Source organism: Myodes glareolus, chromosome 17 (genome assembly GCF_982192425.1).
Source record: "Myodes glareolus chromosome 17, mMyoGla1.1, whole genome shotgun sequence".
NCBI classification, from domain to species: Eukaryota; Metazoa; Chordata; class Mammalia; order Rodentia; family Cricetidae; genus Myodes; species Myodes glareolus.
In genome coordinates this window covers 60,178,172-60,322,350 of record NC_142042.1, presented here as the reverse complement: position 1 = coordinate 60,322,350, position 144,179 = coordinate 60,178,172, and the positions used below count along the sequence as shown (strand labels likewise).

General features: G+C 46.0%; 1 protein-coding gene, 2 long non-coding RNA genes and 2 pseudogenes across 6 annotated transcripts; 3 read left to right on the top strand and 2 right to left on the bottom strand.

Annotated features, from left to right (window-relative positions):
• Positions 1-69,960: 69,960 nt before the first annotated feature.
• Positions 69,961-76,959, bottom strand: LOC125408701 (uncharacterized). Of its 4 annotated transcripts, XR_014997684.2 has the most exons (5): positions 73,356-74,458; positions 72,046-72,130; positions 71,102-71,243; positions 70,566-71,008; positions 69,961-70,116 (listed from the first exon to the last, which is right to left on the bottom strand). It is a non-coding gene; the product is annotated as an uncharacterized LOC125408701 (long non-coding RNA). The 4 variants fall into 4 exon arrangements; XR_015735368.1 differs by lacking the exon at positions 73,356-74,458 and adding an exon at positions 76,375-76,959 and having other exon boundaries at positions 69,961-71,008; XR_014997685.2 differs by having other exon boundaries at positions 69,961-71,008; positions 73,347-74,455.
• A 603-nt stretch (positions 76,960-77,562) lies between these two features.
• Positions 77,563-80,952, bottom strand: LOC125408690 (rac GTPase-activating protein 1 pseudogene; annotated as a pseudogene).
• On the top strand, positions 78,095-79,162 carry LOC125408975 (rac GTPase-activating protein 1 pseudogene; annotated as a pseudogene).
• Positions 80,953-93,754: 12,802 nt separating the features above from the next.
• Gja5 (gap junction protein alpha 5) lies at positions 93,755-111,353 on the top strand. The gene is made up of 2 exons (XM_048447175.3): positions 93,755-93,879; positions 108,386-111,353. Exon 2 carries the CDS (start codon positions 108,419-108,421, stop codon positions 109,442-109,444), a length of 1,026 nt encoding a protein of 341 aa, XP_048303132.1. The 5' UTR covers positions 93,755-93,879; positions 108,386-108,418; the 3' UTR covers positions 109,445-111,353.
• Positions 111,354-116,120: 4,767 nt separating this feature from the next.
• On the top strand, positions 116,121-124,544 carry LOC125408715 (uncharacterized). Its single transcript, XR_007234545.3, has 3 exons — positions 116,121-116,243; positions 117,150-117,259; positions 119,982-124,544. It is a non-coding gene; the product is annotated as an uncharacterized LOC125408715 (long non-coding RNA).
• The last annotated feature ends 19,635 nt before the right edge of the window (positions 124,545-144,179 follow it).

Below are 144,179 nucleotides of genomic sequence, written 5' to 3'. Positions count from 1 at the left end.
GTAGGACCTTTGACTTCCAGGCTTACACTCCAGACACAAATTCCCAGCTGTGAAATGGGTTTTAAACACAACCAAAAAGTGATTGGTTACACCCATAATCGTCATGCCACTTTTGTACCAGTGGGTCCATCTTGCCTGGCAGCTTGGTAATGTAGCATTGTTGCTGACTCTCTTCCCCAGGAGCCTGCCTAGCACCTCCCTAGGTGTCATGAAAGCTTTTCAGCAGGGAACTTGAATCAAGCTTGTGGCGCAACACTTGTCTAAGAGTATCTGGCAACATGGAGTCAGGAAGAAAATATTCTCCTGGTTTCCTAAATGGGATGTAGATTCATTAGCAAGGAAAACTAGAGATGTTTATGGTCCTTTGCTGATCATTTGTGAAGTGGTTGTCTGGATTATTCAAAACAATATTTACTCTGGGCTTTGGGAAGTATCATGATGTTTGCTTTGGCAGCAGACTAATTTTCCAGCTAAACCTTTTATATCTATTAAAATATCTTATTAGTGATGAGTATACAAATGCCATACCTTCTTTTCATCCAACAGATGTTTAGTTAGTGCTTCCTTTCTATAGAAGCACTGGCCTGAAATATGGCGATCAAAGAGTTAAACATGGTCCCTGTTGCAGAGGCCCACAGAGTCGCTCCATCTTGACACAAGGTCAGAGCGTTCAAGCTTATTATTGCCTCTCCAAGGTCAAACAACAAAATGTTTGGCTGAAGGTGAAATTGTTGTACGTCTTGCCTAGATAACAGGATGTTTTGACCTGTTGTCAAAACAGGGTGTGGTTGCTTGATGTTTTGGGTACTAAGAAGGTTAATTTGTCCATTGTATCTGGGTAAAAGAGCCTTTTGCCTTCCCCTCCTCTCAGGATTGAAGTACATAAAGGCTACGAGAAATAAACATGAGGCAGATTTGGTATTCACTGGAATGCCCTCCCGACTCTATCTTCAGTCTCTCGTCTATTTTTTCCTCAATCCACGCCCCTCCTTTCAAGCATGGACCAGGTAAATCAGCAGAACTGAGACAAATGGTGCCCTGGACATTGGGGCTTGAACACAGGTAATAAAGCGATGGACACACCTCAGTGTGAAGAGAGCGCCCGGAAAAGGAAGTGAAGTGTGGTGAGTGAAAAACTCAGGAGTAAAAGAATGTATCTAACTGTAGATACGGGACAAGGAGATAGTGAACAAATTGTACACTTGCTTAGAGATATTTTGAAGGCCAGGACAGCTGAAGTAGAACGCCAGCAAATACAGAAAATTTTGGGGTTTGTAAAGCAGATATGTCCCTGGTTTCCAGAGCATGGGACTTTGGAACCAGATACAAGGGCAAGAATTGGGGTGAAAAATCCGACAACATTGTGATGAATATGGGCATGGAAGCATCCCAATGGATGTCCTCGGCTAGCGGGGCACCTAAACAGGAAAGTCTAGAATCGGGTCTTGAACGGCAGAAGGCATTTCCCCTGAACCGGTTAAAAGTTGAAGCAAAACCCTCTACACTGTGGGAAGAGATGCTAGGCAAGGAAGCATTTATGGGACTGTTTGATTAGAGTCAATCCAAGCCTGGTGAGCTACAGGGAAAAACCCCTAATGCCATAATGAGGGGTGGTCACCTTCTTCAGTTCTGACCAAGAATGCAAGGAGGCAGAAATGTAGCGGTGAGATTCAGCAGAAGCTAAGAGGTTTGAGAGATTTGTAGTATCACTTTCACAGGAAACTCTGCAAGTCTCCTCAGATCGGAAGAGTATTCCTCTTCCTACAACAGTCACTGGTTTAGATCCACCCATGGTGCACGGACTTCCTGGGGCACAGCAAATCCTCCCTGTTTATCATAAGTCTCCCCTGCAAGCTGGTGTTATGGAGGCCACCGACAGAGAGGAGGATGAGCAGGGATTCCAAATGCTTCTTGTGATTGAACAGAGACGCTCAGGGAAATCTAGTCAGAGCGCATCTCCCAAATCCATTTCAACAACTCAAGGAGTTAAAGGCAGCATACACACAGTATGGACCTAATGCAGCCTTTACTCAAACACTGTTGGGGAACGTAGCTCCAGAAGCCTTGCCTCCCGGGGTTTGGAAGCAGATAGAAGCAGATAGCCGGAGCTTGCCTGTCAGGAGGTGATTATCTTGTGGAAGACTAAATTTGCAGAACAATATCAGACCTCAGTTGAGAGAAAGTGAGCCCAGCAGGTTCCTATTTCTTATGATACGCTTGCTGGAGAACGGCACTGTAGAGACATAGATCAACAGTTAAGTTTTGAGGTGGCAGTGGATGCCCGGGTTAGTACAGCTGCCAAGAGGGCCTGGAACAAGATCCCGTCTTCTGGAGGGCAGACTGAGGACTTACCAAAGCTAAGGCATGGACCTGATGAATTATTTCAGTACTTTGTCTCTCGGCTGACGCAGACAACAAGCAGGTTAGTTGGGGATGCAGAAGCTGGACTTCTGACTGTTAAACAGCCTATGGGAATGCTGATGCAGTTTGTCAACCTGCTTTGAGACCTTTTAGAGAGAGAGGGGCGACATCTCGGATATTATTTGGATTTGTTCAGATATTGGGCCCTCATACACCCAGGGGTTAGCTATGACTGCTGCATTATGGGAGTTTCAGTTAAAGATATTTTATTTCAGCAAAATAATCAAGGCCCAGGGAGAAGGAGGACTACAGAATCTCCTAGGAATTGCTTTGGATGTGGTCAGAAAGGACAAGTCAAGCAGTGGCCTGATAGGGGAGGGAGAAAGGGTCCTGGTTGTGTCTGAGATGCAGGAGTGGGAAGCACTGGGCTAATGAATGTAGATCAAGGGATGCCCAGTGGAATCTCCTGCAAGGAAACGACCAGAGGAGCCACCTCAGGCCCCAAGAGAAATTTATGGGGCACTCAGACAGCCTGTTCCTCAACAAGGAAATCCATTCAGGAGCTCTGCCGGCTACACAGTTTTAACCCCTGAAATGGAGATGCGAGCTCTCCCGTCCGGTGTTCACAGGCCTTTGCCTGTTACTGCTAGGAAGAAGAAGCACCACTGTGCAGGGGGCTTTGCTGATCCTGGAGTGATTGATGCTGATTTTGAAGGAGAAATCAAAGTTATGACTCACTCAACTAATGGAACCTTTGTAGTAAAGTCAGGCCAGAGCCTGGCACAATTGATTTTACTTACCCAAGTGCAAGCAAATAACCCAGTTAAGAAAGATGAGAGAGGAAAATCTGGGTTTGGTGCGTCTGATGCCTATTGGTTACAAGCCATAGGTCCATAGCGCCCGGAACTTGCTTTGTTTACCCCTGGACACTGGTGCAGATGTGTCTGTTTCCACACCAATCAATGGCTTTCAACATGGCCAAAATGCAGACTATTACACAGCTGTAAGGGATTGACCAGACTCAGAGTCCTGAGCAAAGCAGCAATGAGCTTTCCTGGAGAGGTGAGGAAGGTCATGAGGGAGCTTTTCAACCATACATTGTTCCTTATTTAGCTGTAAATTTATGGGATTGGGATATTATGACCTTAATGCGGGTGTCTTTATATAACCCCAATGCAAGATTGTTGCCCAGTCAAGGGCTAGGTGAGGAAAATGAGGGAAGGGTTGATCCTAGGGTGCCCAGCAAGAGTTCTTCCAGAGCAGGATTAGAGCATTTTTTTTTTTTTAGGAGAGGTTACTGTAAGGCCTGCGCCCCAAACAGACTCAATTATGTGGAAGAGTGATGAGCCTGTATGGGTGGATCAGTGGCCTCTACCAGAAGAAAGATCACAAGCTGCTCATACGTTAGTGCAGGAACAGCTGAACAGTGGTCAAGCTATGCCTTCTAATCCCCCTTGGAATTCTCCTATTTTCATCATTAAAAAGAAATCTGGAAAGTGTCAATTAACACAAGATTTGAGAAAAGTTAAAAGATGCTATGCTGGTTTTTTGTAAATAGTTCATTTAATTTGAATACTGATAGCCATTATATTTTCAAAGCTCATCAAGTAATAGAAGCAGTTCCATGTATAGGGACTGGTAATGGTCAGATTAAAATGCTGTTTCAGCAAATTCAAAATGCCATTCATCAAAGAAAATTACTGTGCTTTGTGGATCATATAAGGGCTCATTTTGATCTTCCTTGTTCATTGGCTGACAGTAACGAGTAGCTGACAAATTAACAAAGATAATAGCCCTGCCCCCTGGCTCAACACTCACATGCTTTTCATCATCAGAATAGCAGAAGTTTGAGAAAACAATTTGGCCTTACCAGAGAAACTGCTTGTCAGATTGTTAAGCAATGTTCACCCACAATATTTTCCTGTACCTTCTTTGGGATTAAAACATTGAGGCCTATTTCCTAATCATTTATGGCAAATGGATATTACTCATATTGTAGAATTTGGTAAATTAAAATAGGTACACATGACAGTTGATACATATTCAGGTTTCTTGATGGCCACTGCACAAACTGGAGTGGCTACTAAGCATGGAATAATGCATTGCTTAAAACATTTTCATATATGGGATTTCTAAAATTATAAACATGGATAATAGATCCGTATATATTAGCAAGGTATTTCAGCAGTTTTGTTCCCAATGGAGCATTGAGCACAAAGCAGGCATTCCTCATGATTCTCAAGGGCAAGGAATTGTCGACTGTGCCTGTGGCACTTTGAAAACACAACTTCTAAAAATAAAGAAAGGGGAGTTTTAACCCCAGTCTCCACATAATGCATTGAATCATGCCTTCTTCATTTAAAATTTTCTGAATATGGATGCCCATGAACAATCTGCCATGGAAAGATTTTGGCATGATGGCACTCGAGCAACTTTTGCTCAAGTCAAATCGAAAGACTCTTGCACTGGATGTTGGAAAGGACCTGATCCTATTTTAATATGGGGTTAAGGGCATGTTTGTGATTTTTTTTCACAGGAGGAAAATGAGACTTGATGGCTGCCTTAATGTTTAGTGTGGCGTGTGCAGGAGAGGAATGTCTACTCTGGTGACATCATAGCTGCAGAGGCCCTTCCAGAGAAGTTTGAGAAAAATTTGTTGAGCCTACGTTCCTGACTCTCTGACTTTCATCATTCTGCAGTCTGGGAAGGGAGAGAGGTTTTGATGATGGCCAATCTTCTTGACAAGCCTATTACACCAACTTTCCAGATGTCTGTGAGTTTCAATTATTCTGAATCTGGCCCAAAACTGAACGTTTGACAGTTTATCCACATGATATCTTGAGACACAGAATGCATTTTTGTCAGTATAGTATTCATCCGCTCTTGAAATGGAAAGCCTGGAAGACAGGTGCCTGAGAGGCTTCCCCTCCATGGGAAAGAGATGCACTGAAACAATTGAACACTATTATAAAGGTGGTGTGTGGCTAAAAGACCCTCCTCAGTATAACAAACCACATTGGAGGCACTGAAAAGATCCACCAAATTGATGGGGAGAAGTAGGGTAAAAACTTTGCTGTTGGGACTGGAACAGCATTGGTGCCATGGACTGATGGCACCAATCCATTGGACTTTAGGAGAGGAAAAAGACTCACACCTCACTCACTACAAAACATTTTATTATCCTTTGGCTGAATCAAAATTATGAAAATTGTAATATAGACAATTGTAGATAATCATACTAGAGTTGTAGTATTGACCTGTTAAGGTTTGCAACCTTTGCTATACTCTATGTTAATGGATGGAAAAAAGTCAGAGCTCACTTTGAGAGGAGTTTGACATGATGCTAATGGGTCTTTAGATGCAGTGTGGTTAGAAAGACAGAGTTGGCTTTTGATGCAGCTAAAACTGTTAGAGACATCCTGGACCAGTTTAAAAAGGCCATTCCGTTGTGGTCATCCTTTATTCCCTTTATTAGGAAATATTATAGACATAGGAGCATATGTATTTCTTAGCATTACCAAGTTACTTGTGAACTCTCATTGGAAAGTTGGCTCAGAGGTGCATGGCATTTAGCTACACACTCTTCCTTAACTCTTTATAACAGAGGATGGAAGTCAAAGATGGGTAAGGTCTTTTATGCCTACAGTCAACCTAAGGCAGGATATGCATAATGGAATATGTGTACCAATGATGGGTAAGGCTAGAAGGTTAAAAAGGACAACCTAAGACAGACACAGTCATCTGTTCTGTGGCAGGAAATCAGGTATTAATAATTAAATTAAAATAAGTGGGAGCCCATAGAAGAGGTTCTGCTCCATTTTGACTTAAGGTCAGAGAGTTTGAGGTTATTATTGCTCTTATGAGGTCAAACAGCAAGATGTTTGGCCTAAGGTGAAGTTTCTGACCTAGGGTTACTTGATGTTTTGGGTATTAAGAAGGTAGCCACTTTGTTCTTTGTATCTGGGCAAAAAAGCCTTTTGCCTTCTCCCTCCTTTGTGGATTGGAGCACATAAAGGCTATGAGAAATAAATATAAGACAGATTCAGTTTTCACTGGAATACCTTCCTGACTCTATCTTCAGTCTCTTGCCTATTTTTCCCTCAATCCACTTTTAAGCATGGACTGGATACATTGGCAGGACTGAGACATCCTGTCTTCCTGTAGACAGCCACTTAAAAAATAATTTATATAAATCATCATCTCCTTAGGGAATGTGCAGAGTGCTAGATGTGCAAAGACTAAAAAAGTTGAGCTTGTCTGGTGTGTGTGTGTGTGTAATACGAAGACCCTTCTATAGATGTGAAGTGCTCCCCAAAAGACTGCATAATCCCTTGTCTGGATTTGGGTTAGTCTCTGAATGAGCATAAAGTTACATCTATGTAAAACCTGTGGCACTGTTTCTGCCTGTATTTTCCCTCACTTTAAAATTAATTATTTTAAATATTGATTAATATTAATTCTTGATTGACAAACCATAGTTGTACACATTTATAGAGTATGGTATTATGTTTTGATGTATCTAGGCATTCTGGCATTATTAATCAAGCCAATTAACATATTTTTTACTTCTCTATTATTTTCCCTGGTGATCCTTTGAAATCCATTCTCTTAGTTATTGGAGACGGCCCAGACCACGCAACGTTATTGACTGCATTCAGGCTACTGTGCAACAGGTCTTGAAACTTCCATCTCTGTCAAATTTTTTACCTTTTGATCATAGACGGGAAGAGCACAAAAGGACCAAGACCCACAGGGTCACAGGGAAAGGAGATGCAGAGGTCATCATCTATCAGTGGATGAGTGGATGAAGAAAATGTGGAGTAAGCTGAGCGGAAGTACATATCTGGAGTCCTGGCCACTCAGGAGGCAAAAGTGCAAGGGTAACTTTCATCTGTTGGGTTCAGCACAACTTGGACAACACAACAAGACACAGTCTCAAAAATAAAACAGCAAAAAAGAAAGAAAGAAATAATATAGATGTAACAGGACACTATTTAGCCTTGTGTGGGGTAATATCACATCACTTGTTACAACACAGGTCCATCTGGAGGACATTGTGCTAACTGAAATAAGGCAGGCACAGAAAGACAAACCCTGCGTGAACTCGCTTATAATGTAGAATCTACCAAAATGGAACCCAGAAACAGAGAGGGAACGACAGTCACCACAGGCTGGCAGGAAAAGAAAGATGGGAATGAGGAAATGTGACAGTTTCTCTTTTGAAGGCGGCCAATTTCCTTCTCTAGACTCTTCCTGAAGAGTGAGAAGGGATCCTGGGTGGTGGAAGTAGTTTGAGAAATGGCTGGACCAGAGAGATCAACACAGCTCCGAGAGTGCATCAGTTGTTGGTTATTGGTAATCTGACCAAAACTTTTTTTTGTTTTTTTTTTTTTTTTTAAGAAAAGGAGCACAATTTATCGATTAAAAAGATAGAGCAGGGAGATGAACTATCTGCGTCACACTGTCAGGGACTGACAGTCTTATTCCTCACTGTTCAGTTACAGCTTAAGGGACCTAGGTGGCAGTTGTGAGCACTAGGATGATTTCTCACGTGCTAGCTCTGTGTTACTGATTTATATTGCCAGTTCTGGAGTAAATCTACCAACTCATGTGTCCAAAGTCACTGTGCTAAGAAGCGTGAGAATCAGGATTTCTGCCTAGACCCCCTTGCACTATGAAGCCTGTATGTTTTCTACCTGCCTTCAGGGGTGGAGACAGAAACAGCAGACAGAGGTCAAGACCCTAGAAACTTACTTGTCTCAATGGATTCGATGATGTCCACCCACACTGGGAAAGGCAGGGCATCTTCACCCAGTCTATTGATTCAAATGCTAATCTCTTCTCAGAAAAACCTTCCCAGACACTCCCAGTTACGTTTTCTGAGTAAACTGGGCATCCATCAGCCCAATCAAGATGACACAGAATTAACCACCAAGTGATCGTGATCAACCCGATCAGCTCCTCGGAGTCCTCCCCAGCTGTCTTTTGCCACATTCCCTTTCTAACAACGCAATTCTCCATATTGTTAGGCCATTTCTTCTATTCTCGGAAACAGAACAGCTTTAGTACCAAAGGGAACGTTTTTCTCATTTGTGTTAGTTTTACGTTTAATGGTTTTCATAATGTCCCTAAACTAACTGGTCTTTTTTCCCACTGGCATAGTTAAGTAGCGTTCATGTTTATACCTACTTATGAGATAATTAACTTAGTTTAAGAATAGACTTTATTTGGCCCTAACTTTAACTCAAGAGCAGTGGAAAGAATAAGAACTATACTTTTATATAATGCTGAATACAATCAGTGGAAAAAAAAGCTAGTGCCACAGTAGGGGAAGGTAACTGATACATTTGTTTAAATGTAGTCATTCGCTGGTCTAGCAAAGATCTAGACAACATTATCCTTGACAAACTTGTTTGGTTATTTGTAGTTAATGTGATTATTCTAGTTTTCTGGAAAACTAAAGAAGAAAAAGAACAATGACCCCGTGTTATTTTGGGGTGGTCCGTTCTCTCCATACCTGTCTTTTGGCTACTGACTGGCACCTTCATTAAAATGTAAGTTCCTTGAAGGCATATTAGTTACAATGAATATTAATAAAATTCTGCTGACCCTTAATTAAGTAGGGTGAGAAAATTTGATCGTAGAACATGAAGGGCCAAATTAATTAGATCAATGAGACAACCAGCCAGCACAATTAGCCAGAGGGAAGTCCCATGCAAACCCTTTGCGGCCTGACTGGTTTGGGCGATGTCTGGTGGCACCCACTTTCTTGTACTCATGTCCCGGTAGAATTTCCAGGGTAGAACAGTAATTCCAAACTCCTTGGTTGGGAGCATTCATTTATTGCCGCAATCCAAGCAGACATTTAAAAAACATTCTGGGGGTGTTACAAATGGTCCTTGAGCTCCCTTCTGCCATATCTAATGTTTCCCCCTTTCCTTCCTTTGGGAACATTTTCTCTTTCCTTGACTAATAAGTGCACTGTGCTCCTCTTGAGAGTGGAAGTTAGGTGAAGGGTATGAGCCAGTCTCCAAGTGTCTTCCGTCCTGGTGCCATGCTGCTTCAGATTGACTGTATTAGGTACTCAGAAACTGCTTGTTATTATGAAAGAATAAATATAATTTGTCTCACTCAGCACCACTAAGCAATGACTCGAACATCGTAGAGGATTAGACAGCAAAATATATAAATAAACCCATGAAAGGATCAACATTTTGCGTCCCTCAGCCTTGAGCATCTAGAACAGGGTTTCTGAAACTTTCCTCTGGGGCGAAGCCTTTGACTCAAGAAATATTTTCATGACTCCCGGTATGTGGACTTATAGGTTTATGAATATTTACTGTTAATAAATCCTACAGAGATTTATTTAAAACAATTTTTGGTATGCACACAATTTTAGCATTTATTAAAGATGTAAGGAAATCTGCAATCAAATGAGATAGACATGCTTGTTTATTTTTAAATAAGGAGTTAAATCTTGAGCCAGGTGTGGTTTCAAGCCCAGTACTTGGGAGGTAGAGGTAAAAGGATCCGGAGTTCAAGCCACCCTCAAATACAGCAAGAGTGTGAAGCCAGCCTGGGCTCCAAGAGACACTGTTTCAACTCCTCCCCCACAACCCAAAATGGTACTAAATCTTAGCTGACTATTTGGTATCACGCAATGCAGAGCCTGTCTGATGTATTTCCGAGTTGATCGATGTTTAAATTGTCTATCTGTCAATGCTGAGAATGCTGTTTTATAGATAGAACAAAATGACAGAAGCATGTTTATGGCCTATTCAGACACTGTTGGAAATTCTCTCTTAACCCCAAGTCAAAACATTCATTTAATGATTTTTTTTAAAATGAAACTCAAGCTATCAACTCAAACAGCAATTTTAAAAATCAAACATCCTAACAACATAATCCAAGATATGAATTTGATGCTTGTATGCTGAGGGATGACATCAGGAAAACACTAAAAATCTTTTTTTTCCCTACAGTTAAACTGCTAGTTTTTTAAAAAAGCATTTTTTTGAGTCAATTCTCACTAGGTAGACCAGGCTGGCCCAGAAGTCACAGACATCCACCTGCCTCTGCCTCCTAAGTGCACACCACCAAATGTGGCCAAATAGAATAGCGTAACTAATAAGACATCTTAGTTTCCAATGGGAACCAGCGTGTTTTGGGCATTCTTCCTGGCCTTGTGTGGTGTGATGGTGTGCACACCGCTTGGTGGCATGTTGTGTTTGGAGCCATGGCTGCAATAAGCCATGTGATGTAACATGGGCAAATACTGCCAGAATCACCTCGGATTCATGACATATTTTATTCTGAATCAATTTTTGACTGTTGTGTATTCAGAACCCTTTTCCTATTAGCAGTTGTTTTGTGAGCCCCTGTATCCATAGGGGCTGTGACTCATTTGGATAAGCCATGGGTTCACAAATGCAAGCTAACTAAACCCACCCTGATGACACACTAGAAAAATCTAGCTCACAAAGTACCCATTGAAAGGGCCGTGTGACATGTCTGCACACCAGCTGGCCTCAATTTCAAAGTCAAAACTGCACCCAGGTCTTGCCTAAACACACAGTTGCATTTGGGTGAAATTCAAGATGGGTGAGGCTTTGATTCAGAATTGGATAACTGGTGCTGTCAAATTATCTCCATTCAATCTATGATGGAGTTCATCAGAAGCTGAGATTTATTTTAAGTGGCATCTATTTGTTATTTATTTAGCACATGGCTATGGGTCTCCCAACAATGCATATGTAAAGTGACGGACAACTTGAAGAAGGAAGTTCTTGCTTGCTATCAATGGGTCCTAGGGAATGAACCCATTGTCGTCTTGGCCGAGAGTGCCTTACCTTCTGAGCCTTCTCATTGGCCATTCTTCTCTTTCCTTTTGATGGTTGACCTGTATAGTTCTAGGTCACAGTTCCTTCAAAGGGTAGCCTTCTGTGGTGGCTAATCTTGGTTATAAGTCTGATTGCATCTGGAATCAACTAAAACTCGAGTAGCCTGGGCACACCTATGAGAATTTTTCTTGATTTGATCATTTGAGGTGTGAAGACACACCCTAAATCTGGGCCACGCCTTCTGGGGGGCAGCCCACATCAAAGGATAAGGAAGAAGGAAGCTTGTGTGGGATTCTGATGCAAACTGAAGACTGGCTGAGACATCCATCCTCGTGGACTGAATGACTTGATAGCCATTGTTGGACTAGCCGGACCACAGCTTGTAAGCCACCCTAATAATCAATGATTGCATATGTATTATATATGTGTATGTACGTCCATTCTAGCAGTTCTGGTCTTTTAAGAAAGTCATGACTAATACACCTTCTGTAGGTTTCAACTCAACCCGGGGGTGTTAACAGAGTTCCTTCTCTTTGGTGAACTCTAACCCCACCTCTTGCTTTTCTACTGCCTGGGCTGTAAAGGGCTGTGTTCAGTTTCATAACCTTAGGTCCAGGCAGCTAGTATTTCTACAAGAGGAGTGAAGATGAGGTTTTTATTTCTCTCTTCACAACAGTCTTTTTTCTTTAAGTCCTTGGTACCTCAGTGGCTCTCAGAATCCTCCGGCTGATATTTTTCTTTTAAATATTTTATCTAGTTTTTCTTTTCCACTGTTTTAGGCAGGCGAACTGATGGTGCTTGTTGTTCTGCCGCAGCTGGAAGTCTCAGTGCTGTTGAGTTCAAGCACGGGTTTTTCCAGATGATTCTCGGGTAATCGGTTGTTACTGGGCTCAGCAGTAAAGGGCAGCAGTAGAGCTGGCTTGTAAAGTTTCTGTTGCCTTGAGAGTAGCAGAATTGAGAGCAGGAGTAGGAATGCACTTTAGGTGCCCAGAGTAGAGGAGGATGTTTTGTCGCAGTGGTCAGTCTGACGCTACTTGGCCAAAGCCTGTATGAGACACAGAGAACCTGCTTCTTGGAGGAAATCTACAATCTGCTTTACGGTCAAATCCTTGTTTCCTTTATCCTTGCCAGCACTTAGCTGCAGTATTTGCATACAGACTGTGTTTGTATCAAGTGCCTACATCTCAGACATTGCCCCCGCTTTCTGGTAGGCAGGTGTCATTCTGCAGAGCAACAGTGGCCACATGTGGTTTTGCAGTCCTGCGCTCTTGCCCCCCCCCCCCCCCCCGGGCACGCATGGAAAAACCGTTCTCTGGGTCCCAGTTTCCTTATCTACAAAAGGAGAAGCTTATCCTAGATTTTCAAAAGATGCTCTTCCAGCTTACATTGTTAATATTTATAACTGCAGCCACCCTTGTCAAGGGCCATATTGATACCTCAGACCCAGGAGAATGGCAAGGCCTTCTCCGTGTCAGGCTCAAGGAAACAGCAAAACCTTCACTTGGTCCAAGGACAGAGTATTGATCAATGACTGACTTCTAGCTAAAACCAGTGTTTGCAAAAGCTATCAACCACAGCTTCCTCCTCCCTGGTAACTGGGAGACTGCCTGCTGTATAGAGACCACCTGCTGAGATTAGCTAACTCTGCCTCCCTGTCTAGCTGTATACAAGGAATCCTTCTTCACCCAGATGCTATGACTTTCTGGGTGTGTCTCCATCAGAGTGCACACCCAGCCCGAGCCCAGCTTTTTTCTATGTGTGTCTGGACTTTCTTCGTTCCCTGGTCGCTTCAGTCAGGTCAATCCCTAAAGCCATTGGGTCTCAGCAGAAAACATAACCATGTCTTCTGGGTGACTTTGAGCTAGGAAGCATGTTGTAAGGATATCAGAAAATGCACCACGACTACCACAGACAGAAAAGGTGGGTAGATTAGCTTTCTTGAAGGTCTAAACTTCTTTGTACCCAGAGTCACCCCCATTAAAATGAAAGCCATTGAGGGAAAATATTGCAAAACATGTATCTCACAAAGAATCTTCTCATATATTCAGATATATTCTGGAAGCCACCACAAAGACTATCCACCAAATGGAGGGGCTGAAAAAAAAAACTACAGCAGATACTTCATAAAAAAATTAATACAGGAGTGGTTAATAGGCACATGAGAATGTGATCAATGTCATCACTAGGAAAATTCAACTTAAAATAGCAGGTAAGCATCTTTATACTCCACTAGAACAGCTAAAGCAACCATGGCCAACAGTGCTAGCGCTGGCCAAGACCCGGGACAACTGGAACTCACCAGTGGTGGGCTTCAGCCAGAAAAAGGTCTGGGCAGTTGAGTTTGAAGTTAACAAATGCTAAACCCGCATAAAACAAAAACACAAAACAAAACCAACCCTGTACCTGTTTTATAACCACGACTTAATTCTTAAATGTTTACATTTTCTCACAAGAAATGAAAACACGTGTTCAAAAAGATCTGTGCAAGAATGTTCATAGCAGCGCCGTGTTTATGTATATACGCGTGTATGTGTGCTATTTGTGCGTGTGTATGTGGAGGTCAGAGGACGACTTTGGGTGTCCTTTCTCAAGCACCCTCTCCTTTTTGTTTGAAACGGGGGCTCTCATTGGTGTGGAATTTTGCCAACTCTGCTAGGCTAGCTGGCTGGCAAGCTCCCGAGATCTGCCCGCCTCTGCCCTTCCCTTGCTGGCATTATAAGCATCCACCACTGTGCCCATATTTTTCACGTGGGTTCTGGGAATCTGAACTCAGCTCCTCAAACTTACAAGACAATGCTTTGCCTCCTGAGCCATCTCCCATGTGCAGAAACTCTGAATAAATTATGGGTGTGTCTAGGCTCTGAATTGGTCTATTTGCTAAGCTTCTGTTGCTGCCTTTGCTGATATCAGTTTCAGTGCTATGAAACATTGTCATTTTCTATCCACGAGGAAGATAATCAAGCATTGGTTGGCTAGGAAGTGTTCCCGGAATTCAGAGAGATGTGTCTGAGCCGCTCTGGGACAAGACCCCATAAGAAAGCTCTTGTTAATCAGGAAGGGAAGGAAGAGTGTGGAAGGGAAAGAGGGATTGAGGTGACACTGGGTTTGGCACATGTTTGGGGACAAGGAGAAACTGAATAGCGAGGCTATGGCTGGGCTTGTGGGAATCTTTCAGGAGGGAAACGGACACTTTCCTGGTTGAGGGCCTGACTGGGAGAAGGCATTGGAATGTGTTCTGTAGTCCATTTTCTCACAGGAATTAGAGAGTGTATGTAGGGGGTGGGGATAGGGAAGGAAAAGTTCATGCATTAAGAATAATATTCTGTTCCTGGACTCCATGGCAGAGGGCCGCGCTGAATGCTGGGAAGGGCCAGCTCCTCAACCTAGAGTCTCAGCACAGTCTGGCTTTCCTTTTCACACAGTATTTGTTCCCAGTCCCTGGCTGTCTCCCCTGGGGAGGACATCCGTGGGGACAGTTCCTGTTTCCCGGCCGTTGCTGCCCCAGCCTTCCTGAATGTGATATGATTGTTTCTTGGGGCACGGCACAAAGATGCCAAGGGAGAACGGAAGTATCTCATGCCTCAGCAATCTTTCTAAGGCAAAAAAGAAAAGACTATTGAACTTGGGAACCCTGGACCTTAAGTCCTCTTTCTGGTGTGTAAGTGGGGACATTGTGTTAGACACTGCTAGCCAGCCCTGAGGGCCAGATAAATTCAACATGGGAACTTAGGCTCCCACCCACCAGCTAAGCAGCCATGGCTCAATCTCTTCTCTCTAACGGCTATATTTATGTACTGTTTCCCTTGGGAATCTTGGAATTCAGACATGGAGAGCCTTGTTCTCACCATCCTTCTCCTCTTCTCCTTCCACATTCTCATCCCTTCAACAGTCCTTTATTCACCTACTTAAGACACCAAACATTTCTCATGTACCTATCTGAAGATGTGTGTTCCCAGTCTAAGCTACACCGTAAGTTCAAGGCCTGGGCGGAGACCCTGTCTCAAAATTACCTAAAGAAAGAAGTACATTTTTTTTTGACACTGTTCTTCACACAGAGCTCTTAGACATTTGGAACTTACCTAAGTGACAGGGATGTGTTCTGTTATCCAGCTCTGAGTTAGAACCAGTGTGTGTGTGTGTGTGTGTGTGTGTTTCTTAAGCCAGCTTTAAGACAGAAACAACAGCAGAATTACAACTGAGAGAGACTGGTTGTTGTGTGGTCCTTGAGGCTGGGTGCCTCAGCAGTCAGAGTAGTCCCACAGTGGCTGTTGCTCAGTCCGCAGTTTGGGAGCCTCAGCAGTCCCATTCTGGTGACTGAAGTCGGAAAGGCTCCCGGGGAGCCCCCAGTCCATGAGGGACACTTGGAAACGGTGTTCTGATAGCAGCAGAGGAGTCAGCAGCAGCAAAAACAGGGCAGATGAACTCAATAGCCAGAGGGAGGCCCAGTGAGCAAAAGGTGAGGCGATCTTCCTCCTGTCACAACCCCATTCTCTGGGCTGCCCCCAGCAAGCGCTGTCCACAGTCAGGGTGGGTCTTTCCATGTCAACCAAAGCAATCAGAACCCTTTGGACTATGCTCCTACCCAGGTGATCTGACTGTCTGGCAAACTGGCATTGAAACGACTATCATAAGGCCCTTTCATCACACCTGAGTTGATGCCGTCACCTCTACAAAGCCTCAGGATGGGGCCGCTTACTTGGAAGAGCACGTTGAAGGGCAGACAGTCACCTTCATTCTGTTTGCTGATTTCTGGGGAACTGGAGGGAGGTCAGAGATTAAAATCTATGAAAATTCTTGAATAAAAGAGCTGGTGAGTTTCGAGGTTTCAGGAGACACTTGGGGGGGGGGGGTTGGCCAGAGAGGGCGTGGACGCTCTGTGTGTCAGACCACACTCTACCTCAGGGAGTTCTTCTCTCTGGAGTCTCGGAGTGTATCCTTTAGCATGAACTTATACTCGTAACTGAAGGATTTTCCTCAGGTCAATGTGCCTTTCTAGCAAATTGCCAAGCTCAAGAGTGTGGTGGTGGATGCTCCCACATTTATGGTTAATTAGACAGAAGTGTTCGGGCTTTAGCCTTGCTGTTGGCTTCTGAAATAGGGGCTAGTTTGTAGGTATGGTTCCTTCGCTTATGGACCACATCAGAACTAAAGTGAACTGTAGGCTGACCAACTACTGTTTGGAGAGTTGAGGAAGGACGCAGGTATCTCTTTGAGGTGGGGAGTCCTGCACACCTGGCATCTGAGATAGCTCATGAGTGGCAGAGAAACATTCTGAACATGTTTATCCAGCCAAGGATGAGCCATGCATTGAGCTAAATACTAAGAACGTGGCCATGTTGGAGAGATACCTCTCATGCCTGATCTCATGCACCTATTACCCGGTGGGAAAGGTCCTTTATTATGCTCACACAGAGTTATGAGGAAGGAGAGAAAGACAGGAAAAATTATGGGGAGATGGGAAGGAAAAGAGGCCCTTCACTTTGGAGTCTGCTGGAAGCTTCCTGTCAGCGGAAAAACCAAGGATTCCAATACAGTTAACGGCATATGCTTAAGGCCTTTCTCCTTTCCCAGATAGAAACCCACAATTTCCCTAGAATTCTCACCATAAAACGCCTTTAGGGTAAAAGAATATTTTCTAACACCTTGTACAACCTGCTTTTATTTTGTCGGATTGTGATCCCACTGATAGTCTGAACGTATTGTCCCCATAAGCTCCTAGGGATTGGCATTATTACAAGGTGTGGCCCTGTTGGAGGAAGTGTGTCGCTGTGGGAGTGGGCTTTGAGGTTTCATATACGCTCAAGATACATCACAGAGATACAGTTCACTTCCTGTTGCCTTCTGATCCAGGTGTAGCCAGCACTATGCCACCATGCTCCCTGCTACGATGATAGTGGACTGAACCTCTGAACTGTAAGTGAGCCACCCCAATTAAGTGTTTTCCTCTGTAAGAGTTGCCATGGTATCTCTTCATAGTAATAGAAACCCTAACTAAGACAGAAGTTCAAAGTACCACTGATAATCTCAATTAACCAAAAAGGAAAATAGAGGCAGAAGAGGAGAGGGCGCCTCTGAAACCAGCTAAACAATGGGATTCTACAACCTTCCAAAATCCTATTTATAATCACCTTTAGGACACTTGAAGCGTGTCTCTTAGAGAAGCCAACGCTCGCGCTCTTAGAAGTGTCTTTCTTTCTCTTAACTTCTGTGTTTAAAACCTGTTAAATTTGGGCTGGAGAGATGGCTCAGAGGTTAAGAGCACTGCCTGCTCTTCCAAAGGTCCTGAGTTCAATTCCCAGCAACCACATGGTGGCTCACAACCATCTGTAATGAGATCTGCTGCCCTCTTCTGGCCTGTAGGCATACACACAGAGAGAATATTGTATACATAATAAATAAATAAATATTAAAAAAAAACCTGTTAAATTTTTTGAAATAAACTTCAGCTTTGCTTTATTCAGTTTCATTCTGAAATTCTTTATGATGTCAAGGTGGCAGACCCAAAAGTCAAGGTCCTTAAGGAGTTGAGGGAATTCCTCAGGCTGCTGGGAACAACAGATTGGAATCTTGCTTCTGTCATTGCTCCTGCTGGAAGTTAAGTTGGGCAGGCTGAGGATTCTTTATCTGAAATGCTTGGGACTGCACTTATTTTGGGGTTTCATATTTTCAGAGTAGGTATGGCCAACCTGTACCAAACAAGGAGGCACAGGAAACATAGAGAAAGAATGCCACAGTAACACTCCCCATAAAAGCCATAGACCATCTAACAAAATCCCCAGCACCAGGCAGGGAAATCTGCCCTTTGAGTTGTTGGTTGTTGGGGGGGCAGAAGTTCAAGAGACTCCAGAACAGTATAGGCATTTTCATTGCCCTTCCTGGAACTTGAAGTAAGACCCTTAGGCTGAAGACATCACACACTTTGGACACAAGACTTAGAGGAATTGGGCTGGACCTGACCTCAATGTTTCCTCCCCAAGAACAAGCTCTCAATGTATCTGAAGATGCTCTGCAAGCTTTCAAGAGAGAAGAGTGACCAGTAGCAAGGGAGGAGGTATTGGTGGGACTTCCAGGCAGGGAGAGTAAGTAGGAGAAGGAATTTAGGCTTGGGGGAGAAAGAAAAAGAGATGCCAGGGCCCAGCCAGCCAGATACAGAGGAAGCAGGGAAGTGGGACCGACAGAATGAAAGAAAGGTAAGAAGCCCCGAGGCAAAGCGTAGATGAATACGAAGAGATTAAATTAAGTTAAAAGAGCGGGTGTGAGAAACCTAAGTTAAGACTGAGTATTCATAATTAATACTAAGTCTCTGTGTCTTTATTTGGGAGCTGATTGGCAGCCCAAAGAAAATGCCAACTACAGTTCCTAATCCATCTTTCATTCTCTTCCAGCTAAAGTGCAGGGCACACAGTAATATGACTGCCAAAAAATTGCGATAAAGGGACCCAGAAGTCGCACGATATAAAAAGAACAGAGGTGCAGCTGGAGTCCACAGACCTCAGTTTCAGTCCAACGCTACTACTTTTGTAGCTTGGATAAGCTGTATGGTCTTCGCGGGCCTCAGTTTCCTCATTTGACAAATGTAGATAATAATACCCATTACATGGAAACTGAGGAGGAACGGATTACCACAGATGCTTCAGGGAGTCACGCTCAGGAGTTTGGTCTTGACACACGGAGACTTGCAGTTGGGGCTGTCATGCGCTGAGTGGTATTTCAGAGCAATCCAGCTGGGGCAGTGAGTAGTGTGCTCGAGGGGAAGGTGCAGTTGGGTCACACTGCAGGGCACAGAGTCCTAGATTCGGGGCAGAGCGGTAGAATGAGAAGAAAGGCATGGGTGTGATGGGTTTTGAGGTGAAAGAGGAGGCAGGACAAGATTTTTCAGGAACCCAGCCAGGAAGAATCAGACTCTTCATTCCATGGAAATGGAGCCCCCAGGTTCTTCTGGGTACCTTTGACAAACCCTTCCTCATCAGGGTCTGGTTATGATGCTTTTTCTTATGTTCGTATTGTAGGTTTTGCATTTTACTATGCCTTACAGTTTTTGTTGTTGTTGAAAGCTAACACAATGCACACAGGTTAGAGAAGCCAAGGTATCAGGAAGCCGAGATGTACAAGGAGCTGAGGTGGAGAAGGAGCTGGGGTTTCTAGGAAGGTGAAGTGTTCAAGGAGCTGAGGGTCGCTAGCCTTCAATACGAGGCTTTGTGTTTTTCTGACTAGATGTGATGCTTAGATCTGAAATGTCCCCACAGACCCTTGGTTTTCATCTTCTACCCTCCATGCTGTGGTGCTATTTTGAAGGTAGCAGAGCCTTTAGGAACTGGAGTCTGACTGCAGACAGAGTCAGTAGGTTTTCGGGAGTTTTATTGTACATTGTGCTGTTCTAAGTTTATGGGTATAATACAGAACAATAAGACCTGGCTCTTGGACTGGTGCCACAGTCTTCTAAACTCATTCTCCCCCACTGTCCTTGTCTCCCACGCCATTAACTTCTTCCCCCTCCCCCCCACATTGCAGCCTGTGGCAGGATCACGGAGGCAGTACATTATTGGAACCAGAGATTGCGGTCCAAATGGTCATTGTCTCTGCTGCTTGTCAGTTATATATCTCATGCATATTTCTTAGCATCTCTGACGTGGACAGTAGCCTATCTCATTGAATATCTGTGTGCGTGTGATGATTAACTTAAAAACATAGCATGTAGGAAGTAGTTAGTAAACTATCGCTACCTTAGTGGATTTTTTTTTTGATGACATAGAAGCCTGTTGATGAGGTGCTAGGAATTCTTAGTTAAATAATTTCTTATTTTAAAATATTGGGGAAATATAAGTAGCATTATATTGATCATCTCAATGCCCTTTACAGGGGTAGTCTGGTATAAATATTTTCACTTTGTTGCGCTATTGATTCCTAGAACGTTCCATCCTGCAAAGTGGAAAATTTTCCCTCTTCCTTGGCAACTGTTATTATATACTTTGTGCTTCTACAAGATAGTGTTTTTCAATATAAATATGGGTTTCATATTGGGTGAGTCGGGATGAAGCCCATAGGCTTCACTCTTCAGTGGGCAAGTCAATATGGGTTTTCTCTACAAGTCCCCCTTCTTCCTGACATCCATGACAGTAGCCAGCAACTTTCTCTAAGTTGGGCCCTCCCGATTTCAAGGTTAAATTGTGAAACTCTGACCCTGAACTCCACCCTCACCTTCTCAGGCGAAGTGTTAAGATAATAGTTGGGTCGTGTGGTCTCTGGCTTGGAACCCTGGCTGTTAGGCAAGGATTCTGATCTGAAAGTGGCATCCAGACTTCTGGGTTCCACGTCAGCTCAGTATCAAATTCACCCATGCTTTACCGGCGCTTCAAACTCAATCGCTCTCTCCCTGTGTGAAGAACTCTCCCCGAGACCCACTTTCCTTTCTGTCTTTGCTGTAAATGGTGTTTCCGCGGCTCCGACTTTGATTTCATTAATTATTCCTTTGAAAAGGATTTGTTTATGTGTATCAGTGTTTTTCCTGCATGTATGTCTGTGCACCATTGCATGTCTGATACTAGCAGAGGCCAGAAAGGACATCAGGTTCCATAAAAGTAGAGTTACAGGCAACTCTGTGCCAAGTGGGTACAAAGGATCAAACCTAAGTTTTTCTTTGAGAGAAGTAAGTGCCATTTCTCCAGCCCCTCATTATTCTTTGGAATCATGTTTGTTTTGTCCCTCCTGTCCACATCACCTACCTACAGCCAAGACCTCTTGAATATAATTCATGACTTTCTTGTCTTCCTTCCCCTTTCTACTGTCACTGTTTCTCAGGTTTTCATCGCTTCTCATCAAGGCGACCCAGGGAACTAGGGAACATGAAGTGCCATCCTCTCTTCTGTGTTGTTGCCAACTCAGGGTTTCAAAAACCAATCTGTGATCACGTCATTGCTCCAACCTTCAAAATCTTGCAGTTCTGTATTAGATACGGGGAGATCACATCCCAGATACCTCAGTCTGGTACCGAATGTGCACTGAATTGGTTTCCCATCCCTGCCAGGTACATTAATTACCTACTTCTTCATGACAAATCATCTTAAAAATCCTGTGGCTTGAAACTCTGTATTTACTACCTGTTTTTCTGAATTGGGAATTTATATTATATAGAGTACCACTGGGTTCTCCAGGGTCTCTTTTAAGACTATAATCAATGTGTCCAGCAGGAGCAGAGTCAACACAAGGTGTGACAGGTGGGTTCTGCCTCCAAGCTTGCCTAGTGGTTGTTGGAAGGATTCAGAAGCTGCTGCCACATCAGATTTCTCGCCCATTACTCAATGATTAAATTGAATCATGTATATCTGTGTGCTTGGCACCTTGATCTAAATGCCTCTCATTCTTTCTTCCTCTGCGCCTTCTTTCCTTAGGTGATCCTGTCCAAATGTCTGTCTACCTCCCCAGTTGCCTATTAAATTTGCTAAGCATGACTCAACGCCTCTCCTTATTCCTGCTGAGCAGATTTTTCTCAACAGAGGTAGAGTTGATCACCCACTTTGGAGTCTTGGGAAGCCCCCTGAGCCTTTTCTCTTTATCAGCTGCTGTCATACTTCGCTCTGTAGGAAACTAGATTGTGGAAGCGTACCCTAAACTCTCAGCTGATGGAGTTCCTAGAGGCTAGAATTACACCTGGGGAGATGTTTTAGTCTCCTTTGGCCTTAACACAGTGCCCTGGACACAGGAAGCAGCCAAGCAATCCTTTAACTGCAACAGCTATAGGCCTGATGGCCCAGGTTCTGTGCAGACGCCATGTTCTTCAGGGCAGTGGCAGAGAAAAGAACCCCCTACACACCCCCTGCCCCGTGCTTCTCAGACAGCCCTGCAGAGCCAATTTAAACCAGGACAGCTGCCTTGCTGTGGCTCCAGGGATTAGTAGGGGACGAGGCTGCAGGGACTGTGGGCTGCTGGGGGCCAGAAGCCACTGATATCTGAGCTCTCTACAGGAACTTAGGAAGACTGGAGGGAGCGTATCTTATTCTGACTCTCCCATTTAAAGAAACGTTCCTCTTGAGCTGGGTTAAGCCAATGCTGGTATTTCAAGCTCAGGAAATTCTTTATAAAGAGGGTATTCTTATGAACCAGAATATTTACAAGGAACTTCACTAAATGATCATATAGTGGACGCTTGATATGTGTAAATTCCATGAGAGTTTTGAAGATTTTTTTTTAAAGTAGAAGGCATGACTGTTATCTTTCAAAGGTTCTGACGCAGAGTTGAACTTTGATGAGTGAGTTGGTTGGTGTAGAGTAGCTGAATTTAATTCAAAGCAGTGGGTCCTCTACAGGCCCATCTTCCACACACACCCATAAGCTCCCTCCTGGCATCTGGAGGTGGGGCTATAGCGAAAATAAAACAGTTAGTGGCAGCTCCTTGGAGGTGGTAGCCACTAAAGAGAAGGCGGGACTCTGCTTTAGAAGGAAATATCACGACGCTCCTAATGTCCAGCTGTGCCTCACTGTCTCATTGTGAACAAGGGCTATATCCTCAACACCACAGGTGAAAAAGAGTAGATACATCCATAGACCTGAATCTACACTAAAGCGAAATTCCAGATTTGCAAACAAAAGAATCAGCCAGCGTACTTACCATCTAATAAACTGGAATCACAAAAGCCCACTTCCTAAGTTACTAGGTGAAATGGAGGCTTGCTCTGGAAACAGCAACAAATTAAAATTAAACATTTGGAAGAAGCTAGTTGGTAAGGCCTGGGAATCCTTCCCCATCGAGGCTATACCTGAGGAACAGAGCATCTGGGTGAGAACAGCCCACACTGTATAAACTCGGGAGAGGTGAGGGTCTTGGCCTATCAAGGGTCACGAGCCTGGTGGGCCAGCACTTTAGTGTCCATCCTTGGCCCAGCTCACTAGTCCACTCCCATTCTCAGGAGTGTCTTTTTCTTTCTTAATAAACTGCCTCTGTTCCTATCAACTTGCTATACATCCCTGGTCTAGTTCTTTGACACAAGAACCTGGAAACTTTAGCAAATGCACTTGGAACTGATACAGGCACCTATGTATGTATACATATGTATGTATACATAGGCATTTATACAAGTGTGAATAAATGATTTAATATGCACTAATATTCAGATGTGCCTGCTAATGAAAATCATCCCTCTCGTTTGATCAGGGCTGGGTTCCTTTCCACTAATCACTGGCTAAACACAGCATTGTGGGTATGTATGGCATCCTCTTGACACGGAACTCGAGATGCTCTATGTACACTGTTTATCCTCACACACACACCTCGACAACAGGCATGAGTTGGTAGTGAAATCACTTTATCACCCTGGAGACTAGAGAGATTCCTCATCTTGCTCAAAGCTGCACAGGCATTTTCAGGAGCAGCTGTTAATAGATTCTGTGTTCTTTTTTCTTCTCAGTCCATTGCTGAGGATGCTAAATCCTACTAAAGCTCGCAGGCACCAGAGCCTTATGCTGCTTTTCAAGGGTCTTCAATGCTCCCAAATTAATTCATGGAAATGACTGCAGGATTGTGGGAAAACAGCTGGGTACTTCCCAGCAGAATTAGCTGCAACCAGTTTAGTCACCGGCTGAAAGAAGGCAGGAAATCTCTTACAAAAGACAGCCACGCTCCCCATGCTATAACAGCCAGTAATTTTATTGCCGCGGAGACCCAGGTGCCGGGCTGCTTTTGGAAGATCAGGGCAGACCGAAACACATACTCAAGAATGTGAGAGGTTTTGCTGTTAGATTCCACTCTCTGATTTGGCCGCTCCGTTACAGATGGCTCAGAGACAACAGTGGAGCCGTTTGCCAGGAGTATGAACAGTCACCAGACCTCAGGCCACACTCAGGCAGCTGTGGGTACCGTTCCCTTCCTTGCTGAGATCAGCAACCACTGACAACCACATTCAGACAGGCCAGGAAATGCCTTGTACCACAGGGTTGGAGGACAGCCTGCCCAAGGGGAGTCAGGCCCAAGTCTATTTATTTCATAGCATACGGTCCCATTTAACAGTTCTGGAAGAATTACAAGGTTGAAAAAAGGGCACAAACATGAAGGAAGGGATTTTTTAAAAGCCTGATTCCTTATTTCTTCAAAACATTTGGTATGTAGGGATAAATGCGTTTTCCCATGTGTCAATCAACCAACAGGCAATCAGAAATTTAATTCAGATGCATTACTGTCCTTGGACCCCACTCAGAGTGTTGTGATGGCCGCTTTTATGGCTAAAGACCTGGGTTCGAAACTCATGCTTCATGAGCAATTCTCTTTAGATAGGATCATCTGTCACGGTGCCCCATCTTTCCTCATCTGTCATGTTTCTCTAACTATTGTGAACATGGTTGCAATGCCATCTGTGTTGGTACCCTATTTTTCCTTGTCTACCACACTTCTCTAGCCATTGTGGAGACAGTTGGCTAATTATTTTGTAGAACAAGTTCTCTCCCTTTAGCCTGGCCTTCTCCTCCCTCAGCGGGTGCTGTGGTAGGGCAAGCATCCGGCTTTTCCTAGCACTGATGATGCTTTGGTTGCGTTGCTCAGGTGATGTGTGCTAGGCTTCTCCAACCTCAGGTTACTTTCTCTTCCTAGTGAACTAATATTGTGCATGAAAAATGATGAGCTATGTAGCTCTACTATTCCTTGGCATACTGGTGGTTTCTTAACTGTTTTATATCTGTGTGGGCTCAATTTTTTTTTGCTTTATTTAATAATTATACTCCACGACTGTCACTTATTTTGGTAAATTGTTCCAGTTTGGCGTCTGGAAGCTTCTTTTGTGCTGGCGTTTATGTGCTTTGATATAGTCATATCATTCCTTCACTAGTTTCATGTCTTTGGGGAGGGGCAGAGAGTTTAGGTTGATTTTAAACTTCTTGTGCTCTAGCCTTGAATATAGGCATTTCAACAAGGATTCCTGGTTCTCTGAAGTAGACAATGATATTTAGAAGACACTGTCTGGGGCATAGGTGTGTTTATTGCCATGGGGCGTTTTGTTTCTAAGAGCCCCCATAGACAGCACTAAGGAATATATGTGTGTGAATATATATATGTGCTTACACCCATATTTATTTCAATAGCTATTTATATTGTAAACTGGCGTCTCCGATTGCAGTCCAACGCCAGTAAGTTCATTCCCATTTTCCAAATTCGTAGCTCTGCTTTTCTGCTGGTGTGAAACCCGGCTCTTGGGATCTGTAGTGTGTCTGAGCATGTGATCAGTGTCCCGTAGGAAGCCAGTCTCTCTCCACGGCTATCTCCTCCTCTGCAAATGTGCCCTCTTTGCTCTAGCCATGCCAGGTACGAAGAACCCAAGCTGCTGGCAGGAATCAGGCCGACCAAACAGCTCAGGTGCAAGCGTGCACTGCCTTTGGTGAAGATGGCAGGCTGACTCTGGGCAGAATGTGAGTTCAGACAACAGAGAACTAGAGAAACTTTATTTTCAGTCCTTGAAACTCAGGGAAGGATATCTAATGTCAGTCAAACTTTTCTGGAACCATCCTCGTGGATAGGTCTGGAAGTGTGTTTCCATGAGTATACGTCCAGTTAAACTGACAGCGGAAGTAGTCAGGGCGCTTGGTGAATCTCAGAACTGCGATGGACCAGTAGACTCTTCCTTTTTGTTTTTTATCTTTACCTCCCATCTCTCTGATCTGGGGCCACCGTTGTGTATTGGAGGAATTATACACCAGAAGTTATATTTATCACGTCACATCCGGGATCTTCACGTGGACCCAAGTAAAAAGATTTAGACAATATGATTTTGCACTTTCGCTGGGGAGATGAGATTTAAAGGATCTACTAAGCAGAGTTCTCTAGAAAGACAGAACCTACAAAACGCATGTCTTATAAAGTGGGACTTAATAAATTGGCTTATGTAATAGGTTTGGGCAGTCCAGCAATGACTATTTGTAGGCCGGAGAGGCTGAGAACATAGCAGCTGCTCAGTCCGCCAACTGGATGCCTAAGCAGTCTCAGACTAGTGATGAAGGCCCGGGTGGTTCTTTCAGGGGCTTCAGTCCATGCTGGAAGACCAAAGAAGCTGGAATCTGATGTTAGCAGAAGATGATTGTGGCAACAGCAGCAACAGACACCGTTGCCAGCAGAGACAGGCAGGCGGGCAACGCCGCTTTTAATTTGAACCTCTTTATACATATCTGGGCCACCTGTTAGAGGGAGAGTCCTGTCTCCTTAGTTAATCCTTTCTGGAATTGTCCTCATAGACTCATTCAGAACTGTGTTCCTTGATTGAGACCAGATTTATACAAGTTGATGACCAACCAAAATGGTGACGTTTTGGGAATGAGGCTTCTAAAGCCACTAATCCAAAGTACCATAGGCAAGGTGACTTGAGCAAAAATTAATTTTGTCAAAATTCTTGAGGCTAGAAGTCCAAAGTCAGGCTGTTCACAGGCTTGGCCTCTCCTTGGAATCTCTCCCTTGGCTTGTGGGCAGCTGTTTCTCTGAGGGCTCACAGGCTCTTCCTTCTCATCTCTACTTCCTATGAGGACGCAGGTCAGCTTACATCAGAGCTCATCCTAATGAATTAGTTTTAACTTAATTACCTCTTTCAAGTCCCTATTTCTGGGCCAACAAATACATGAAAAAAATGTTCAGCATCCTTAACTCTCAGGAAAATGCAAATCAAGACTGCACTGAGATTCCATCTCACGCTCGTCAGAAGAGCTGTCACCAAGAAAGCAAACACATGCTGGGCAAGAAGCAGGCATTTAGGGGTAGAGGACAGGGAAGGAACATTGTTGGTGACCATGTTAATTAGTTGCAGCCACTGCGGAAAAACAGTTGGAGGCACCTCAAAAATTAAAGCTAGAATTACCAGATCAGCTTGGTATCCCATGCTTGAGTATCCCCAAAGGAAAGGAGGTCGGAATACAACAGAGATGCTTGCAAACTTTGGCTTGTATAAGACTGTTCCCAATGGCTGAGTTATGGAATCAGCAGCATAGGTGCCCATCAGCAGAAGATGGATAAACAAAACATAACACGGCCACTTTTACTCGTGTATGAAAACAATGGACTTCGTCACCTGAAGGAAAAAAATGGATAGAATTAAACAGTATCTTTTAAGTGGAGCCAGCAGACTGAGAAAAACAAGTATCAGGTATTTTCTTTCATATTCAGATTCCAGTTTTTTTTTTAAAGACATGAGGGACCCGAGAGATGGCTCAGTGGTTAAGAGCACTTGTTACTCTTGCAGAGAACCCAAGTTGGGTTTCCAGCTCTCAAATGGTAGCTCACCACTAGATTCAGGGATTCAATATTCTTTTCTGGCCTCTGTGAGTACCAGGCATGAACTCAGTGCTATTGCATATATGCAAACAGAACCCTATACACAATGTCTTAGTTGTAAAAGGAAACTGCTCATCTGTTTCCCAGTCATCCAGATCCAAATAATCACACAGAAAAACTATATTAATTACAACACTGTTTGTCCCATAGCTTAGGCATATTCTTAGCTAGCTCTTACATTTTAAATTAACCCATTTCTATTAATCTATGTTTCTCCACAAGGCTGTAGCCTATGGGTAAATTTCCAGCATCCTTCTCTTTGGGCAGCTACATGGTGTCTCTCTGACTCTGCCTACTCTCTCTCTATATCTCTATTCAGATTTCCCACCTGACTTTACTCTGCTAAGTCATTGGCCAAAATAGCTTTATTCATTAACCAATAAAGGCAACACATATGCAGAAGGACTTCCCACATCAGTCTTAGTAAGGATTACTGATGCGATAATGAAACATCAAGACCAGAAGGAAAATGGGTAAAAAAGGTTTTTTGGGTTACACTTCTCTATTGTAGTCCATCACTGAAGGAAGTCAAGACAGGAACTCAAACAGGACAGGAACCTGAAAGCAGGGACTGATGTAGAGGCAATGGAAGGGTTCTGCTTACTGGCTTGCTCCTCATGGGTTGCTCAGTTTTTGGTAGAACCCAGGACCACCAACCCAGGGATGGAAACACCCACAATGGGCAGAGTCCTTCCCTATCAATGACTAATTAAGAAAATGCCCTACAGGCTTGCCCAGAGCTGGATCTTATGGAGACATGTCCTCAACTGAGACCCCCCCCATAACACTAGCTTGTGTCAAATTGACATAAAACTAGCTAACATACACATAAATTAAAATATATTAATCTTTTAAAAAATAAATCAGAGTAGAAGGGGGAATAGGCGATCATTGGGTGGGGGCATCAGGGACAAAGAAGTGATGGGAGGCAAATTTATTTAAAGTCATTGTATATCTTCTGGAAGTGTCATATGAAATGCAGACAGAAGTTTCTGTCTCACACCCGTCCCGCAGCTGTTCAGTCCCAAAGAAGCACACAGAGGCTTCTATTAATTACAAACTGTTAGGCCTCTTAGCTCAGGCATACTCACTAACTAGTTCTTACAACTTAAATTAACCCATAATTCTTATCTATGTTTAGCTACATGACTTGGTACCTGTTCTCAGTAAGCTATTCTCATCTTGCTTCCTCTGAATCTGGCTGGTGACTGCATCTCTGTCTTTCTTCTTCCAAGAATTCTCTTAATCTGATTGCCCTGCCTATTCTTTCTGCCTGGCTACTGGCCAATCAGCATTTTATTAAGCCAATATGAGAGACAAATCTTTACAGTGAACAACAGCATTACCCCACAGCAGTTTTCCCTTTTTTCCTTTCAAAACAAGACCCTGAATCTCATCTTCTTTGTTTAGCTTTTTGCCCGACCATTGTCCATAACAACCTGTAACCAACACACTAAAAAAAGACAAACACCCATAATCCATTTATTTGGAATGTAGGCATAGTTTTCTAGGATACTTCCTGCTGATTGGGGTTGCTGGTATTCTTATGGGACCCAAAGAAAATTTAGGGTTACGATTAAATCCTGACTGGAGTAATCTGTAACTCTGGATCTTCTCAGCCAGCAGTCTTGAAGCTGTTCTGGATGCATAACTCAGAAGAAACTGCAACAGAGGTATTCTGAAAACATTGGATCATCTGGGCCATTCATTCTCATTGGGGAATTTTCAGGGGTCTTCCTTGATCAAATTTTATTTTTCTTTTAATCCAGAATGAATCCACAGTCTCTCCTTTCCTGTGGAAACAAAAGCAAAACCTCTTCTCCAAAGTAACATATCTTTTGACTTAAAATTTGAAGTCAAGGCATTTTCAAAAGATATAGGTTGGATTAATCCGGCTGCATTTATAATCAACTGTCTTTTAGCAGCTGTTGCTCCTTTCTCAACAGTCAAACAATTCAAAGATAACACAGTAACATACAGTATCCAGACTTTCTATGTATTTTCTATCTTAATGTGGCATTTTTTCTTACTCTATTTCTTTTACTTTTATTTTTAATTTTTGGGTTTTTTTTTTGAGACAGGGTTTCTCTGTGTATCTTTGGTTGTCCTGTAACTCACTCTGTAGACCAGGCTGGCCTCAAGTCCAAAGAGATCCACCTGCCTCTGCCTTCCAAGTGCTGGGAATTAAAGGTGTGCACCACCACACCTGGCCACTCTATTTCTTTTTCTTTTTTCTTTCTTTTTTTTTTTGAGGACTTTCTCTAGCCTTTTTCTTTTCTCTCCCAAGCCTACCTATATTTTTAAACACACTGTAAACTGTTTAACTTTCATTTTCATCTGAGTTGTCTTTACTGTATATCTCTATCTCTTTTTCTGATCACATGAGTCTTTAATCTGCTAAACAGCATGGCTGGGATAAAAGTTGTGGCTTTGGTGACTGGCTCCATCCCATTCCTTAGCTTTTTGAGTCTAGCTTCATGGCCGAGGTACTGTTGGGAGCTACACTTATTGCCACAACTCTGTGAAGTTTCTATGTCCATGCCACCACCAAGAAACCTGATGCTGGCTGCTCAGAAACACCATTTAAGTGTTTGGTGGCAGAGCTTCTTAAAAGAGCTGCGAGGATTTTGCTGCTATTGCTGAGTCAGGACGCCTCTCTTAAAGGAGCTGTGTTTTCACCAGCAAACAGAGCCTACCAGAGAAAAGACAGTTACCAAGCAGTTGTGTTTGACTCTGTTCTTGTCCATCTGGAATCCTTCTTCTTCTTCTTTTTTTTTTTTTTTAAAGCTTTCTCGGGCTTTATGTGGAAATTCTTGCCAAACAAATGGGCACCATTTGTAGACAGAAATGAAACCTATTAATCTGTACAATTAATGCATGACAATTAAAAAAAAAGAGACCTGGTTCCCAAATGCAACCACACAAACGCAGGAACGAGGTTAGAACTTTCACTCATGAGTTTTCCAAGGGCATAATTCAGCTCGTAACAGATGGGGTGAAAATCTAAGGGGGAAGGGTGTGAATCTTGAGACACAGGACAGGTAGAATTCCAAGATGGTTCACCAAATTCCTGCTCCCTGGTTTGTACAACCCCAGTGAATACAGTGAAAGAGTCGTTTTGATTCTATTGCATTGTGTAAGCATCTCAGACTGGAGGGAGAGAGAGTGGGAGGAGAGAGAGAGAGAGAGAGAAAGAGAGAGAGAGAACTTCTCTTTGCGGGATTCAAAGTAGAACGAAGCCACATTGAGAAAGGACCCATGCACAAGTGGGGGGGGGGCTCTAGAAGCAGCCCCTTCTGACAGTCAGGGAGAGAGGGGACCTCATTGGGGACACAAGGAGATGAACTCTGCTGACAACCACATGAGCTCAGAAGGGGACCCAGAGTTCTAGAAAGACATGGAGCCTGCTTGACCCTGGGATGGCAGACAGGTGAGAACCTGTGTGGAAAACCCTTTAGAGTTGGCCTAAATGATTGGCTCACAGGGACAGGAAGGCAATAAATACATGTTTTAAAAATTCATCTGTTCATTGTGTGTGTGTGTGTGTGTGTGTGTGTGTGTGTGTGTGTGTGTGTGCGCGCGCCTGTGCTGTGCTGACCATGTGGGGGTCAGAAGACAACTTGTAGAAAGGAGCGAGTTGTTCCCACTGCCCTTGAGATTGAACTCAGGTTGTCAAACTTCAGGACAAACATCTTAACTGGTCCGTATTTGTGTTAAGCTGCGAAACGTGGTGCTGCTATGAAGCATTTGAAAGCCAGTGTGCTATCCAAGGCTTCTATCCCTATGTTGCTCTAGGCTGTCATTTTTCAGCCTGTGATACATCTCCTGACTTCCAGCTAACCACTAACACACACACACACAATATGCACACACGCATGCATACACACACGTATACACACACACACACACAAATAAAAAAAATGGCTGGGGGTGGCAGAGGTAGGCATGTCTTTGTGAGTTAGAAGCAAGACTGGTCTACATAGTAAGTACCAGGCTAGGTGAAGGTAGTGAGACCCTCCCTGTCTCAAAATAAACAAACCAATAGATACATAAAATACATCCTAAAACAAAAGGACAACACCAACTATGCCTTGAGACATACACTTTCTACTTAGGCCGTTCAAACTCTGCAGAACTTGCTCTGATTCTTAGGAGTCTACATAGCTCTCTCTCTCTCTCTCTCTCTCTCTCTCTCACACACACACACACACACACACACACACACACACACACACACACACCCTTCTGCCGCTTTGTTCCCATGAAGGTCTAGCACAACCAAGAACGGTCAAGTTGGTGGAGACTTATCTCTGGCCTCCCACCTTGCATTCCCCAAACCCTTATCTGTCCTTCTTCTACAGGAGACAAAGCAGGGCTTCTCTCTCCCACACACACTCTGAAAGTTGTCAAATAATTTAAGCCAAGGTGTTTGTGGATAGCAAAGGTGCCATGGCTGATAAGAAAAGTGTTAGCTGATGTGCTTAACACCCGTGGAAAGATTTGCATTTTAGTGGGGGCTCTCTGAGGGGAGGGGGCTTAAGGAGGGAGTCACGCTGCAGAGGCTGAAGTTTATGGCTGAGCGCCAGGCTGGGCTGAGACCTTACAGAAGTGTGCTCTGTCCACCATGCCAACTTTTGTCACTTTGGTACTGATGCTGAGCTACTACCAGGGGGTCAGTGGGTCCTCACAAGCCCAGCTGGCCCTGCCTCTGACCTCCCTTCCCTCTTTCTTGCTACTCGCCCCTCAAGAATGGTGAGGAAGGCAGGGTGTGAGTGAGTGCTGATTTCACCCCAAACTGAAGACCTAGTATTAGAACTTTATTTATTTATTTTTTGCCATGCCTGCACATAAGAAATAATTCTCTCCAAACCTTTACTTGAGGCTGAGGCTGTGTCTCCGTTGGTATAGAGATTGCCTGGCAAGTGCAAAGGCTCTGGGTTCTAGACCTAACACTTTATGTACTAGAGGTGGTGCAGGGCTGTAATCTCAGCACTCGGGAGGGGGAGCAGGAGGATGAGGAGTTCAAGGTCATTCAGCCAAGGTTACAGGGGCCTCTGTCTAAGAAAACCAAACCACACATAAAAACCAACCATGGATTTGAAGTTAGCTGCAAAAATGAGCGGGGCCATTAATGCCACTCTCTGCCCTGTTGAATATTAATGTCCAAACAGACAAATATACCATGGGGTGCCATAAAATCAAGACTGACCTGGATGTTTGTGTCTTTCTGACAAAAGGTCTGTTGCTCTACCTCCCACCCTCAGGGAGACCCAGCAGCATCTACCCGTCCTCCTAAGATCCAGCGATAACCTGAAGCACCATTCCACCCAAGTATACTCTGGGGACCCAGTGAGTTCACTGGGCTTCCTTACAGAGCACATGTGAGGGGTTACTTGCAGGAGTGAGGGGGCTCCCCAACCTCAAAAACTGCACCCGAAAGTCTTTGCTCTGCGGGGATTATGGCTTTTCCATAGCAAGCAACGCTATGGAGCCTCCCTTCCCTGGGCTGCTACTCCTTCCGTTCTCCAGCTGCTTCAGAAACTGTGTGCAGGTAGGGACAGAGCTGTGGACAGCAGGTGCTAGGGAGCCACTGGACACCCAGATGAGGGTCTTGTGAGGGAATTTGGTCAACAAGCTAGCTAGCTAGAATGTTCTATTGCAGCCAGGCAGTCAATTCCCAAGATGGCTGAGTGAGTCAAACTGTGTATGTTCTAAATGTCATTTCATGAGAGGGATTTCCTTCTACGTTGACATTCGTATCTTCTGAGACATTTTTTTGCTCGCTGATTTTGTGTTTGACACTCCTTCTAAGTTCCATGCACTATTCCTAGCCTTTCTTCTTTTATTTTTTAGATTTATTTTGTGTGTATGGGTATTTTGCCTGCACGTATGTCTGTGTACCCTGTACATTTCTGATTCTCACCGAGGCCGGAAGAAGATATTACATCCTCTGGAACTGGAGTTACAGATGGTTGTGAGCTGCCATGTGGGTGCTGGGAATCAAACCCAGACTCTCTGCCAGAGCAACAAATGCACTTAACCATTGAGTTATGTGTCCAACCCCTTCCCTATGTTTTTTTTTGCATTTCTGTGTTTATAATTTCTATCCATTTATTGTTGCTATTTCCCATAATTTTATTATAAAGTATCATTCATATTCCTTTTTGAATTTAACATGATCAACGTTCAGAACAAGAAAGAGAATTAATTTGTCCAGCGCCATTTTCCCAGTACTGAGACAGTATCTAGAACATAGTAGATCCTAGTGAGTGTGTGCTGAGTAAAGGTTAAATTTTTATTTGAGTGATAGAAAGATACTTCTAGAAACTTAGAAGTCATATCTAATATGTCATAACAATTGGTAACTTTATATACATTCCTAACTTTAAGGAATGCAGACTCATGAAATCCATGCAAGTAGTACATGGGATTAGGAGCCAAACCAAACTAAGATCAAGTTTACTTTGACCTTGGGATGGGGACTCGGTCACCATTGGCTGGGTTTTCTACTGGACTGGGTTTTCTACTCTGGAAAGGGACTAATCTGAGTGGCCCCTTCACAGGCCGTGTGGGGATTGCAGGAGATTGCACGGGGGTGCCAGTCTGGTAGTAGCTTCAGCGAGTGACTGTTAGATGCTAGCCTTGGAGTCTGGAATGAGCACTCCTTACTCCAGGCGTGAGATGCGACTCGGCACCTGAGGACACCTGGCTTGGGCTTAGAGGACAGTTAGCCACCCTCTCTCCTCGTAGCTTTCTCTTAATGTCTGGAGATCACAGTACTGTGGCTGACCAGCTGGGGAACTGGCCGACTTGAATAGCCTTTCTGAATGTGCTTTTCTCTGTAAGGCAGAAAGAGTAACTTCCGTCTCTGTAGGTTGCTATGTGTGAAAGGTACGCACAAAGCCCTCTGCCGCTCAGGTACTACGGCTGTTGAGAAGCCTTCCCAGAGTCTTTACAGCCTTCTCACTCACCACACATGGGTAGGGGTGTTTGGTTGAGGATTCTTTTGCAAAACCAGCCCCTCGGTGTTCTTATTTTACGTATTTCACATTTATTTTAGTTTGTACACATACACACAAATACACACGCAGTGCAGAGGTCAAAGGACAACTTTTGGGAGTCTGTTGTGTAGTGACATTTCATTTGTATTTTAATAAATAAAGCTTGCCTGAAGATCAGAGAGTAAAACATCCCCATTCATTGATCGGCCTTCCAGCCAGGCAGTGGTAACACATAGCCTTAAACCCAGTAGCCATGCTAGTTTGCCATAGACACCAGGTGGGGCATGCCTTTAATTCCAGTGGTGTGCACTGTTAATCCCAGCCCTAGAGTGGAATTTAAAATGGGAGGAGACAGCTCACAGACGCAGTCTCATTCTGAGAATACTGAAGGCAGGATCACCATTTCAGACTGAGATAAAGGTAGGAGTCAGTGGCCGGCTGTTTGGCTCTCTTGTCTTCAGGGAGGCTTTATTTATTCAAACACAAGTGAGATGTCACTACTCTGTCCACTCTTCCCACCTGTGTGGTCTGGGGCTCCGACTCAGGACATCAAGCGTGGCCGCCATTGCGCTGGACTCCCTTACCTTATATACTTCCAATCACCCAGTTTCCGCTCCATCTATGGGCACCTTGGGCCATCTTTGCTGATTTCTTCAGGCACCTAGTGTTTTGATCCATTTTGTCTTCTGCTGTTTGGCCACCTCTCTTCCTGGATTTAAGTCAGGAAAGGGTGCTTGCGGTATCGCCAGGCTTCTAAAGTTCTGCATTTAAAAATTCTGCCTTCTTTTATTTTCCTGCTTAAAAGCTCCCATTTGGTTATCAGCTTGTTTCCTGGAAAGACTGCCAACGGCACTACACGCCTGGGGAATGTGGCCTGTCACCTTGGTAGGCGTCAATACTGTCAGAAATACGCACACGAGAGGCCTTCGTCCTGTTTCTAAGTGAGTACAGAGTTCAAAATGTCCATTAGGAGTTGAAAGCCATGGCAACACACCTACACACCATCAGGAAAGGCCATCTTATACCTCGCACTCCCTGGGGGTGGCTATGTGCTGGGCTCCAGGGCCCCTGAGAACAACAGACTCACACACCGTAGAGATGGAGTAAAAGCAAAGGCAGGCGGGCAGCTAAACCCTACAGGACCCAAATTCTAACAGCAATGAGAGTTGAAAGTGAGGTCTTTGTGAGGTCACTGGGATCCGATGATGTCATAAGGGTGGGGTGCTGTCAGGGCATCTGTGGTTTCTAAGGGGAAGAGAGCCAGGGGTCACTCTTGCTAACTTGCCCGTGATACCCTCCACCACGTCCTCCTGCGGCGAGGAGGCCCTCATTAGAAGCCGAGGATGCCAGCATCATGCTTGTGGACTTCAACACCTCACAACTGTAAGCCAAGTAAGCTTCTCCATAAGTTACCTGGTATCAGTCAGTCAGTTTCTCAATGGAAAATGGTCCCAGACCCGGCCTCAGGGTTTCTTTTTGAGAGTAAGAAGAGATAGCACATGAGTTATAATGCATAGTTCCAATTGATGTCTAAATTCTAGAGACGTTAGCAATGAAAACATCAAAACAGATGTTCACATATCATTCCTTGTCATTTTTATCGCCGGGAGCCCAGTTCAGACTGTTAACAACCCCTAGACTCTGCTGGGTTTCTAACTGGACTTTTTGTGCCTGGTCCTTTGCCAGAATGATTACTCATACACATTGCTATCAAAAAATTATTTTTTTAAAGACAAATACTTACTATGTAACCCTGGCTGGCAGGGAATTTTCTACATAGACCAGGCCGACTTTCAACTCACAGAGATCCCCCTGTCTCTGACACCCAAGGGCTGCTATTAAAGGTGTGTGTCATCACACCTGGCCAGATAATTCTTCAAATGCGAGCTGATCCTGACTTCGCTCACAGGGCCCACACTCTGGCATCCCAGTGTCTTTATAATTTTACTTCTCTTCCCTTTAGGCCAATTTCGCAGTCTCCTAAGCCTGTCCTTAACAACTTTAGTGACCGGCGTCTTTTCATCTGCAGGTCTTGATTCTAATTGGAATATGCCAATCTACTCATTACCTTCCCAGGCTGTACTTACACACATGTCTTCTTGGTAAGCGCCCAGACCCCTTTGCTGGCTCTCAATCTCACTTAGCACCTGCTCTTCTGCAGCGCTTCCCACAATCTGAGGTTCCCTCGTGAGACATTTTGGCATCTTCTTCTCCTCTGCTGCAATTCCTCATGCAGGTATACACCCACGAGAGTGGAGTCTAACAACCTGATTTTAGAGTGCTTAGTTACACATGTTAAATCCTTTTCCAAAAAGCCCTCCTTAGGCTGAGCGTGACTCGGCAACATGAACGAGTGCAGCCGAGGAGCGGGAAGTGACATGTTTGCTCCCAGACTGCCGGAGCCCCCTCTGTCTGCCCTTGCATCAGGGTCCTTCTGTGGCCTCCCACCTGCCACTCACACAGTGGCGAATGTGGGGTTTTGAGCTGTTTCTCCACCTTTCCCTCCCATGGGTCTTTTTCCTCCTTAACCCTGGCAGTTTTTCAACTTTCCTTTTTGCTCAGCTTCTCTCTGCTTCTTTTCTATCTGCCTTTCTCTTTGCTTGACCCTCCCCATTGCCATCCGGTGCTATAAAAGATTGGGAGTTTGGGGTTGGGCTGAGGAGAAGCCGCAGAGAATCGGAACACATCTGGCTGGAGGAAGACTCACTGAGCCAAGCCACAGTCCCCATGGCGTCCTCTTCCCACAGTGGTTCCAAGTCTCTGACTTCTGAGGATGCAGTCATCCCTCTGCCCTCCTCCTTGGTTGTGAAGGGCTTACAGGTATGCTGAAACCCCACTCTGTCCCGTGTGCACACTGCTCTTTGCACACTGAACCATATAGGCTGCAAAGAACTCGCTTTTTCAACAAATGGAACCAATTGCTGGGGGCCAGGGATTCTGCCTCCCCACATACTCCTGTTGGCCACCTCCTCTCCCTCTGGCTTCTCACCCCCTGAGGCCACTGTTCCACCGGAGAGCACATTGTAATATGCTGGTGAGTCCTCCACGGTGGTGCAATATTAATCCCCAACCTGTTTCTCTAAGAAGAGAGCTTCTCTGGAGTCCAGTTTCTGGACAGCGTAATTGTTTTAGGTCTGATCATCATCCTTACCCCGCCCATGGCCTGTCCATCCCTGATGTCTCTCTATAGAGCTGGCCTATATAGAGAGACATATATATCCTTTCGGCTCACCATAAACTTCTCCTTTGTTATTCCTTTTGTCTAGTTTAGCCCAAATCACTCTTGTGTTTAGAAGTCACTGCCTTCGGCACAGAGATGACGTCCATGGGCAGGCTCAGGTGCACAGCCAGGGCGTGTCCATGATAATCCCAGGGTCTCTGGGATCTCAACACGCTCAGACAGCCAAGTTCTCTGCTTGGGAAGGAGAGCTCTGCTTCTGGCTCTAAGAGGACACTGCTTAGGGCTGGGGAGAGGCTTCAGTGGGCAGTGGGCTTTCTGTGCAACCCGGACACCCGCGCTTCGATCCCCAGAACCCACACTGAAGCCTGATGCAGTTACACAAGTGTGTGTAATCTCGGTGTGCCAACACGGAATAGGAAGCAGAGACGGGAGACTCTCCAGGAGCTTGAGGGACCAGGTAGCCTGACGGATGAGGTGGCAAAACGACCCTTTCTCCAATAAGATGGAAGGCAGATCAGCACCCAAAGGTGCCCTCTGACCTCCACATGTGTGCCGTGGGACTCAGATTCATGAGAACTAATCTGGGTTGAATTTAGTTTTCTTGCGAATATAAAATGTCTAGAGGTCTTGCTTTCTGGGTTGACCTCAGTGTACAATTTCAGTAATGCTCGAGGCCCTGGGGACAGCCAGCTAGAGCGATGGCAACCTTCCAGACCTGGTTGGCCAACACTAGCCTCTCCCCATATGGATGAATCTCACAAACAAAATGCTGTATGGAGATTCCTGCCCTGTTCTAAGTATGATAGGGTTACCCCTTTACTTACTTATTTAAGCATTTTAAATGCCAAGAAAAGACATCTATCACACCAGGTGTAAGGGTAGTGGTTGTCTTGGAGATAAATTAACTGACATAGGAGGCCACCAAAGGACATGCACTACTGGCAATCTGCCTTGAACATTACATGTTTACTCTGTGGAATTTTACAAGGCTCTTATGTACTTTTCTGTATGTGCGTGTTAGATTTAAGAACAAGTGTTTTAAGGCGATTTATTGAGAGTCGGGCTGCGGTGCTTGGGGAAGAATTGAGGAAGAGCACCATGTAAGAGAGCAGTAGTGGCCAGAGACGGGGCTTAGTGGCAGAGGACTTGCCTGGCATGTACGGGGACCTGGGGTTGACTTACCCACTGGAAAGAGCAGAAACAAAAGCATTCTCCACAACCAACTCAAAACAGCAGCTACTACTATAATAAAAGCCCCTGCGTTACTAGTGGCAATTACTCCAGTAACGGAAGGCACAAGTACCCCCAACCCTAAACAAATGACTGCCGAGGATGTAGACTTAGAATCTGGAGTTCAAGGAAAGTCCATGAAGAACTTAAGATGCTCTAGGTATTACACTGGAATTTCTCAAGCCCTTGAACAATGTATTCTGACTCTTTAAGAAGCAGATGAGCAGGACACCTCCACTGGGAAGACTAAAGAGAGGAGAGGTTTTCTTTTACTATTCCGGCACAGGGAGCGGCTCCACAGCCTGGTCTGATGAGTGGATGCTTCAAACCTGGCCTTTCAGTCTTTGGGGTAGGTGAGGATGCTCAAGGCAGCCGAGGATTCAGCTCTTGGTACAGGGATGTGTCTAGTGGAAGAAGATTGCTTAGCAGAGGGTCCTGCCATAGCTTTCTAGGTAGATGTTTCTGCTGCTTGGTCTAGATGCATCCTCAGCATCTGCTTGATATTCAGTCCTCATCTACATATACCTGATTGCACTTGACACCTCCCCAAATCCTTTCCCCAGGAAAGCTTTGCTAGTTATGTGCAGTGACCTTGCTCAGGACAAAAGTCCCTCAGCAAAAGAGATTTCAAATTATTCTTGCAATTCTGCACCCAAATTTTTCCACACTGTTTCCAGGTTCACTAACTAGAGATTGCTTGGAGTAAACTATACTCCTGTCTTAAAGTTACAGTGTTCATGCAGGGTGACTAATCATCCACACTTCTTTATCACCTTTAAAAAATGTCTTTCTGAGATCAGTCAACGAAATAGGGAGGAGGAGAAAACAGTTCATGGGGAGTTCATCTCCTAGCTTGGAGCATTTGGGAAGGGCAGAAATGAGATGAGGTAACAATGCAGAGTGTCTTGGGAAGGTAGGAACCCTTATGGAATCATAGGATTCATGTCAGGCAGGGAAAAGAGGGCGTCAAGAAATAGGGCAGGGCTGAGAGCATTGTGTCAGATAGCCATAGGTGAATTTTGCTATTTTCCGTTAGGCTGCTCTTTTGTGTGTGCATATTTTGATTTTTCGAGGTGGATAATTGGGAGCTCCTGGCCTCTGACGGTTCGGGGAGTAATTACATGTGATTTATCGTGTTATTGCAGCGCCCAGCGTATGCCACCGACACCATCAGGAGAAGCAGTGTGGGTTCAGGATTCACCCTACCAGGCTAATCTTCATAAAGCAATGGGAGTTCACTCAGGACCAATCAAGGCAGAATGAACTCATTTCCTTTGTCTGGGGTACCAGGTTGGTGGGCTGTGGCAGGGCAGACACTGTGAGCCCAGGACAGTTGGGCGGACTTGTAATGGGTGGAGTGATCCCTTGCAAACGCCACTGATGAATGAATCCGTGTCAACGCAAGGGAGGCCCCTAGGCAGTAGCTGCAGGTCGCAGTCAACATTTTTATTAATGGCCTGAATGGATTCACAGAACATGCTGATCGAATTTGCTGAAAGGGTTAGTGGCTACGGTGGATGACAAGACCGGGATTTAGAAAGATCTCAGCAGACTGAAGTGATGCCCCAGATATTACAAGATGGGATTTAGGAGGGATAAATGTGAGATCTTGCTCTTAGCCCTTCAGCACCAGCTGCATGTGTATGTGTAGAGGCTGGAGTCATGTGAATGCAGCTGAGGGGAGTGCTTTTCTGCAACAGAAGTGTGACACACTACTGTGAGCCAGGGGCCTCTCGGCTCATCCCGGCATGGCACCCAGAGAGCTGTGCAATCAAGAGGCACATGCTCCCAACAGCAGGCCAGACCATGAAGGGTCTGAAGCCGTTCTGTAGGAGGAGTAACTCCTGGAGGATACTTACCTGGAGTGGCCACAGCGCCCGTTTTTCATTGTTTACAGGCTGGTGAAGGAGAAGGCGAATTGGATGTGTCTAATGGTCTCAAACTCATATCTGTGCATGGGAGGGAGCTGCAGCTCCCACCTACATTATAACATTCAGGCAACTTTCCCAACAGCCAGGGAATCAGGAATGCATGATGGTGAGAGTAGAGACATAGGAACTAGGCATTGTTTAGGATCTCAAAAATGCCACTTAATAATGGCACTTTAGGTAAGTTTTTCCTGTTGTGTGCAATAAGATGGAAATACCAAGACACCTAGCATCTGGGTCTCGACAGCTGATGGCTATTTTTATAATAGTTTTTTTTTTGCTATAGTTGCTTAAGAGTTGAATGAATGAGCAAATAGGAGCTTGACCTATGGACCAGATAGGAAATAATCTATAATCTTAAAAGTTTTTTTTAATTAACACTGAGTTGTAAGCAAGGTCCAAGTTAATAATCTTCCATATATCCTTATGAGCAAAATTTAATATGACATAGGGATATTGTATGATGGTTCTATAATAAATATCAGAGAACATTTCAAGATATCGACATGAGAGAATTATATAATTAATACCACAGGAACATTGAGCAGGAAGCAATTAATTCTAACTGGGAGATTAGGAAAGGCTTCTTGGAGAAAGTGGCATTTGAGCTGGGCTTTAAAGGAAAAGTGAGACTTTGATTGATGGGAGCTGGGTGGGGGCAAGGCCTTCCAGGCTGGGGAATGGCTTAAACAAAGGCACAGAAGTAATTAGCAGAGATAATGGGCCGTCTTCCCAGGGCTAGCGATGCCCTTTTCCTACAGATGCCTTCATCATTGTCATCCCTGATGACCGTACGTTAATAAGAACTAGCAGAAGACACTTTGCTTCTGGTGACCTGTTGCCATTGGACACGTGTCGAGGTTATTTGGGGGTTTATTATTCAAGCGGATAGAATGTCTATAGCATGGATTTGCAGAGTTCTGAATGTTAAGGCAGGTGACTCTATGACACAGAGGGAACATCAGAATGGGAATTCTGGAGGTCTCGGTCACATGGAGGCCGGCTTTCCCAACCTCCCGGGAGTGGCTATGTAGGGTCTGTGAAGGCTGTTTATGGATGGATTAAGTCTAATGTCTACAAAGCGGCCTGAGAATGGGAGTCCACTGACATTAGACATGGAGGATCCCTAGTGGTTTCTTCATTCAGTCCTTGCGCATGAGATAAACCCAGGGAGGGTGAGAGACTGGAGGCCAACGGTCATCCACCTGGGAGCCAACGGTCATCCACCTGGGGGCCAACGGTCATTCACCTGGGGGCCAACGGTCATTCACCTGGGGGCCAACGGTCATCCATCTGGGAGCCAACGGTCATCCACCTGGGAAGCGAGACCCAAGAATAAATGAGAAGGGACACCTCTCCACTGGGCTGTCCAGCTTCATCTCCATCTCAGCTCAGACAGGACAGGGCGTGGCACTGACCACAATTGGCCTATTGGTGACTGTACTGGCTAGTTTTATGCAATTCGATACAAGTCAGAGTCATCTGAGAAGAGGAACCTCAGTTGAGAAAATGTCCCACCCGACTGGCCTATGGACAGACCTGTGGGGCATTTTCTTGACTAATAATTAATGTGGGAGGGGCCAGATTGTTGTGGCCTGTGCTCTCCATGGCTGGTGGTCCTGGGTGTTATAAAAATGCAGGCTGAACAAGTCAGTAAGCAGCAAACCTTAGGGCCTCTGCTTCTGTTCCTGTCTCCAGATTCCTGCCCTGAGTCCCTACCATGGCTTCCCCCAGTGATGAACTTACGAGCTGTAAGGTGAAATGAACCCTTTTCCCCCCGAGTTTCCTTTCATTCATAGTGTTCTACCCAAGCAATGGAACCAAGCTAGGACAGTAGTCAGAAGGAAAGGTTGGAGATGGTTCCAGAATTTATATACTGACAGCATTTAGAAAGAAAAACTGGGTAAGGGTGCTATGATCTGAATGTTTGTGTTCCCCCGTTCATCTGCTGAAACCTAGTAACCAACATGATGATTATGATTATTATTATTAGAACACTGTAAGAGGGAGTGCTCATGAGTGGGATTAATACTCATCGGCTTCTAGAGAGATCCCACCCTGTGAAGACATAGGCTCCATCTATCAACCCTGAAGCATCCTTCAGCAGGATGGCTGTACTCTGGCTTGATCTTAGATTTTCAAAACTCTGAAACTAGGAGAAATATGTTTTCTGTTTCGAAGCTGTCCTGACTAAGGCATTTTCTTATACGACTGAAAATGGTTGAAGACAGAGAAGATTCTGGGGAGCTTGTCTCAAAGCTGTTTTTGTCTATCAGGCATCCTTTTGATTAGTTGTATAGTGTGGGTTAATAAACATAACAATCCTTATACAAAAATCCACATTTTGTAGGCTTTAGAGAATGTCAGTTGTCAGTGTGGGTGGGGAAGGTGCTGATGGAGATGAAAAGGAACCATCTGTGAGTCATTCATAATTGGCAGCACCGTATATAACTTGGGCAGGTGCACTAATGGTAAGGATTCTTCCTGAACCTTACGGTCTCAGCCTGATATGCCATTGAGGCCTGGAAGTCAGTGTTCTTGCTGAAGACAATGTTAAGTCCTCTTGAGACCTGGGGGACTGCAAAGGAGCACAATCGGAAGCCCAGTTCTAGAGGAACTGGAACTGAAGGAGGTTTGGAGACCAGGGGACAGCCCCACAGTATCTCCTTAAGTCAGCATTGGTTCCACCAGCTCATCCAGCATTTATCAAGCACTTGGTATTATTTATTATTTATTGTTGGCTAGGCGCACAACACATACATGGTTTAAGACCCTGAGCTTAAGAAGCTGCAGTTCATTGGAGAAAATGAGCCAAACTCAGTGCCAAATTGGGGTGCATCAGGGCAAGAGGATAAGATTGCTTTAATTAAGAGTTTGTCTGGTGTTTGCCCAGTGCTTGCCTTAACACATGCAAGGCCATAGGTTCAATCCCCAGTACCCTCCCAAAGAGTAACAATAATAGGCACCATATTTCTTGAACCCTGTCCGCGTTTCCAGACCACTACTAAATCCTTTGTATATCTTATCTTACTCTTTATAATAATCCTGAATAACTAGTTTTGTTGAACACTTGTGTGAATTGTCTACGGTTGAGAGGCTAGGCTGCGAAGCGTTTACAACTACATTTCCAAGTTTCCCAGAGTGAGCCTGAGAAATGGGGCAGAGCCATCATGGAGAGGAAATGGATAAAGAGGGGCCTGGAGTTCAGGATGCTGAGTTGAGAGCTGACCTGTCCCTTCAGGATAATTGACATCAGCTCCCATATGTTACTCATAGAACTTAACTCTCAGTAAGTTAATTATAGTAAAGATGTTAAGACCTTGGGCATTGTTGTCTTTTGAGAGTGCAAGAGGAAGGTGGCTCATGTCGGTGAGAAGATACAAGAGAAACAAGAATTTTAAACCCATGCTTTTTGTCGAGGGTTGAATTTGACTATAGATCAGATTCCAGCAGCAGCTGGGGAGCATTTGGTAGTGAGGCAGTTAGGATGGGTGTCACTGTGCTTCTTAGCCTAGTCAAGTCAGCACCATTCTACCCAAGGAGAAGGCACTGCTGAGAATTCTCTTGCCTTGGCTCTGACACTATGGGGAGTGACGTTAGCCAAAGGGTTGCAATCGTATGGGTCACCCTGACTGAATTTCAATGTCAAATAAGTAATTAATCATGACTCGCTCATGAGTGTCTTCTAGTTGAGATATTTATTAGAAGACACGGTCCTCACCTCCAGAAGCTGGCGTCTGAGCTGGTGAGAAGGTGGGGAGAAGGGAGTGGGAATTAACCAGTCTTTGTGCCTTGGCTGCAGGACCTAAGAACCGAGACCAAAGGAGCCCCAGCATTAAGCTAAAAAGAGCAAAGTAGTAACCGAGCAGCTTGACTTGTTTCTCAGCTTTACCATCTGTCTGTTTCTATTTTGGGAGGATTTTTGCCTCTTCATTCCCATCACTCGATGGCTCCGACCGTTTTCCAGGCCTCTCAGCTCAGTGACACTCAAGTGTGTCACAAGATCTGTGGTTCCGAGGCAACAGCAGCACACACGACCAAGGTCCAAAATGTTCCAGTCGTCTTTGCAAAGAAATGTCAGCCCATGACTGATGGGGACAGAGCATTGCTGGCAGATGGCTTGTCAGCCCTTCGTGGTCACTGACAGAGAGGTGTGTCTACAGTGACCATGCTGTTTCCAGAAATCCTGATGTCTAATGATCAAGGACATTGTATGAGGAGTATTAGGAGTTTGTTTTCTTTTGATATTACTTCATTCTTCAAAAAGTTCTCTGTGTGTGTAACTAAATATAGCTTAATTATCTTGCCTCTGAAAAGAGTGTCACATACGCTAATGTATCTTAAAAAAAGAAAAAAAACCAATCCATGTATCCATGGCAAGAACCAGAGAAGTCATGGATTCCAGTGTTTGGTTCTGAAACGTATGGTCTTAGGGCAGCCAGGAAATCAATCTGGTGCATCTGTCAGAGGCAAGGGTTTGTTGGTAATTCACTTCACCAGGCTAGAATTCAGAAATGTGATCTGGGAGTTTGTTTGTCTTAGATTGGTTTATGTCGCTATGATAAAAGAGTCTGATCAAAAGGAACTTGGGGAGGGAAGGGTTTATATGGCTTACAGGCAATGTAGCCCATCACCAGTGAAAGCCAAGGCAGGAACCTGGAAGCAGGAACTGGAGCAGAAACCGTGGAGGAGGGCTGCTTACTGGCTTACCTACCATGGCTTGCTCAGCTTGCCTCTATGTGTGTGTATGTGTTTAATGGATACTTTTATTTTATTTTTTCTGTGAAAATGTTTTTGTTTTTTTCTCATTTTCTTTCTTTTTTAAAGACAAAACATAACACAATGAAATACTGTATGATTAAAAAAAACCCATCACATTGAAGTTGGACAAAGCAAACCAACAGAATGAAAAGAACTTCAAGAGAAGGCACAAGAGCCAGAGACCCACTTGTTCACACACGCAGGAGTCCCACAAAAGTACTAAGCTAAAAGCTATAACATATACACAGAGAACCTGGAGCAGAACAACGGGGGCCCTGTGCTTGCTGCTTCAGTCTCTCTGAGGTCAAAAGAGTTTTGCTCAGTTGATTTAGAGGGCCTTATTCTCCTGGATCCTTCATCCCCTCTGGCTCCCACACTCCTACTGCCTCCTCTTCTTCGGGGTTCCCTGAGCTCTGAGGGGAGGGATTAGATGGAGACATCTCACTTAGAGATGTGTGTTCCAAGATCTCTCTCTCTCTCTCTCTCTCTCTCTCTCTCTCTCTCTCTCTCTCTCTGCCTCTCTCTCTTGCTGCATAATGTCTGGCTGTGGTTTCTGCACTGTTCCCATCTGCTGCCAGAAGAAACCTCTCTGATGGTGACTGGGTAAGACATTGATCTATGAGTATAGCAGAATATTGTTAGGGGTCATTTATTGTTCCTTAAAAAAAAAAGTAGTACTTGGTTTTGCCCCAGGTCTCTGGGTTGTCTAGTCTCTGGTTCTTGGTCACCCATTCAGTATTGGGTATGGGTTCCTTCTCATGGAGTGGGCCTTAAGTCAAATTAGACATTGCTTGGCTACTCCTGCAAGCTTTATGTTACCATTGTCTCGGCATATTTTGCAGGCAGGACAGATTGTGGTCAAAGGTGTTATGCCGGTGTCGGTATTTACGTTTCTCTTTTGGTAGCCTGCAGAGCACCTTCCTAAACCTCCGAAACCAAAGACACTAGAACGTACAGGTGAAGATTCTACGCAGGCACCAGCTTTACCGCTCCACGTTCAGTGAGCTGTATGGGTGTTGTCTTCAGTAATGGGGCCTTGCTGTCAGATTGTGGAGGGCAACTATTGTCTTGCCAACAGGCTGGGTTGTTTGGGGATTTCCACGGGACCCCTTTGGCCAACAACTCAATTGGATGTAACCCAGTCCAGCACTGGAGACTTCATTTGGTGACAAGAGATGGCTGGTTGGAGTTCTGTCTCATTAGCATTGCTTCATATGTTTTAGGAAGTTTCCACTGTTCTGGGCTTCCCTACTGCCTTTCAGGTTCCTCTTAGCTGTCTCTCCCCACGTCTCCTCCCTCAATCGCATCTCCACATCTCCCTGTCACTGTCATATCTTTCCATTCCCATCCTTATTCTACCCCAGCCCAGCCCACCCATAAAATCTCTTCTATTTCCCCTCCTAGGAATATCTATGTGTTTCCCCCTGGTTCCTTCTCCTGTGCCTAACCTCTCTGTGTCTACAGATTGTAACTTGACTTTCATTTATTTAATGGCTAATATTCACATAGAAGCAAATACATACTATGTTTGTCTTTCTGGGTCTGAGTCACCTTACTTAAGATAGTTTTTTTTTCTAGTTTTATCCATTTGCCTGAAAATTTCATGATGTCATTTTTTCAGTAACAGCTGAGTAATACTCCAGTGTGTAAATGTACTACAGTTTGTTTATCCATTTTTCCGTTGCGCGGGGGTTGTTTCCAATTTCTGACTATTATGAATAGAGCAGCAATGAACATGGCTGAGTAAGTGTCCTTGTGGTAGGATAAAGCATTCTTTGGGTATATATGTCTAAGAGTGATATCTGAGGGTTTCTACTACTGTGAAGAGACACCGTGACCATGGCAACTCTCATACAGGAAAAACATTTAATTGGGGGTGGCTTATGTTTCAGAGGGTTAGTCCATCATGTTGGGAGATGGGGCAAGCTCTGAGCCCTACATCTTGACTTGCAGGTAACAGAAAGTGATCTGAAAAACTGGGTGTGGCTTGAGTATATATGAGACCTCAAAGCCTGCTTATACAGTGACACACTCCTTCAAAAAGACCACACCTACTCCAACAAGGCCACACCTCCTAATAGTGCCACTTCCTTTGAGGGCCCTTTTTTTCAAACCACTACAGGTAATATAGTTGGATCTTGAGGCAGATCAATTCCCATCTTTATGAGGAGCCACCACACTGATTTCCACACTGGCCCTACAAGGCTGCACTCCCACCAGCAATGGAGCAGTGTTTCCCTCTCCATGGTCATGTTCCTCGACAACGTGAACTGTCACTTGAGTTATTGATCTTAGCCACTCTGACAGGGATAAGACAGAATCTCAAAGTAGTTTTGATTTGCGTTTTTATGATGGCTAAGGGTGCTGAACATTTCTTTAAGGATTTCTCAGCCATTTGAGTTTCATCTATTGAGAAATTATTTTACACCTGTTCTCCATTTTTAAATTGGGTTATTAGGTTTTTTGGTACCTAGTTTCTTGAGTTCATTATATATTTTGGATATTAACTCTCTATCAGATGCGGGGTTGGAGAAGATCTTTTCCCACCCTGTAGGCTGCTACTTTGTCCTGTTGATGGTGTCCTTTCCTACAGAAATTTTTCAGTTTCGTGGGTTCCCGTGTACTCAGTGTTGATCTCTGTGCCTGTGCTGTTGATGTTCTGTTCAGGAAGTCTTCTTGACTTCTCCAGCGCCAGTGGGTTCGAGGCTAGTCCCCACTTTCTCTTCTATCAGGCTCGGTGTGTCTGGCTTTATGTTGATGTCTTTGATCCATTGGAATTGAGTGTTGCGCAGGAGATAGGTATGGATCTGTTTGTGTTCCTCCACACACAGACATCTTGCTTGATCAGTATCATTTGTTGAGGAAGCTTTCTTTTTTCTAGTGTGTATTTCTGGCTTATCTATCAAAAATTGGGTGTTCGTAGGTGTTAGGATTTATATCTGGGTCTTCAATCCTATTCTTTTGATCAGCATGTCTATTTTTATTATTTTAGTTCTCTAGGACAACTTGAAATCAGGAATGGAACCCTGAGACCTCCAGCAGTTCCTTTATTGTTGAGGATTGTTTTAGCTATCCTGTTTATGTGTGTGTGTGTGTGTGTGTGTGTGTGTGTGTGTATGTTTCCATTGGAGCTTAGAATTGTCCTTTCAAGAGCTATGAAGAACTGTGCTGGAATTTTAATGTGGCTTGTGTTCAATCTGTAGATTTCTTTTGGTAGAATGGTCATTTTTACTGTTAATCCTACCAATCTATGAGGATAGGAGATTTGTTCATTTTCTGATATTTTCTTCAATTTCTTTCTTAAAAGCCTTGGGGTTTTTAATCACAAAAATCTTTTACTTGCTTGGTTAATGTTTCCCCAAGATAGTTTGTGTTGTTTGAGACTGTTGTGAAAGGTCTTATTTTTTATTTCTTTCTCCTTTCATTTGCCATTTGTATATAAGAGGGCTACTAGTTTTCATGAGTTAATCTTGTATTCAACTACGACTTTACTGAAAGTGTTTGTAAGCTGTAGGAGATCCCTGGAAGAATTTTTAGGGTCACTTATGTATACTATCATATCATCTACAAATAAAGATAACTTGACATCTTCCTTTCCAATTTGTATTCTGTTGATCTCTTTCAATTGTCTTATTGCTCTAGCTAACACTTCAAGTACTGTATTGAATAGATATGGAGAGAGTAGACAATCTTGTTTTGTTCCTGATTTTAGCGGAATTGTAACTTAAATGGAGAGAAACTTACTGTTTGCTATTTCTCTCTCTCTCTTCCTTCCTTTCTTCCTTCCTTCCTTCCTTCCTTCCTTCCTTCCTTCCTTCCTTCCTTTTCTTCTCTTCTTCCTTCCTTCCTTTTTTCTTTCTTTTTTTTTTAATACAACACACAAGATCAAGTACCAGGGGTTCTGCCTGTAGTAGGTTGAGTCCTCCCACAGCAAACAAAAACAACAGCAGCAACAACAACAAAACCACCCCACAGACTTGCCTACATGCCAATCTGATGAAGGCATTGAGGTTTCCACTTGAAGCCAAGGGCTTCTATCAGGTTGACAAAAACATTAAACAGCACAGTCATGGTAACACCCCAGATGAGTTAGGACTGTGGAGTTCGGGCTGCTGAGAGAAGTTCAAAGGGAGCTGAATTCCATGGAGCTTCTCCCTGTGTCTGCCTCTGACCGAGGGCCCTGCCTGTCTCCTTTTGATCCTCACACCAACTCTGGGGTGGGCATTAACCAATTACAGATTCAGACACTGAGACCCACTGCTGGAGATCCTGGGAAAGGCCAACTAATGAGTTCTTTAGATATTTACACAAGGCACACCTCTTAAGGAAATTACTGAGGTGTTAGTTGGCTTAGAAAGGACACCCCCTTCTCTACTGAGTCACAGCTTGCCCCTTCCCCCATAGGTGATGTGTCATTGGCTTGATGATTGCTTTAGAGATTTTGTTTGCAGCTTCTTCACGGGGCACAAGTGAACTTTGGATTTTGCCATTATCTTGCACATGAGTTATTTGAGATAACTCCCTGGACTCAGAGTGATCTATCTTTCCCAGAAGCCCCTGCTTTGACTTAAAAGAAACCAAATAAAAGCTTCCTGAGTACCATTGTATATTACCCACACCGCTTCAAAGGAATCCCAAGTGGAGGATGCAATATATTGTTTTAATTACAAAAGGATAATAGCCTCAAGTAAAGGAGTTTCACCAAGAAGAAATGAGTCTCACATAATGAGCAATAAAAACGCCTGCAATTACTATCATTGCTTTTATTCAGCCAGACCTCAGTGAGATCCGGAGAGCGGCCAACTTCTTTCTGAACTCCATTCTTGTCCGCCCCACACGTTCACTTCTTCTTTGTTCGTTGTCCCCCCACCCCTTCTTCTTTCTGTAATTTCACCCCTTAGAGAAGACTAGCCCCATTCCACAAAGAGGAAAGCACAGGCTAACCAATAGAGCTGTAATATGCTGTTTCTTCCAGAATTTTATATCTTAAATCTTTGGTCCAGAGAGACCGGTACTTAATTCAAAGAAACAAGTCTCCAGTAGTGGAAGTGCCAGCTTATGTTAGAAAGAATTTCAAACAAGTCTTCCTTTGTTTTCATTATGTGTATGGGTCTTCTGCCCTCATGCATGTCTGTGCACTGTGTGTGTTCCTGGTGTCCAGGCCAGAAGAAGGTTTTGGATTCCCTGGAATGAAGCTCAGCATTGTGCCTACAGCTAGATCTTTTTTAAAAACTTGTTTGTGGTTGTTTAACATCGTGGGAAGTAAACAGTTGGAAGTTTTGTGTTTTTCTCTCTGGGTGATGTGAGAGATTGCTTTACTTCCTGGGTACCACATGGAAAAACTGCCCAGTGTAAAGTTCTCAAGACCTTTGGGGTTCACCTAATCACTCAAACCCATTGATCTAAATAATCTAAAAAATATAGTGGCTACTCTTGCTTTTCTTGCAAAGCGAGGGTTTGGAGTCCCTGGGTTCTGTCTGACCTGTTCTGCTGGGCCAGCGCTGTGGAGTAAATGGAGAACTGAATTTAGCGTTCCAGGGTAAAAGAGAACCTAAAGTGGAGAGACAGCCTAATGGCGTGTCTAACCCTGAACTATGAAACTGAAGGAACTCCGCACTGGAAATCGGCTGAGGCGATTCATCTCACACAAACATGGCTTTTCTGATACAGCCGTGATGCTTGTCAGTACTGTAGACCTGAGTTTCTCAAAATCCAGCTCCCAGCCCCTGCATTGGAATCATCAGGGAACTAGACAAAATGCAGATTCCTAGGTTGGGCCAAGTGTGCCTGCTTTCAACTTCAAATAACAGAAACTCAATGTGCAAACAGAAACTACAGTTCAGAGACTCCATAAACCTCTACTAGGACCCATCACCCTCCCCTAGTTTTAAACACTTACCTTTATTAATAAAGTAGGCTTCTCTTCAAGTACTTCCTCTCAGATGTAAGCGTAAAGTTGGGGGTATTTTGGAGGCGGGCAGGGATGGAAAACTGTTGCTAAAAAACAAAGTAAACGTGAGACCCACTCTTTGTTTTTCTCTTATGTCACTTGGCCCTCAGGCTGGTTCCCACATGGGTAATAGAGGGCTGCCATGTCTTCTGAAATGCAATCACAACGGTACCCAGCAGAAAGACTCTTTGTATGAGTGGCATGCCATTTTTAAGAGACTCCCTGCCAGGCCTGGCTTCACAGGCATCCAGAAACCTGTGTTGCACACTGGGCCCTGTGTTCAGAAGAATCTGGCTGCCACTTAATGCTCCTTGCTATCGTACTGACATTCTCTGTAATGGTATCTTTGAACTTGTGTTATATATACATGTGAAGTCTGACTGGATGATGGTTCAGGCATGTGATCTGGGGTGATGTATATGCCCTTCCCTGCCAGTTTGTCCACATACAGCTTGACAGTGCCTCATTAGTGCCCACAGAATGTGTAAGGGCTTGGCAAGACTCAAGGAGAATGTAAAGTATAGGGGAAGCAAAGGATCTCTCTCTACCCTTTGGAGTCCTTTAATGAGAGGCACTTCCGTGACAAAGGACAAATAAACAAGAGAGAAAGAAGAGAAATTTAAACCTGTTTGCCTCGTGTATATATGGACGATATCCAGAGAAATGAGCAAATCTCAAAGATATAGCTGCAACTCAGGCTTAAATATCACTTATTTCCCATCTGTGGTGTTCAGTGTGTCAGTTTAACACACCTAGAATCATCTGAGAAGAGAATCTCAATGAGGAATTATCTGTAGGCAAGCCTTCAAGTGATTTTTCTCAGTGGTTAATTAATGTGAGAAGACCAGCCCACTAAGGGCATCATCATTTCCTAGACAGGGATGTGTGATGAACCGGTCCACTAGAGGCATCACCATTCCCTAGGCAGGGATGTAAGAGGATCCAGCCCACTGAGGCCATCACCATCCCCTAAGCAGGAGCTATTAGATTATATGAGTGCAGAGAAAGAGTCAAGCACTAACAAACATGTGTGTGTTCATTTCTCTCCGCTCTTGACTGTGACTATGATACAAACAGCTGTCTCCAGCTCTGGCCACTGTGACTTACCCACAGTGATGCACTGTCACCCGCAGCATGAACTAAAATAAAGCCTTTCTTCCCAAAGAGTGTGGAAAAGGCTGGTTAATGGGAAATCCCAAGGCAAAGCAAGAACCAGTGTTATTAGTTTGGGTGTAAGCTGGTGTCTTTTCTGGTAAGTCTTGTGACTCCATCATCCTGCTCTTCCTATTCTTGACGAGATTTCATTATTGATGCCAATTTCCCTTAGGAAAGAACAACTTCTCTTCTGTGCCTGTAGCTTCTCAGAAAGATCAACTCACAATGACCCTCGTGCTGACGAGGCCTTTCCCAGGGCAGCATGTTCTGATCTCACTTGAGAGTTTTTCTTTGTATTTGGTTCATTTTTAGAATAACTTTTGAGCTAAGTGCATATTTTATGAGAAACACTCATGCTTTAGAGGTTAGAATCATCGAGATTAATTAGCTCAGTGGTGGGTTGGTTCTTCTTTTCTGGGCACAGTCTCTGAAGTCAAGGTAAAAGACACTAGAATAACAGAGAGACCTGTTTATGGGGCGTGGACTGCCCATCTGGTTTCCTCCAGACACAGCCAAAACTCACAGAATTTAGTGTCTTCTCATTAAGGATCATATTTTTCTATTAAAACATTGTTATTAGAATCACTATATACTTTGCTTAATGTGCCAGTCAACTCAAACTCATTTAACCCTTTCAGGTCTTTTCTTCTTCTTCTTCTTCTTCTTCTTCTTCTTCTTCTTCTTCTTCTTCTTCTTCTTCTTCTTCTTCTTCTTCTTCTTCTTCTTCTTCTTCTTCTTCTTCTTTTCTCCTCCTTCTCCTTCTTCCTTCCTCCTTCCTTCCTTCCTTCCTCCTCTTCCTCTTCCTCTTCCTCTTCTTCCTCTTCCTCCTCTCTCTCCCATAACCTAGCATCCTATGAAGTAAAAAGTTTGGTAGATGAGGAACCCTGTGTGTGGGGAAAAAAGGTGAGCCAGAGAGACCACACAATGCAACTGCCCTGAGAAGGGGCAGGCAGCTTGGGGAGGGCGCTGAACTTCCTACAGGATGTGGGAGGGAGATTCAGGCCAATCTTATCTGGATCTTGAGTGGCAGGGGCTCAGCAGCTGACCTTGGGGTCACGTTAGATTTTATCTATTTATAGCATCAACCCCCTTTCCTTGACCTGCCATACTTTTGCCTCACCCTGTGAAGCCGGAGTCCCTTAGCTCAGAATCCCTCTGCTCTCGTTAAACTAATACCAGAGCAGTCTCAAGAACACTGCTGACTGAATTCTCCCAGCCTCAACTTGTTTCTCTAGGTCTTTTGTGGATAGTGGGAGTCAGGAGACGTGGTCTTGCTTCGTAGACTATGCTTGCCTTCAACTCATGATTGTTCCACAGTGGCCTCCTAAGTGCTGAGACTACAAGCTTTCGCCGCCACAACTGGATGACCCTGGACCTTGAATGTTCACCCTTCAGCCTAGGAAGGCTGAGGTGTGAGGATGGTGGGCTTGAATCTAGCCTGGACTATTATTTAGTGAGACCCTGTCTATAAAACAAAACAAAGCAAAACAACCAAAACCAAAAATGGCATGAGGAGAAAAATGGTGTTATGTTGACCCTGGGTGCCTAGCTCAGGTGGACAGTCCTATGGTGACTTCTGGGGAGGGGCTTGAGTCTGTTTAAAGATGCCGGGACACCACACGCCCATAACACAGCAAGCACTGCCAATGCTCAGGGCAGCATCATGAGGTATCTGCTGTGTGTACTTTGAGTGGTGATCCCTGCATTTGTAATTTCTGTTGGTTACTGCTCCCCAGAGAAAGTCCCAGCAAAGGGAGGCTGTGGATGAGGTGTACAGTAGCAGGGAGAAGCTTGTGTTGACGGTGACTGTGAAGGTGCAGGTGCCAGCCTTGGACAGTCAGGCCTACTGGGGTATATCCTGGAACTCCCTTGGTCCACAAGCAAGCCATGTCAGTAAGGGTCAAGGACACAGCCTGCAGGCAGCACTCTTGCTGTTGGGGAGAAAAGGTTGCACAGGGCCGAGGACTGGGGGAAGCCTGGAACAGAGTGCGTTGGCAGAGCCATCTTCTCAGGGACCGGAAGAGGTGAGGAGGAAGTGTTAAAGTCAACAAGGGCTCACGTACCTGCATTGGCTTGCTCTCTCTCCACCCAAGGGAGCAGACCAGCTCTCCTTTCCACCCCATTCCCACCCCAGCCTCCTTCCCTCCCAGAGTAAGGTAGAGGATCTTTGTTCCCGGCATCCTCAAGAGCTGAGTAGCCTGTGCACGAGGGTTTTTGGCCCCTCTGGCCACAGGGCATCTTCTCCATTCCATTTCTCTGATCCAGAGACAATGACTCAGGAAATGAGCCCTGTCTCAGGCAGTAGCTTGCTTTTTGTATAGGTTGGCCAGGGAAGGCCTCCCTGACAAGTTAGCATTTACATGGGTATCAGAAGCCCTAGCGTTTTAGACCCTGAAGGCATGTGGCAACACAGCCAAGTGGACGAACAGTAGAACAAAAGCCCTGATGTGCTTTGTGGCTCAGAGCTGCAGAAGGAAGCCAGATTGGCTGGTGAGAAATGAGAGAAAGAAAAGTAAGCGATGAGGAAGTTATTATGAACCCCTAAAATTTTATTCCCTGGGAATTTGGGATGACGGGACAGGTATGGGGGTGGGTTAGACAGTGATGTGTTTTCTTTGTGTCCTTGGATATTACAAGCATCTCTGAGATACCTGAGGCCATTTGGTCATGTGGCAGCTGACTCACTTGTTGACAACTACGCATGCTTTCCTGTGCTGTGTTTCTCTGGAGGTCCCGTGGAAATCCCTAGTGAGGCTAGACTTGGGGACTTACTGGGGCAAGCAGAGCTTTGACAGGCAGGTCACAGCTGAAGGTTTTAATGCAATGGCAGGGATTAGTTCTGTCCCCTTTGGAGCTTGTTTTTCTCAGTTAAGGACAGTTTGCTTCATCAAATGACACTGAATAAGACAGGGTGACCAAGGGAGTCCTATAGACCCAAATTCAATGCAGAGACCTCAAAAATAATTTTGTTTTGTTTTGTTTTTGAGGCAAGTTCTCATGTAGCCCAGGCTGGCCTTAAATCTTAATGAGGATGACCTTGAGCTTCTGATTCTCCTGCCTCTACCTCCCCAGTGCTGGGATTATACGTATATGCTATCATGCCTGGTCCAATGGCATATTGAGGCCTGACCCTTGGGCTTTGTGCATGAAGGCAAACACTCTCCCAACTTAGCTACATCACCAGCCCTAAATATCTGTGTTTTTAAGCCATTCAGATTTGGGAGTGTTGCGCAATGTTTTACTCTTTTGACTTTTTGGTCATTTGGGGGCCTGCCACCAAGCTCCCAAATAAATCAAACATGGAGACTTATTCTTAGTTATGAATGCCCTGCCTTAGCTCAGTTTGTTTCTTGCTAGCTTTTCTTAAATTATCTGGGTTACTGTTTGTCTCTGAACTTTTTCCTTTCCTACCTTTTGCCGTTGGGATTTTATCTTTTTCTATTTCTATATATCTTACTTTCACTCTTACGCCACGGCTGGCTGGGTGGCCGGGTGGCTGGGCGACTGGGCCCTGATGTCCCCCTCCCCTTATTCTCTCCTTGCTCATCCTCTTCCTCAGTTCTCCTATTTATTCTGCCTGTCAGCCCCGCCTACCCTTGCTCCTGCCTTGTGATTATTGGCCATTTAACTCTCTATTAGACTATCGGGTATTATAGACAGGCAAAGAATCACAGTTTCACAGATTTAACAAATGCAGCATAAACAAAAGCCACACACCTGAAAATAATAATCCCCAGCACAGGAGTTATTTGTTGTGGCAGAAAATCCAGCCAGTAGGGGCAGCTTCTTTCTTAGCACTTTCGAATGACATCACTTTCATGTTCAGCTAGCCCTTCTCTGGGCTATGGGGATTCTCGTACCGGTTTGTACGTGGTGAAGCAGGGGCCAAGAGAGAAATCAAGCCACTCTCACAGAATTACAAAACTCAGAGGTCACCCATCTGACCCCTCACCCATTAAGAAGCAGACACTCTCTTTGCTGTGTGTCTAGTAGGGTAGCGATCTGTGACAGCCCCAAATGCCTCTCCTGTACCACTGGACTCCCTGCCGAGCCTCCCAAGCCTGCAGGCTCCTTTGATTCACTCTGCTCCTCCCCTTCCAAGCCTCCTTTATTCCTCTTCCACACCACTGCTGCCACAGACAGTCTTCAATCTCCTTTTTCCACCTTCAGAGTAGATCTTCCCCTCTCACTTAAATCTCTCTGGAAACACCGTCACAGACAAGCCTATGGGTGTCTCTCCTGGGTAATCCCAAATCCACAGATTCCCCACCACAGAAGGGGAGACAGGAAGCCACTGCTCGGTGCCCGCCCATGGCACCACTCCACTTGGGTCATGCCACTTTGGTAGTTTGTTTTGGAACACACTCTACCCACCACCCCCAGCCCTTGTTGCCTCATGATTTCCTGTGTACTCCCACCTGGACCTCACAAATCATGGAACATTTCCTGGGGCCTTCCTTTCCGCAGGAACACATCTAGACCAGTATTTGCACCCCAACGGAAGATTAGCTGGTACATCTAGACCAGCATCTGCACCCCAACAGAAGATTAGCTGGTCCATCTAGGCCAGCATCTGCACCCCAACAGAAGATTAGCTGGTCCATCTAGGCCAGCATCTGCACCCCAACAAAGATTAGCTGGTACATCTAGGCCAGCATCTGCACCCCAACAGAAGATTAGCTGGCAGTACCTGCAGACTTGTCCCGATACTCTTGTTGGCCAGGCTTTGTGCTGGGCACTATAAACATGTGTGCTATGTCATTGATACCAGTAGCCAATCTACAAGGAAGGGGCGGCTTTGACAAAGAGGAGACCCCAGAAAAACAGCAGCCAAGATGGGGAACAAAATGGGTGATGAAGGAGAAGAGGCAGGTTCAGGGGCAGAAACTTCCAGCTCCAACATTGTCAGCAGCAGACTAATGACATATGTCCCCGAGGCTAGCAGTCTTATGACAATACTCGGTGTTGGGAAAGAGACCCATGGCCTAGTGTATCTTGGAGTTAGTTGGTGTTTCAGGCAGATATTTTAGCCAGTGACACACAGGGTGTGCCTAGGAAGGCATACAGGGGGACTCTAATTTAGTTTTGTTTTCTGTCTTTGAAGAGGGAGGATTGAGAAGGAGGACTCTAACCTCTCTACCCCAGCTCTTTGTAACTGCCCTGCCAGTGAGAACCCTGCCCTCTTGGGCTCACAGACCCAAAGCAGCGGCGATCACCCGGGGCCACTGTTGCGTATAACCAGTGTGCTCTCTGTCTGACAGCGCGTCTCCTGTTTATAAGTCAGACTCACTCAGATTCCTCTTGTGGTTCTTTGGGTTCCGTCTCCTATCTTTCCTGGGCAGTGCCTGCTGGGTCCAGCTGCAAGGGTTCAAACCCAGATTTTTTTTAATCATCTAGGGTCACATGGTCAGGACTGTAGATGTAAACGTGGGTTGGTGATCAGTGAAGGCTACTGACGAGACAACAAGAGCTTCCTGGCTAAGCCCTCAGCTAATCCACAGGTCGCCACATAGCCAGTCGCGTCCCTGGCTCGTTCTCTGCTGGCATCATACTGAAGATGACTGTTGCATGTGACGGTGTCTGTACTCCAGGATGACACACTTGGACTGTCCCCCTTTTCAGGCTCACCGAGAGCCCCTCTGTCTCCTGATCTCAGTACCAGGGTTGATCCAGGGTCCACCGCTGCTCCTCTTTTCTACTTATCCTTATTTTTTCTTCGCTCTCGTGGAATTCTTTTTTTTTTTTACTTCTTTTTTAAATTGATTTTTATTGAGCTCTACATTTTTCTCTGCTCCCATCCCTGCCTCTCCTCTCCCTCCTTCAACCCTCCCCCAAGGTCCCCATGCTCCCAATTTACTCAGGAGATTTTATCTTTTTCTACTTTCTACTTCCCATGTAGATTAGATCTATGTAAGTCTCTCTTAGGGTCCTCATTGTTGTCTGAGGTCTCTGGGATTGTGGTTTGTAGGCTGGCTTTCTTGGCTTTATGTTGAATGGAATTCTAACCTCTCTCTCAAACGCACATATCCATCTACTTACTTGACATACCCACATCCAGTAATAGTCTGCGACTCATACATATCCTCCTTATCAAACCCGTTTAAACCTCAGCTTTCCCATTTTAACTAATGGCCGCTGTACCGCTTCCCTTTCCGTTATGTTCTCCATCCAAAGCCCCTGGTGAATTCTGTTGTTGCCACCTTCGGAACACACTAGCAACTGCCCACTCCTGAGGATTCCGTGTCTTTCTCAGAGCTACCACCTTACCATCTGCGCTCACCTAGGTTATTATAACAGGTTCCTAGCTGCTGCTCCTGCCCCTACTCTTGCCCTCCTCAGCCTATTGTCATAGAGAAACGGATCCTTTAAGATGCTTAAGTCTGTGCCTTCCCTCTACCCAGAAGCCTGGAGTGGCTCTTTCCATAGCATAAAATCTGGAGTCTACGCAATGGCTGGTAGTATGACCTGACTTCATCTCCGCCTTCCTTCCCTGTCTTCCCTCACGAGGTTCTTCACTGCTATCCCTCGAGCATGCAATACCCATGCCAGGTCAGGGCTCTTGTACCGCCTGGCCTCGCTGCTCAATACTTTCTGTCAGATATAACTGGATTCCCTCCTTCACCTCCTTCCTCTTGTTCTGGCATTACTTTCTCAACGAGGTCCACGCTGACTGCTCTGTCAACGATTATACTCTACCCCAGCGCTCTGTTCCCCTTAGTTGTCCGTACACCTCCTAATGCATTATTAACTAATTCACTGACGAATGACGTGCTCCCAAAGTATAAGTTCCATTCAGTTCGGTACCTAGAAAATTAGCCAGTGTTTATAGAGTGCTATATTCTGGGTGACATCAGAAGTATGTACCATGAAATATAATCCTAATATCAATGCCAGAATGGAGAATGTTGGTGCTATCTATGCTATGGATGAGAACGACGAGACATGGGGAGGCTAAATGACTGCCCAAACTACTTATCTAATGGTAGTTCAATCCCGGATTCCGATATTCTGACCCAGGGTTCATTCTGTCACTGCACCAGGTATACTGTCTCTGACTGCATAGTTCTTAGCAAGCACTCAGTAAAAGTATGTGAAGGGACTACCCACACAGTAACTACTAGGGAAATAACAGACACTATTGTTGCTACCTCACAGGTGAGGAAACTGAGTGGGGGTGTTAGGGAACTTGCCACACAGGTGGGTAGAGACAGAGTCCACAGCCCTGCTTCCATTTCCAGGCCTCAGCCCAGACAGGATGGAGGACACACTGCCAACCAACACCCACTCGCACTGCTTCTCATAGGTGCTTTGTGTAAGCCTCTTGTCCAAGGCACTGCCTAGAGAGTCTCACTTAAACACTCTGAGAAAGGGGAGAGTGCATCATCCTTCACCATGGAAACCAGTCCTGCATCCATTTACTCTCTCCAGGAGAAATCATGACTAAGAAGCAGCATTGGCTGCTGTTTCCCCAGGAGTCATGTCTACTTCATCTTTTAACACAGGCTCAGGGTGGAGGTTGTGCAGGCTTGGATACCACTGCTACTAAGCGGTTCAAAGTCATTTTTGTCAAATTTCCAAGTGTGTGTTGGTAGCCACATTGTCCTGATGCTTGCCCGGCTGGCTTTCCATGTCATGGAAACACATCCATAGAGAGAAACTCAGTTCATTTCTCCACACCTGCAAGCCTGACTTGGCCTAGTCTGAGCCGCTAAGACCCAGTGAAGGCAGATGTGAAGAATATTGAGAGATCCAGGAGCAGTGGTGTTTGTGAGTGCTGGGAATTAGACAAGCTTAAAAAAGTTAGACAATAAAGAAAGCAGCAACTAAAAGTGAGGCAGGGGGATCCATGAAGTCAAGACCACCAATCCAACGACCAACATGGCCAGAGAACTCAGCACAGACTTGCTAGGTTCTAGGCAGAGTGCACCATTACAAAAAGCTAGTTTAAAAGCCCTTCCATCCGACCACTTCACTGACCAGAGAAAATAGCCCCAAAGAGCGTCTAAACAGATGCAGTTTTTTTTTTCTTCTGCACAATCTCTTCCTCAAGTTCAAGTTGTGTGGTGACAGCTCCTGTTTTGGTTTCCTTGCTTGTAATTCCCCAGGTGGGAAGCCATCTGCCTCGGTGAAAATGTCTTCTCACCGGAACTGTGTGCAACACACACAAACCTGCTTGGTGAATGTTGGCAGCAAGTTTCCGCTGCGAAGCAATGGCAGTCACTACCCAGCTGGCCACACCTGTTGAGAGCAGTGACACTATTTGGCAGTCGGCTTCGCTCTTAGGTGACTTGGCGTTTGGATCTTGACTCCAGCGCTTTTGCTTGTTCCTTAGCATTTCTGAACTTCACTCTCCTCCCCGTAAAGCGAGGAGTTGTGATACAGACTCACCAAATCCCATGGAAATCTTATCAACCAGTTCACCCAAAGGTACTGATAATGGGCTTGAAGTTAATGCGCTGTCTGTCTCCAGGGTCATTGTAATCAGTTCCCACGTCTTCCTCTGGGGAATGTGGTGGTGATGGAGGAACGGGGCGGTTCAAGGTCTTGGGCCAATCAAAGTATGATTCAGAAGAAAAAGAACTTCCAAAAGCAACAGAACTGGGAGAACAGGGAGGTGGTGGGCAAGAGGAAGGTGATTAATTCATTTAGCCAATATTGGAGCGCCTAGCATGTGCCAGGCACTGTTCTTAGGGGCGGGAGATCCATAAAGAGACTTTTCAACTCTTACGCACAGGAGCCTACAATCTGGTGGGGAGCAATGGATGATAAACTTAGTAACTAAATATGAAGTGTGCCCAAAGGTGTGTAAACGGGGAAGTTGTCAGGGCGATGTGGGGCTTTGCAGTTTTAAGCAAGGAGGCTAAGGGTCCCTCACTAAGAAGGTGACATCACAGCAAAGACCAACGGTACCAGATTGTCTCCTAGCAACAGACAGGCTGGGTGGGGGTGAGATGAGGTAAAAGTGGCAGGAAGTGGAAGCCTTGAGACGCCAGCCTCAGTCTGCCGTCAGCACCTGGTGCAGTCAGGACAGAAAGGGCCCCTTCTGGCTGGTTGACTTTTGTCTTTAGATTTAATTAATTACTTATTAGGAGTGTGTGTGTGGGTGTGTGTGTGTGTAAGATGTCTGTATGCGACTTCGTGTGAGCGGAGGTCAGAGGGCAACTTGCAGGAATTGGGGTCTCTCCTTCCATCATGTGGGTTACTGGGGATCGAATTCAGGTTTTTCAGGCTTGGGAGCAAGTGGCCTAACCTGCAGAGAAATCTTGTTGTCCATGGTTTTTTTTAAATTTATTTGTTTGTTTTTTCCTTTTTCAGGACCAGCTGGCTAGGCTCTCGCACCCTGAACCTCAGCCCAGCAGTTCTGCTTACGCAGTTTTTGAGATGGGGCTTGTCTATGTAGCCTTGGCTACTTTGAACTTGTGAATCTCCTGCTTCGAGCACTGTGTTGCCACACAGGGCTGCACCCTCATTTTAAAGAGAGCCCAGGAGCCTTGAGTCATTGTGTGCAGTTGTATGGGTTGTACAATGCACAGCTCACCCCAGATAAGGAGTGGTAGAAGTATTTTAGGCATTCTATACATAGTTTTTTGGGTTTTTGTTTTGTTTTGTTTTGTTTTTGAGACAGGGTTTCTCTGTAGCTTTGGAGCCCGTCCTGGAATTAGCTCTTGTAGACCAGGCTGATCTGGAACTCACAGAGATCCGCCTGCCTCTGCCTCCTGAGTGCTGGGATTAAAGCTGTGCGCCACGGCCACCCAACATGCCTGTATTCTTGTAAAGAGTTTCCGGCACGTAGAAGCAGCATGTCTCTATAACAGAAGCTGGGTGTTGTGATAGTCTTCTGGCACAGGGGAGCACCGTGGAGAAGGGACGCCTTTTCCTAACTGCCCTTAGGCCACCTAGGAGGCAGCAGTAGGCTAAGGTTCAGGTTTCTAAAAGTTCGCACTTGTAGTTTGTTGGTTGAGGACCGGCTTAGTTACGCACCGGCCCCACTAACAGATCTACCGCGGCTCCCTCACACACTGGAGGAAACACCTTAGCGAAGCCATAGTTCCAGAAGAGTCTATGCAGGAGAGGTTGGGAGGGAAAGGAAGGAGCCAGGAGACTTTCAGACTACATTTTCAGGACAAGCATGCAGTGCTTACTTAACGGGAGGAAACGGCGAGCTTCGCAGCTGCTAGAGATGATAAGCAACAAAATACGGCGTTACCGCGTACCGCTCCTCGACTGCATGTGGGTTCCCTAACCCGGCCTTTTCTAGTGTCCCTTGCCTCATCTTTCATTTACCTCACTACGGTTTGCTTGTTGGGGACTTTTTCCTCACTGTGGGAGGTCCTTAGATCACCTGGGAGTCAAGATCTCAAAACGGGAGGGGGACCGCTGGAGAGACAGCTCAGTGGTTAAGCGCACTGGCTACTCTCTGAGAGAACCCAGGTTCAATTCCTATTACCCACTTGGCACCCCCATCGCAGTTCACAACCATCTGTAATTCCAGTCATAGGGGATCCAACATCATCTTCTGGTCTCTGTGAGCATGTAGTTCACAGACATACATGCGGGCAAAATACGTGTACTCATAAACTAAAAATAAGTACATCTTTTTAAAAAAGATCTCAGAAAAGATTAAGGGAGTTCTGTGGGGGCCCTAGTGAGCTTTCAAGAGAATGGGTTGCTATAAGGAAGCAAGTCCAATCTTTTCTCTTAAGTTATATTTATTTATTTGTTTACTGTGTGTGTGTGTGTGTGTGTGTGTGTGCACTTGTGTGTGTTAGGAAGGGTGCAGTGTGCCATGGTGCATGTGTGGGGGTCGGAGGACATCATGGGGGAGTCAGTTCTCTCCCTATACCGTGTGGCTCCTGGGGTCGCGTTCAGGTTGGCAGGCTTGGTAACAAGGGTAGCAAGCTCACTGTGTCACACTGCTGCCCCCAAGTCCTACCCTTGAGTGGCTCTCTGGTTTCCTGTCTTGTGAACTGATCTGTTACGTGGCCCTTTTATGAATCATCCATTGAAATGTGATGTCGCCCAAAGGGCCTTGGCCAGAGACTGTACCACACTGCTTGAAGTTTCAGCTTTCAGGGCCACAAGCTGAATAAATCTCTTCTCTTTGTCAATTATTCAGCCTCAGATATGTTATTATAGGAACAGGAATGAGACAACAGTTTAGGGAGGCAGATCACTTGAGAACATTTGGACAAAATCACCCTATTTCTAGGAATCCCTTGGTGTCTAATTTCCTCCCTGCTCCCTACTGTGTCTGCTCTGAGTCATTATTAGCTCTTCTGTGAAGTCAGATGCCCCAGTGGTCCGTCACGTATTCATGGCTACTCTATTCTGGTGCTAACAAAACTTCCTAATAGTTCCTTTGAGGCAATTTTCTCTGTGCCCTAACATAATAGGTCCATCTCTCTGTTTATACTATAGATTTCTTTAAAGATTCACTTTTTATTTATGTGCTGTGTGTGTGTGTGAGAGAGAGAGAGAGAGACAGAGACAGAGACAGAGAGGAGAGAGAGAGAGGAGAGAGAGTCCTTGTGGAGGTATCAGATCTCCTGGAGCTGGAGTTACAGGTAGCTGTGAGCCACCTCACATGGATGCTGGGAACAGAAATTGGGTCGGGTCCTCTGGAAGAGTAGTACATGCCCTTAACCACTGAGCCATCTTTCCAACCCTCTTCATAGTCTTCTTGAAGTACGGACTATGTTTCACTAACTTTGGTCAAACTTCAGTAATGTATTTGTCTCATAAATATGCGGCCAAGGAGCATCTTTGGTATTCTGAACATCATACATTGAAAAAACCATGGCACATGCCACAAACAGCTAATTTCATATGTCCTAAAGGGAGGCCCCTCCACCTCCCAAATGTCGCGTCTGCACCGGGCCTGATAATGTCCTAAGAACTGAGATATAAATATGCATCGAGAGTCCACACAGATAAGAATAACACCTGTAGCTTTGGAGCAGGGATCAAGTACCCAGGCTACAGTCTTCATATTTCAGGGTATATGCAATCCCCATCCGGCGTTAGAGAGAAATCCCATGCCCCAATATGGCAAAGTATGGGCTTCCCAGAGCCCTGAACCCATACCACTGAGCAGCCCCCTGGGGTTTGGGGGCACCAGTTCAGTTTCTGGGGAAATGCACAGAGTATGTGACTTTTATGACCCGATACATGAGTCTTTTTGGAAGGTTGCCATTCTCAGGCATCAGGCATGCTGAGGAGCAAAGTCCCCAGAGCGCCTCAAGGGCAAAAATATCCCAATTTAAAAATATTCCCTGGGTGGTTTACAAATTGTGTACAAGTTCAGTACCCCCAGCCTCTGTGCGTGTGGCGTGGCAGATGGGCTGTCTGTGTTTATTTATTCCTGACTTGCGATTACTTAAAAGGGCTGCATTTGTCACAGCCTGTCTCCTCCATGATGACAAGGGCCCCTTGGAACCTAGCATCAAGTAAGTGTTGGGCAGGCTAGAACTCTGTGATGAAGACCAAGGCATTCTTGACCTTCCTGGAAGGCTGGGGAAAGGAGAGAGGCCAAGGCTGGGTGTCATCTAGGAGACAGTGTGGTTACCACAGATGTGTGCTGGTTCTTACCAGCCCTGGTACCATCTTGAATTCTCTCACTGTTGGTGGTAGGTCTTGTCTGTTCTGTGTCCTTGGAGGGGGACTGTAACACCCGAATCTGCTGTTACCTTCTCGGTAGGGGTCGCGTGCCTTACGCGAGTTTGGGCAAAGGCCTGGAGATTGAACAAAGACACAAGAGACCAGGGTCATTCGACAAGAGATCACCGAATGCCACTTTATTCAGCTTTTTGCCAAACTAATATACCTTGGCCCCAGTAAAGGAATTCCCTCCCAGACAGAGGGGAAACTGGCGCCACAGGCGCTGTAGGGATACCTTCCCAGGCCGGGGGTTGGGGGCGGAGAGCAGCAACAGCAGAGAGAACTTGGGCCTGTAGGAATTCTCCCAGGCAGGTGGGAAATTACCATACCAAAATGAAGCAAAACCCTACAGCTAAATCACCAGGCTATGGCAGAGAGAACACAGGAACAGCAGGAAGCTTTAGCTGGCTGACCAGAACTGTCCTCGAGACGCACCCCAGGGAGTAAGGGGAGACGGGCCCTACAGGGGACAAAGCACTTGGTATACACAAGAGAACACACAGAAGTGCTGTCCCAGAATCCCCCAGCCTGGACAGGGGACTGGGGGAAAGTCAGCTAGAGAGTCAAGGCTGGCAGAAAGAATTCCCCAGCCAAAGTTTTGAGGAAATTCCAACCAAAGAAGGAACTCAAATATGCTGCACAGAGAAGGGGCGTTAATGGGGGAAAGGTTGCAGACCTTAGTCACCCCACAACTTTGAAATGCACAGGGGCTGACATAAAAGGGCATGGCTGTGTCAAGTGCCCAAGGAGACAAAGGGGACATAAAAACCTGCCTGAGCAACTCCTGTTGTCCCTGCGTTCTCCACTTACTGTTGGTGTGACCTTTGACCCTTCTGGCCTTGGGTCTCAGTTTTCTGAGGCCATGCCACCTTATGTTTGCCTGTGTCTCATGTCCCCAATCTTGCTTGACTGACAGGATAACTCTGAGAGGAAGGTAGAATTCAGACTTGCTACTTCTGTGACACAGATGAGGATAGTGAGACTCGGCGGTGGGCTGTGACTTGTGTAGGGGTCACGGAAGCGGTGAGCGATGGAGCCGACCAGAACCCAGATATTCCGACTGTGCTTCTGTCATTACGTGTTGGGTATACCTCCAACAACCAACAATGGGACTTCCTTTAGTGCCTTGTGTCTGAGCACACCGGCCTACATATGTTCCTTCATACATAGAGTAGAAAATGTATGGTGATATTTAACACTTGTGGTATATTACACAGTGTAAAAAAACCACATTTTAGAAAGGCGAAACATTGAATACATGATTTTTCAAAGCCACAGGGACTAACACGCATGGATAATTATCGAAGGTTGAGAGCTGGGTACAGGGATTCTTTTGCTATGCCTGTGTCTGAGTTTTACATAAGAGATTATTAAACAGCCGGGGTGATGGCGCACCCCTTTAATCCCAGCACTCTGCCGGCAGAGGCAGGTGCATTTCTGTGAGATGGAGGCAGGCCTGGTCTACATAACGAGTTCCAGGTCCGCCAGAGCTACGTACCTGTCTCAGGGGGGAAAAGTGTTACACAAAAACAGGGCTCCCCAAATTGTGGAAGCTTTGTCTAGTCATCTTGGAACTAGCCACGGAGAAACAGGAAGCTGTTTGGGACATGCTTTCTTCCCATGGGTACCCTCACCTGAGCACGAGAGATGAAAATGGCAAGGCTTGGCTAACTCTGCTTCTGAGGAGCCGAAGCTTGTCTAGCCTCCTCCCTCTGTAAGCGGAGGTGGTGTGTGGTCCAGACAGCAGGGTTCGGAACTACACCTGCCCTGTAACCTACTTCTGCCTCTTGCAGCTTGGATCCTGGGACGATATCTAACTTCTGGGTGTCTCGGTTTCCCCTCTGACTTCTTCAGCAGCTGTTTTGAGGACCCAATGACATCTGCAGACTGCATAAACACATATACTCATGTGTACTAGCAGAACAGTACTTGAAGCTTGTATGTCGCTGTGGCGAGGGTTCCTCCTGGCCTCACCGCAACCCCCGTTCCTACCTTTGACTCCATTTCCTAAAGTGGCTGCATTGAAGAGATGCCAGTCTCCTCTGGGCGAGTGTGATTCAGAAAGAGGGGAAATAGTTCTGGCTTATGTTACATGGGGCAGGAAGCAGAATGAGGTGGGGAAAGTGAGATAATGGTTTAAGAAAACACATTTTCGCATGAGGCCAGCCACGTCGCCTCCGTGACCCCTCACACACCGCCTGCCTCTCCAAACCCACCTGTCATCTCTAATGTAGTGATTCAGAGCAGGTGTCCCTGAGGTTTCTTGCAGAGTTGCCTTTTTTGGCTGTGTCTTAGGTTCTTGGGAGTTTAAATTTCAAGCACTGCCACTGGTTTAGAGACTGATCACAGGATCTCTTCGTATTGGGACCTAACAGTGCTACGTCACTCGGTGCTTTATATTAACTTTCAAATGGCAAATCAGACATTTTAAGAGAACAAATGTGTCACGTTGTCTACCACACATACATAATGATTGGTTGATAAGTCAGGAATTTGTAATAGAATGTCAACCTAAAATATGTATATCATGTAACCCAATCTCCATTAAGGCAGTGACACATTGCTGGCCTATCTCTTTACAGTGCTTTATTACAGTCCACATCTAGTCATATATAAACCTGAGATACATAGTGGGTGCTGACCCACTTCCTAGATCCTTGTGTTGGGATTTTCTAGAAGCTGTGACCATAGTTTTATAAAAAACTGCATAGCTTTTATGAAAAGATACAGCTATGTCTATAAGGGCACAGTCATGATATATAGATTACATAGCTAATAACCATGAACTATAAATAGCCGTTATTTCAGGGTAGGTTCCATTCAGGTGATCTTTTACTTTCTTCGTCCTTGCTTGTGGTTTTTGTTTTTGTTTTATGGTACTGAAGGCTGAGCACCCAGAATATGCTACTTCTACATGCTAGACAAGTCCTCTACCACTGAGCTCTATAGCTGTATCTGAGGCGCATGTACGATTGAATTTATACGTGCGTGCGCGCACGCGCGCGCACACACACACACATATATGTATATATATCCATATATATGGTTGTATTTTTTCATTTTACACTGTCACTTTACACCCATTTACAAAGTCAGGGGAAATAAAACCTCTTCGGGGCATAAGGAAGAGAATATTGAGGCAGGACACGGTGGTGCCTGTTTGTATGCTAGCACTTGGGAGGCTGAGATGGAGAGTATGGGTTCAAAGCTGGCCTGGGATATAGAGCGAATTGTCTAAACAAACAAACAAGCAAGCAAGCATATTAAGAGGTCAGGGAATGCAGCTAAGTAGTCGAACCTCAAATACACAAGGTTCTGGGCTTAATCCTGCAAATCCTAACAGTGTCACTCCCTGTGAAATTGTGGGAGCCAATTATATTCAAACTACTACATATAGCTAGAATTGATGTTTGCTATAAAAGCTGTGAAGTTGCACACACACACACACACACACACACACAGGTGTGTGTGAGAGAGAGAGACTTTATTAAGTACACAGACTTAGATATTGGCATAAGGATACAATTTTTGAGAGAGGGCTTTTCTGTGTAACAACTCTGGGAGGATATAATTCTTAAAGGGAAAAAAATGGCAAAATGTCTGAGAACACTAACAGTCTCTTAGGGCAATGAACCTCTGACCCATGTTTTAAAATGTGATGTTTTAGGTATTTTGCCCAGTGATTTCATTCTAGCGCTTCTTGGCTGTCTTCCTAAACTGACCACAACTGAGAGAGTCTCAAAAGCGTCCAGAGCTGGGACAGCTGGTTTTCTAAGGACAGTCAGTAGCCAAGCCCCCTGCCTTCAGAGCCTGTTGTGTGTTTGCCTCCAGCGTCTGGACTTGCTGCAGGCTGCGGTGACCTCAGACCTCAGACTGCTTCTTTTTGGTCTGTTCTTCCCAGGACTCTTTAGACAGCAAGACCCTCACAGACCACACTTCTGCCTGTGGCAGTGTAGGCCATCTGGGCCGTGGCTCTTGGAGCTGGGTTATCGGGAGAGCGTGAGTGTTGAACAATAGCAGGGGAAGCTGGAGTGGGCTTTCTGCTGATAGTCTCCAGACAGCACGTCTGGGGCAGGTGGGGGCCTGGGCACACTTCCTCCATGGTGGCACCTTGTCGCCTGTGCTCTGAACCATTTTCTTCTTGAGAACAAAGGGTCATAACTTAGCGTAGCTCAGTTCCCACTGTTCTGGGCGAAGCAATGGTTTTTGGGAACTACCTGTTCATCCCTTAGAGCTTCAAGTGAGGGCTCTGTCCCCTTCTACCATACCCCAGAAGCCAGTCAAGCAATATCCTACTTAGAACTTTTCCTCTTCCTCCTCCTCTTCTTCCCTCTTTTTCTTTTCTCCTTCTTTCCTCTCTTATTCATGTGCTTGCCTCAGAGTCCCAAGTGTTGGGGCTACAACTGTGTGCCACCTACCATGTCTAGATCTGAGAATTTAAAATTTTTTTATACAGTTTATTATTGAAAACCTTTCAAATGAATAAAACACCACATACCAAAATTAACCAGATCCCAAATCTATGCAACTTTATAAGTTTACATATAGTGTCTTAGTTAGGGTTCCTATTGCTGTGAAGAAACACCATGACCACAGCAACTCTTATAAAGAAAAACATTTAATTGGGGTGGCTTGCTTACAGTTTCAGAGGTTCATCATGGTGGGGAGCATAGCATGCAGGCAGATGTGATGTTGGAGTAGCCGAGAGTCCTATATCTTGCAGGCAACAGGAAGTCGACTGAGTCACTGGGCAGCATCCTGAATGTAGGAAACATCAAAGCCCGCCCCCTCAGTGACACACTTCCTCCAACAAGGCCACACCCACTAAACAAAGCTACACCTCTGTGCTACTCCCTATGAGATTATGGGGGCTAATGGCATTCAGACTACTACATATAGCTAGAATTGTTGTCTGATATAAAGCTGTGAAGTTTCACATTAAATTTAGTACTTTTAGTATTGAATATATTTTATGCACTAATCTACCACCAACTTATATTCTCTTTCATAACTCATGTCCATTGCTTGCATTTTTCTCAGAATTCTTTTTTTAATAGGAAAAAATGTACTCATTAATCAGATTCTATGCAGTTAAAGCAGGGACAGAGCCTTTTTCAGAATGAGAGTATATGAAGGAAGCATGCCATTTTATTTAAATTGCAAATAAAACTCTTTTAAAAAATGAATGAAAGTAGAAACCATCCAACCGTCTATCCTGGAGAAAGCAAGAACTAACTGCCGATGCATGAAGCTAGATGCTTAGTGGGCTCATGATGCTTCTGGAGGCCTGGAGCTCCCTGAGCAGCTGGTGGTTTCCAGCGGGTGCTGGAAGTCAGAGGCCACTGCGGGAGCAGTTTTCTCTTGTCTCTTCCTGCTCGGGACTGCCAGGGAAATCTCTGCTTCAGCTTCGTCACAGGAAGGTGGGTACTGACTGTGCAGTGCACAGGCCAGACCATCGCAGGTCGCAGTTAGCTTTTCTTGAGATATGCTTGACTTGAATTGCAAGCAGAATAAAGTGAGTACTGATGATGCAGCAGGAGTAATTACACTGGAGACAGTCCACGTGGCCACGCTGTTCACAGGGTAGCAAATTCCAGAAAGCACTTCATCTGGGCCCGCATGTATGTTGGGAAATAGGGAGACCTCCATCCTAGATAGAACCAGCAGTTAGCACCCTGCAGTCAAAGGGTCGACCGGGTGTCAGCACAAGCCCTCATAAAGGAAAGAAGGAGGAGTTCCTCACCTCCAGAGAAGTCTTCATTTGCGCAGGTTGGAAAGCAAATCCCACCGAGGAAACAGAAAATGGAGAGGAAGTGGACTTTTCACATTTCTCAGAATTCTTAATGAGATCAGCTCCAGGCATTATGTTTACGTGCGTTCATTCACTTTAGAAAAAGAAAAGTATGAAAATACTCATTTAGTGCTTACTATAATCATACAGATGATATTTACCAAGTGTTCCAGTTTGTTTTCTGTTGCTATAACAACAGAGCCCATCATGGTGGCTGGCAGGGGCAGAAAGCCGAGATCACACCTCAACCACACAAAGGGAGCAGAGAGTGAACTCGAATGTAGGCGGGGTTTTCTATGTAGAGTACTAATCAGCTAGGTCCTGCCAACCACTCCCCCAAATAACCACACAGAGACTTATTCTTAACTACAAATGCGTACGCTTATTTTTGGCTAGCTCTTATAACTAAAATGAACCAGTTTCTATTAATCTGTGTGCTGCCCTGAGGCTTTGATTGCCTCGTGTACGTACTTCCCGTCCTGCTCACTCTGCATCTCATGGCATCTCCTCTAGCTCCGCCCTTCTCCCCTGCCCAGCCATTGGCCAATCAGTTTTTTATTAACAATGGGCACAGCACATATCCACAGTGTGCAGAAGGATTGTTTCACAGCACTGGAACTGTCAAAGCCCACCCCCCACTGAGTTCCTCACTTCCCACCTCCCCAAACACCACCAACAAAGGAGCAAATGTTCAACTATCTGAGCCCGTGGGGGACATTTCTCATTCAAATCGCCACTCCTGTACCGACAGTGTGCCAGGGCTCAGGCTAAATGCCTTAAACATGAGCTCATTTAATTTTCACGGTAGTTTTATGAGATTATCATCTCCATTTTACAGATGAGAGACTTGAATAAAATTCAGGTCTACAGAATTAAGAAATCCAGGCCTATCTTACCTTCAAGCCTACATTCTCCAGAACCAAATGAGTGCTCAAGTCTGTGACCTTGACAGACACAGTCCTTGCCCATAGGATACTTCCACTGTCATAGGAAAGAAAGAAGAGTGAATTCCATGCGGGGAATATGGCTAACCAACATGAAGGCAAGGTGGATGGCAGTCAAAGCTGCCCAGTTGGTTCATCTGTGGCTGTGAAACTGCATCTAGAATATTTTGGGAATGTCGGTCTAGCCTAGAAATGTGAGCCTGCTTATCTAACCTGTGAGTCCTAGCTATGGAGGTGCTGTGGGTATATGGTAGATTCAAGGCTTAATATTCATTGAGAGCGATAAAGAAAAATGTATAGATTCAATATGGAGAATGGCCGTTCTTGCCCCCAGATCATTTAATTCATCTTGCCCAGCAATCCTGGAACACCATCCGGCAAAGAGGGTGAGAGAGTCTTTTCCTTCCAAGACATTTCTTCTGGCAAATAGTTGAGGACTCTAAACATGGCCAGTGATCTTCTGGGCCTTTGTTTGAGAGGAAACAGAGTCCTTTCTGAATAATGGAGCAAGCACATCCATCCGTCAGGTCCATCCCCAAACATCTCTACTTTCCAAGTCTTAGCGGGGAGATTTGCAGGCCAGAGACAGCAGAAAGGGTCAATCTTGCGTCTCAGCCCTCTGGGATAGACACAAGCTTCAGAAAGTACATGATTACTCATATTTTAGTCTGTCTCCATGAAAGTCAAACATTTTATTTTTATTCTAAGTACTTTGGTAGATAAAGGACTCCCCGCCGCCCTAATCTGTTCCTACAAAGATAGCAAAAGATCATGTAAAAATATATTCCAACTGACGGCGATTCTTCAAGGGAGGAAAACGAATTCAGAACTTTATAAACAGCCTATTACAGGAATAACAAACATCGGATCACGCTTCTGAAGTTTTATAATTGCCGGGTCAAAAATTTCGGGACATTTTCCTGAGTGTTGTGCCGGCTGCCAATGCTTTCTTGCGGCTTTAGTTTACCTCAACACACATGGACTGAGCCTTTACTGTCCCGGGCAATATGGAAAAGGGGCTCCACCTGGACTCCAAAAGTGGGTTCAACCCAGAGTTCTTTAAGCTGCCCGTTCATCAATGTCTTTTTTCTGTCAAATAAAGATCAGACCTAACCAGCAAGGATCATTAGAGGATCAACATGGTGATTTTCATGGGCTCAATAAATGGCATTCCCATTCCCTGCCCAAGTTAGGAAGAAATGAGAAGGACAGGCAAAGCAGCCAGGCAGAAGGAGGTCAGTATGTTATATTACCTCACTTACCCATGGGACGAAGTTCAAAGGCCTGGCTTAGGACATGCAGCAACATTGGGCTTTTGTTCTTCTCAGCCCCCTTGCGATGCTGCGTATGGACGTGCTCTTGCCCGATGCTGAGTAAGGCAGAGCTTGCTTCCTTCTCACAGGCAGCTCCCGGGGTGAAGGAGCAGGAACCTGATTGAACTTCACTTGCCTTGGGTCTTTGTGGGTCACGGCTACTGTTGTCTCATGGGCCCCCTCTTCCCATGTGAATTAAGTCATGTGAATTAGGTGAATGCTACTAATACTATATTTAAAATATTTTCCTTGATTTAAAAAGATCTTTTCTACAGATTTTTAAATAAACTGAAGCATTTTTTGTGCACTGTATAAAACAAGCATCAGGAACTCTGGCTACTGTGCCTGATGGATATAGTGTCCCTTGTGTCCAGTCTTGCTCCCAGCATCCCCAACTAGACAATCTTCTTCTCCTGCCCTACAGTGACCCCACAGATGGAAGTAAGTGTTGCCCCAAATGGAGACATGAGTTCAGGGGACAGGATACTCTCCATTCTCCACAAAACAGTAAAGTTCTAGAGAGAATTGTGTGATAATAGCCTAGATGGAATAAAACGCCAAGGTGAGCTAATTACAACCCAAAGCAAGAGGGAAATCAACTCAAAATTGAAGAGCAAGTCCCACGCTGAATGGATGCCCGGAAGCAATTCCTTGAGGTCCTGATATTTCAACTCTGTCTTGCAGGATAAAAGATTTTTGCTAGATAAGGATTTGATCAAGGTAGAATGGAGCGAAATGAAAGAGACATTCCAGACCCCTGGAAACACGTAAGGCATTCTGGAAGTGGAGGAATTCAAAACCCTCCACCTGTCCCAACTCCCTGACTGCTCTATTGGCATTGCATATCAGAGGAGGAAGGGAGGAAAGTCCCCATTCGTTCAGTGCACACCCTTCACGGGGTGCTTAACACACAGCTTGCTTATTCTCCTCCAGTATTTAGAGGTGGATTGGTAACTCTCCTTCTTCTAGACAAAGAAGTTGAGACCTTGAAATTTTCAGTGACTTGCTCCAGCACCTCCTGGGTATCAGCAAGAGGCCAGCAGCCAGAACCCAGGCTCCCAACTGCCTTCCCAGAGCCCTGTCCACGCCTTCCTCCGAGACTTCAAAGGGTTGTTCTGAGAGCTGTACAAAAAGGAATTCTTACAATTATATTTTAGGAAGAATGTTTTTCCAGAGATTCATTTCTGACATTCCATTCCACAGACTCTCAGGCTCCGGGATGCTTTTCTGTTCCTCACCTGCTCATTGTCTGCTCAGGGCCTTCATCTGCTGGCAATGCCCTTTTCTGACCTCTTAGGCTGCATCAAGATTCCTGCTGTCCTGAGGGCCCCAACAGGGGCTGTTCCAGGCTCCTGGCACTGAGCAGGCTCTGTATGCTTGTCCTGAGACCACGCTGGGCTTGTAGGAGCTGACAGTTAAGTGCCCAATGTGTAATATGCACTTGTACATATATATGCCCACTCTTTTATCTGCTCAACACTCCCAGGGCACACGCATCGTTAAAACTAGACAAGGATGCTGCGACTCAGAAATGTCAACTAATTTTCAGAAGATGACACAGGTCTCATTGGCGGTCTGAGGCAAGATTCAGTTTCCCCATCCCACTACGAACTTGCCCTGAATGAGTGACGGGTTCTAGTAGAGCCTCCAGCTTCCTTCCCACCAGGTGCCACTTGGGAGAACCGACCTTTCTGCTTTTGTTCAATTACTTGCAGTCTTTCAAACTACTTTTAGTATTTGGGTCCTCTGTTGTTCTGCCAGTGATGCTTTTTATTTTTTTAGAAAAAGAAAAGAAAGGAATGTCTCAATGTGGTCGGAGCTCCAGCCTATACAGCTTTCAGACTTGGGATCCTTATGTCCAGGACTCTCAATGGCAGGGAGGACAGGTGTGTGGTGCCATGCTTGGCTTCCAGTCATTCTTTTGCAGGCTTTTTTTTTTTTCTCTTTCATCTAGCTTCATCCAGTTCTCTCTCTCTCTCTCTCTCTCTCTCTCGCTCGCTCGCTCACTCTCTCGCCAAAGGGTAATGCTGGAAACTTGAATGTATAAATCTTGCCTGAGAAGCCCCCTTGGTAGACCAAGTCTTGAGGGACCGTCCATGTACTCTATCTCTTTAGCATTCCTTCGCCCACACCAGCACGCCATCCTGGGCCCCTTCCCTTTTGATATTAGATTATTACCCCCTGCAATACCACGGAGCTTTGCCTTGAATTCCAGCTCTGTGACTGGACAGCGGGGTGAGTTTGGGCAGGTGCTTCAGACTCTCTGCTTCTGTGCTAATTCTCCCGGCATCAGCCTTGTAGGGGTGCTTTGAGAAGAAAGCACACGCCTGCAGCACTTCAAGTGTGCCTGGTGGAGTATATACACGCCGTAAATATCAGTGGTTTTTACTGTCACTCTTTCCCAGGGCTGGGCCAAGGGAATGTTCTCCCCCTGGAACTTGGCTCCTGAGCAGAGTGTCTAGAAGACACGAGTACGTCTGAACGGATTCATTTGGCCCGACAGAAATGGTCTGTTGGTCTCTCTGCTCGCTGATCCGGGGCAGTCCTTCTTCCTTCCTCAATCTGGAGTTCCAGCTATTTTTTTTAAAAATCTGTACCCCTCTTTTCACAAACTTCCCCACCTTCTTGCTCCTCCCCCTCCTCCCTCTCTCATCTTCCCTTTTCAGCTTAGTCAGCCTTGGTTTCTGAACTTGCTGCCAAGGAACATTTACTAAGTCAACACCCCCCGAAAGTGGCCCCTCAGCCTCGGGTTAAGTGCTTCATAAAACAGCCTCTTCTTGTGAATTGATAAACTGCCTCCAAGTCCTTCCTCATCTCGGGCCCAGATTTCTATCTACACGGGGCCCTGTAACCAGAGCGCTTGGGCCTGGCACCTGGCTCTATCATTTACTTGCCTGGTGCCCGAGATGAGCTGTTTAGCCACAGTGCCTCAGTTTCCCCATCTGTCAAACATGATAATAATACTAACCGCTTTATGGGAGCTGCAGGAGACTAAATGCTGGAATCCTCTTGGGGTACTTCGAGTGATGCTGGGGAAGAGCGGGGTGTCAGCGCCCTCCTGTCTGCTCATTCTGATCCTGGTACCATCCTTTGGAGCAGCTCAGAATAAATCAAATTAGCTATTTAAGAGCCAAATTCACGTCATTCCCTCAGGACATCCCCTCTGCCCTGCTTCTCCCCCAGCCACCTGCAGGCCTCTTCCCTGTCAGGCCAATCTCCTTGTAGTCTCTATTGGCCAAACTAGAAAGATCTAAGTTTTAAAAATCGTCATCTTCCTGCCTCATTTTACCCACACTAAAACACCAGCCTTTTTTTAAGGCTTTGTCTTTAAAGTCCACCCACGTCCTCCAGTCCCTAGGTCATCTATGAGTGACCCTAGACACTATTTATCTGAGAGTGGAGCCTGAAGTCAGGAGGCATAGAGACACCCTAGGACACCAGCCCCCAACCCCACCCGGACCTGTGGACCAGCTGGCAAGTTCCTGTTCTTTGCCTGTCCTTCCCCAGATGTGGCGTGGCTCTGCGCTGGATTGTGTCTGATTGTTGGTATGCCACTAAGAAGCCTGAATGGTCCCCGAGGTGTGGAGAACAACAACCCGTTGGACAGTCACCTCACTTACTTGGCTTCTGGTGGTTAGAATACATTAGTTAATTCCTCATTGTAACTGATCTGTCATAGGCAGAAGAGTCCCTCCTCCCCAAACCAAAAGGGCACTGTTCTTACAAATGAGGACATTAAAACTTGGAGCTAAGGAACTTGCCCATGGTCATACAGGCACCTAATGACTCAGCTTGCATTTTGGTCTTCAGCTCTTAATTGCACGCTTTGTCCGAAGGCTCAGGGGTTTCAGTACTGTTTCTGAAGGGGCTCCCCTTTACAGCACCCCCTAAGGGCCTATAGACTTTCTATATATAAGCTAGGTAACTCTGGGTGTAGAGTCGCAGCTTAATACTTGGTAAGGCCTCGGGTGTATCTGGATGAGAGAGAATGGACAGGAGAAACAAAAGAGCCCTGTCTCAGGCAAGTCAAGTTGCATCATTTTTCTGTCTTCCCCCTGGCAAGCCCACAGGAGCTTCTAACCAGGGTCTTTCTCTTAGGATCTCTTGTCTTAACTACGTTTTTATTGCTGTGATATAACATCATGGCCAAGATCAATTTGGAGAGGAAAGGATTTATTTGACTTACACATCCTGGTCACAGTCCATCATGAAGGGAAGTCAGGGAAGAATCAAGGCAGGAACCTAGAGGCAGGAACTGAAGCAGAGGCTGGGGGATGCTGCTTACTGACTTGCTCCCATGGTTTGCCAATCCTGCTTTCTTATACAAGCCAGGACCACCTGCCCAGGTGTAGCACCATTAACCATGGGCCCTCCCATTACCAGACATTAATCAAGAAAATGCTCCCAATAAGCCAAGTTCGTGGAGGCAATTCCTTCATTAATATTCCCTCTTCCCAAAGACCTCTAGCTTGTGTCAAGTTGATAAAATCAACCAACCAACCAACCAACTAACCAACCAACTAACAAAACCCAGCCAGAACATCTTTTGAGAGATTGTAAGAAAAACAAACTTTTGACTTTGCCAGTAGTGAGGCGTGCAGCTGGCAGACAGCAGCCATCATGGGGTACAGCCATGGGAGAGTGAGCACTGTGGGTGCTCGGGACCAGGAGCCTCGAAAAGAGTGTATACGACAATGGTGCCAGTGTGGACTCTGAGTGGCTTATGAGCAGTTGCAGAATGTCAGTGGAGGAAATGAAAGCTCTGAATTCGTCTGGGTGGTGAGGACTTTGAGGCTACCCAGAGGACGCATTCAAGAACCAGCCAGGAGCTGGAGAAATTCAAGTGGTGAAACTACATTTCAGTTGATGAGAGCAGGAACTGGTGGGGCACTCCGGATGTGCAGCTGAAGCACGCATGGAATCAAGTGGATGGATATTGAGCCCGAACGGAGGCAGCGAGCGGGGGCGGATGCACAAAGCTGGGACAGCAGATTCCGCTGATTTGAGATAGCCTCGTGGACGACACATCTGGCAGCTTTCAGCCAAGCGGGGAACAAAATTTAGCTCTGGCTTTTTTCAACCAAGGCCAAGCATCCAGTGGCAATTCTGGAACAACAGACTGTCAGCCATTGGTGAATCCGGCTTCATTTTATCAGATACCAGCTTTGACAAGGCTGATGAGTCACGGGACTAGGGTGCTTCTTTGGTGAAGAATGTCAAAATGAAGACGTGAGAAACGAGGCATTCCAACAACTGACAGTTCACTGATGGCCCTCCTGGGCCTGCGAAGAAAACGTGTTCCGTGGCTCTAGGGTAGACCAGGTAAAAGAATCGAATCGATCACGGTACAAACTACAGTGGCTGTTCCCAGTGACGGCAGGCCATTGAAGCTTTGCCTGCGATTGAGACCTTGCCATCTTGGACCAGGAGTTGAAGGAAATCAGGTTCTTTACAAGCTGTTGATAGTGACTCCACTCTGAACGGCAGACTACCGGAGCCCATAACTGAGACAGACAATTCACCTCAGAATAACAGAGGCGTGTGCCTGTATGATTTCCTTCAAAGACAGTTATTAACCCTGAATCTTGTGTTCTATATGGAAGGCAGATAAAGTTTGACAAGCTGTCTTCAAAGTGTCAAGAATGTTGTTTGGTCTTTTAAGAAGGTCAGGACTGTGTCCTCTTCCCTGAATTTCTCCCCTGGTAGGGACACGTGTCCAGACTGGAGAGCCAATGTCAGTGGATTTTGTGTCCTAGAGCAAACAGGTGGGTTTCCCGCAGTCAATAAACCCCGGGGATACTAGGCAGAAATGGCTTTACTTGAGGTATGAAACAGGGAAAATTTGCCTTGTTGACCTAAGTTGGTGGCAGACTTGCTTTTGTCCCCAAACCTGTTAGTGCTCTTGGAAAGATTATACAATCACGGTGACAGGGTGCGAGACAAGTTGGCATTCAGGAGCGGTCACGGGCACCCAGTCAGCTCACTTTAGCCTCGTATCCATGATGTTGAGCTCCTGTTGTCATGCTGGGTGCAGATGTTCTTATTCCGCCATCGTGAACTGATTCCAGGATTCCAGGGGCAGAGAAAGCAGAGGTTCCATCACCTTGAGTTAACACTTGATGTTCTGGAACACTGTCACTGGGTCTGAGTCAGGCACAGCAGGGACAACTATTGTAGGGCCAAAGACTTAAGCTGGATTGGCAACATCCATCTTAGTGTTCAGACTCTGAGCCACTCTCCGCAAGGGAAGCCTGAGGAAGGCCAGTGTGTCCCTGTTGGCCCAGGGCGGTTCACTGACAGCCCGGTACGTGGCCTCTATGCTGCTGTCTTCATCTGTTATTTATGCTGCCTCCGTGAAAACACTGCTTAGTGAAAAGGTCAGAAGGGGTTCTTTGAGGTTTCGAAGGAAGTCTTTCAGGAGGCTACAGATGTCATGGGTCATCCACTTCGCTGAGTACAGTTTTCACATTGAGAAATTTCTTTCTCAGCTTTTTTTTACTGTACGGTCACAGCCAGGGATCCTGCGTGTGCCAGCCTCAGTCAGACCTCTCAACCCAATCTCAGACACACAGCTGATAGCAGTAGCAGGGATTGTGGGAGAAATCTGGGACTAAGTCCACCGACACCGACACTCCCTCTCCAGTCTTGACAAGTGTTCCCACCAGGGGAGAAAGGCAGGGAAGAGGACACAGTCCCGACCTTCTTGAAAATCAAATGACAGTCTCGGCACTTTAGAGACAGATTGTCAAACTTTCTCCACCTTCCACATGGAACACAAGAATCACACTGTCCAAGTAGGGAGAAATAGAGTTGCCCAGCCCCAAGCTCTTGAAGTGAAGCTGAAGTCATGGTATGATCCAAGATAGGCCAACAGAGAACTCGTCCTGGAGATCCCTAGAGATTGCAAGAAGGTCCTGTCTCAACCTTTTATTTGGTCCCCTGATCCCTACAAGGAGGTTTATGACTCACAAAGCTCTTAACAATGCGCCCCTATCTCGCCTTTCTCTGTGAGTCACGCTCCCGTATACCTGTTGGTCTGTCTGTCCACATACCTGTTGGTCTGTCTGCGCAGAAATACTCTCCAGTCAGGCTTTTACTCATGCTGTCCCCAGAGCTTAGCTGTTGCTCCCCCATTTCTGTCCCAGCAACTTGTACTCACCCTTCAAGGCACACCACGATGTCATCTTCTCTGCGGGGCCTGCCCTGGAGTTTCCTGACTTGTTTCCTCCTCAGTTCCTACAGATTTTGGTCCTGCCTTGCTACAGTAATTATCGTACTGCTAGGCTGTTCACTGTGAGGTTAATGCACACACACTGAAACCACACTGCCTGGTCTCAAATCCCAGCTACACCACTGACCAGCTGTGTGCCCTTGGCCAAGGTTTCTCTTCCCAGCTTCCTGTTACATAAAACAGGGCTGTGAATATTTACCTCCCAAGGTCTTAAAAGGGTTCAATAGACTAGTGCGTGTCAAGTGCTTAGACCACTGCCTGGCACACAGCTATTATTATTATGACCTTTACCTGTTTGCCATTAACATTCATGGTCTTTACCTGACTAGATCCACCTGCGCATCAACCACCATGGTCAGGCCAATGGTAACCCACGTCAATAAGCTGGATCTAAAGGTGTATGAGGGTTCCCACAGTTCCTTGTGTATACACCATGTGAACAGATGCAGACACATGGCTCTTGAGTTCCAATCTCTGCTCCCCTGAGCTCACGGCTCTGCTCTGATGTCTTTACAGTCCCCAGCAGCACGAACTGCTCGGTCCCCACAACCCAGACAAAAGATACTACAGTGCTCTTGTAGACATCTCGGTGATTTCAAACCAAGACAGGGTTTCTTATTCTAACTAGTTATCCGGCTAGTCTTATGGGGTGCTCACTGGTGACACCATGTATTGTCTCTCAGAGAAGTCTGAGCAGAATGCTGAAGACACCATTAGGCTTGGGGCTTCTAGTTCAGATGCCATGTCTGAGTCAGTAGTATATCTACTCCACAGAACAGTACCAAACCCAGTGGTCATTTAAAACAAAGAGCAGGCTAACCAAATCAACATACAAGGCAACAGATGAACAAACTAGGTGGGGCCTAGTGGCACAGGTTGGTAATTCTGGCCACTTAGAAAGCTGAGTCAGGAGGATCACAAGTTTGAGGCCTACCTGAGCTACAAAATAAGTTCAAGACCAGATTAGGCAATTTAAGGAAATCTCATCTCAAACTAAAGAGTTTTACTTAAAAAAAAAAAGAAAGAAAAGAAAGAAAGAAAGAAAGAAAGAAAGGAAGGAAGGAAGGAAGGAAGGAAGGAAGGAAGGAAGGAAGAGAAAGAAAAGGCAGGGGTGGTGGTGTCAGAACATGGTAGAGTTCAGTGCTTGGAAGTAGAGACCTTATCCAGTGTATGGAAGTCCCTGGGGTACATCAGTACTCAGACAAGCAAACAACAGATCAGTTATGTGTCCTCAGACAAGGTCTCCTGCCTAGACTACAGAAGAAGTTCAAGACCAGATTGGGCAACATAGTGAAAGTTAAGTGGGCCACGCGTTACTGTTAGCTTGAACACACCTGGTATATGCCACAAAGTGAGGGTCGGAGTGGCTGGCTGACTCTGCCTGGGTTTTCTCTACTGACCTCTGATTGACACATGGCTGCAGATCTTGACTCGTTTGTGTTCTCCTCCTCCCTGTATCGTTATGGACTTTATCCTGTGCCACTATCTGGAATAACAGTAACCTGGAAATATCCTTTACCCATCTCCAGAGCAAGAGCAAATACGGTTGGGTACCTAAGATGAACCTGGACTTTCTCCAAGGTTTGGCTTTGTATCAAGATACCTGATAACTTAGAATCACAGACACATGGACTGTTAGGACTGCAATAAGGGGTCCGTGGAATTTAACCCGAGCTCTCCCCTTTACCAAGAGGCCAAAGAGTAACTATCAAGGCTGCTTGACTGTATGTCAATTAGACCCTGAGCTCTGCTCTCCTCAAGTCTCTCCTGAGTTGTGCATTTCCTCCTGGCCTCTCACTGCCCCACCAACCATGGTCTCTCATACATAGCCTTGCCGTCAAGTGACGAGCTGGGTCTTAGCCCCAGGGAATTGCGGGAGTCCACAGAAACCAGGCAGGACTGGGAGTATGCTGCACAGTGTTAGCAGGCTCAATGGCAAGCCTGAGCTTTGCAAACTCTTAGCTCTTCAGGATTTAAACTTCCACCTCTGCTCACCCAGAGGCACCCCCAGCCCCAGACGCATAAAGCGCTTTCCCAGGGTCTGCCAAGGCCGCTCTTATCTCTAGCAGAAGTTCACCTCTCACCCAGCCTACTTCCTTTCACGTCTTGTACGGGTGATGGGGAAGGGGTTTGTTGAATGGGGGAAGCTAACATTTTTTGTTTTGTTTTGAATAGTTTTGTTCAGTATCTCTGCTTTTTCCCACAAGCTATTGGCAAAGCTTTGAAAGGAGGGCTCCCAGCCTAAGGACTAATTTACTTGGGCCAGAGAGAGAAATTGTTCTGTAGTAGAAAATCAGAGGTCACTCCAAAGTTGTTTAGTTTGCTAACTGAAAACTGAAATATTAAAAAAGGCTGCTGAATGAATTCTGTTAAATCTGCAGACATGAAACGATGTCACCCAAGGGCTTGGCAAAGGATGGATGTGATATATCTCCTGTGTTCATCTTTGGATGCTGGCTTTCTAGTGGAGCGGTAATGTGCTTGTCGATAGAAGAGCTTGTCTTTGGATGCTGTCTCCTCTGGGTACACCCATGATAATCACTAGGTGAAAGGGATGTCACTATTGACATAAAAAATGTCCCTGAGACTTGCTGATCAAGAACAACATCAGAGTGCAAAAAAGTATTCATAATACATTCCTAAATATGTAGCAGCGAGGTCATAAGCATAAACATATGGTGGAAGACTATCTAGTAATTTTTTAAACAGTGTTGACGGGCGGTTATTTGGATTTTTCTGTATTATCTAATTTTTTTATTTAGTATACTATTAGTGTGTGTGTGTGTGTGTGTGTGTGTGTGTGTGTGTGTGTGGTATATATGTACATGTACAACTAACTGTGGATGCCAGTGGCCCATGATGGACGTCTTCCTCTATCATTCTTTTTTGAGACAGGGCCTCTCACTGAATCTGGAGCAGACCCAGGGAGCCCCCAGGATCCTCCTGTGTATACGTCCCCAACACTGGGGTTATAACTGCTTAGCTTTTTTCCCTCCCTTCCTCCTTTTCTCCCTCCCTCTCTCTCCCTTCTTTTCTTCCTTCCTCCCCTAATGTGGGTGCTGGGGATCCATAATCAGGTCCTGCACTTGCACATCAAATTCTTTGCCCGCTGAGCCATTTGCACAGCCCCCCACTGGTATTTTCATAACTAGGAAATCCTCCATGAGTTAAAAATCAAAGACAGCAGTTCTGCCGTGCCTGCACTGGGAGACTGCTTTATGAAAGAGACATTGCTGAGAGGTTCCATCCTGGCATCAGGAATTTCAGGTGGATAATGAGCATATTTCCTTTTTCTAGATCAAGAGGGAGGGAGTCAGGAAAGGGGCATCCTCACTGTGGGTGTGGGCAGAAGGCTCTGACATCTGAAACTCAAGAGAAGCACGTATCCGTAGAGCTGTTCCTCAACATGGCCGTGCTTTCTGATCCAATGCGGACTAGCTGATAGTGTCTCCAGCCCTCTCAACCCTACTGGTAAATAACAATTTCCCTTAAGTGAGTCTTCAGGGCCTAGCCTGGGAAGCTAATTATCTTTCCTGACATTATTTCTGCAGAAAAAAAATGTGCTCTGATCTTCACGACACCAGTTTACACTGAAGCTTTTAGAATGTGGTCATTTTTGGTTTGGAGACCTAACTAGTCCAAACTTTATTCATTAACTACTTAAAAACAAAACAAAACACCAAGCCCTAGTGTTTTGTAGTAGATCACAAGTATCAGGCTGAGACCTCTGGTTTGTACTTCGTCTGTTAATCTGTCACCTCACCATAGGGTTTTCAGGACTGCGGGGGTCTTAGATATTGGTACCTGGTGGCTCTCACGGCTGCTTTGCATCTTCCTTACCGCTGCTCCTAAGCCTTGCTTTCCTTCCCGTGAGTTGCTGGGAGTAAGTTTAAGGAAAGGCGTTTTTATTTTAGGGGTTTGTAAGCGTGAGTGAAGTCCTACTGAGTGTGTGCTGTTGACATGAGCAAGACCATGTCAAGGAATCCAAAGTCCCAGACCTGTGCGGGTGGTAAGCCTTCTGTGAGGGAGGCTGCGAGGGAGGACAAACCTTCCTAGGGCCATGTGCAGATGCTGACAGTGTGTGCAGAAGATGTCCGCTAAAGCTGTTCCCTGTAGAGGTTAACTGTTTCTCCACAGCGACAGCTCCCATCGAAATCAGCTAAACCTGCCTCCCTGTTCAGCTCTATACCATAAACCCAACCTCTGTTCAGCTGTATCCAGTAGCCCTGCCTCCCTGTTCAACTGTAAACAGTAAACACACGAAGCTTGCAGGACACCCCCATCAGAGAGCCTGAACCACCCGACCTTGGCTTTTCTGTGTCCTTGCATCCGTCCTCCTTTCTTTTGCCACCCCCATTAGGTCAGTCCTTGGAGCTGTGTGGAGCACAGCGGATAAGTACTCACTGACTCAACTCGTTACAGATTTGGGGAGGTCATGCCAAAGTTTGTGATCCCGAGGCTCCCTAGCATTTAAGGCAGCCTCAGAATTTTCTAGAAAGGTATGAGAAGAGCTGGGTGTGGGTCCTGTTGGGTTGTATGAGTCTTGGAAGGTTAACCCACAATTTGAGATGGTCTCCCCACATCTGACAGATGGAGACTGAGCAGAAAGACTCACTTCATATTAAGGGACAGATACCAACCTGTTTGCTAAGAGGCCTGTAGGTCAAGGAAGAGGCCGCTGCCACACTGATTTTGTAGACTGCAAAGCCATCGCACTAACTAGAGCCTTATGGGAAATAACCTTGATTAATTAGATTTGGAGCAGTGAACTTTGACCTTTTCTGGGTCAGGAGCATTTATAATTTAGGTAGGATTCTATATACTCCATGATGCCTAGATGATGTTTAAGGGGTTCATGTATGTAACATGAAGCTCCTCTGGTCTATACACCAAATCATATATGCAGCAGATTCTTGTGATTTTCTGTGCATGTGCACATAGAGGCCAGACGTCATGTCTTAGGTGCGTCCATCTTGTATTCTGAGGTAGAGTCTTTCCATGACATTAGGAGCTTTCTGACTAGGCTATGTCGGCTGGCCAGCAAGCCCTGGGAATGGACTTACTTGCCCATCTCCCCAGAACTGGAATCATGAGGATGTGCCACCATGCCTGACTTTCTTTGTGGAGTGTAGGGATCTGAACTAAGGTCCTCATACTTTCCCAGCAAACCCTTTACCAATTGAGCCACCTCCGCAGCTCAGGCTCTGACTTTCCCGGGGGAGAGCAGACAGCAGACAAGGGTCACGACCTCTCTTTTCTGATTCTTTCAGAAACTACACTGCTTTCGTGCATAGCGTCAAGTTGTTCAAGACCAAGAGACATCAAGAAATAGCTTTGTCTCTACTGTTAGCAGGTTAAGCTCAAGGGCTTTGACCTGAGTCCTCTAAAAGATGTAGAAGGATCTATAACCAATCACCAGCCCTGCTCAACCCTCAGGGAAGTCCCCAGATTTCCTAGATTCCTTGAGAAAGCTGTCTTCTGTTCCTAGACAAATTGCTCAGCCTGTCAGGGCTTCAGGGCCCTGGTCTGCCCAGCTCATCTTTGCGTTTTCTTTGCTCCTAGTGTTCCCGTGTTTGTGGTTCTGAGAGATCCGAGAAGACGTGGCTCTTGTCCACTCTTGTCATCAAGATTTCTGTTCCGAGAGGGATTTCTAGGGGCATTTGTGCATCTGTCTGAGAACTATTTGGCTTCAGGGGGAAGGCAGGAAACCAGCACTTTTACCTCGTTTTTTTCTTTTTCTTTTTTCTTTGAGAAGAAACTCGTCAAGAGCCTCTCAAAGTGCAGCTGTCTGCAGGGTCCACGCACACATCCATCTGAATGAAACTTCCACCTACAGACTTGAAAAGGCAGATCCAGCCTCAGGGACTCAGCTGCGGCCAAAGAAACAGGAATCGCTCTTGAGTCTCGGGCATTCTCTGGCTTTCGTGACTCACCTCCCTCTGCTCTTCCAGAAAGCAAGGCACAGGAATGGATTTATGGGTCCTGTCCAGAGGTCTTTAAGTAAACAGTGCTAACAGCCCTTTCGGGATCCAGACAAGCTTGATTTCAGGCCCCTGGGAGGAAGCTAATGACTTGTAGTTACTTCGGCTATTGTGTTCCGAAAACAATTTGACTTCCCTTTAGATAGCCTCCAGTTCCTTCTTTACAAATTGAGGTGCTGGACCCAGGGCAGGGCTGAGCTGGCCAGCTCCAGAGCACAATACCCTCATCTAAGGGCCTTTTTCTTAAGAACCTTAAAGGCACTTGGCAGGCTGTTGGGCAGGCAAGGCTCTGTGAATAGGAAGGACCCTGACTTGGCCTGTCTCTAGAAATCTCACCCTCACTCAAGAGCCTATAATAATACTTAAGGTGTATAATTTCCAAAGAACAGATTTGGGAAGGACTGTGCAAGTTACGACCACTTTACAGATGGAAACACTGAGACCACACAATTAGCCAGGGAACGGGTTGGGATTCCATCTCAAAGCTGACAGCCAGCTAGGTGCTCTCTCAAACAGCCTCTGTGGGAGCTGCAGGCTAAGAATGCATATTTCAACGTTGCTGGCTGTTGCAGGGCAAGAGCCCCATTCTCTCCTTGTCCTCCAGAACTCAGGTAGGGTTGGGACTCCGGTCTGGGAATTGCTTTTCTTTCAGACAGTCTTTCTTTCATACCCCAGGCTTGACCAAGGATGACCTTGAACTCCTGATCCTCCTATGGGCTGGAATGACAGAGCTACCACATCTGGCCCACAGGGAAGCAATTTTTCAATCTTCCTTCTACCACAGGTACACCAGACCCATTCTGCTAGCAAATATCTCCCTAGGCTTTCTCTGAAAGTAAACTGAACATCACTGACTTTCTCTTGACTTTTTAGAAAGTGGAGTATAGGTAGACTTTAATATTTTTATTACTGACTCATTTATATGCAGTATGTGTGTATGGATATATCTGTATATCACATATTATAGGTACATACACACAAGAGAATATCCCTGCAGTGTTTGCCACATTTCAGATAAGATTCATCTCGTTCAATAGCCAGTCCATAGGTTTGACAGTCATTAACATTATTTTAATTTTAAAACTGAAAAAGAGGGTCACATAGATGCTAAGTGATTCAGTCAAAATTGGAACCCAAGTCCGTACTTCTATTATTATTGTGGCTTGAACATAGAGACCTAGGCATGCTAGGCAATTGCTCTACCACTGAATTAAATGTCTGATTTGAAGCTTCTCTGTGTGGGTGGAGATTGGCATGCACATATATGTGTGCCCGAGTATTGAGGCCAGACACCAATGCCAGTTGTCTTTCCCTATTGCTCTCTAACTTATTTGGGGGTGGGGGTGTAAGCACAGGACCTCTCGTTCCTGTATCTTACCGATTCAACAAGACTAGCCAGCCAACAACCTCTAGGGCTCCTCTGGCTATGCCTCTCGCCGTACCCAGCTTTTGAGACACGTGTTGGGTCTGACCTTGAGTTCTCATGCGCGTGTAGCAAGCAGTTTACTGAGAGCCCTCTCCCCGAATCCCATGGAATCCAGTACTTTTCAGTATATCCCACTAGTATCTACCACCACAGGGACAATGGCAGTACTCTTCATTGCCCCATGCCCTGCCCATTTTATCGTGAATGTTTAGCTGACTGGGTATAAGCCTAACCTTTGAAAAACCAGGGGAAAATTGAAACTTTCTCAATGCTTCTACTTCCTGTAATAACTGGACCCTGGGAGCCTAGGTTGAACCTAGAACATGATGGGGAGATGTACAGCTTCGGTCCTCAAGTTGGGGGTTGAACATCTGTGGCTAAATTTTCAGGGGGGCACAGGGTGTTTGTTGTACCTCCATTCGCTTCTAAGAGTCCCCCTCAGTTTCAGAGTAACTCCTCTGACCTCGAGGTCACAGCAGAAGTTGTCCAATCTTGTGCCTTAAGATCTTGGTCACTAGGCCACTGTCCTAGTTGGTGTTCTATTGCTGGGATTAAAAACTGCCCCCAAAACAACTTGGGGAAGGAAGGGTTTATTTCACCTGTCAGATTAAAATCCATCATTGAGAGTACTCAAAACAGAAAGCTGGAAGCAGGAACTGACCTTCCCCCGGGCCCCGGCCATTGAGGAGTGCTTCTTACTGGCTTGCTCTCCATGGCTTGCTCAGCCTGCTTTATAACTCAGGACCACCAAACCAGGAGTGGTACCACCCTTAGTAGGCTGGGCCCTCCCACATCAATCATTAATCAAAAAAAAAAAATGAGCCCATAGACTTACATACAGACCAATCTAATGGAGGCATTCTCTCAATTGAAGTTCCCTCTTCCCAGATAATCCTGGCTTATGTCAAGTTTACAAAAACTAACCAGTATGACCACCTAGTACCCACCCTTGTACTCAAAGGAGAAGCAAGTCATCTTTAGTCCTTGTGAAGTAGAGGGGCAAGGATAGGCAAGAATGCATCCCTTGGTAAAAGAAGAAAGGGAGGGAGAGAGGGAGGGAGGGAGGAAGGGAGAGAAGTTATAATCTCTATACCTTGTCTGCAACAGGCCCAATAGCTAAGATTCTCAATAGTTTAGTTTCAGGGATTTCCTGGACTTGGAGAGCAAATGCCATCCCAAGATGGCCCAGGCAAAGAACCCACGTTTTTATTTTAGAGTGAAATCTCCAGTCCTGGGCTTTCAGGAGCCTAGTATTTTTGTCCAATACTCTGACTTCAGTGGGAGAGAATCGGGTGTGCCTGTTATTGAGGGTGTGGTAACGACTGTGAGGGTGATGGTGGTGATTCCATCCCCTCTTCCTCCCCTCTGTTGGCTCAGCCCACCTCAAAAGAGTTCTGAAGTCTGGGAGCCCAGAGGACCCCTAAACCCGAATAGGTAGGGTCAATTTTAACTCGTCTGTGGGGATTAGAACTTGAAACATGATGCGAGTAAAGAAACAAGGAAGTCAGTCCGCGTTTCTTTCGCCTTCTCGGGGGGGAAAAAAAAGGGACAAAGTGTTCTTGTCCCTTTTTCTGACCAGGATCAGGGAAGCTGAAGTCCTAAAGGGAATGGTTCAAGCCTGCGGTGTTTGCATCTCAGCCGGCAGAGAAGTGTGACCTCAGCCCACTAACCACAGCTCCGATTACCCATTTACACCCTCCAATTAGGCACTGGGGACTCGTTGCTCTTGCAATTAGCTGCTGACAGAAATTACTCGCACGCCTTGCCTTCTCGTACAGACTATAAAGGAGAGGTAGCTGTTCAAACATCTGGACCACAACGTCTTGGGAGGGAAATGGGAAGAACCAGAGATTCACTGGGTAAAGCAAACATGGAAAATGTGTCTCCTCATCCCCCTCTTGTTTCTAAAGGGGGAAAAGAAGCAAGTTTTGAGATACCGCCTTGAGAAAATCCTCGGTGGAGGATGTGGGGATCTCAGACCGTGCCAAGTCATCTTTGTAATTACAGGGGGCACGGCCTCTCCTGCCAGGGGTAGGGTCCATTATTATCATGCTCTTACTTGGGGTACCATGTGTCCCTTTCTTACTAGTCCAGTGGGGTTCATATTTTCTTCACAGCTGTGGGGCAAAGTGATGACCCTTAGCCTCAGCAAAACTTTTCTCCGCGCCCTAAAATATGTTGGCCAAGCTACTCAGCTTCTCTGAGTCCGGACTTTTTTTTACATTAACACGGAATAACAGCATCCTCTTAGTCCTGCGGTATTGCACTGGGAACTGAAGATGCTCCCCTCCTTTCCACTGTGCTATGACACCACAAAGCAATCACACTCTGGCAAAAGAGTTTTCCCCCTCATGTAATTTAGCAAAGGATTACATAAACAATGCTGTGTTTATATTAATTGTTTTACAATTAAGCACTCTATTTTGGAAGTAGAATGGCAGTTCCTTGTGGCCTTTGTTTCTCAGCAAACAGTCCAAAGAGGTGGCCAATGAGTCTTTGCCGCGGCTGTGATAAAGATGCAGTTTAGATGGTTCTCATGGTTGTTCTTCTATGGGCTGGAAAGAAGGCTCCGTGTAGTGAAGAGCACTTGCTGGTCTTGCAGAGGACCCTCGTTGGGTTCCCAGAGCTCATGACTGTCAGCCCAGACTGCCTTTAACTCCAGATCCCAGGGGATCTGACACCCTCTTCCGGCTGCATGGGCACTGCCCTCATAGCGCCACATAGACACATGCACACACATAGCTCCACATAGACACATACACACACATACCAATAATTAAAAAGAAAGTAAATCTTAACAAACAAACAAAAAACTTAGATCATTAGTCTATATTTTCATCTTGTACTGGGTGGTTTTGTGTGTCAACTTGACGCAAGCTATAGAGTCATCAGAGGAAGGAGCCTCAACTGAGGAAATGCCTTCTTGAGATCCAGCTGTAAGGCATTTTCTCATTTAGTGATCGCTGGGACAGGGCCCAGCCCATGGTGGGTGGTGCCATCCCTCAACTGCTGCTCTTGGGTTCAACAAGAAGGTGAGCTGAGCAAGCCAGGAAGCAGTTCCTCTCAGTGCGTGCCTCCAGGACCCTGCCCTGTTATGAGTTCCTATCCTGACTTCCTTTAGTGATGAACAACAATACTGGAGTGTAAGCTGAACGAACCCTTTCTTCCCCGATTGCTCTTTGGTCATGGTGTTTCGTTGCAGCAACAGAAACTCTAACTAGGACACATCTCCAGGTGAAAAAATTGTGAAGTGTGCTAGCATGGCCCCACATAGAGCTGGCTTTGTAGTACCATTTTTAATGGGTGGAGCCACCCTCAATGCCTCCTTCCACACGGAGCATGGGGAGGAAGGGGGAGGACACAGCAGGGTTTCTGTTCGTTCCCCAGGCCTTGTCTGAACCTCTGTCTAGGGCGTTAGGGATCCGCTCGCGATGCTCTGGTTTGTGAGGACAGCTGTTCTGGGTGCTTTAGAGAAGCCATCCAGACTTACAGCCTGAGTGACATGCTCCTTACTTTTGTCATAGTCCTGGCCTTGGCTCCAGAGAGATTCTGGCAAGTTTTAAATAAACGACGCTTCCAAAGTCCTTCTAAAAGCACTTGTTTTGAGCCTGTCACCATATGCTCGATCTTGATGTCATGCTGAGCCTTGTGCCTGACTTCCTGAAGTCTCCAATGACTCACCTGTTTCCCTACTGAGGTTGTCTCCAGGTTGGATGGCAGTCTCTGCCTGTTATGCCCTGGACTGTCTATCCTCGTGAATGTGTCTATATCTAGGCCTGTCTTTTCCTCTAGGTACTCAAAGAAAAATGGCGCTCTCTCCGTATCCACGATGACCTAGGCATCGATCCTGGCATTTCGTTTTTGCTTTGGCAGCCTCATGCTCTATGAATGAATATTCTGTTAAACCCTCCCCACTTTCAGATCACCCCCAGGTGAGACCTTCTGGGATCTTAACTGTCTGTCTCTGGCTAGAGATAATAGTGTGTCTCCAGGTGCCTTGTGTGACGAAGTAGCTGGGGAGTAGGGACAAAGTCGCAGCATGGGGGTGATTTGGGAAAATAAAAACTGGGACCCAGGACCAATTACCTTCAGGGGCTGAGCTCTCTCCCAGCATAGTCAGCACGAGGAGGGAGGGAGCAAGTTCTGTGCTGCCCCACACTGAGCTGTATTCTGTAGTCATACACTGTCCCTCCCTATACTAGTCACTAGCCCAAGTCCTTACAGATGTCATCGGCTTTTATGATAGCCCTGGGAAGTAGAAATCATCACTGCAGTTTACCTGAAGAACCTGAGCTTCATGGAGGGTAGCTTGCCCAGTGCTGCTCTCGGCTGCGGAGTAGCAGAGCCAGGACTCAAACCCAGGCAGGCTGGCCCGGCACATTCTTGCTAAGGAATCGAGGTCCTGCGTTTGTTTTTCTCAGAGCTTGTCCCTTTTCTGGATCCCGTAAATGAAGCCCCACAGTTCTGTCCTCTCCTGCTGGTCCTCAGCTTATTCACCCCTGGAAAATGAGTCCGTCTGTGACTAGCTCTGGATGAGGAAGGCGCCAAGTGGAGCAAGAGGCGGGGCTGTGTGCTGGCTGCCACCTGCCACCCACTGTGGTATGTGACACTGTTCGGAAGTCTAGACTGTCCCTCAGTTTCCCTCGATGAGATTCTCCGCCTCAGCTGTCGTATCTGTGGGCTCTTAGTCATTGGCTTTTCTGAATTCAGTAACCCCCTCTGTCACAGCCCCACTGGGTCCATGGCTTAATGCTGAAACAGAGCAATTGATACAAGACGGAAGAGGAGGCGGTCTGAGGTGATGGGTGCACCATGATGTCTGAATTTGCTCTCCTGAGATAAACAGTATTCTAAGATGGCTCACTGGCTCAGCTGCACTGGGGTGTCTGGATACTTCTTTAGATGGCCCCAGGAGGTGAATTTCAGTGTTGGCTAAAACTTTGAAGCCTAACCTGCCACTCAACTGATATGTTACTCCATGTCTTCGACCCTCTGTTTCCTCAGGGACATTGTAGAAAAATGCCTACATGTGTGAAATCAGAAACCGGGGTGGTTAGATGGAATAAAACAGGCCACCTATGCGAAGCCCTCGTCCAGTGCCCAGGCTCTCAGACGATGCTGTCCTTTGGTTAGAGAGGAGGGAACGAGAACACTCTGGGTGGTGGGAAGGTGGCTCCACCATTTGGAGCTCCAGGTCAAGGTCTTCCGCCATTCTGGTGAAGCTTGCGTCCATTCTAGGTGTCAAACCTCTGAGGCTTGGAAGAATTACTTTTCCCCGGGCTCTCTGAGGGCTTGCTGTGTGGAGGGACACCTTCTTCTCTGGTGACAGAGAAAGGATGGGGGAAAGGGATTATCCTTGGAATGCTTCAGGAGAGCAGAATTCTGAAGCCTCCGCAGAGGGGTGGGCAGGAAAAGACCCAGAAAGGCTGTGCCTGAGCCAGCCAGCGGAGAAGAGAGCAAGTGCCGGGACTGCGGGGACAAGGACAGCCACCAAGCGGGACAGCGGAGGGCAGCCGGGTGGGGGAGAAGAGCGGAGTCTTTCTCGGGGTTGGAGGTTGGAGCAGGGGCTGGTGAGGAGAGGGAGGGCAGACGATTTTTAAATGAGTGCAAAATTCTAAGAGCGCAAAAGAGAGAGGGGAGGGAGGGACCCAGAGGGGGAAAGGGGTGGAGAGAAAGAAAGGAGGAAGAAGTGGGAGGAGGGAGGAGGGTACAGGACAGCGATTAAAAGAGGGTGGGAGGGGAGCAACTGACAGGCTCAAGAGCAAATAACAGTGGGCAGCTGAACGGCAGCCAGAGCCTGAAGAAGTCAACTCCAGGGAGGAGGAGAGGAAGCAGGTAAGGCTGGACTTGAACTTTAAAAGCTTAAACTACTCATCAGCGGGAAGTAGCTCAGAGAGGGAGGCTGGATACGAAGCAAGTCTTCCTCTGCACCTGACTTCCTACCCCTCTCTGTTTCGGCTATAGTGAAGCCGGGCTAAATTAAATAGGAAGGTTGGTAAATCTACTGATTTCTGTCTTGAAAAGCGCGTAGGGGCGGGGCCCCCTCCGGTCCCAGTCTGCCCCTGTGGAATTGCAGCGCCCTGGGGCATCTTAAGAAGTGGGTCACTAGTCCACTTCCAAGAACTGTTGGGCAGTGGGAATTGGCCCTTTAAAAATAAAAAACCAGCAGCGTCTTTACAGTGTTTTCTCTGGGCATGGAATCTCTTTGGAAATGCTTTTCACGGCATCTAGGAGAGTGCTTTGGGTTTTTTTTTTCCTTCATAAGCCATGCTGGGCAGTTTAAAAATATTCTCTCCTTAGCTTCCTGCCTTGTATCATGTCTCCACTGTGCAGTGGCTATGTACAGGAATCCCAGCTGCCCCTGAGGTCAGGTGAAAGAGACTGATGACCGAGAGTTAATCCGAGCGAGGCGGGCGGCCTGGAGGACTCCATCCTATTTGAAGGCAGAGAGAGGCAGTGACTTCTGCCAGTGCCTTCCCTGCTTCTGATCATGTGGCAGTAGAACCCAGACCTGGGGTGGGAAACCTGGGGCTGGTGCCCTAAGTAACTATGTGACCTTGGGCGTGACGCTTCCTCCTCCTGGTTCTCATTGTTCTCCTATAAAATGTTGGAAGTAGAAGGACCCTCTCTGGTCCGATTTGTAGCAACACCGTGCAGAACTATGATTCCACGGGCTCCAACGCAGCTCAGAACCACTGAAGAAGCATCACTTGATGCAAGGATTTGCATTCTTCACTCAGTGGGTTCCTGTCCTCTCCTCCGTGTCGTCATGGCCCTCGTCGAGATTCCTGGTTACTCCTTAGCTCTTCACTAATGTGGGTGCTTCCTGGCCAAGGTTTAGGGAGAGCCTGACCAGACGGGCCTGGGAGAAGGAAGAGCACGTGACAAAGAGTCAGAGATGCTCAGCAGAGTACAGACCAGCACCGCTGTGTGCAGACAGCTTCCTCGAACATCCCATGGCTAGCAGGCACACCAGCCTGACTTTCCCAGTAAGAGGTTAGGTGGCCTCCATCTTCTCTACCCTTTGTCCCCAGAATCTTAACCCAACCCAGAGACTGATTTATTGCTCTCTAGGGACAACTCTGACCTTCTACCTTCCTGTCAGGTCTCCACCCCTACCCTAGGGCAACGGAGACATCTGAAGCTCGTAACCAGTGTATAGCGGGTGGTTGGTCCCTCCAGGCCCTCTCCTCACTCAGCAGCTGCCTATGCAGGTGGTGTTCACAGAGCCACAATCACCCAGCGAGTCAAGGGGCTCTGCCCTGCCACTGTCTTAGAACTCCAGCGGTGTCTGGCTGGGTTCCTGACACCAGCCCCTGCTCCCATCTCCCAGCTACCTCACTCCTATCCCCCAATCCTAGCACGGGTCTAAAGTTGTAGGGCATTAAAACCAGAAGAGGTCTCACACTGGCCCGTCCAACTCCTTCGACAAGGAGACCAAGACCCAGAAAAGGAACACGACTCGCTGGAGAGAACGCCCTGCTCTGCCCCTGTTCTTAGCTGTGTTTTATCGTTGCCCATCCTTCCCTGGTGCTGCAATTTAAGCATCTCCACAGTCTTGGATTCTGACACCCGCTGCCTTCCTGTCTGCCCCTCCTCACCTCCACCGGCTGCTGGGGGTTCCAGACAGCAGGGAGTCACAGGCTCCAGCCGTCGCCAAGGCGGTTACAGTGCCATCTGGCTGACCACCTTGCTGGGGACTGCCAATTACAGAGGGACCAAGTGAGCTATGTCTGTCACTCAGGACCAGAAGTGGGAGACCTACAGCCCCCTAAACCAGCAGATCTTCCAGGAAAGGACTGTTGTTCCACAGGGGAAATTTCAGCAGCTGTCTGTAAGCTCTCTGAGTGCCCGCAGGCCTGGCTCTGGGCTCAAGGGTTGAGCTAGCCAAAAAGGAGAGATGCCCATTTTCCTGTAAGAAACGCCTGCTTCCTTCCTATTGTTGGAAGAGACTGACTTGTGAATGACAGCTTAGTGCTGCTTTTTGAATCAATTGTTTCTGACGTATTAACAAATAATGGGGGGAAAAACCCAGCAATCCATTCACTTTGATGAATAAAGGGAGCTTTGAGGTAACAGAATCGGAGAAATTGAGATAGCACAGAGGGAAATGATGGTGTCTAATTCAAATGGAGGCTTTGGAAATTAGCTGTGTGTCTTCAGGCAAATTACTTAATGTCTCTGATCCTCAGCTTCAGGAGGAGGAAGTCTTCCGTGAGGGTCAGTAAGCATCACACAAAGCCTGTTTACTGTTGCACACGGAATACTAGGATCTGGGTACCTGAGTACAGGCATTTAACCACTAAGCGACGTGCCCAGCCTGCCATCTTAAATGGCTATCTCATGCTAGCTGTGCAACCAGCAACAGAGCCATAAGGTCGACACCAGCAGACCCAGTCCTTAGCCCCAGACTCTGAATTACATCTCATTTGATGCAAAAGCCTTTTCTTCAGTGAAGCCTGGCTGTGACACCGAATTCCAAAAAGGTTCTGCTTGCTTTTATAACATAGACAGCCCCCACCCCACACACCCCATTATTGCTGACCTCTAAGCTAAGAGTTAGAGTCTGATTTTTCTCTTGGTTTGGTCACTCACCTACCAACTCTCATACCCAGACTCCCCAGCTGCAGCAACGTAGAGTGCTCGGGCCTTGGCAACTCCTCTGCTTTTCTTTAGATCAGGGTGTTGTGGTTCAGGGAAAAGATCTGTCTAACACTGCAGCAAAATAACTGGAGACAGAAACAGACTCCTTCATGAGATGCTAACACTGGGTGCCTATGAAGGACTTCCAGAACCCCAACTATGCCAACCTGGAAAGTTCTTAGGAGAAGGCAGAAGTAGTCAGTCACGATGTCTCTGATCCCCGGTTCACAGCGGAGAAGTCCTCTCTCTCTTTCCAGTAGACCTGGTCTGCTTGGATTCGTCTTTGCCTTCAGCTATGAACACACCCAGAGAGCTTTAGCTGTTCACTCCCATGAAGCAAACGCAGGAGCTAAAGACGTGTTATGAGGCAGGCCTGACTTGGGAATGAGAGGATGTGATCTGAGCAGGGCCTACAGCTGCCTCTCTGCTTCCTCAGTCTTGCCCAGACGGTCTTGATGCCTGGTTAAACAACCGTCTTAGCGGTGCCCGAGTGTCCTCCCTGATAGCTGCTGTCTGGTACCACCTAGTGCCATGAAAGCCTGGCAGTGTCAGCAACCTGTTTCTTGCAAATTCAAGTTCACTACCAAACTGTTACTGGTAATCAGGTCACAGTCGATGGTTTTCATTGAAAATATCAGAAAAGAAAGCAAGGTACAAACAAAAACCTCCATTGTGCCAAATAGAGTTCCAGATGCTTCCACATATTTAGGTACTCTTTGGTGCCCAGCATTAAACATTCCCTTTCGGTTTCGAGCTGGAAACTGAGACCGCTCAACGAGAAAGCAATGGAATGGGAGTCTTGGCTCCAGTACTTCTTAGAAACCATGACGAGTCCATCACCCAGCTATGACTGTTTCTGTTTGACCTTGTTATGTGGTGACAGGCACAAGACCTCAGAGCGTGCTGCTTGGCTAGCTAGACGTCTAGTAGTAAGAAGCTAAGGGTACTTGTTGGCTAAAAAAGGAAATAGCTTTCTATATGTAGATTCTGACCAAATGGTAGCAGATGCTGAAGAGGAGGGATTCTGAGCACTGTGGGCCAAGGCCCCGGACACATGACTAGGGCCAGAAGCAGCGTAAGCAAGGTCTGCTCTGCCGATAAAACAGAAGGTAACAGAAGAGATCCTGGCTTCTTGTAGGACTGGCTACAGTGGGCAATGCATTGCTCTCAGGCTGGGACTGGCGTCCTGGATGCAGGTTTGCCATACTTGGTTGGTTCTAAGAGTTTTTGTCTTTCCCTTTTTAAAGACAAAGCGTTTTAGGATCAGAGTGACAAGTCAGCTCCCTTTGCTGCCTTTGCTAATCATTGACTTTGAATCAGTTACCAAACCCTGAGACCTCCGTTTTCTCTTCTGTGAAATGGAATCATACGATTTCCTGGAGAGAGTTAATGCATGGGTTTTAAATGACGGCTTTTAAAGAGCTGTGCACGTGGAAATCCATCTTGTTCTCGGTGGTGCTGATGTTCTTGTGGTGCCTGCTCTACAGCTGTCTCGGAAAGATAGGTTGAGTCTAAGAGATAGATAGGTTGAGTCTGCCGCTGTAAAGTTCTATGCGTCTATTATGAGACTGAATGAACAATAAAGGCATTTGAGTATTGTCATAAATAGAGTTTTCCTTACTAATTGCTTAGGAACTGATCAACCCCCGTAAGGTCAGTAATAAAGGCCTCCCACTATTTTGTTGTAAATTAAAGTGTTTCTACACACTACCCTCTTCTAACTACCCCTTTTTAACATTTCAAGAAGAAAATGGATTGCTGTTCCCAGCACGATTCTTTCTTCATTCTGCCTCCTTCTTTCACCCTCTTGGCTTAAGATTAATTAATTAATTAATTAATTAATTAATTAAAAAATCAAAACAAAGCAAAAACAACAACAACAACAACAACAATGCGCTGGCAGGTGTCTCTGAATCCACCAATCCAGCTGTCCTTGCCAGAATAAAATAATTCGATTTTAAAAGGAGTCAATCCCCTGCTTGAGTAGGAGGAAAACTGTATCCCATCCACCTGTCTCTTTCCTCCTCTCTCCCACCTCCATCTTCCTCTCCCTTACACAGTGATCAAGGTTCAGGGATGCTGGCCCCTCCTCACCCCCTAGTGCTGGGAAGTAGCTCACAGCCCAGCTCAGCAGCGGCCGCAGCTGTCAGGTGCCTGGTCATTCCCTTGAGAATTTAAACCTGAAATGTAAGGATTACTCCAACTTCTTAAATCAACTCCCAGGGTAAAAAAACTGTCCCATGAGCATCATACAAAAGTGGCCAGTTTCTTCTGGTGAGGCTTTGCCGAAGAACGGCAGGGCAGGCAATGCTGATGGGAAATAGCACGGTTGTTTAGATGGAACTCTGCTGCCAGGTGTTCATTCCATGACCAGTGTTTGACTCCAGCTTCACCCTTCGCTGGTCGTGTGGCCTCACTCTGAGCTCTAAGAGGGGAGGAGAGTGACTTCTATTTTCTCAGCCCATTGTGAGGCTCAAACAGGAACAGTCTGTAATGCTTCTGGGGTGTTCAGCCCACAGAAATATCTCAGTAAATTATAGCACCATCATCATCGACATTCAGTGTGTGTGTGTGTGTTGTATGTGTGCGCGTATAGGTGTGTGTGTGTATCTGTACATATGTAGGTGTGTATTTGTGTGTGTAACCCTTGATAAACTAGACGACGTAGTTGAGAATTTCAAGGATAGTAAAGAGGATGGGGAGAGCTGAGAACTTAGACTAGTCTTGCACGCAACTCTTCCCGCTTGCTTTCAGAGGAAACTACCAGGAAAGGAGAAACCAGAAAACCGTACACAAGGGCTCGGAGACGACATTCCTGCAGCCACCTGTACCGTCTGGCACGGCATAGTCATTCAGTAAGCACTTCACGCACTAAACCGCACTGGCACAATACCATGCCCGAGGCATTCTTCGAGGAGGCCCTTTGGGGCCCCTTACGACAGAATTCTCTTAATTGGGAAGCCAGTCAACCCTCCTCGGCGCTGCATTCCGCTGCATGGTGAGCGAGATTGCAGCGGAGTCCCCGGGGATCGCTATTATTACCATGAATAACAGCCTTTATTGAGAAGCGGAGATCTATAAGATACTGTCCAGAGCATGTGCCGTTGTCCAGAATTAGCCTCTGTGGAGTGGTCTTGTAATCTAATTTTGACAAACTTGAAAAAGTTTCCCAGTACTCTGAGGGGAGGAGGCACGGGGAAGTGGCTTCCATCTCCTTGATGCTCTGTCATGGAACAGGAGTCCCTAAGTCGGCTTCCCAGGAGGGAAGATAACTCCTAAGTGGAGCTAACTCTGTGTTCAGTTTTGTCCTTTTCTTCAGCACTTGAGAAAGATCAGCCTCGATCCATTTGGTCCTGGCGTTTTGGGTCATGTGAATTCTATTCTTCCTCTGCTGTTGTTTTTATGGTACACGTACCGCCAGGTGCATGGCACAACGTGGGAGGGGAATTCCTTGAGGGGACCGCAAAGAGACAATACATGGCCAGTGGAGCAAATTGTTCTTAGTATGTTTGTGAGACCCCCAAAGACTCTCTAGTGCACCCCAAGGCTCAGATGCTGGCGAGGACACACAGAAATTGTTGTCAGACATTATCTTAGAAAGTTTGCTACCTGTGACCCCAGAGAACAAAATTGTTACCAAAGACTATGGACGATTTCCAGCTTACCCCTTGGGGAGCTGCTTGTTCATTCATAATACGCACTCTTGAACAGGAGAGATGAGGGTGTAATTCTAGAAGCCTGTTGGGGGACACCTGCCTCTTGTGGCCTACATGGTTTATGTTGCAACCATTCCTAAAGGAGTAATGGAGATTGCGACCTGTACATTCCATAACATCCTGAGCTCCCTAGGAGGGAAACTTCTCAGACTCTGCCTTCAGAAGCAAGGCACATACTGGTCATAGTGAATGCAGGAATTGAAAACTACTCCGAACTCTTTGGCATGACCTTCAAAGTCTGCTGCAATCTCATGCTGACCTCCTAGCCAGACTCCCTCCTCTTTGCACCCCAAAACCATGCCAGTTCTTGTCCCACTGAGTTCCTTCCTGCAGTTCTCTTCGTCTGAGATGTCCCCACATCTCCTGCATCTTCTTTTCCCACTGTGCCCTGATAAACATCACATCCACTAAGGCTGCCTCCTCCGGGAAGTCCTCTTATCCGCCCGCCTGCTTTCCCTTCTAGCTGAGGGCAATGCTATTTCACGTGTTTGTATGACACATCGCACCGAGTTTCTCGTCCGCTTCTGGGTTTATTTGTGCTTTTCCATAGCACAGTGTTTCTTTAGCATAAAGTCATATGGGCCTTCGGGTCTATGAGTTCTACCACTGGACTAGTGTATGAAGACAGTAAGTGCTCAAGATGAAATGAGTTATGTTTCTCCGCATACTTTCCCCAGCACTATATATAGCACAGGTTACGTCAAGGGAGCATAATAAATATTTGCTTGATTGCATAAAAGCTGACCCTGGGCGTTATCGCTAACCAGCAGATTCATGTCTGAAACCACTCAGTGGCCCCGCATTCATGGGAGTTCATGAAGTTCCAAGGGCAGAGACCTGAGAATTGATGAGCTGCATGCTTGGAGGGGAGCTGGAAGGAGACTTACTGGCATTACACTAGATCAGCCAGAAACTGAAACCCTGGGGCTGCTTCTTTAATCTTTGTTTCTTTAATCAGCTCATCGCTATGTTTGCCCCTCTGCAGAACAGGCAACAGTATTCACTGAACAGAGTGTATGAGGATCCATCATTGACAAGAAAACTGCTTATCTGTAATACTGGAGGTGAAAGTCAGCCTTGAGTAGAGAAATGTGGTCTTTGCTCACTGAGCTGGCAGGAGACTGCAGAGAAACACATTTTGAGAGCTGAAAAGTGTTGGTTGTATCACTGGGTTTCAGAAAGGAGATTCGAACCTCCTTGGAACCTCTTTGTGATGTTATTTGTATCACTTTTCTCGCTGCTGTGACAAAATGCCTTACAAAAGTAATTTATGGAAGGAAGTACTTGTTTTGGCTCACAGTTTCAAAGAGATACAGTTTATTATGGAAGGTGATGAAAAGGCAGTGTGATGGTGTGATGTTGGATGGTGTGATGAAGAGGTGGTGTGATGGCGGGATGGAGGGATTGAGGGGTGGCAGGATGGTGGGATGGAGAAATGGTGGGATGATGGGATGGAGGGATGGTGAGATGGTGGGATGGAGGGATGGTGGGATTGTGGGATGGCATGATGGAGGGATGGCGGGATTGCGGGATGGCAGAATGGCGGGATGGTGGGATTGTAAGGTGGTGGGAGTATTCTAGTTACGCTGTTGATGTAATAAACACTGACTAGAAACAACCTGGGGAAGAAAGGGTTTAGTTGGTTCATGCTTCCAAGTGGCAGTCCATTACTGATGGAAGGCAAGGCAGGAACTTGGAAGCAGGAACTAATGCAGAGGCCATGAAGAAAGACCGCCTGCTGGCTTGCTCCCCATGGCTCCCTCAGGTTGTTTTCTTGCACAATCCAAGACCATTTGCTCACAGTGGGATGTATCACCCCACATCAACTCTTAATCAAGAAAATGTTCTACAGACTTGCCCAAAGGCCAGTATGGCAAAGGTAATTCCTGAGCTGCTGTCCCCTTTTCCAGAGTGACTCTAGTTTGTGTCGAATTGACGAAAACTCACCAGTGCAGGGAGGCTGTCTGTCTGGCCACATTTTGTGAGGTCAAGAAGCAGAGAGAGAAGAATGCTGGTTCTCAGCTCACTTTATTCTCTTCCCTTTTTATTCTGAGTCCACAGGATAGTGTCACACATAATCAAGACACGTTTTCCCTCCTTGATTAGAAATATTTTTATTCTCTCTCTCTCTCTCTCTCTCTATATATATATATATATATGTGTGTGTGTGTGTGTGTGTGTGTATGTATATATGTATATATATACATATCTGTGTGTGTGTGTGTGTGTGTGTGTGTGTGTGTGTGTGTGTAGATCAGAATCCAATATTAGGTGGCTTCCACAATCTGTCTTTACCTTATTCTTTGAGTCATGTTCTCTCGATGAACCTAGGGATCACCGATTCATCTAGACTGGATGTTCACATAGATGCTCCTGTCTCCCCTTATCTAGTGCTGGGATTATAGATGCACGCTACTACACATGGCTCTTTTTTAAAATTTATTTTATTACTATATTAAAAGTATGTGTGTGTGTGTGTATGTGTGCATGTGCAGATGCATGCACATACACTATCTGCAGGATCCCTTGGAATCCTGTGTCTGATTCCCTGGACCTGGAGTTACTAGCAGTTGTGAGTTGCCTGCTGTGGGTTTTAAGAACAGAATTTGGGTCCTAGGGATCACTTCTTTTAGCTTAGAGATTGCACAGATCTCATCAGTTGCAGAGAGCTATGGGACAGTTAGTTATCCATGGCTCTTTGAATGGCCCTGGCCCGAGGAGCCCCTCCAAACCCAGTAAACCATCAAGCTCCCATCAAATGTTGCAGTAGCTTCCTGCCCTTCCTTGGTGGATTAACCTCAGCTTTGCTGTACTAACGTGTTCTGCTGAGAGTATGCATTTAACTTCTCTCCGTAAGGGAAAGAAAGGGAACTAAGCTAAGCAAAAGCAAAGAATCCTTGCTTGAGTCTCCTTCATGCTAAATTCCTAGTGTCTAGACGACCTGGCTATGGCAAGCACTCCCCTCCCCCAAAAGGAAACCCATAAAATGAATTGCTGAAGCGAAAGGTATTCTGGATGACAGAAACAGGAGGAGCTGAGACGGAGACGTGGAGAAGCATGGTGCATGTGTCTGCCTGGAGAACTGGATGTCTGAAATAGTGAGCATGCGAGGAAAGAGGGGGCAAAGACAGAATCGGACAGCGCTTGAAGGATCTCTTGAGTGGATTTGGGTTTGGATTTCAGAGTGGTGGAGGCCAGGGACACCACAGCCTGAGCACAGTTGCCATTGTATGCGCTGGATTTATTCACGGCATGGGCAACTTCCTTTGACCCTTCCCCCAGCACACTTCCTGCCAAGAAACAGATACTATCTAGAAGCCTTTCGTGTGCTGTACACCCAGTCAACTCACTTAGTAGCTAATCTACAAACTTCTTTGGCCGTGGTTGTCTGGGCCCCAAAGGGATCCAATGTAGCTACAAAATTGGCTCCAGCGTGGACATTTCGCGTTGAAACCTGAACAGCTGGCGCATGGCAGCGATTGTGAGTTGCTCTGACGTAGTCTGAAGGTCAGAAGGAAGTCATCAGTGAAAATTCCTTCATCGTCTTTCCTGTGCCAGGGACCTGGGGTCCATCTTACTCTTACACCTCCCTAGATAACTTCTATTATTCCCTCCTATGGGGCAGCCTTCTTAACACTCTGGTCTCTGGTGTTCTAAACAGTCTTTTAAACCTAGGCAATTTCTTCTTCCAGGTATCACCCCCAACCACAAACTAGGGACCCAGCAGTCAAACCTCTTGACAGACCAGACCAAAGCGTCACAGCCGTTGTCTGGAATTATTTTTATACTTCCTTGGGGACTTGTATGGAATGAGTGACAGAATGAAAAGATCAGGAGAAAATTCCTTGAGGATTAAGTGTGGGATACTTGTCCCGGATCCTGGAAGAATGTGTCATTTATTTTCATTTTCTCTCAGTGTTCATTTTCTTCTCACATCTCTGTTCTCTCACATCCCTTTCTGTTCGTCTCTTCTCTTCTCTCTTCTCTGTGGTAACACACTTTTCCCTCTCTTATTTTTCCTAACTGGATTCGAGTTGGTAATGGCTTTGGTTTTTGTTTATCTTCTGCTGATCTCTGTGCCCATTGCCGTTTGTATGTCACCAAGTGGGACTCTCTTGCTGAGTCCCAATCTCTCCGTCCACTTTGTAGGTGAGGGCAGGAGCACACAGACTGAATTATTTGTTTGAGCTCAGCATGTAACAACAGGAATTTGAAGTCTGAATAACTCCTATACCTGTGTTCTCTTTACTAGTAATTGTATGGTTTTATTTTCTCCATTTCCAACTTCCCCTTCTCGGGTTTCATATTTCAAGATTTATTTTGCTTTTAATTATGTGTGCATGTGGCTGCAGATGTGCACAAGAAGGCAGAAGCGAGTCCCAGATCCCTTGGGTTGTGAGCCACCGTGTACATCCGAGAAACTGAACCTGGGTCCTCTGTAGGAGCAACAAGTGCTCTTAACCACTGAGCCACTTCTCCGGCTCCATCCATCTGGGTTGTTCAGCTACTAACAGGACACAGCCAAGGAACAAGCAGTTGGCTGGCCCTTGGGCAGAGCACCAGAGCCTCTTATTCCTCTTTTGCTCAGCTCAGATCTACTGAGCACCTACTCTGGGCCACTCTCTGGATGACAGAAGAAAAGGCATTATCTGTTCTCAGAATCTCCCCGCTGGGGAGAAGATGACAAGGGCTGGGTGGAGAATCCTGCACATCAGCAAAGTAGCACAGGAGGGAGCAGGAGACCTAGAGAAGGCAATGGCTGGTAAAAGGGACTCAGCTTTGGGGGCAGGGGTATGTAAGAAGTAGCTGGAAGGAGGGTGTCTTAGTTACTGCTCTACCACTGTGAAGAGACACCGTAGCCAAGGTAACTGTTAAAAGCAAGAATTTAATTGGAGACTTGCTTACAATTTTAGAGGATTAGTCCATGATCATCATGGCTTGAAGACATGCATGGCACTAGTTTAGCCGCTGAGAGCAAGGCCACACCTCCTCCAATAAGGCCACACCTCCTCCGACAAGGCCACACCTCCTTTGACAAGGCGACAAGGCCTCAGCTTCTCCAATAAGACTTAATCTTTCCCAAACTATTCCACTAGCTGGGGGCCGAGCATTCAAACACATGAGGCTATGGGGGCCATTCTCATTCAAATACCACAGAGAGCATCTGTGAACCGAGTGGAACTTGGTATAGACGGACAAAGGAAATTCATATGACTTTTTATAAGCAGATATCTTAACAAATGGAGCCACAGTTGCAATGACTATACCATATCACGAAGATCAGCATTGTCCTACAGCCTGAAGCTCGTGGGAGTTGAAGGTGGGGACCTACTGAAAACCTGTGCTATCTTTAAAGTGACCCAAATGTGCCTTTGTTTTCTGTCTTTCCCCATTGCTGATGCAAGGCTGCTGATTCTGGTCAGTAGAAATGCCTCTGGGGAAGCAGAGTCTGCTACCCCAGTCACTCCTTATCTCCTCCTCCACTTCAGCTTGCCTTTTAAGAGTCATAAACAAAAACAAAAACAAAAACAAAACAAAACAAAACAAAACAAAAAAACCCTCTGCCTAACAGCCATTCAAAACATATGGAACATTTATGGTGTGAATTTCAGTATATCACGTTCTTCATGCCGTTAGACCCTCCAGATCCTCTGGTATAGCTTCACCAGCCCCACTGGAATGAGAGGGAGCAGGCTTAGTTACGTAAGCGCTCAGAGGCACATGGCAGACTCCAAGTCTAGTTTCCCGACTCCACGTATAGTGCCTGGACGGTTGGCATAAGAATCATCTGAAAGCCTTGTTACAAATCCAGATTCCTAAGAGGCCACCCCATTAGCTAGAAGAATGGAATAGAAATGGTTGGGCTGGGAACGGAGTTGGAATACAATTGCTTTTCAGAAATTAACTTTATTAGGAGAAAGGTTCTCAAAACTGTGATTGGGCCTTGAGGTGAGGGAGCATTAGAGAATTAGCTCAATAGCTAGAGCACTGGATTCTCTTCCAGAGGACCCAGGTTCAAGTCCCAGCACTGCCGTGGTGGCTCACAACTGTTTGTAACCCCAGTCTAGGGGATCTGATGCCCTCTTCCAGCATTGCATATACGTGGTGCTTAGGCTTATAGGCAAAACACACACACATACTCATAAATATATACACACATATATACATACATACAGAAGGAAAAGAAAGAAAAGAACAGGACAATCATCCAAACAATAAAAAAAGGTTTAAAGGATAAAACCCAAATACAGGCTTCATTAAGAGGGTTGGCTTAAAGAAAGGAGAGAGGGGCTGAAGAGACAGCTCAGTGGTTAAAAGCACTTGCTGTTGTTTCAGAGGACCTAAGTGCAGTTCCCAGCACCCACATGGAAGCTTAGAGCCATCCATAACTCCAGTTCTAGGTGATCTAATGCCCTCTTCTTGCCTCCCTGGGTACCAGGAGCACATATGGTGCACACATACGCATGCAGGAAAAAACACCCAGACATAAAATAAAAATAAATCATTTTTTAAAAGAAAGGATGTGAGGTAACCATTGCAATAGAGCGAGAATGGGGGAGGCCCCAAAGAGAAAGCTCTTGGAGATGAGAAATCCCTAAACGAAGGTGGTATTTGGTTTTTATATCCTCTAGGGGTGGTCGGACCTTTCCTGTTGCAGGGTCTAGCTCAGCACCATGTACACAACAAAGAGTATGGAGAAGTCCGGTGCTGGTGAAGACCATTAATTAGGGCCCCACTGCTACGCCATAACGCAAGTCTTTTTAGCTCTCCATCCTAGGGATTGGGGTGGGGTGGGGTGGGGTCTGGCCCTCTTAGAGAGACGGATGTCTTCAAGGGACAGGCCATGATCTAACACACTTCACCTTTTGCAGTAGAATGTCTGGGAGTAAGACATAGATGTTCCATTGCAACACACACCTTACGTGGTTTCTAGAACCTTCATGTGGTGCCACCCTGACTTGTTTTAGAACTTCCTCTCTCACTTTGGAATGGGAGGGTACTTTTCAGTACATTTGGCTTAAAGAAAATGACACTGTCCTCAGTGTGTGTGTGTGTGTGTGTGTGTGTGTTTGCATGAATTCATGTGCACAGCATGCATGCAGCAGTCCATGAGGCCAGGATTCCCCAAAATTAGAGTTTCGGAGGGTTATGAGCTGCCATGAGGGAGCTAGAAACAAAACCTGGGTCCTCTGCAAGAGCAGCCAGTGCTTTTAACTGATGAGCCAGCTCTCTTGCCACGTCCTCATTCAATTTATATTTTAAGAAAATAAATTTACTAAATCCACCTCACCCCCATTCTCTTCTCTTTTCTACACACCACACCACTATTCCTTCATTTGCTTTTTCCTCTTTTTTTTGACCAAGTCAATCCCTGTAGTACTATCAGTATGTACAAGGGGAAGGATTATTTACTGCAGCATGGGTAGCCCTGGGGCAAACCTCTGAAGAAAACTCTTTCCTGCCCAGCCATCCTCTGTTGCCAATAGCTTCTCAGCGAGGTGTGGGACTTCATGACTCCCATTCCCACCCAAGATTGGACTTTGTCTTGTGTATACACCCACAGTCTCTATCAGTTCATGTGTGGGAAAGTGGGTCAGGTGGACTATTCTACGGACCTAGCTCCAGATGCCAAGGTCACCTTCCAAAAAACACAAACAGCTCTAATAATCAGATGGTAGTTTTTAGACATTTAAATTTTATTTTAAGCCATCCACAAATATGTGTTTTTGAGACAGACTCACATGTAGCCCGGCTAACCTCTAACTGTAGTCTCTATGAGACCCCAGGAAGCTTGAACTCTTGATTCTTCTGCATCCGCTTCCCGAGGGCTCAGATTATAGGTGTGCACCACCACATCCAGCAAAGGGGGCACTTTCTTAAAGAACTCATTGGTACGAATCAAAGACCCAGAGCTTGATGGGGCCTTCAAACTTCTTGAAACATCCTTCACAGACATCTTTTTCTCTCTGCCCTGTTTGCAGAAGGCTCAGAATCGGTCTCCTAAGCTTGGCAAGATGGGTGACTGGAGCTTCCTGGGGGAGTTCCTGGAGGAGGTCCACAAGCACTCCACGGTCATCGGCAAGGTCTGGCTTACCGTCCTGTTCATTTTCCGAATGCTGGTCCTGGGCACCGCTGCTGAGTCCTCCTGGGGAGACGAGCAGGCTGATTTCCGGTGCGATACCATTCAGCCTGGTTGCCAGAATGTCTGCTACGACCAAGCCTTCCCCATCTCCCACATTCGCTACTGGGTACTGCAGATCATCTTCGTCTCTACGCCGTCTCTGGTCTACATGGGCCACGCCATGCACACAGTGCGCATGCAGGAAAAGCAGAAGCTGCGGGATGCGGAGAAAACCAAAGAGGCCCGTGCCACTGGTGCCTATGAGTACCCGGTGGCCGAGAAGACAGAGCTGTCCTGCTGGAATGAAGTGGAAGGAAAGATTGTCCTCCGGGGCACTCTTCTCAACACCTATGTCTGCACCATTCTGATCCGCACCACCATGGAGGTGGCCTTCATCGTGGGCCAGTACCTCCTCTACGGAATCTTCCTGGACACCCTTCACGTCTGCCGCAGGAGTCCCTGTCCTCACCCAGTCAATTGTTACGTCTCGCGGCCCACAGAGAAGAACGTCTTCATCGTCTTTATGATGGCCGTGGCTGGACTGTCTCTCTTTCTCAGCTTGGCTGAACTCTACCACCTGGGCTGGAAGAAGATTCGACAGCGCTTTTTCAAGCCCCGCCTAACCCAGCGCCTCACTCCTCCCCCTGACTTCAACCAGTGCCTGAACAGAGCAGACCAGAAGTACTTGGGGGGCTTAAGTAATAATATGTGTTCCCAGAAGAATCCAGACACTCTGGCTGCAGAGGAAGTGCCGCACCAGGAGAATATTTCTCAAGGTTTCAACATGCAATATAGCCACAAACCCGAGGAGCTCAATGGAGCCTCTCCGAGCCACGACCTTCCTCCGGGCTACCGTGGTGACAAGCGCCGCCTTAGCAAGGCCAGCAGCAAAGCAAGGTCAGATGACCTGTCAGTGTGACCCTCTGAGGAAAGGCCAGTCCCAGAAGGGATCTCAGGAGGCTGTGACAGGGAGAAGCAGTCTCTCAGGACAGTATATTCTCCCATTCAGCACTGCCATGCTCCTTCCGGTCCCGAGTCTGGATGGCATTGCTCATCCATTCTCAAAATCACAATTCGAGGGTCTTCTCAAGGACAGGGCTACTCCTCAGGACTCATCCTCTACCAGGATACACAGTGAAGCCTTTCACGTGATTTACTAAATTGGATAGGGTGGAGGCAGGAACGGGAACCATGACAAATCTGGCCTGGGAAGGACAGACACGAGGATTCAACACCAGCAACTTACCAGATAGAAAGTCCAGGTCTTGGCTCCTTTGGTACTATGCCCATCCTTTTTCTTCTTTCTTCTTTCTTTTTTTTTTTTGGAAGAGTCCAAGCTTCTCAGTCAGTTGAGAGTGTTCATCAAGTACTTTCCTTTGTATCATCCCCTTGAATCTGTTGCTCTCATGGGCCATCCCTCGGAGTGGTGCTTAGGTGACCGTGAGCTGCCCTTGGCTACACCTCCCTTCTCCCAGTCTTAAGGGGGTATCCTTGGTCCCTAGCCAGCATCAGCTTAACAAGTGCCTTGGTATGTGCCTTTGGCAAACATCTCATGGTAGTGATGCAGCCTTTCTGCCAGGAGAGACACCCAGCTCCTCAGGGTGCCAAGTCCCCTAGGCAGTCACTGTACACACAGGTAGCACTGACACTGCCACCCCTGTCATCCTGCGGTCCTTTACAGGACAACGTAACCATAGAAACCATCCTTGCCTGCATCCTCGGCTGTTCACCCAGGGCTCCTCTCACATCTTTCTGAACAGGAATGTCCAAGAAGTCACTATCCTCTCGAGAACCCTGGCTAGATTACCAGTCACCAAGTTCAGGGGAAGTTTCCCAGCATTTGGGGAAACAAGGAAAGCATTGTACTTCTCCTAGGAAAAAACAATTCTGCTGTTAAAATGAAAATTTTAAAATAAATGAGAGAAGATACCAGAAAACTATTTTCCCTCCTATGTATGTCATTCACTATCTGACTGCCAAGAGGAGGCATGTTGACAGCTACCCAGATCTTTCTAAGAGGCATCAAGGGGACATAGAAGAAGGAGGGGCTCTCCAGCTGTTTTGGGCTAAGCTCTTATTTAAATTCCTATGTTTCCTTGGTACCCCTAGGAATATTACCAGGGAAAAACTGCAGAAAAGCCCTGCCTTCCTCAAGGTCTAGCCTGGGGTCTCTACTGAGTAGATCCATAATAGGTTGTCTTCCATTTCTTTTAACGCAGATAAAAGATGCTCAGGATCAGATACCGAGACTCATAGACACGTTGCTGCATTAAAATAGATCGGTGCGTGCATACATGTATATACATGTGTGTGCATTTGTGTGGACATGTGCATGTGTGTGTACATGCTTATAGGATGGTGAAGAAATGTCCTAAAGAAAGGTAAGGAAATGAGAAATGTGTAGAGAAGTTTGGGTCTTTCTGCCCCGCTTGCAGTTGTCAGGCAGGAGGGCGGAGCTTGCATCTCCATCAGCCTAAGGGACAGGCAGTCCCGAAGGGTGAAGGCTCAGAGGTCAGTCTCTGCCCCCTGACCCATCACTGGGACCCTAGGCTGGCATTTGGATGGTACTGGTGGATAGAAAGGAAGGCTTGGGAAGGAAGAAGTGATGGGATACTTGGGAAAGCAGGATGCCCCCTCCCCTGCCCCGCCAACACATTTCATTCATTATGATTCTCTGTCTTTCTAGTTATGGGATTTATTTGTTTTCTGCAATGAGTGTTTTTGAATTAGAAACTCTAAGATCAGCCTTCGAATGGTGAGGTTTTCAGAAGGGAAAAGGGAGATAATATGTGTAACTTGTTTTCAATAAAATCTGCCTCTACATGCTAGCTCTGGTTTGCGTGTCCTTCGATGTGACTTTAAGAGGGTGACAGTCTCGATGGGGAAGGGAGGGCATGGAGTCTCAGCTGCTGATTTCCAACTGGTCTGCTGTGAGCTTCTGCATGTCTGAGGCCTTGTTTCTCCCCTGTAAATGGGATCTAGTGGTGTCTACTCCATTAGGCCGCGAGGTGAGAGACTCCTTGGGAAGAGAAGAGCAGATTATCTCAGACTTAATAGTTTGCAATTAAGTGGTAACTGTTGTTATGATTTTCAATCCAGAGTGGTTGAGAATCCAAAGTGTTAAGGGATGACTTTAGAACTCCCCTTTTGGGGCTCACAGTTTGATCTACCAAAGGTGAACAAATGAACTCATGTAAAGAAAGCAATTGGGGGCCCCCAGAAGACTCCATGGATAAGAGCACTTGATATGCAAGCATGAGGACCTGAGTTCAAATCCTTAGTACTTACATAAAAGCTAGGCATGGTCATTGGCTTGTAGATTGGCACTGTGGGGTGGAAACGGAAGGATTGCCAGCCAGCAGCCTAGCTCCAGGTTCAGGTGACAGAAGATTATAGGACAGGGTACTTGATGTTCTCCTCTGGCCTGTGTGTATGTGTGCACCCCGCATACTAATACATGTGCCATACATTCCCACATACACCACACACTCACCCATACATCACACTTACCACACAGTCACAAACTGTGGTGGTTTGGAAAAAAAAATGACCCCCCAAAGGGAGTGGCGCTATTAGGAGGCGTGGCCTTGTTAGAGGACATGTGTTACTGTGGAGGTGGGCTTTGCGATCTCATATATGCTCAAGATACCACCCACTGTCACAGACCCTCTCCTGTTGCCTGCAAGATGTAGAACTCTCAACTCCTTCTCCAGTACCATTCCTGCCTGCATGCCACCATGTCCTGCCATAATGATAAGGAACTGAATGTTAAACAAGCTACCCCAATTTTCCTTTATAAGAGTGGCTGTGGTCATGGTGTCTCTTCACAGCAATAGAAATCCTAAGACACGTGCCAACTCCCATACACACATATACACTGCATACACACACACACACAACACATACTCCACACACATGCCACATGCATATATTCCACATACACACATACACACTCACGTACCAAACATTCATATACAAAATCCACACACATAAATATACACACAGTCTCACTCGCTCATACCCATATACCAAATATATACATACACATACCCACTCATACCCATATACCAAATATATACACACACATACCCACTCATACCCACACTCACACACTGATAAATTAGAATATTAATTTTGATTAATATTAATATTGATTCTAAGAGCTATTAGTCTCCAGAATATGATACAAACAAACAAATGCACACGGGAGAGACCAAACCTGGACTCGGGCATTGCTGGTGCGGTAGTTCAGCTTTGGTAAAGTGCTTGCTTTGCCAGCATGAGAACCTGGGTTCTAGCCACAGAACCTGCATCTTAAAGGAAAAAAAAATGGGGTAAGGTGGCATGTGCTTGCAACCCAAGCACTGAGGAGGTGGACTTAGGCAGATTTCTGGGGCTCACCAGTCAGCCAGCCGAGCCCAGTTGGCAAGCTCCTGGCCAGAGAACAACCATGTCTCACAAGGTGAACGGCCCCTGAAGAACATGAGGCTGTCTCATGTCTTTCTCCACATGTGTGCATGCACTGCCAGGCTGTCCTCTCTCCGCATGTGTGTACACACAGACACATACACACACACCCCAGAGGAGGAGGAAGAAAAGGAGGAATGTGGGGACCGCAAAGATAATTTTGTGAAACTGCTTTAGCAACTAAAGTTTAGCTTTATAAACATGGAAGTTGAGGTACAGGAAGGTTCTCCAACAGCTGGATGGTTTCTCACTGGCCTCTGAATGAGATCACATTATCTCTGAAAATGGTGAAATAATTCATGCTCCAAACAAGGATCAAAAACTGTCTTAGCCCTTTGCTACCAAATAGGCTACCATTTCCTAATGAAAGAAACAAAGGCCAGAGAAAAGAAACAGAAGCACCATCCTCTTCATTGCCACCGATCTGTTTGTCTCAGCAGACAAGGTTGTTGGAGCAGATTATCACATGAGGATTGAGACAGTATTCACTGGCCCCTGTCCACAGATAAGGTTCCAAGGCCAGCGGGGCTGCAGTAGTCGTAGTGGAAAAGGACCTATAACACATCTCATCGCTTTATGAACATGGCTCTCCACGGAATGGGGCAGATGCTGCTCAGAGCTAGAAAGCTTGGAGGATTTATGTAACGTCTCAACCTTATGGTTGTTTCTCTTCAGCGTCCAACGGTTCAGCAGTAAGAACACACACTGATGAATAATGCAGTAAGAGCACTCTGAGTTCAGGCTCTTCCGGTCCCTTTTCATAATTTCTTCCTTAAATGTGAGCGAAGAATTTCTACCTGGCTGGAGCGATGGCTCAGCAATTAAGAGTGATTGCTGCTCTTGGAGAAGTTTGGTTCCCAGCACCCACACTGGGTGGCTCCCAACCATCTGTAATTCCCGATCCAGGGGATCTGGCGCCCTCTTCTGGTCTCCTCAGGCACTCACACACAGATGTGCACACACACACACACACACACACACAGAGAGAGAGAGAGAGAGAGAGAGAGAGAGAGAGAGGAAATAATAAAATAAATCTTAAAACTGATCATTCCCAGCACTGGTGTCTCATTCCACTGGCCAGAGAGTATTTTTTAATGATTAGATGTTAGCATCTCTCCTTTGAGTCACAGTGTGAGTATGTCTGGGCGGGGGAGGTTATAAACAGCAACTGTGGCAGCAGAGAGACCAATAAGCACAGAAGCAGGCGCTCTAGAGGTTCTTTAAAGAATTGTTTTCATGATCTATGCAAGTGAGAAAAATAGTGAACCTGAGGGAAGCTGCCAAAATCAGCGCCCCTTTCAGGAGGTTCCAGGAGCCCTGTAGGCAGCCCTCAGAGTAGCTAGCCCTCAGAGTAAACAGAACTTGCCAATGATAGATGAGCAGAAAGAACAGGGATAGTGGACTCTCTTGGGTCACCTGAAGGTCATCAGACATTGGTGGAAACTATAAATGTTATCATTGTTTACACTGGGAAAAAGAAAAGCTTGCATTTAACAATTTATCTTTGTTCATTTATTAGAAGTAGGGTCTCACGTAGCTCAGGCTAGCCTCAAACTCTATGTCCCTGAAGATCTTGAGTTTCTGATCCTACTGCTTCTGCCTCCTGAGTGCTGGGCTCACACTCACATTGACCAGGCCAACCAGATTCTAGAAACACAGCGTTACGAAGCAAACGTGGCCCCTGCCCTTTCCTGCCTATAATAAGTGAACAGAGAGATCCCCGAATTCTAAACCATGTTAAATACCACAAAGGAATCAAACTGCGGGCAGATGAAGGCTGGGGGGAGGGGGCTTCTGCAGACCCAGGGAGTGCAAAGTTCTTTCCGAGGAAGAAGAAATTCACATATGATGCTGGAAAGCCAGCTGCCGGGGAGCCGGGTAGGGAATCCAGGCTCCTTCTAGGGAAATCCAAAGTGGCTGTCCCTTCTTTCGGTCAGGCTGAACACTGTTGAAAGATACCTATAATATGGTATCATATATGGTACTGCTACATCAGACTAAAGAGGAACCAGTAGTAAGAGTTCCAGCCACCTAAGGAAACCATGGCAGCAGATGGGGAGATCGTTTTTTATCATAGAGCTAGCCTAGTGCTACTCTGAAATCACTCCTTCACCTATAGACCTGGCGAAGTTATAGTTTGGCTGAAAAAAAAAAAAAGTCTCAAGTTCCCATTCATACCTTTAACCTGGTGGAATTTTCCATTACCCCCATTCAAGAACCTTGTGGACATAACACTTGGTAACAAGGGTTTCCCCAAGGAGAAAGACCCATGTCTGAAGCCTTTCATGAACATTCATTTTCTTGAGTTCTGTAGGTTAGTCAAGGCTGAAGGTCCTTGGGTGCTACCAAACAACATGGGGACTCAGGACTAGGCAGGAAGTTATGTATAGCTTCTTGGGGTTGTCATTTAAGTGAGGCAGAACATAATCCAGAGAGGCTTAGGTTTATTAGTAGCTGATTTAAAGGGATACATTTGAAAACCAGCATAAAAATCTGTAAAGGGTATGGTTGGTGGGTGAAGGTTAACTTGAAAAACTCCTGGAGTTTGACAACGGTAATGAAGTTAAGTTGCAGTTAAGTGCTTATGGCGTGATAGGCTCTGGGCTGAGGTTTATAATTTATAATTTCATCCTAGTCCCGTGAGCTCCTCAGCCCGTCACAGATGAGGAAACAAACTCGAGGATGCTCCAAACCTACACAGCTCATGCACATCACGGCCCACGTCTCTTGTCTATATTGGGTTTTTTCTCAAGTATTTGTAATATATTCTTAGGGGAAAAGCAAGCCAGAAAATTATACATGTACCATGCTTCAATGTGCAAAAGTAGGTGTTTAGGAGAACGAAGGTCCGGGAACAGCCCGGATGAGAGCAGCTGGGGCCGTGTGATAAGTCTTTGGGATGCTTTCGTTCCCTCTTGCCAGCTAGTTTAGTGTTACCATGTTATTTTTAAAATAAAACTTTTAATATATTTATATACAACCTTTTGCCTAAATTGGGTGCTGCCCTGGGTGGCTGCCAAGAGCTGCCTTTCCCCATTTCCACAGAACTTACACTTGGGAACATTTTTCTCTGCTTGGGCTTTGACCGCCACCCTTAAATGGAATAAAGTTAGCCGGAGACGCCATCCTGGATCCAGGCTGAGACCGTGGCAGCAGAAGGTCTGCCAGCTGTAGACTCTGGAGATGGCTGGGCCCTGGAGCACGTGTGGAAGGCTGGCATCCAGTCCTTGGTCTTGCACACCTTCTGTGTGGTGAGTGTGGACAGCGCCCCACTCTACAAGAGGTCTGGGCTTCGGGGCAGCCGTCACCTGGGAGGACAGCAGTTAGAGAGAAGCCTGGCCTCAGCCAGCTCAGGGTGGATGGTATCACAGGGGAGAAGGGCTCAGTGTTACCGGTAGAAGGGGAAAGAGCTACAGCAGGATCACAGAACAAGGAAGGACACACATTCAGGAAGAGCTTCAAGAGAAAATTGTGTTTGGGGTGGCTTTAAAAGAAGAATAAGATTTTATTACGACAAGGGAGACTTTTGAGTGGGAAGAAATAGCACAGGTTTAGCCACATACACACACATCTCACAGCATACCACATCACGCCACGCCACGCCACATCACGCCACGCCACACCACACCACGCCACGCCACGCCACGCCACGCTACGCCACGCCACGTACCACACCCCGGCAGAACAAATAGCAGAGTGGCGTGGTTGACTTCAGAATCTGGGAGAAATTTTGAGCAGAACTGAAGGAGACGGTGAAGCCAGGAGGATGGCATACCTTTGAAAGATGAGAAACTGACTTTCTCTGGAGGCCATAGGGAGCTTTGCTTCAGAGTGATTAAAGGTAACAGCATTTCAGACCCAGAGGCTGGGAGAGTGGCCAGACAGGAGTTAGGGACAAAATCAGGGCTTCACTCAATCGTGGAGGCCTAGGAATTGGTTAGGCATGGGTGAAGGATGGTGGCATAAGAAGCCAGAGACAAGTAAGATGTTTTAGGTCTCTGTGATTATTCAGTCAATAAAACGGAATCCATTCACTTATTCAACAAAAATTAGAAGTGTGCTTGCCCTGTGCCTCACAGAGCACCAGGACATGGGATTTAAGAATAAAAGCCATGGTGATCATGTAGAAAGATGGTAATAAATACATTACCTTTCAGTCTCACTTCAGGTCTTTCCCTGCCTCCTGCTCCAGCTACCCGGATACTGTGAGATCCAACCTCACACGGGAGTGTCTCTCCTCACCTGGAGATTTCCCCATGACACAGAGGTAGGGCCCAATCAGGGCTTGTACTGACACATGAACAGCCTAAAAGTGAGGGAGTCAAAGCAACATGGGCCGAATCTCTGACCAGGGGGAGGCAGAAGCCTTTTACCACCCCAGTTCTACTACCCCGGCAACTCCTGCCCCATCCCACAACCCCGGCAATGCTTGCTCTGGCCCACAGGGTTTCTTAGGTGTGCAAGGTCTTTGAAGTGAGCAGCCAGTCCCACTTGGACATTCTTGGCCTAATTGCATCTTCCTGTTGGCTTTACCTCTTTGCCGCCTCTCTCCCCTGGAGCCCACTCTTGTCTCTAGAGCTGCACACCCTAGCGATAAATCATCACACCAGCCTCTGCCTTGGTCTCTGTTCCAGAGGCTAGAGTCATCTGGAATCCAGCTCTTCTCCATACTCCATAGTCTAGTGTTCAGACCAAGGCTGGCACACTGACACCTCACATGGGCAACAAGTGTAGGTGTGCAGGCAAAAGTAATTCCGACCTTTGAAGTATGTGTCCTGCCTTTACATGGGTCTGCAGGGAGTCTCTTGATGCCTTGTGTCAGTGTGCAGGACTGCAACTTTGCAGCAGTCTGTGTCACACAGCACTTGGGACCATGGAGGGCTGGGCTGGTAAGAGACGCCAGAAAAGATCCGACAGCTTAAAGTTCTCCTCCGTTCCCTGGGTTCTCCAGTCTTCTGCTTCCGCACTTTATAAAAGCTCACCAGTTAGCTTTTTTAAAAAAGATTTTATTTTCATCATTTTTTCCAAAGCACAAATATGTCTTTGTTTCATTTTGTGAATATTATACATTTCTATTTAAGTAAATATCTCTATGTACATTAATATTCTGACCTACCATGAAATCTACTATAGAATTAACAATTGTTTGTTGTCTTTATTGCGCTATATATTTTTCTCTGTTCCCGTCCCTTTCTCCCCCCTCTCTTATTTTCATCATTTTTAATTACATGTATGATGTATGTCTGAATGTGGGCATGTGTATGTGAGTGCTGGTGCCTGTGGATGCCAGAATCATCAGATCCCTTGGGAGCTGGGTCACAGGCAGCCCTGAGCCACTGATGTGGGTGCTGGGAAGTGAGCTTGGGTCCTCTGGAAGGGCCATCTCCCCAGCCCCAGCAGACTGGTTTTAAAAATGATATTTCCTTCCTGCCTTCCGCTGCTTGTGTCTACTGAAGAAGGATGGATAGAAACGTCCATGAAACACAGACGCATGCTCACTATACAGCACACACTGTAGCTATACAATGTTTCATCCAAAATGCTTCCTGTTCCCAACACTGGATCTGGATTTCTTCTGGAGAAATATCTAAGCATGCTGTTGCTACCATGCCTTTGTGGGACAGCCTGCACACTCACACCCACTTCCGTACTGATAGCCCTCAGTTGTTGCTTTTTCTTTCTTCTAATTTTCAATTAGAAAGGGAGGAAAAATATAAAGGGATGAGTCTCCTCTCTCCAGTTACTAAAAATTTTAGTTACTAAAAATAACACACCCACCCTACACCCTACTTATTGGGGCTCTATCTTAACATTTATATCAGCCTATAAGTATTTAAAAGGTGTGTTTACCTATATGTTTTCGTGTGCGTGGGGTGTGTGTGTGTGTGTGTGTGTGTGTGTGTACTGATAGGATGGTGAAGGAAAGTCATGGTGTCGCAGTGTCTGATGTCTACTTACGGGAGTCTGTTCTCTACAGTTCTTTCTGTCCACCATGTAGGTCTCAGGATGTCAGCTTGGTGCTAAGGACCTTTACCTGCTGAGCCAAGCCTTTTACCTGGAGGGTTTTCTGGAGGTGTAAAGTGACTGAGGTGATGGTGGCTTTTCCCTCCCCTGTGCCTCTGGCAGGAGGGCCAAGAGTGTGGAGGTGTTGAGTTTGGGTTGACCAGGGCTCTTCAGCGAGTGAGGGAGAGTGAGAGGTGCCCTCTGACAGCTGCTCTGGGACCTGTCAGGGTGGAGATAGAATGGCTCTGTGTAGCAGCCAAGCGTTCACAGGGAAACACCTCTGGCTTTTCAAACACTGCTCTTTCTGCTTCCTCTCCCTGGCACCTACTTAGACCCTGCCATGCTAAGTCCCTCTCGCTTCCAACACTCCTTCCAGGCTGCTGGCTCTCCTTTCCCACCCAGCCGAGCACTCGGTCATGGGCAACTGGATTAAATGCCCATGACTCACCAAGTAAACCCCGGAAAGTCAGCATGCCTGACGGTTTTTACTGTCAGCCTTTGTCCCTTGTCCAGGAGCCATAGGCTGCTAGCAATGAAAATGTAACTCTTATTTTCTAGAAAATGGCAGAACTTCTAGAACCCCGGGGCTGAGCACTCATCTGGCTTTAGTTTCCACTTCTGGGAGTTCTTCCTTGTAGTGTCCAGCTTCTTCTGAGAGTCTCTACTGCCAGCACAGCAGGGTGCTTAGGCTGAGTTGTCCTGGCTTCACAGACTTGGCAGCAGAGTCCAGCTTTAGTCCTTATTTGACTACTTAGACTATTATTATTTGGCTGCTCTGTTTCCTCATCTATGAGACTGAGGAACAGCATCTAACTCCTTTCTGGACCGCCTCTGTGGAATGCCCAGTTTGATAACACCGCACTGGCCTGACAGACTCCGGTCACTCCTGTCATTTCCCTACTCATCTGCAGACAGGCTTGAAGGATGCCTCCCCATTTTTATTTTAATTTTTAGTTAACAGGTTGTTTTTTTTTTTTTCTCCCCAGTTGAAATCTTGTTCCTGGAGCTGCAACCAGCATGAGCTGCCCTAGTGACCCAGTGAGTCTGAGTGAGTAGCAGGGCCACAGCCATAACCCCGTCACTGCCCAGGCCAGGCTCTCTGACATGCTTGCTGCATCGACAAAGTGACAGCAGCTATAAACGGCTACTCTTCCCACTTCAGAAGCTGAGACAGCAAAGCGATTCTTTCAGACGCCTTAAAGCTCGCTAGGGACTGGTGTGGAAGCCTCGCGTCTCTTTCCAGTCTGATGTTATGACCTATGATGGGCCCAGCTTTAATGGTGCCCTTTCTGCTTCTTCATTCAGCAGCTCAGAGAGGGAGGGATTTGTCGATGAATACAAGCAGCGGCCTGCTATAGTTGCCTCCATCTCCCTACAAACATCTTAACATGCTAAGGAAGAAGATACTGGAATGGCTCTGACCTGCAGGCATACTAGAGACATATGTTTGATCCTTTGGCTCTATATAAAGTTCTGCATCAAACCCACAAGCAAACATAATCAGCTTCCTGAGAGCCTGTTCTGTAGGGATGGGTGTTAGCCAGAAGCACAGGGCGCCCAAGTGGGGGCCTCCTGGAGGAACCGTTCCTGGAGCTGAGGGCAGAAGCGGGCACGCAGTGAATCACCGAGGAAGAGAAGCTACTGAAGTGATGTTCTAATGCTCAGGCACAGACTTGTGTGACGGTCCTGAACTCTGTGTCTGTCTGTATTCTTAGGGTCTAAAGCTTGAGAAATTTCAAACACAGCACATATTTGGGTGCTGTGCACTGAAACAACAAAAAGTTTTGCAATAAAGCTATAATAGTCCAGGGGAACCTATTGTGTAGAATCTGATGGAAAGATTAACGAAAGCTCGTATGGGGAAGTCACGGATAATATGAATTTCTTTCTTTTTCTTCTTCTTCTGGTAGCTCTGGGGCTAGAACCAAGTGTCTGCCAGGCAAGCACTCTACCACTGAGCCCAGTGTGTGAACATTTTAAAGCCACTGAGCGAGGTTAGAGATGTGGCTTCAGTAGTTCCACTCTAGCGCTGAAAGAAATCTGATGGGCACGTGAATTACTTATCAACTTAAGTGTGAAAAACATCTTGGAAGACAGGCCCATTACTGTGAATAAAACGCCAAGGAAAGGCAGTGCCTTGAGGTCGTGAGTCACCCGTGTCAAACAACTAGAAAGAACCGGACTCAAGAAAAACCAGAGTTACAAAGTAATCTGAAAAGAAAAGAGACTTTAAAATCTGATTTTTTTTCCACAGAAAAATTTTATATGAAAATACAAAAGAGCCAAAATTGCCAAAGCAATAATAATTAAAACTAGCAGTGATTTCAAATTGTACCATAGGGCCATAGTAATAAAAACAGTATGTTACTGGTTTAAGAAAATGTCTGGATGGATGGGGGAGCAGGGAACCCAGAAGTAAAATCATGTAGCTACAGCCACACAGTCTTTGGCAGAGGTGTCGAATACATACTCTCTTACTTACTTTTCAGTTGCTGTGATAAAACACCATGGCCAAGACAACTTATAAAAGGAAGCATTTAATTGGGCTTTCAGTTTCAGAGGGTTAGGGTCCATAATGGCGGCACAGAGGTTTGTTGGCACGAACAGCTCACAGCCTGAACCCTGATCCAAAAACAACAGGAGGTTTTTGAAGTCTCAAATCCTTCCCCATGACACACCTCCTCCAACAAAACCACATCTCCTAACTCTTCCCAAACTGTTCCACCAACTGAGGACCAGTTACTTGAACAAGGGAGCCTATAGAACCTTTGGTTTCACTCAGGTCACCAGACGGCAGCCTCTTCAGGAAACATGGGAAAACCGAAAAGCCACTTGTAGAACAATGGAACAACAGAGCCTCACACCCTACATTAAAATAAACTCAAACTGGATTAAAAACCTCACCTGTGGAACTGGAAAGTCTGAAACTTTTGAAGGAAGATGGATAGACTACTTTAAGATACAAGCACAGCCAAGGGCTGTCTGCAGGGTTTCAGTGCTTCAGGAAGTGACAGCAAGGACCGACAAATGAAATTGTGCGGCATTTAAAGTCTTCTGCATGACAAAGGAAATGCCTTCAGAATGCAAAGACAGAGGGGAAGACATCCCTGTCAGCCACACAACCAAGGGATTAGTATGTAGAATACATTAAGAGTGCAAAAAGTTAAATACCCATTAAATCCAATCAGTAAATGGCTAATCTTGGTTGTCAACTTGACTGTATTTGAAATCAACTAAAACCCACGCTATTCGGCACTCATGTAAGGGATTTTCTTAATGAGATTATTTCAAGCACAAAAACCCACCTTAAATCTGGGCCGCATTCTGGTGGCAGCCCACACAGAAGGACCTGGAAGGAGGAAGCTTGGCTTCTGCCGGCTGCCCTCACTTTCACCAGCAAATTTGTCTATCCTGTGCTGCGGCCAGAATTAAACCCAACTTCTTCAGGATTCCCATGTAGACTGAAGACCAGCTGTACTCCAGGAATCCTCAGACGCCAGAACCAGACAGGGATTGCAGAATCCAGGTCACGGCCTGAACAACTACCAGAGTCTCAGTCTATCTATGCTAAGAACTACCTGCACTACCTGTACAACATTCTGTTAGCCAGAAAATAAGACACACCACACACACACACACACACACACACACACACACACACACACACACGCAAGTTCTCTTCCATTAGAGAATCCTGACTAATAAAGCTATCATCAAGAACACAAATGATGCAGATGGCCGTGAGGATGTGGAGAGAGTCCTTATACACTATTGGTGGGAATGATGTAAAACAGTGCGGTCACCATGGAAATCGGTGCAATGGTTCCTCAACATGTTAGAAGTAGAATTACCACACGACCCAGATATCTAACCATGGAGTAGATACCTAAAGGTCAGCTAGCCATAGAAGATACTTGTATAGCCATGTTTATTATGATATTATTCCAAGCTGTGGAATCAGCCTAGGGATCCATTAACAGATGAATGGATAAAGAAAAATGTGGTATAAACACAATGAGATTTAACACAACTTTTAAGAAGATCGTAATTCTGCTATTTGCAGGTAAATGGATGGAGTTGGAGATCATCGTCTTGAGTGAAATAAGCCAGACTCAGAGACAATTCTTACATGCTTTCTCTTAACATATAAGACATGAGAGTAGAAGGGTGACTGCTTGGGAATGGAGAAGGGAGCCAGTGAGGGAGGAGGGCTGGGTGAGGAGGGAGGAATGGGAGGGTATCAGGAAGGAATTTATCAAACTGCTCTTATAGGTTGCTCCGGAGGATCCATCGTGAGTCTAATCATTTGTTGACTTTAAAATATTAATTATGTATCAGTATTTGTTGATATATGTGTCTCTGTACCACATTTGTGGTACACATAGCCAGACGAGGGCTTTGGAACTCCTGGAAGGATAATTATAGATGGGTGTTAGCTGCCATGTAGTTCTGGGACTCAAACCCAAGTCCTCTGAAAGAGCAGCTATGTTCTTAACCACTGATCCATCTCTCCAGCCCCAAATTCAATGGCTCTTAAGGGTCATTGGTTATGTCTCTGACCTTCATGCCCTTCGTGATGACTATACCCACTCTGCCACTGGTGGCTGAGCATTGCTGTAGAGTCTAGAGCCATCCATGAAACCAGGGAGTCCATTTCAATGCAGCATCTCCATCCCAGGTTCAGCCTAGAAATCCTGGCCACAGGAGGATCAGTACAGTGTGCAGACGGCAGCAGTGAGTGGGCTGCTGTCTTTGAACTACTTAAGGGGCAGCCCTGAGGGAATACCTAGAAGGGAAGTCCTACTATTGTGCAGAGCTTGGAGTGGTCTTGTCAAATACATTTTATCTCGGAAGAGAACGACTTGAGAACTGGAAGGAAGCCAATGCATTGACAATAGCTAGTGGTTTGGACAATTGAGAACTTGAAAGAATTAACTGAAATGTCTGGGACAAAGAGTTTTGAGGAAACAGTATATGAATACTTGTAATGGGTCCAGGATGTAAAAATTTGTTTGTTCCATGAGAACGCTCTCTTAAAAGTGTGGGGACTCTCAAGCAGGGAACAACATCCCTTGCTCTAAGAATTAGAGTCTTTTTTTCCTTCTCACCCTAGTATTTCCTCAATGAGAGTATGAGAATCACTGGGATTGGGTGACAGGTTCAACAATATGGACATTCCAATACACAGGTGACCTGGCCGCATCACTGCTGAGAACACAATGTCCTTGGAGCAGTAACTAACCTTGAACCTTCAATATGGCACGGCAGCCTAAAGGTACCACCTGTAACATATGCCTGGGGGGTTGACTGTGTTGAATTCTTTATCATGGAGGAGATAATTTGGTTATTGGAATAGAAATCCATCTGATACAGATTTGCTTTCTCTGTCCTCTATGCTTCCGTGAAAAACATCAGGTTTAATAAATGCCTGGTTTTATGGTCAGTAGCCCACAAGTTTTTCGTAGACATCAGCCTTGATTCTTTCCTTCTCTTCCCCTTTATTCATATACTTTTCTCAGCATACTGGGGGCAACACAAGGCCATCAGAAGCACAGGCTCAAATGAGAAAGTCATAATTAAAGTTGATTTTTTTGTAGCCTGTGTCCTTGCTTGTAACTGAAATCTAGTTTCTTAGATTTATTGTCAGCTTGTGTGTGTGTGTGTGTGTGTGTGTGTGTGTGTTTAGACATGCACACAAGCAATCAGATACCAACAGGAGTCAGAAGAAGGTGTCAGATACCCTGGAGCTTGACTTACAAACAGTTGTGAACCACCCAGTGTAGGTTCTGGGAAGGGAAGCTCTGGTCCTCTGGAGGAGCAACAATGAATTCTTAGCTGCTAAGCCATCTCTCCAGCCCCATAACTGAAATTTTAATAGGTTGTGACTGCATAAACGTAATTTACATCTTGACTTCCATCATTCTTCCAACTCTACAATATCAAATACTTCTTTATTATCTTTCATAGCGCCCCGTCACCTTTCGCTGTATTAAAAGAGCACTATACCCACATCATCTCAGCAATACTTCAAAGAATGTCGATGATTCTCATACGCTGTATGTCTCCCCATTAGTATATAAATCCTACTGTGTCAAAGGCTTCGGCTTTCTTATTACTATTCCCACCCCTGAAACAATTATTATTAGCACAGAGTAATTTAAGACATTAAATAAATACCCCCCAAATGAATGACTGGGAAGAACACAAACAAACATTTGATTTGTGGATGAGTAAACAAAGCCCTAGTGCTGGCCCTGGCAGACATCCCGACACAGATGGTCTTCATGTCGTTACTCTTACAGGTTGGTCCATCAAAAGGCAGGGTGGTCCTGATGTGAACCTAGCATCAGGAGAAGCAGCGCTTACACAGTGTGGCACGGGCAATGAGACAGAGCTTACTGACTGGATGCCCTTGGGCTGGGCAGCTGCACCGATGTCCGTGAGAAGAGGAACCTCTCAACGCTCTACCTCTCTGCACTCATGGACAGGCTTTCTTTCAGCCCAGCATGAGAAGACTGTCTTAGAGAGGAGGGGAAGTAGGGAGCAGCACACTTCTGAGTGGCTTCTCCCATGGGACAAACTCCTACTCTGGCTTTGACCCACAGCTTCTTTCCATCTTTGCCAAGGGCGGAGCGGGGCTGGCTGCATCTAAAGCTAAAAATAAACACCCGAGGTGGACATTGTTTGTCAGGAACAGGTGTCCTGGTACTGTTCAACTTCTGAATGCACAGGATTTGCCATCGGACCCTTTTGAGAGGAGACTGGACCTGGGTGGCAGCTATGGAGGCTGCTGTCCTATCCTGGGCCCTTGAGGTCACCCCAGTCACACCTGTATCATCTCCATCCCCAAAGAAAGCACATCCCCATCGTGGCTTTCCTGGCTTCTTCACCACCTCCTGCCCCGTGCAGATTCACGGCCACCACTATTTGAGTCAAGGATTACAGAGTTTCTCAGAGTAACACAAACTATTCTTCCCATGAACAGGCAGTGAAATTATGGCCCCAGCACAAGGTACCTATTCCCTTGTGTTTTGCTCAAGCTCCTGCCCCTGTGTCACTGTACCTCTGTAGGTGTCTGTCTAGAAAGTAAATAGAACAAAAACTCCTTCAACCTATTTTTTTTGCATAAAAAAGAAGTTGGTGTGGGTGATTGCATTCAAAGCCCTTTCTGCCGCAGTGAAATTGTTCAGATATATTCCCACCTAAACTCATATATAGAACCCCCCCCCCAAGCTGAGCAGAAGTAGTTGAAGTAGAAGCAGAGAGGAGTGCATGGCTGAGCCTCACCCATCTTGCTCCATCTTGGTCTCTCCCCTAGGAGCGTGCATAAGCTATAACAATCTCTCTGTCATAGCTCAGAGCAGTGTGAGGCCCGCAGAGCCCTAGCAGGATAGAATGCATTGAACTTAAGAGAACGAGGCCAAGGTGAGCATTCAAGCCTGTGTTTATCTGTGCATGAGTGGATGAGAGGCTGAGGTTATGTCAGATTGCATCATCTGAGTGGCCTTACCAGGAACCAAGGCAAGGCCAGAGACCTTGCCTTGTTTGGCAAGTTTGCATAGTTTGGCTTGGCCAAAAAATACCAAAATGTTTCAGGTATGAGTGAGCATCGGTAGACCACAGTAGAAGGAACTGTAGAGAAGCCAGCTAATGGATCCTTGAAAGACAGCCCAGGAAGCTTGGGTGTGATCCAGGAGGCCACGAGGAACTCTGTAACTCTGTCCCACAGGAACAGCCAAAAGCCTAATGTCTGTGCTAATACAGAATCTACTCCAGAGGGGCACATGTCTGAACTATAAAAACCTTTAGTGAGCACTTCATGCTGGCTCTTGAATGCTTCCCCTCCTCCTGTCTCAGTCTTAGTGCCCAAATATTCTGCCTAAAATGCATCAATATGCTTTTGCCTCTTTCCCCCACCCTCAACATCCAAAATGAGTCCATTCAACACCCTGGTGCCTTCGTGAGCTTCCTGAAAAACAAACCCAGCACACTGTGGCACCTTCTTCTTCCACTCCTTCCCTAGATTTTCATGGAATAAAGTAAAAAGCAAAACAAAACAAACAAAAAAGCTGCAATCGGGGCTCAACTGGTAGGGCTTGTGCCTAGCTTGCAGGAAGCCCTGAGTTTGATCCCTAGCACTGAAGCACCCTGGAGGGGGAGGCAGGAAGGACAGAAGCTCAGCATCATCCCTAGCTACATGAGGAATTCAAGGCCAGCTTGGGGTACACAAGATCCTGTCCAGAAGAGAAAGGAGGAAGGGATGGAAAGAAGACAGACCCAAGCTTCCGCACCTCACACTATGGATTTCACCCTAGCTTTGTCCTTCATTACCCTCATGGTTAATATCATTAACTTGCCAAGATCGAAATCACCTAGGAGATCAGCCTTTGGGTTTATCTATAATGAGGGAAGACGCACCCTGAACGTTGCTGGCGCCATTCTATGGGCTGGGGTCCCAGAAGAATACGTAGGAGAAATCAGGATGAGCACCTGCATCCGCGTTCTGCCTTCTCACACAGGAGGCGCAGGGACCAGCGGCCTTGCTTTCTCTGCCGTAGCGATTAGCTTCCTTTCAGACTGTAAGCTGGAAGGACTCCACCCTCCAGCTGCTGTTGTCAGGCATCAGTAGAGTGTGGCTAACACACGGCTGCTTCTACCATCTCCACCTCTGTCTGATCCAGGCTCCACCCACACCTGCTCCCTTTCCCCTCTTTCGAGTTCTTTCCCTCTCTGAGTCTATGTAGAAGACTTTTTTATAAAAAAACCCAGTCCTAATCTCGTGCACTTCCAAAGTGCTCTGGGGACCTTCCCAGTGAAACTGACTCTCGGGGTACCACATTTGTGGGGTGTACCTCCCCACATACTTATGTGTCAACCTACTGGACAGGGTATTTATAAATGCCTGCTTCTCCCAGCATGCTGTGTGCTCATAGAAAGCAAACACTGAATTAACAAAATAAGACCTTAATGAATTTCCTATACTTGCTAGCAGAGTTTATGGACCTTTTTAAATAAATGTTCCAGAACTGTGAATAGCCGTCCTGAGCCCAGAATGTGCTGATCTTTCTGGTCCCATACACCTCCCCCTCGCTCTATAAGTGAAATCAGCACTCGATAAGAAATGGCACCCTGAGTAGCCAGATTCTCCCACACCCCTCCCAGCCCAGTGTTGTGTCTAACCCTGGAGCCGGGCTGGCAGTTTGAGGAAAGGCCTGGCATCAAGATCAAAACACCAGGACTTTATCAACCCCACCCCACCCCACCCCCGCAACCAATGCTTTCCCCCCTCTGCTGCGGCTCTGGGTCTGTTATTGGAGGCTGATGCCGCTTAGCCTGTGACGACTGTAGACAAACACCCACTTAACAGTGGAAACAAGCCCAAAAGGCAGCCCTCTGCAATCATGATTGAGCGTGCCTTAGCCGGGCTCCGAGCTAAAGACCATGAGTGAGAGGTTAAGAATGATGGCCAAGCACAAGATGGGACGGCCTGCAGCCTGGGTAAGCTTGTGTTCATCAGTCTACATCTGATGAAGCTTCTAACTCCCGCCTCAGAGGAATCAAAGAGCGAGAGAGTAAGGCTGTCCCACAGCAGCCCGTTCAACACAGGATGCCACTAACTGCAGAACCTCAGCCTCCCGGGACTTAGGCAGCCTTGAAAGCCAGTCCAGGAGGAAGAGCATTCTGCCTACCAGCATGGAATTCCATCTCCTTCAAGCTCAGCCCCAGGCTCAGACCCAGCCCCAGATACAAGGTTTCTCTGCCTCACAGGACGCTGTCACAACAGACGTATCCCAAAAATCCTTGTTCTCTCCATGAGTGTAAATGATAGGGGGAGGAGGTCTGTGATGTTTCTAGGGTTTGGAGTGGGTACCAAAGTGTAGCAGCAGAAAGGAGGAAGGTTCAACCTTCCTTCAGAAAAGTGGGTCCTTGGCCAGAGTGGACATTGATGAAGGGATGTTCAGTGAGTCTAATGAGGTGAGTTAGACAATAGTTGAGGTGAAGGGTGCCCTACGATCCTTAGAAGCACTAAGATTCATTTACACTCAGTGGATCCAAGCCACACAGGTGCCACAGACACCCCAAGAGTTCTGTAACTTGCCTGTGGTGATGCAAAGCTCACAGCACATGCAGCCTGGGAACCCAGCAGACCTTCCACGGAGCAGGTTACTCTGTCTGAGTTTGGGGATGTTTTCCCTTTGCTTTTGGTAGTTCTGGAGATGAACCCAGGCTCACACATGATGGACAAGCATTCTCAGACTGAGCTGCCTCCCCAGCTCCAGTTCCTCCGTGAGTTACAGTGACCATGCCAACCTCCCAGGCCTTCTAGGAGGTTCAAGTGAGGACATAGTTACAAAATCCTTAGAAACTTCAATAGCTACACAAATGGGAACTCCTTGTTTCCTCTACTCCCAGCTGCCTCTTATTTCTCGCTTCAATTTTACTAGTATGATTATGTGATATTGAAGCGAGGATGTGTGGTGGCAAGGTACCCCCAAGACGGATGCCAATCCTGTTGGCCTGCTATCCAGTGTAGGCACTGTTAACACTCAATCCACGGTCTTCCCTGCCTTCGATGGTGTGTCTCTTAGGACTGGGGTAGACAGCATGCTCCCTCCGTATTCAAGCAAGAGGGGGCCAATCTTCTGGGTGGGGGAGATTCTGAGCTCCAAAGAAGAGAATGGATTGCATGGACAGCACCAGACACACCCCCAGGTACCTTTCAGAACGGAACTAGAAGCTTTTTGTCCTCACCCATAAGAGGCTGTAGAGCCCCTGAGGCAAGCTGCTCACCTCCAATGGCTGCTTTTGTCCTTTCCTGGTTAGGCTATTTGCTCACATTGCATTCCCACATGAGGACACTATTCCATTAGGCTAAACAATATGCTGGCCATTGACGAGTTATTTGGTTTTAAATCTCCTGAGGCCGCTCACGTTCAGAAGTATCTAGTCTATTCCCTTTACTCGGTTGCTAGGTTCTGATATCTGGTGTGAGCCATGGCCAGGGGCAAATGGCTCAGGAGAAAGACCTTTTGGGGTTTTAACTGGATGGTTTTCCTTTGTGGTCCCATTGATTAACATTACTGTCAATCATATTCATAAGGATGTAGACAGTGAAGACTGAAAAGATGGCCTAACAGGCAAGAGCAGGCACTGTTCTTACAGAAGACCCAGGTTCGGTTCCCGGCACCGACACTGGGCAGTTCACAACCACCTGAGACTCCAGCCGCAGGAACTCAGATGCCGTCTTCCAAGTTCCACAGGTGCTTGCCCTCATATATCCACACACAGACCCATACAGATACACATATGTAAAATTAATAAAAATAACCATTTTTTACAAGAATATAGACAATGACTACTACTCTGACAGTAAAGCCATGCAAGTATACCACCTGTTATAAACTCTCTTAAGCAAAACTCACAATATAAGCTAAGATGCCCAGTGCTGAACCTGCCACTGGAATAATCTCCATTCTCCCAACAACCTCTGAGGTGGGTTGACTGTTTACACTTCACAGGTATGGGAACTGCCAATTAGGTAAGCCATTTGCCCAAGGTCCCATTGTTAGCAAGTCAAGGATGTGGGGGATGGCAATACTCATTTGGGACACTGGACCTGCATGAGAAATTCCCCAAAACTATTTTAAAATAAATGCAGAGTTAATTGCATAGTCTACGAAAAGTGTTCCGGAGTGGATAAAATGGAGAATCCTCTTAATTCTTGTTTCAGGCCTGGGGGGATTTACTGTGATCAGACACAAGTCCTTTGATCCAAAGATGTCTTTGCAGGTAGCAATCCACGAACGGTCACCGGGTTCTGATGACTGTAGAGTCATCTCATCTCTCCAGGTTTTATGAGGGACTGCCGCAAGGCTACATGGGACCCCTACTCAGGCACACATTATTCCAAACGGACGGAATGTGAAGAATTCACAGGAAGGCTCCAGCCAGCACCATTCCACCCCACTCACCCCTGCATCTCCCTCCTGGAGGCCTCTGAGAGTGTACATCAAGACACCCAGCCCGAGCCACTGCAGCACGTGACACCACCACAAGCCCTCCCCCTCCCTTCCACACCGTCTCCCTCACCTTCCCCCGAAGGCCACACGGTGTGGGGTCTTTTGCTGGTGTGCTTAATGAATAGGAAAGAGGGTGAGGCCACCGCAGTCGCCTGTCACCACAACCGCAGCTGCGACTGTGCCCTGTCCAGCCGCACTCTAGCGGCAGCTGCCACAGCAGTCACACCCTCGGCCCAGTTTCCAGGAGTCAAGTGGCTGTCCCCGGTGCCCCTGGTGTGTTGACAGAGCTGAAACAGACTGAGAATGACTCGATAGAAAATAGCCTGAGTCAGAACTTCGCGACTGTACCTCTCTCAGCCCTGTCGCATTCTGCTTCTGGGACTAGGATTTACCCAGGACGCCGTGTGCTGCATTCAAGGAAGAACGAAACAGACTCAAAAAGATGACCTGTGGTGGCTCCTCAGCGTCCCTGTGTGCTGCAGACAGACGAATAAGGCCAGGAAGTCACAGGTTCGTATCACATGGATCGCTGAGATTCTGCCAAGCTTTGAGTCTTATTAAATATTAAACCACAACAGCTCATTTTCTCTGACATCAAGAGAAAAGCCGGTGATGCTAGACATCTGGGAAGACTACTATTGCCAACTACTGGATGGGAAGCTGTCACTTCGAAGTGAAACCGCACACTGCTGCTTCCCTGCCCTGACAACCCCCTCTCCCTGCCCCGCCCCATCGCAGCTGCCTTAGGTAGTGGTGCCACCTACAGACAGGGCTGAGGGTGTGCCCTGCAACCTTATCTCCAACCTTTTGCCCTTTTAAACAATTTCACCTCTGGCCTTTGATCTTCCAGGTCGTGAGGAACAAAAGCCAGGGAGTGCACAGTTTGACCTCCTCTGGGGTCACAATTTAAAGCTTCCCTTGTGGCCCCTGGGCGTGGCTCGGAACCAGGCAAAAGGAATTACTCTACAAGGGAACTGCAGACTCCAGTGGGCGGGCGGCGATGCTATCAGCTCTATTCTCCTACCTGAGGGTCACCTGAACCTTTAAAAACGAATAAAGCGGTGACTTTCAGAATTAAACTCTGAAGAAGTGCTCTGGGCTGAGAGAAAAAGCTGGTGCCACTCATTCACAAGATAGCTTTCAGTTATTTTGCGGAAAGTTCCCATATGTACGTCCTGGCTGGGCTTGATATATTTAAAAATACACAGCCAAACAATTATGCATAGTACAATGGGAGAAGGTTGGCGTCGTGGTAGAGGGAGGCCGTGATTTTTCTTCTGCTAACTGAGTGGAAAGTGCAGTAAAGAGGCCAAGGGAGGAAGAAACAGCGACCTGAGTGCCTGGCATGCAGAAAATGCCAATTAACTGCACACTCCTCCTGCTGTGCGCATTTTGTAAACTGTTGCATTATGCGCACACTCTTCTGCAGGCTTTATTTGTAAATATTTACTGCTGCTTTCTTAAACTGCTGAACTTTATTTAATGCATGAAATCTTTCTTTAGGAACATTTTCCCTTTAAACTTATGTTTTTATTTAATTAAAATATATTTACATCATCTCTCCCTTCTTTCTCCTCCCTCTAACCTTTCCAATGCCTGCCCCCTGCCAAATTCATGGCTTCTTTAATTACTATTGTGTGTGCATGTATGTGTATGTGTAAATAGACGTGTCAATACAACCTGCTGAGTCCATTTAGACTTGCTTGTATGCACATGCTTTGAAGGCTGAGCACTGGGACTGGATGTCCTTCCAGCTGTCCTTTACTGCCAAAAACCCTTCATCCAGAGGTGGGGCCCTGTGACCTTTCCCCTATTCATATTTATCCTATTAGGTTTTTTTTAACCTTTTATTTATTTATTTTTTAAAACAATCTCTTCTCAATTTACATACCAATCCCAGTTCCCTCCCCCCCCTTTCTTCATAATGCCCCAGAAGTTTCTTTTCCCAAGCTTCCTTCTCACTGCGGCTCTGCCCACTTCCTGCTTATTCTTCACACAAGTGTGTGCAAGCGTGTGCTCTCTGCCTCCAATAGCCAACCTATAGTCCTCACTAATTTCCTGAAGACGTTTCATGGTAAGCACATAAGCCAAATTTATAGTATCAATAGAACATTGGTGTGCTCTATTCATAGATACACTTTCAAGATAAATGCAATCATGCTTTCCTGTCTATTTAATAAGCTCAATGATTAAAAGGCAGGGGGACGCGTGGTTAATACATTAATACACATCTCAAAGCTATAAATCGTTTCTCTGAAATTGAAAGTGTCTGCTCAACAAATCCGCTTGTCTCATCTGTTCCTGTAACAAATTTATGTATGTTCAATTTTTAAAACAGCGTCAGTAAAAACTGGTGATTTATAGTAATTCTAAGATTATCTTCGAAATGATAAAGCAAAAAATATGTGTGAATACAACTTATGTGTTATCTCTCAAAATCTGAACGTTCAAGCCTAGGGGCTTAGGAGCTGGCTCAGCAGTTAAGAGCACTCGCCGTTCTGAGGACTGGAGTTAGATTCCCAGCACCCACGTCAGGAAGCTCAAGCCTCCAGCTCCAGGGGATCCGGTGCCCTCCTGTCTCTGCTGGTGCTTGTGTGCAGCACATGCATACACATGGCTAAAAATAAAACAAACTTTTAACAAACAAACCTAGTTTTGATATGAGAGTCTGTTTGTTGATTTGATAGTCTCCTGAGAGCCACATCTCACGGCATCCCGAGGGAAATGCATTTTGAGTAAAATAATGCCTTACACCAAGCAAGGCTAGATTCTTTTCAGCCTGGCTCGTGCCAGTCTTGTCTCCAAATTTCTGCTTTCTCATGCCTCCCCACATCTGACTATGAGTGTTTACACCTCTGCCCTCGTGGCTCTGTACATCTAAAATACCTTTAGCAATTAAGTTGAAACTTACTGCAAGATTCAACTTCAATGTCACAACCTCTTCGAGGCAATCCCGATACCTCTGTGTGTCGAAACACCCTCTGGTCTGCATTGCCTGATATTCCCATGGCATTTGTCATACAGTGGGGTGTATTTCTCTGGGACCTCTTTGACTTCAGGACTTGACAACAAGGATCATGTTTGTCTGCCACTGTGTTCCTAGACAGTGTCTGTAGTATAGTAGGTATATATGTATAATAATGACTGACTTAAACTGTTTTGTACTTATTTTATGTGTATGAGTGTTTGCTTCTATGCATGTATGTGCACCACATATGGGCCTGATACCTGAGGGTCAGAGTCGGTATTGAATGCCCTGGAACTGGAGTTACCAATGGTTGTGAACCACCACGTGGCTGCTGAGAATCGAACCTAAGTCTTCTGCAAGAGCAACAGTTGCTCTTAATGACTGAACCTGCTCTCCAGGCTCTGAATCATCTTTAGATCTTCATTCAGCATCCCTTTTAACCTCTGACAGCTAATGATCTCCAGCAGGTACAGACGAAGCAGACTCTGGGCTCACAAACAAAACAAAACAAAAAAGGCGAAGCCAAATAAATGTCCTCAATACTTGCAGGTCAGTTTTTCTGCAAGAGTTTCTATTTGATATTCTGTTTCCTCTTTCCTCTCCTCTCCTCTTCCTTCCTTCCCCTTCCTCCTCTTCTTTTTTCCTCATTCCCCCCCTCACCACTTCTGCCACCAAGCTGAGGAGGAAAACCAAAGCCTCCATCATGCTTCCATAGATGGTCGACCTTCATGGTTGTGGGAAAGTGATACACAGTTGCAACGAGATTGGGGTTTTGATTATCTTTTCTTGAGCTAGGAATACTGAATAAGATGCTGCCTTCAGGTAGGACATGATGGGAAAATTATGAACATATGGAAAGAAAAAGGAGCCACTGCCGGTGGCCACGTCAGAGGAACAGCAGGTAGCAACTGAAGCTCAAGGTGTCCGCCCATCCATTGGGTGGTTCTCAGATAGACAAGGCCCCGAGACCACGACTCCAGAAGGTCTTTTGCTTCTGCTGTGACTTTACGTGTTTGTCGCTGCCATCTTTCTCTGGCATCTGGCATGATGTGAATGGGAGTGAGGAGATCCTCACTGCCTATAATGGAGTATATTTATCTCATGGAAACATTCTGTTCTACTGGAGGCATTTTTACCTGTGGATTATTATGAAGATGATTTCCTCCTAATCTGTACTGTCTAATTGATAGTAATAATAATGTTAATTTACATAGAGTTTTCATGATAAAAAATAAAACAAGGAAGAGTCACACAGCTAGAACACGTGAGCTCCTATTGAGGAGCTGCATAGACTGTGGCTTAGGTTAATGATTAAGAAAAGCAATTAAATCCCAGAAACCCCGCTAGCTTAAATTCTCTCACCCTTAATATGTATGTTCACGGGTTTGGGAGTGCATCATAGCTGAAATAAATCTTGGAAAATAACTTAGGGTTAAACTAAGATGTTTTTGTCAAATAGCTTTGAGGTGAAAATCTCAACAAGACAATCTGAAGTTTTAGAAAGACACAAGGTTGAGTGAGGAACTCTCTAAGGTCAGGGAACAAGGACAAAGCAGCCCAGTTATCATTAGCGGACATGCCTTTCTTGATAGGACTGGTTGATGACCAAAGGTGACGATTAATATCTTATATCCATTTCTCTCCTCCCTCTCCTGATATAAGAAGCTACTGTTAAGTGGGTAGGCACCCTAAAGATTTAAAGTAGAACTGACTGATTCTGTTTCATATATAAAGTTTAGATTTGTGATTCCTTTCAGATTCCTCATAAGATTACCTTTCAAGATAAGTAATAAGATGATTGGCCCTTCTCTGTAGCTACAAATGCAGCCTGCCAGTACAAGAATATCTTGCTTGTTATTACACTATAACAAATTGCTTGGGTATGAATATGTGGAGGCTCTTGAGATAATCTGTTTTTCACCTGCAATATGTGAAATGTTTAATCATGTAAGAGGCATGGAAAACACATTGATTTTTACTTGTATTCATTGTGATCATTCAGTTGAAAAACAGAATGAACCACATTGTAATTTTTAGATTGCCTGAAAGATTTTGCTGGGTGTGTAAGCTGTAAGGGGAAAAAGAATGATAGAGTTAAAACGGGTTAGAAGGAAAGCATCAGGAATGCGAGAAGGAAATCACCAGAAAAATAAAGAACAGAGAATGCAAAAGAAGAATAAAGGAAAGGTCTGAAGGAAACCATCAAGAGCGTGTCTGACTGCCTTGTCTTTTTACCCCCTCAGATAAAAAGTCATAGACACACACTGTGGATTCCCTTTGAGCCCTGTGCTGGTGGAGGCTGGTCCCCCGGACAGCAATACGTCTGGCAGTAGCCTCTTGGCAGCTGAGAATCAAGAGTTCTAATACGATTAACCTTTGCTGCTGACACTGAGACAATATTTCTTTTGTATAGAAGTAGTCTTTGTGTGTACGTGGCGAGTATGACAGTGTTTGCTTGTGTGCGACTGCACATGTGTGTGAAGGGGTATGCGCATGTATGAGCGCACGGATAGAGGTCTGAGGTGGACATCAGGAGTCTCCTTTGCTTATTCTCCACCTTATTTGGTGTGTCAGGGTCTCCCCACTGAACCCAGATCTCAGGGATACAGCTAGTCTAGCCAAGGGCTTGCTCCAGGGTCTCCTTGACCACTTTCTCAGCCCTGGAGTTGCTGTCAGGCCACCACACCCAGCCAGCATCGTGGGTTCTAGAATCCAAACTCCTCCAACCCTTACACTTGCACGGCACGTGCTTTATCCACTGAACCATCACCTTTGCCCTGTATAGACATATTCTTTAACTTTTATTGATCTTGTTCTCTGACTGTCTCATGAATGTATAAAGTACACTCTGAGTTGTTGCAGCCCCCACCCTTTCTGGCCTCCTTCCCACCCCTACTGCACCATCTCCTCCCTGCAGCCCCCTTGCCCACCTCCTGACTTTGTTATTGTTTTGGAGAGCCATCTGCCCCACCTCCTTTATCATTGTTGACAAGCCACACGGGCTCCCAAAGTGTTGGTATAGGCTACCGTGATTAGGAAATTTGACTCGGAAACTCATCAAAAACAGACATCAGTTCAACCTAGGTGGAAGTAGCCCCCACACTAGCATCAGAATGAAGGAGGACTGATGGGGCTACACAAAGAACTGAAATCAGCCCTGGGGTGTCACTTTTGATTGCATACCTGTTTTCAGTCACTTCTATTCACCAACATAAGGCGGTCATAGGTTTAGAATGCTTGTGCAGAAGGGTCTTTACCCACACAAACTGTTCCAGCTCAAATGCCTTGGCTGCTCAAGTTTGTCATTAGGGGTAATGGGAAAGCCATGACAATTTCCAATATGCAAAGAAGTCTGTAGAAACCATGCGCTTACAAGAATAACACAACAAAGGCTTCCTAAAAGCCCACCTTGTTAATGCTTGCTTCCACTTGAGTTTTGTCAACTTCCTGATATAAAAATCCCTTGAAGATTAAAGTCTTTGGTTAATGAAAGATGAAAATACCCCACCAATCCCCCCTGAGGCTATGTATACAGCCCAGGCAAATGAAATTAAGCGTCTTGGTGGAGATCTCTGTATACGCATGTTTGTCAAACGTTACTGACATGATACAACTTAAGAGTTCACTGATGGATGGACAGTGTTTTCATTTGCTTTCCTGTTGCTGTGATAAGAACCCTAGCCAAAAGCATTCACAGGAGAGAGGAGTTCATTTGACTCACTTGTCCAGATCACAGTCCATCGTTGAGGGAAGTCAGGGCAGGAACAGTCAGGCAGGGCAGGAACCTGGAGACCCGAACTAACCAGAGACAACTGAGGGATCCTGCTCACTGGCGTGTAGCCAGGGCTTGCTCAGTCTGCCTTTTTATACCACCCAGACCTCTTGCCCAGCAGAGGCACTACCTACAGTGTGCCGTGCCTTCCCATGGCAAACATTAATGGAGAAAATGCCCCACAGACTTGCCTATAGGTAATCTTGTGGAGGCAATTTTTCAATTAAGGTTTCTCCTCCCTGATGTCTCTAGCTTGTATCAAATTAACAAAACAAACAAACAAACAAAAATCTCAGCAGCATAAGTGGAAAAAGCAAAACCAAAAACCACTGGTGTGTTGTATACAGCACACAGTATTACTGAGCAGTAGGCAAGGAGACATTGCTGTGTGCGGCAGTGTGTATGAAACTGGAGGCCATGGGGCTACATGTGTGTGCACAAAAGGAGAAACATGTAATAACATTGCTTGCATACAGATCTTTTGATTTTTTTTTTCAAACTGCCAACAGAAGTACCGAGAAGGGCAGTGACTGGCAAGGGCAGGGGAGAGGGAGAAAATGAAAAGATGTGGGTCAAAGGGCACAAATTTACAGTTGGGAAAGACTAGTTGGTCTAGAGAGTTGACGCCCAACACGAGAGCTAGAGGTATAAATGATAAACTGAGCACAGAAAATTTGCTAGGAGGGTAGAATGTAGGCTGGTTTTTTGTTTGTTTGTTTGTTTGGTTGGTTGGTTTTTTTCTTGCTGTACTGGAGATTGAATCAAGGGCCTCATCCTTGCTAACCAAGTAGTCTGTGTTGAGCTGTGATTCCCATTTTCTTTTTAAACTCTTATTGTTTGAGACAGTGTCTCCCTAAGTTGTTCAGGCTGATCTTGAACTTGGTTTTCCTGCCTTAGCTTCCTAAGCAGCTGGGATTACAGGCTTGTGCTCTTGGGTGCTCTTATTACATACTGAAAGGGAGAGGGTAGCTATGGGATGTGATGCGTGGGGTTTTGTTTTGTTTGATTTAAAAAATAATTGGAAAAGTCAGGTATGGTGGAATAAGTTAATAAATGACCAAATTGATGAAGGAGGACAAGTGTCCAAATAGGTCATTTAATACTTGAGCTCTGTGTGTGTGTGTGTGTGTGTGTGTGTGCGTGTGTGTGCATGTGCGCGTGTGCGTGTGTGTGTATGAGAGAGAGAGAGAGAGAGAGAGAGAGAGAGAGAGAGCTGAGATCTGAAAAATGTGGTCCTGGGAGAGAGAAGTGGTTTTTGGGTAGAGCAGTAGACCGAGGAGGAAAGCTGGGGAAGGGGAAAGGGAAAGATTGAGGGAGTCGTCATGAGCTGCTGAAGTCAGGATCGACACAAGAATGCAGTCAGGGTTCACTGTGAAGAGAAGCAGCCCTCTTCTCCTCACCAGTTCTGCCAGTTCCGTCTGTCTGCCCTTCAGAGCTGCTGCCAGCTCTGTACCACGCCCCTCTGCTGGAACTCCCAGCACCTCGGGCACCAGAGAGTCTGCTCCTGAGACCTAGCAGTAGGAGAACAGTTGCTGCCTCTCTGCTCAGTAATCCCTGAACTCTGGGGACAGGAGAATGGCCACCAGATGTTTCAGATTCCTCCCTTAAATCACAGAACAGATCCTATCCCTTGGTCTTCATGCAACTGCCCTTATGCAGAGCCCTTCCCTTGACTCCATCTAAGTTCTACCCCCCTCCTTCCTGGAGAAGGGACAGGGTCGGAAGACGCTGTGAGTGAGCTCATTACTTTTTCATATACTGGGCACAAAGCAGTAAAATCACCATTATCATCATCATCTCAATCTGTGTGTGTGTATATCTGTTTCTGTGTGTGTCTGGATATGTGCATGTGTGGTATGTATATGTGTGTGTGTGTATCTGTATGGTGTGTGTATTTGTGTGTCTATATGGTGTGTATATGTGCATGTATGTGTGTGTCTGTATATGTGTGTCTATATGGAGTGTGTATGTGTGTGTGTCTGTATGTTGTGTTTATGTGTATGTGCGTGTATATGTATGTGTCTGTTTGGATGACACATGTCTGGGTATGTGCATGTATGTGTCTGTATGGTGTGTGTATGTGTATGAGTGTCTGTCTATGGTGTGTGTATGTACATGTATGTGTGCATGTCTGTGTGTATGTGTATCTGTATGTATGTGCTTGTGTGTGTATCTGTCTCTGTGTGTGCCTGTTTGGATGATGTGTGTTGTGTGTGTATATGTATAGTGTGGCTCTGTGTGTATGCGTGTGTCTGCATAAGAGTTTGTTCGTATCGTGTGTGTCTGTGTGTGTGTATGTATTCCCAATGAGGAAGAACTTATTTTTAGATCAGCTCTATCAGGTAGTCACTTGCTCCAGCAAAGCAGACTAAATAGATTGGGTCAGAAAACAGAGCCAGGCCGTGGGCTGGCAGGGAACTGTAGCAGGCTCTGGGAGCTGCGTCTCCTTGTAATCGAAGAGGAGAGCTGCTTCGGAGTAATAATCAGGGCACACAGCCAGAGCTTCGCATAGCTTTCTACTCACTTATTCATGAGCTGAGTACTTGAGCCCTTGCAGTATGTCAGACACTGTGCTAGACACTAAAGATAGTAATGGCGAATCAATCCCACACCAGTTATGTTTTAAAGGGGTATTTATTTTGGGGGGTAAAACTTACATATACCATAAACCGTCAGGAAGGGAGCCTAGTCACTGGAGCAGGACCCGGGAGCAGGAGCCGGAACCAAGCACCGGAACCAAGACCAAGAGGCCAAGCTGAGCTTGCCACCCTTCTTTTAAAGAGAAATATACCACTCCCCAGTGGGCTGGTATTTCAGCGGCTATTGGCTGACGGAGCGGAAGGCGCTCCCACAACACTGTGGGCTCGTGCTTCGGCGACTATTGGCTGAAGCAGCGGAAGGTACTCCGGCAGCAAGATAGAACACTTAAGAAAGCAGATCGAGGTCACTGCCCTCGGGCAGTTTAGTGCCAGATCCTGAAAGCAGAGACCCTAAATGAGGAAATCACATGGGATGCTAGACGGTGTGGAACACTAAAGATGAAATCCAGTAAACTGTGTTCTCAGAAAGATTCAATCTCTTTTCCTGTCACACCACATAGACTTTTTCTTAGTGAGGGTTCTATGGCTGTGAAGCGACATCATGGACACGCAACTCTTATAAAGGAAAACATTTGATTGGGTCTGGCTTATAGTTCAGAGATTTAGTTCATTAGCATCATGGCAGGAAGCAAGGCAGCGTGAGGGTAGGCACAGTGATGGAGAGGTAGCTGAGTTCTCCATCTTGATCCGCAGGGAGCAGAGAGAGACTGTCTCACTAAGCCTAGCTTGAGCATATAAAACCTCAGAGTCAGTCTTCATGGTGACACACTTCCTCCAACAAGGCCACACCTCCTAATAATGCTGCTCCCTATGGACCAAGTATTCAAACACCTCAGTCTATAGGGGCCATTCCTATTCAAACCATCACACCTGCCTCCAAGATCAATGTGACCTGCATCTTCTGCCTGTTTTAGATTGCTCACTCAGAGGGAACACAGCTATGCCATGCCATAAAGCGTACCCAGCATACTGGGAGGGCACGAAGGCCTCTTGCCAACAGTCATGTGAAAAAACCACCTTGAGAGCAGATCCTTCAGCACCAGGCAAGCTTTTAGTACTGACTGATCAGACTGTAGCCTGAAAGGAAACCCCAAGGCAGGACCACCCAGTTAAAGCACTCTGAAAGGCCCAATCCCAGCCTGAGTGATGACCCAGAATACTGCATCCCTGGGCTCCCTGCCCTCCTGCAGGCAGCTACCCAGGAAGAGCCTTCCCTGCCTGCCATTGGCTACCATGTTCATAACCTTGTGGAGGGGGCTGGCAAATCCTGTTACTTTGGGACATTTGAGTCTTGTAAGTTCCCATAACTTTCTTAACCTTGAAAGTTTTTTTGCTTCCTGAATCTTATGAACCCCCAACTCCGGGGGGGGGGGGGGGAATGTGCTAATTTGGAAGAAAGAGCTATAGAGTTGGTGACTGTCAGTTAATCTTTCTCGGTTGTAACTGTGTGCATTTATGCATGAGTTAGTTATATGGTAAACTGTATACAAAGTTCTAATCCCAGAAGATGGGCTCATTTCAGCTTAATTAATTCTACTATCTTCCTGATGTTCAAGGTAAGAAAGATCCTTGTTTTAGAGAGGTATCTGGATTGGGTAGACTGCATCCAAAGTTCAAAGAAAATGTGAAGGTATTCCAAGTGTCTAGGACCCAGGAAAGACAGACTCCTCTGAGGTCTTACCAGCATACATACCATATTTCTTACCATCATCAGCAGGTACTCAAAATGTCCCCTCTATTTACACCCAGACAATGGCGTGCGTTCAGCTGGCCGCTCGCCTTCCTCTTTCCTCCAGGAGAGATGTTCCAGCGTGGGACTCTGGAACAGGGTCCCCCTCACTGGCTGTGATTATTAAAGTGGATGAGCATTAGCTCTACCTGGCCCTGGTTCCCCTGAGGCTCATTAAGTCCTCACTCTCGGAGAACCAGCAGTCTGCCACCCTGAACATTCTGGCAGGCTTGAGTTCCCTAACCAGAGGCTGACTTATCTCCTTTTCCTCAAACTGAGGGGAATGTAATTATCTTATTAGGGCTCATATTAGAAAAGTTAAATTGTGTTAAGGTTAAATTGTGTTAAGTTAAATTGCCCCCAACACCATGAGTTACTTTTAAGTCTGGGGTGACACTGGGTGGGGGCAAAAAAATATGCTTGATTCTTATGATAATTGCTCTACAGTAGAAATAGATAGATGACTGATAATAGATGATGATGAAGAAGATGGATAGATAGATAGATAGATAGATAGATAGATAGATAGATAGATAGATAATAGATGAATTTAATGGATGGATAGATAGGTTCCTTCAGTGTGTGACTTCCATTCATACATAAAACTATTCTTTATTTTAGTAGCAGTAAGTATTACCAAAAAATTCTCAAATGAAATTTTAAGAGAACTGAGGAGAGGAGACTCTTAAAGTACCTTTTTACTGAAGTTGAATAAATAAAGAAAAAAAAAGAGTGTTTGCTCTACTTCCTACTGTCTACCTGCTTTTCGGTCCATCTTTGCCATGGGCTGGCAGAGGAAAGAGTTTTAAAGAACTATATACAGGGTCCTTGGAAACACAGTCCTACCATGGCTTTAACTGATTGCTCCATGGACCTCAGCAGGGATACAGGGTTCATTGGCCACCCTGCTGTGCTCTATTGTTCTCAGCATTCCAAGAATTGTCTGGGCTGGAATTTGGGCACTGAGCTCCTATTATGCCCAAAGCACAACAAGCTGTCCTTTGGAGAGGGGAGATGTGGTTTCTTCAGAATGAAAAATCATCCATGAAATAAGTACAGTGCCAAATCTAACATGTCTATAAATATTGGAAGCCAAAGGAGAGAGGAGGGGAAGAGGGGAGGAAGGGGATAAAAGAGGAAAGGGGTGGAGATAGGAGAGAAAGGGGAAGAGGACTATGGTCATCAGTCACCTCCTATTTGCTGGTCACTATGCTCAAGTGATTTACATGTGATCCCTTCTTTACTCTTCACATTGAAATCATGACATAGGTGCAGCCCCTTTTATAATTGGGGACAATAAGGCTAGGGAAGGTCCAGAAACTCCCTTAAATCACGACACAGTAAGGAAGGAGAGTGGAGGAATAGATGATTTTTAAGGGTTGACTGAAGAGGGACTGAGTACGAAATCACAGAAGTCTGGCCTCCATCAGCAACAGGAGACCTGGCTGGCAAAGCTCAGGAGACAAAGTTAAAGTCACTCTACCCAAAACCCAATAGCCCACTGTGGGGAAGAATTCTACGTTTACTACAAGACCAGAATAACACACAACCTCCCCCAAACTACTAAACTCTAGGGCAGCACACCATAGTGAGTTGCCCCCTAAAGAACTTCATCTATTGACCTCCAACAATTGATATAATAGTGTAGTACATCTTTCTTGTTGAACTTTCTTTTTACCACCAACCCCCAAATAATAACACAGAGATATAATTAATTCTGAAACTTTGACTTTAGTTTAGGCTTGTCTCCTGTAGAAGGCCGCAACCACACTCTCCACCATAGATGGCGCTGCACCGCCAGGTGAGCTAGAAAGCTCACACGTGTTGGTATTTTTCCACTACTCCCGAGGCATTCACCTGGGATTATGGACAATTGACCAATCCAAGAATGACACGTCCGAAGCAGGGTCTGTTTCCTATATAAGGGATGGGTTCCATCTTATCTGGGTCTCCGCCATGTTGGCTGATGCCCGCTCTCCCAAGGGGCATTAAAGCTTTACTGCAGAAGTATCCTATGTGTACCGCGTGGTTCTTGCTGGCGAGACGGAAGCGCGGGACATCTGGTGCCATACCCGGGAAAAAGAAGAACTTTGCA

What these genes read in the sequence shown, in the direction of transcription:
- Gja5 (XM_048447175.3), top strand. Translation starts at nt 108,419, where the DNA reads ATGGGTGACTGGAGCTTCCTGGGGGAGTTCCTGGAGGAGGTCCACAAG.